The 144,179-nt window shown below is 39.9% G+C and overlaps 6 protein-coding genes across 12 annotated transcripts; 1 reads left to right on the plus strand and 5 right to left on the minus strand.

Moving 5' to 3' along the window:
* Window positions 1-288: 288 nt before the first annotated feature.
* On the minus strand, window positions 289-13,530 carry fbxl9 (F-box and leucine rich repeat protein). Of its 2 annotated transcripts, XM_083561050.1 has the most exons (10): window positions 12,131-13,530; window positions 9,285-12,035; window positions 8,483-8,989; window positions 8,142-8,243; window positions 6,858-7,172; window positions 6,100-6,771; window positions 4,998-5,210; window positions 2,183-2,398; window positions 1,861-2,078; window positions 289-905 (listed from the first exon to the last, which is right to left on the minus strand). In XM_083561050.1, exons 3-10 carry the CDS (start codon window positions 8,507-8,509, stop codon window positions 737-739), a joined length of 1,932 nt encoding a protein of 643 aa, XP_083417176.1. In that variant the 5' UTR covers window positions 8,510-8,989; window positions 9,285-12,035; window positions 12,131-13,530; the 3' UTR covers window positions 289-736. The 2 variants fall into 2 exon arrangements, with proteins under 2 accessions (XP_083417176.1, XP_083417177.1); XM_083561051.1 differs by lacking the exons at window positions 8,483-8,989; window positions 9,285-12,035; window positions 12,131-13,530 and having other exon boundaries at window positions 292-905; window positions 6,858-7,062; window positions 8,142-8,236.
* Window positions 13,531-13,684: 154 nt separating this feature from the next.
* LOC310736941 (cyclic nucleotide-gated channel beta-1) lies at window positions 13,685-30,356 on the minus strand. 3 transcript variants are annotated; one of them, XM_083561017.1, is made up of 22 exons: window positions 30,200-30,356; window positions 29,804-30,068; window positions 26,765-26,798; window positions 25,134-25,842; window positions 24,819-24,984; window positions 23,344-23,376; window positions 22,749-22,847; window positions 20,879-21,030; window positions 20,122-20,313; window positions 19,755-19,963; window positions 19,573-19,623; window positions 19,397-19,483; window positions 19,169-19,233; window positions 18,826-18,948; window positions 17,929-18,070; window positions 16,704-16,863; window positions 16,524-16,621; window positions 15,557-15,640; window positions 15,009-15,127; window positions 14,783-14,929; window positions 14,481-14,679; window positions 13,685-14,392 (listed from the first exon to the last, which is right to left on the minus strand). In XM_083561017.1, exons 4-22 carry the CDS (start codon window positions 25,372-25,374, stop codon window positions 14,210-14,212), a joined length of 2,550 nt encoding a protein of 849 aa, XP_083417143.1. In that variant the 5' UTR covers window positions 25,375-25,842; window positions 26,765-26,798; window positions 29,804-30,068; window positions 30,200-30,356; the 3' UTR covers window positions 13,685-14,209. The 3 variants fall into 3 exon arrangements, with proteins under 3 accessions (XP_083417143.1, XP_083417144.1, XP_083417145.1); XM_083561018.1 differs by lacking the exon at window positions 23,344-23,376; XM_083561019.1 differs by lacking the exon at window positions 13,685-14,392 and having other exon boundaries at window positions 14,565-14,679; window positions 14,771-14,929.
* A 9,446-nt stretch (window positions 30,357-39,802) lies between these two features.
* Window positions 39,803-41,960, minus strand: LOC310737447 (uncharacterized protein; the record flags this gene model as incomplete). The annotated part of the gene is made up of 5 exons (XM_083561773.1): window positions 39,803-40,171; window positions 40,262-40,286; window positions 40,787-40,892; window positions 41,761-41,786; window positions 41,881-41,960. The coding sequence occupies 5 exons, from the start codon at window positions 41,958-41,960 to the stop codon at window positions 39,959-39,961; spliced, it is 450 nt and encodes a 149-aa protein (XP_083417899.1). The 3' UTR covers window positions 39,803-39,958.
* Window positions 41,961-48,765: 6,805 nt separating this feature from the next.
* Window positions 48,766-70,214, minus strand: mmp15a (matrix metallopeptidase 15a). The gene is made up of 10 exons (XM_083561041.1): window positions 69,635-70,214; window positions 65,352-65,500; window positions 63,919-64,041; window positions 62,134-62,438; window positions 61,101-61,262; window positions 58,960-59,303; window positions 58,355-58,493; window positions 55,673-55,820; window positions 53,103-53,218; window positions 48,766-52,707 (listed from the first exon to the last, which is right to left on the minus strand). The coding sequence occupies exons 1-10, from the start codon at window positions 69,749-69,751 to the stop codon at window positions 52,265-52,267; spliced, it is 2,046 nt and encodes a 681-aa protein (XP_083417167.1). The 5' UTR covers window positions 69,752-70,214; the 3' UTR covers window positions 48,766-52,264.
* A 1,222-nt stretch (window positions 70,215-71,436) lies between these two features.
* On the minus strand, window positions 71,437-77,128 carry zpd (zona pellucida glycoprotein d). Its single transcript, XM_083560136.1, has 9 exons — window positions 76,986-77,128; window positions 76,853-76,904; window positions 76,653-76,760; window positions 75,229-75,437; window positions 74,306-74,463; window positions 72,880-73,122; window positions 72,562-72,766; window positions 72,378-72,483; window positions 71,437-71,671 (listed from the first exon to the last, which is right to left on the minus strand). Exons 1-9 carry the CDS (start codon window positions 77,019-77,021, stop codon window positions 71,550-71,552), a joined length of 1,239 nt encoding a protein of 412 aa, XP_083416262.1. The 5' UTR covers window positions 77,022-77,128; the 3' UTR covers window positions 71,437-71,549.
* A 1,853-nt stretch (window positions 77,129-78,981) lies between these two features.
* Window positions 78,982-96,290, plus strand: vac14 (vac14 homolog). Of its 4 annotated transcripts, none has more exons than XR_014536712.1 (21): window positions 78,982-79,298; window positions 79,427-79,571; window positions 81,988-82,138; window positions 83,682-83,849; window positions 84,433-84,495; window positions 84,578-84,685; window positions 84,803-84,912; window positions 85,026-85,147; window positions 86,350-86,487; window positions 86,911-87,048; window positions 87,699-87,762; window positions 88,021-88,165; window positions 88,256-88,321; window positions 89,087-89,234; window positions 89,417-89,549; window positions 90,181-90,355; window positions 91,325-91,443; window positions 92,396-92,475; window positions 93,662-93,812; window positions 95,372-95,713; window positions 95,762-96,290. XR_014536712.1 is itself a non-coding variant. In XM_083561032.1 (20 exons), exons 2-20 carry the CDS (start codon window positions 79,468-79,470, stop codon window positions 95,529-95,531), a joined length of 2,343 nt encoding a protein of 780 aa, XP_083417158.1. In that variant the 5' UTR covers window positions 78,982-79,298; window positions 79,427-79,467; the 3' UTR covers window positions 95,532-96,290. The 4 variants fall into 4 exon arrangements, 1 of the variants encoding a protein (XP_083417158.1); XR_014536713.1 differs by having other exon boundaries at window positions 95,372-95,705; XR_014536714.1 differs by having other exon boundaries at window positions 95,372-95,683; window positions 95,951-96,290.
* Window positions 96,291-144,179: the final 47,889 nt, after the last annotated feature.

The raw sequence follows: 144,179 nt of genomic DNA on the forward strand, positions 1-144,179 counted from the left end.
AGCATATATATTACACACACAAAAAAAAAACCCCACAACAAAGCAGACCCCCGCCTCCGACTGCTGCCCAATCCTCACAGCACCGTCCCTTACGGGCCCTCCTGCAGGTGGTGAGCCCACTGGAAGGCGGCCCCACGTCACTCCGACGTCACGGACCTTGATATTTCCCTCGTAAGGGACCCCCGGAGCATAGAGGGCTAAGGGCCTTGCTCAAGGGCCCAAGAGTGGCAGCTTGGCGATACCGGGGCTTGAACCCCAGACCTTCCGATCGGCAACCCAACTTGCCCATACTTTTTTTTTTTTTTTTTTTTGCATGAACGCTGACTCGTAATGCAGATAGCTAAGAAGTGTTATGCGTTTTATACTAAATAAATAATATTTAAATAATTGTGTGTATAATTGCATGTAACGCTCATAAATCTTCTGTACATTATTCACTGTACATATGGACCCCATACCCTTATCACATTGCTATTTATTTATTGTAAATAAATTGCTAACTTTATTGGCTCTTTATTGCTTTATTGGCTCTGTACTTTTACCTTTCACAATAACAAAGTTGAATCTAATCTAATCTAATCTACTTTATTACAGCTATAGAAGAACTTTTGCCCAAAGCCCTGATGTCGGTTTCAACTGAGTATCAGAAGCGATTCATCTTTAAGGAACAGCTTTAATGATTGTTGCTCCACTTTTTCGCTCATCAGCTCCATCCGAACAGTTAAAAACGGTTTAATCATAGCGTGAGGTTTGCGTCAGCTCCGCCCACAAAGCGATACTGCACGTTTTCCAGAAAGGGCAGGTGTGATTGGAGGAAGTCCACCTGAGATACTGTAATGTCTCTGCAACTTGAGATGTCCAGCGTCTTCAGTCGTGTACAGTGCTGGACGATGAGGCTCAGGGACCTGGTGGAGGATGTGAAGGAGAAAAAATGAATACAAACACAAAGTTACACAACAATGTGTATGTGTGTGTGTGTGTGTGTGTGTGTGTGTGTGTGTGTGTGTGTGTACACTAAGGAGAATAAAGCCATTTGAAGTGTGCTGTTCAAGAAAATTCCCTCAGTAAGAAACCTACGACGATCTCAAATGTTGAGCTGATTTAGGAGTTGCTCAGTAGCTCCTGGTTCCACAACGTCAACTGACCGTATAAGACTGTAGAAAGGATGTTACTCATAATCACACACTCCAGTGCTCATGTTAGTTCTCACTCTCCAGTGTTCTGTATTGTTTTGAGATTTATATTCACACTCTTGATGTGACCCAAATGAGGATTTATGAGTCTGGTTCCTCTCAAAGTTTCTTCCTCACAACATCTAAGGGAGTTTTTTCTTGCCACAGTCACTCCAGGCTTCATCATCAGGAATAAACACACATCATTCACTTTCATTCCTAAATTCTGTAAAGCTGCTTTGAGACAATGTCCATTGTGAACAAGTGCTAAAGAAATAAACTTGAACTTTAACACTGAATAACTGAAAATCTTACCATCACTATTCTCTCTCTCTCTCTCTCTGTTTGACTTATCTCGCTTTATCTTTGTATCTGACTTTGTTTCTTCTCCCTCTCTGTCCCCCTATCTATCCATATCTAGCTCTCCTTCTGTTTCTCTCTCTCTCTCTCTCTCCCCTCCCTCTCCCGATTGATCGATCTGTCATCATCTCTCCATCTTTGTCTCTCTCACTGTCTATCTCTCTTTATTTCCTTCCATCTCGGTCTGTTTTCCCATCCCTCCATTTCTCCCTCTATCTCTCTCTGTTTGTCTCTCTCCATTTCTCTCTCTACCTCTCTGCTTCTCTCTGTGTCTCTGCTCAGTTCAAGGAGGTGTGATGTGCCGTGATGTAGGACGGCGCCGACTCACGTGTCCGTGATGCCGTCGCAGTGCGCCAGCCGCAGGTGCTGCAGCCTGGGCAGGTGAGGCAGGGCACGAGCCAGACCCTCGTCTGTGATCCGGGAACACCCGCTCAGCGCCAGGCTGCTCAGGCAGGGGCAGTGAAGAGCCACGGATGCCACGGCGTCGTCACTGATCTCCGGGAGCATGGCGAGGGAGAGGCGCTGGAGCACTGGGAAATGCAGCACCTGCAAGAACATGGATCAGGCTGAGAAAAGGAGATGAACCATAGTGAACATAGTGTTCATACACCACCAGCTCTTTATGGAGAACTGACTTTACTGACACACACTTGCGTTATGCTGACGTCTGACAGATTGGAACAGCCGGACAGGTTGAGCTCCTCTAGACCCTTAATCGCCTGCAGCGAGGTTCCTTCCTGCTCTCTGAAGGTGCGCAGGTCCGCATCAGTCACCAGACGTGGCTTTTCTTCGAAAGCCATTTTAGGGGGTTGAAAGAAGCCGATGTTCCCGAAAGTCCGGGTAAAGCTCGGCCCGTTCTCCTCATCCTGCATGGACAAGAGTAACAGTTGAGTTCTTTATGTATTGTAGAGATTGAAGCAGACTGAAGGGGACAGATTGAAATGACAGTAGGGGTATACATTATTTTAAGGGTGTCAGCGATTGTTAGGAACCGGTTTGAGCTCGTTTTGAACCCCTTGTCATTAGTTATTTTGGAGCAGTGGAGTGGAGAGTTCACTGTAAAAGCCTTTTATAAGATGTGTGAAACAAAAGGGAGTTTAGGCGTCATTACTAGTTACGACGTCATGATCGTGTCCCGTCTGCTCATTTCGTGTTGAAAAGAAGTCCCCAGACGGTGTTGAACGGCCCTTACACCAGAGATCATCAAGGCTGAACATCGAGCTGCCATCATGAGGAGCCCTCACCGCTCTGTTCCACAACACGAATCATCTCAGTGTCGAGTTTCTTCAAAATGATGCACTCGTGTTGTGAGGGACTCGATCATGATGTTCTAACTGGTAATGACGCCCAGTTTAAACATTTTCTGTACAATCTAAGGAATATATTCATGTCACATGTGCATTATTTCACAGTGAACGTTTTTCTTCACATATCCCAGCAATGTTTAGAGCACAAGTTCAGCCATGATACGGCCTTCCTGGAGCACTGAGGGGTTTTTGTAGATACGATTTGAAGACACTTTTACATTAATAATAATAATCTCACATAATCTCAATATTTTTTAATCCCATTAAGACACGGTTGTTGAAGGTTGGACTGGAAGAACTCAAGTGTCCTCCACAGAGCCCTGACCTCCTCAACCCCAATGAACACCTCAGATTTGTACCTCCTCCAACATCTGATCTGTCTGACACTCTTGTATCAGAATGATCACTAATCCCTGCAGCCACACCACAAAATTTAGTGGAAACCCCGCCCAAGGAGGAATAAATCTGGATTGAGATGTCCAACATATACATATGGGTGTGATGATCAGGTGTATGGAACAGATACGATTCTTACAGCTTCTTCCCTGAAATCTGATGTTAGATGATACATCATAAAAGCAATTTCTGAACACTTTAAAGAAATTGCGAATGCTTTCATGTAATTAATTAAGTACTGAGTGTCTGCTGTTTCCTACATTATCAATTGTTATACCGTGTTGATCAAAATATATTAAACTGGTTCTCACCTGAAAATCTCACCATTTTACGTCAATGAACGCAAAATGATTACCGTAATTTCCGGACTATAAAGCGCACCCAAATATAAGCCGCAACCACTGAATTTGACAAAGATTTTTCTTTTGAACATAAATACGCCGCACCTGTCTATAAGCCGCAGGTCTACACTGAAACTAATCAACTTTACACAGGCTTTAACAAAAGACAGTGTCTGTTACACGGTGTAACTGGTGAAATATGTTGTGGCTCTCTTAAGAGCAGAGCGGTATTTTGGGAATAGCATGCCGCCGCATTTTTCCGCTATTACTGCATGTGTGCAAGACCGAGGAATATGTCCTTATTATTTTCTGATGCTCATTTCTAAGTTTCTTTGACTAACCCGTAAAGCTGTTGCCAAGAAAAATTAAAAAGCACGAGTTTTGGAAACCTGTCTGTGCTTATATGATTTCTGTTGTAACTGTAGTTAGTGAGCTCTCCCTTCACCCTGACTCAATGCGCTACAACGGCTTGAATCTAAACAGTAGCCGACCAAGAAAGTCATTGTTCACTGTCTTCATTCTTCCTTTCACAACTATTTCTCTTTCACAACTGTTTATCTTTTGGCATCGTTGCCCGGTTGTTTTCAGCGTGACGAATGGTTCACATTTCCTGTAGACAGTCTGAGTGAGCGGCAGGTCAAACGTAAGAGGAACCTCATCCATATTTATGATGTGGTGCGGCCCGATTCAGTGGGAGCGCATCTGATTTAATATAAAGAGTTTTATATTTTCACCTGAACCCGTTAAAAAAAGTATATAGTCCGGAAAATACGGTAAACGTTAAAATCTGTTGATCTTTTTAAAATTTCTATTACATATATATATATATATATATATATTTCACTTATTTTTTTATGAATTGAATTGTGCAGATGAATCTTGAATGTCACTGATGAAAGCGAGTGAACGGCATCAGATCAACCAATGATCAACTAGTTCTCTAAAACAGGTCAAAGGTGAATCTTGTGAACCTTTGACTGGCGAGAGACGAAGCGAAAAACACACTATTACAATTTATGAAAATGGACGAACAACCAGGAAAAAAACTGAGATGTTTATTGACACAAATACTTACTTTTGAGAGATGAACTAAAGACTTTGAGAAAAGTGCAGGCTTTTGCAAGAAATCCAATGTATTGTGCTGTTTGTACAAATTGTTTTGAGAAATGCACTTCCTGCTCTGCGAATATTAAGGATGATTCGGGGAAATTTTGCAAGCGACCAGGAAAAACAATCATTTAAAATATAAATAAGTAATAGCATTTTTTTAGAATATTATATTACGCAAAAATAAGGGACGTCATAATATAAAATAATAACTAAAGATCTGTATTGTCTGGTATATGGTATTTGTCAGAATTACATCACTGTGTGTGATATTTCAGTTTTTCTGCCTTTTCAGGATTTCCCAGGTTTTTTACCGTATCCTTGCTGTGATCTTTTCCATCTCCGGGCTCCGTCATCCCGAGCAGCCCCCAGTCTGTAATGAGCTTACACGAGCCGAGACGCAGCACCCGCAGCCCGGCCAGGTAGTAGGAGATGGCGTGGACGCTGGAGTCTGTGAGGACATCGCAGGAGGTCAGATCCAGCTCCTTCAGACTGGACGTCAAGAGCCGAGCGAGCGAGTGAACGTCCTGGAGCAAAAAACAAACAAAATCCATAGAAAAAAACTAAAAAATACTGCCAGAGCTGCTGGAAAATATGGGAAAGATGAGGTCGAAATGTAGACCAACATGGTGACAAGTGAGAAATTCTACATCTTTTTGGGTTATTTAAGAGAAGAAGGTGATCCTGATAAAAAGGTAGGTGCATGATGATGCCAGCTGGATTTTGAATGATCTAGCTAAAAACCTGTGGGGTGAACTGAAGCCTTCGACAAATACGCATACAATATAAAGATCCATGAGGGTCTGAGCAACTCAAGATGTAATTATAACCCACAGTCTACTAAAACAGCTCAGGACTGCAGGTTGCATTGAAGTACCTTCACTTCAGCTTGTGAGAAAGTCAAAATGATCTACTAAAAAATGCTAAATATATATTTATTTATTAGGCAGCAGGTGAACATTTTGTCCTCAAAGTTGATGTTAGAAGCAGGAAAAATGGGCGAGCGTAAAGGATTTGACCGAGTTTGATAAATTGTGATGTCTAGACAAAAGGGGCAGAGCATCTCCAAAACTACAGCTCTTGTGGGATGTTCCTGGTCTGCAGTGGTCAGAATCTATCAATAGTGTTCCATTGGAGGAACAGTGATGAACCCACGACAGGCTCATTGATGCACGTGAGGAGCGAAGGCTGGTTCGTGTGGTCCGATCCAACAGACGAGCTCCTGTAGCTCAAACTGCTGAAGAAGTTCATCCTGTTAAGCTACAGGATCTCGTCTGTTGGATCGGACCACACGAAGATGTACACATGTAGACGTATCCCTAGTGTTTCAAAAAATTCCTCAAGAGATGACACTGTTCCAATCTCGGTGGCTCGGATATCGGAGACAACGAATAAAATTGTGGCTTCGGTCCTCACCTGGATGTAGGTGCAGCTCCTCAGGCTGAGTTTCTCCAGCTGAGCTCTGGGCTGAGCAGATGACAGGCCCTTCACCAGCTCCTCTCCGCTCACGTTAACACATTCAGACAGGTCCAGCGAGCTCAGAGTGGGCAGCGCTGTTAAATCCGCCATCCCTTTTTCTGTCACCCTCCAGTTGCGGGACAGCGAGAGACTCTGGAGATGTTTGAGCTCGGCAACAACCGCTATCGTGCTGCGGCTCGTCAGTTCTGTGCAGCCGCTCAAGTCCAGCTTGCGGAGGCCTCTCTGGTGCCTGCAGAGCTGCTCGATGGAGTAATCTCTGAGCTTCTTACAACCGGACAGGTTCAGCTCCTCCAGGTGGAGACCGGGAACGAGAGCCAGCGAGCGCAAAGACTCGGGGGTAATGGAGGTGCGGCTGAGGTCCAGACTACACAGCGTGGAGCTCTGATCCTGTAGAAGCCGGAGCAGGTTCCTCAGAGACAGCATGGCTGAAGAACCCGGGCCCACCGCGCACCCTAGGTACGGGTCAAACTCGAAAGCGATGTGACATCCAGCCAGAGCCAGACGCCGGAGTCTCAGAGTGCAGCCTGTTAGACGATTAAAACTGAGGTCCGAGAGGTAGCGCAGGTCAGACAGGTTCAGTTCCTCCAGGTTCTTCATCGCCTTACGAACCTACAGATATAAACACGCTACAGATCTCACAATATTCCCATAATTAATAAATAAATCATAGGTTAATCAAGTCCTCACAGTCTAACCTGCTGGCGATGCTCCTCCCGGCTCAGGAACACTCCCGACATGAAGAGACTGTCGAGACCCTCGAGGTCGAGCTTACGCAGAGCGGTCAGGCTCGGCAGGAGCTTCAGGAGAGACGATTCCATCATACTGCTCCGGGGCAGCATCAGCCCCTCTATCTCAGCCCCGAGGTGAACTCTGACCTCCTCCAGCACTTGGCGCGAGACACTGGAATCATCCACATGGCTGATGATCAGACTGCATCGAGGCCGGCAAGCAAGACCGCGGATAAACCCTAACGAAGACGTGCAAGCTGGGAACCTGAAGATGAGGTTTTTCTGAAAAAGCGAAAATATAATTGGTGAAAAATGAGGAAGACTGGAATGTCAGATTTGTCCCATGTACGTATCTGCCATTTGGAGAGACTTTTACTGTAACATCACTACAATTCAAAGTCAAATTTCTTACTCGACTACATTTTGTGAAATCAGTCGTTTCTTTTTATTTACGAGGATAAAAACGTAACTGGTGAAACATGCAGCAATCGACCAATCAGGGGCGAGCGCACGCTCTGTTTTACACTCGTTCTGATTGGCGCTTCGTGTATCTACTGATCACCAACATACAGTTCAGCATCAGTTCAACATTAAGCAGAACATTTAGAGATTTCAATCTTCCTGAAATTGTCCCGATGACAATAGTGTTTTGTTTTTCTTTTCTTCTTTCGTTATGCACTTTATGTATTATATTTGTTTTTGGACTCTTTATTGTTTAGAAGCTAAAATAAGCCCTTTTGGGTTTTCTGCCTTTTTATGTTATCAGTGTTTATCAGTGTTTGTATTTTATTCTTTTGCAAAATAAATACATAAATAAATAAACACAATTTTAAAAGGAATAAATAATGGAAGAAACTCCAGACTCAAATTTGGCCGTCGTAGATAAAAAGAAGGTTTTGGGTTCATGATGATTGTAATAGAAATCAATCAGTGTTTGAGTCATTAATATCATTCTATTAATAGATCAGAGAGTCACATTCGAGTCTTTTCACATCAACTGAGTTGAGTTGATTTGAGTTTGAGTGATTTAAGTACATTTGAAGGCAAATATTTTTGTACTCGAATGAAAGTTTAAAGGGACACTTTTACATACAGGTCTGATTTCTTTTACTTATCAAATATGACAATAAAATTTAATCTGAAATTATATTACGATGACAAATATTTTTATCAGGTTCCCCCTAGGTTTTTTTTTTATCCATCCGTCAGGTTCCCAGGATCAACAGAAATCATTTTAATCCAGTGAAGAACCTGAAACTGATGATCTCGACTCGCTTCGTTCCAGCTCCTGCACACCAGCGAGGCTTCTTTCCGGTCTGACGGATGAAGAAAGGTCAGGATGTGAGAAATGACCTGGAACAGAGGGCAACAAATCGACACGATCGCATTATTGTCTCATATCACAGGAGCGAAAGTTTGTGCACCCCCCCACCATGCCCTCAGAACAGATGTTGGAATTGCATTAGTCAGTTGTACTGCTGCAGAACAGGTACTGGTGTGTGTGTGTGTGTGTGTGTGTGTGTGTGTGTGTGTGTGTGTGTTAAGAATCACTTACAGCTGCTTTAATCCTGTTACCATCATATTCGACTCACCTCGTGTGGCAAAGCTGGAGTCTCCATCCCTGCGTCCTTCTGATTCACACCATGGGACAGATGATGATGATGATGGTGGTGGTGAGGATGGTGTCAAATCAAACAGACCAAAAGTCCATATCATTTATATTCCTATGATATTTATATCCAAATCCAACACTATAATCAAACCATCCCTCTGTCTGTTCCACATTTCAGTGAATCTAGCAGGTGCACATGAGCACAACCAGTCAATAACAATAACAATAACACGGTGAAGAGGTACGCATTAGAATGACACCCCGGCTGATCACGTGACACCTTATCACGTGGTCAGACCCGGAAGTGTTGCTGCCTAACCGAGTCATGTGTCCTGCCCGCTGTTGTTTTTGTTGTTGTTCTCATTTTCCTCCACCAGATGGCGTGAATTTCAACTCTTAACTTTTGGATTTAAAAAAAGTAGATCAAATCTTATAAATATTACAAATAATCAGCTGTGCATTTAACACCAAGTCCTTCAGTGGTGTCCTGCGGAGCTATTTCTATTTTTAATTTTATATTTTGTGTATTGTGTATTGTCCTGCACTGTCCTGGGTTGTCTTGCACTGTCTTGTGTTGTCTTTTGCACTGTTTGCACCAGCTGCACACATGCACTTTATGTGGCGAGGATCTTAGTTCTCGGCCCTGTGTTCTTCTGTTCTGTACTGTTTGTTTTATGTTGTTCTATGTAGCACCTGGGTTCAGGAGCAACGTTGTTTCATTTCACTGTGTACTGCATCAGCTATATATGGTTGAAATGACAATAAAAGCTTCTTGACTTGACTTGCCTGAATCCACCTCTTAATACCATCATTAGGACGCCACGTCTGTAGAGCGCTGCATCACAGACGGGAATCTCATACAGTGAGAATGAACGTCGTTACTAAAGTGAGAAACCCAATGAACACAATTCAGCACGTCTCCTTTTACTGTAGCCGCAGCTGCAGCCGCACCGCCCTGCCCGCATGCATCAGCTCTAGCAGAACCTCTAGCAGAAGACCTCATGAAATGACCCAGTGTCGCAATTTCTGCACATTTTTTCCCATGCATTACAATTTTGCTGGGGATTTAAAATGAAGGCAAATTGTATGTTTTTGTGCAAATTTGACAGGAAAGAAAAGGCAAAAGTATAAATAGTTCATTAAAAAGCTAAACGACTTATTAGAACTGGTTTTCCCAACCTTTCCTCACAATGTCACTCTTTTCTTAAAAAGTCTATCTTGCAAATGTCCTTGTCCTTATCTATCTATCTATCTATCTATCTATCTATCTATCTATCTATCTATCTATCTATCTATCTATCTATCTATCTATCTATCTATCTATCTATCTATCTATCTATCTATCTATCTATCTATCTATCTATCTATATGCTTGTGAAGTTTGCTACAGATGCGGTTTACGAGGTTCTCTGAACCATCCAATCAAAATATGTGAAAATGCAGACGTGATTGGATGCCTGCTAGAGGGCCTCAGTGGCTCCAGTTCGCAATCTGATTATGGATCATCGCATCTGTCAAATGCTGTAAATGAAAATGTAAGTAAAGATCACTGAGGTTGATGATAGAAAAATGAGTTTCCTCCTCTCAAGGTTTCATCCTCATGTACTCTCAGAAAGGTTTTTTTTTTTTGCCATGATGCTTTTGGCTTGTTAATTAGGAATCTAAATCATACATCCAGATTTTCATCATTTGTAGCCTACCCCAGATCTGGGTCTTGCATCAATCCTGTGTCGGACCTCTGCAGGCAGCTTCTTTTACCTCATGGCTTGGTTTTTGCTCTGTCGGCTGTGAGGCCTTTTATAGAGTTCACCTCCACGATTCACTATTTTGAAGGTCATTGACCCCGGCTGTTTGTTTCTTTGTTTTGTTGTATATAGGTTTTTTTTCCATACTACTGTAAATTTGTATTATACACCTCACAGGAAAGCCAAAGAAAAACTAAAACTGGGTCTCTGTTATGTCCTATTTTTCAAGATCCATCACAAAAACACCATATGTTACTTCCCTTCCTTAGAATTAAAAGGGAACGTAACAGCCATGAAGAACGGCTGAAAATCCCCAAATACAGATGTGCAAAAGTTGTTGCGTCAAACCCAAAAAGACTCGAGGCTGCAATTGCTGCCAAAGGTCCTTCAACTAAATGTTGAATAAAGAGTCTGAACACGTACATGTGAACTGAGTGTTGAATTGGAACGATTGTAGTATCAAGCTGCAACATAACAACATTGAAAACAGTGGAGGGGGGTCTGAATGTTTTCTGAATGCACTGAAACAGTATCTCACAAAAGAAAGTACACCCCTCACATTTCAGCAAACCTTATTAGTATATCTTCTAAAGGGACAATACTATAGACATGAAACTGAGATATATTTTACAGTAGTCAATGTGCAGCTTGTTATTTGTCAAAATAACTGACAACCAAAGTGAATACACCCTCAGTGAACATGTCAAAACTGTGTCCAAAGTGTGAATATTTAGTGTGAGCACCATCATTATCCAGCACTGCTTTAATCCTCCTGGGTATGGAGCATCACGGAACTGCTGGATGTCAGACACATAGCGCTTCTTCACCTTCCGCTTGAGGAGCCTCACAGGTGCTCAATAGGGTTCAGGTCTGGAGACATACTCGGACACTTCATTACCTTTACATTCAGCTTCCTCAGCAAGGCAGTTGTCATCCTGACGGCATCATGTTCTGCTTCAGAATGTCACAGAACATGTTGGAATTTACGTTTTTCTCAATGACCCGCAGCTTTTCAGTACCAGCAGCACTCATGCAGCCCCAGACCATGATGTTACCACCACCAGGCTTGACTGTAGGCAAGACACCATTTTCTTGATCCCACACCAGGATGTTGCCACACATGCTGGACACCATAAAGTGAAACCATGAAGTGAAACCATGAAGGAATCATCAAATCGTCAGGGAAAAAGACTAATTTCATTTCTATAGTATTGTTCCTTTGATAGATAGATAGATAGATAGATAGATAGATAGATAGATAGATAGATAGATAGATAGATAGATAGATAGATAGATAGATAGATAGATAGATAGATAGATAGATAGATAGATAGAAGCATCTGTCAAATGCTGTAAAAGTAAAAAAAAAGCACAAATCAACGTTTTAAGATTAAATGAATTCAATCACACTGAAGAATAAAGTCACATCATATTATGTAATAACTATTTATTAAAGAACAGTGACAGATTCATACTACAGCATAAATAAGAACTTTAGTAAGAAATGTTAGTCATTCTTGATTATCAATAATATCTACATTTGAGGCAGTGTACGTTGTTGGACAGATGCCATATAGTCCACTGTATTTACCATTCAAAAGTAAGACATAAACTTGCACAATATAAAAAAAAAGAAATTCTACAAATATTTCCATAAAGGACAAAAATAATAATAATCATCACCTCACAAATATCCAAACATAATTAAATATATGTATGTCATTATTATGTAATAATTACAAGCAGGGTTAAAAATGACAAAAAATACTTACTTGTCTAAAAAATATTCTAAGAAAACAAAATGGAAACATTTACACACACACACACCTGCAAAAAAAGCTACCTTTATTTCTAATCTCTTGAATAATATTTGAGATTATTACATATATTACAAATATAAGCTTTTAACTATTTTCTGATATATTTCACCTCTTAAAATTATATATATTATACTTCACCTTTTGAAAATGTAAATAATAATATCATTTTACAATATGGCCATTTCTTAAACAAAACAAAACAAAAAAACAAATAATCTAAAAAAAAAAAATAATTATATTATTAAAAATATAAAAATATGATTAAAATGTGCCTATATTCAAAAGACCATTTGATAATATAAAATTCATTCATTCATTATAATTAATATAATAATTTAACAAAAAAAACCAAGTTTGACCTTCTCGCATGCAAACAAAATGAAACACCTGAGTAAATAAATCTCATTAGAAAATGCACCAAAATATATTCCAATCTCGCTATGAAACTGAAGGCAATGGTTTGGAAAATTTCCTTAGAAAGTAATTTCCACTATCAGATCCTTCTTATAAAACACCTTCCAAATATCTAAAATCTGTCAAACGAATGCATCGGTGACTCCCAGCCCTTTTTTTCTCAACATCTGGATGTTATAAAGAAGAAAAGTCTGCTAGAGGTTCACACCTCACTTAGTGTTCAGCGTTCCTCTTCAATGAGCTAATTGGACGTGAAAACGCTTTCCAAGTGCACTCTGCATCAGGCCTTCGTCCAGCTATGGACGATCATCAGGAAAAAAGTCTTATAAATAAATATTAGCCAGTATACTACTAACCAGGCATGTGGAAACTTCAGTGTAGTAAATGGATGATTATATTAGAAGGTAAATAAATGAGTACACTAAAAAGCATTGTGCTGCATCACACTATCGTGAAAACACAAAGTTTAAATGTAACTCCAACACAAAAGATATTAAAAGCAATTGGCAATAAGCGTGACAGTGATTGGGGCCGGACATTTTACAGAGTTTAACAGTGAATTCTGGACTATACAAATGAATACATATAGCAAATTAGATTAAAATGGTATGATGTACTAACAGCATAAACTTCTTCAGCATTTTGAGATACAGGAGCTCGTCTGTTGGATCGGACCACACGGACCAGCCTTCGCTCCTCACGTGCATTAATTGAGACTCGTCCGGTTCACCACTGTTCCTTCCTTGGAGCACTTTTGATAGATACTGACCCACTGCAGACCAGGAACAGCCCACAAGAGCTGCAGTTTTGGAGACGCTCTGTCCCAGACGTCTAGACGTCACAATTTGTCAAACTCGCTCGAATCCTCAAACATCAACTTTGAGGACAAAATGTTCATGTCTAATATAAATATCCCACGTGTGTGTGTGTGTGTGTGTGTGTGTGTGTGTGTGTGTGTGTGTGTGTGTGTGTGTGTGTGTGTGTGTGTGTGTGTGTCTTAAAAATGACCTGTCACAGAAATTTTTAAGTATTACAGATATAAAGCAGCGGCATCATGTGGACAGGAGGAAATGACAGGATTAGATACTAATATATTAATATACTGGATATCAAGACTGACTGGGGACTTCCTGTGTGTATTTTGTGCACACACACACACACACACACACACACACACACACACACACACACACACACACACACACACACACACACACACACCAGTGACATTCATGATTTATGTATTTAGTTTTCTTTATGTCCTTAGTTAATATCATGGGCTACCTGGAGGAGTCACAGGGTAAGAATTTCAGTGGATGATGTAACTGTTTCCTGTACATGTGACAAACATCTCTAGAATTGCTGCTACTATTGATTACTTTTTGTCCTATTTAGTTGCTAAAAGTGCACAAACTGCTGATGGTGCACTTTTCCGTATATACATAAAAAAAAACCCACACAAAAAGTATATATGTTTTGGGATTTACGTGGCAGAAAATTCCGAAATTGGAATAAAACCAGTCCAGTTCATTGGTATTTCGAGCCCTTTCTTAGAACAAATCAATTCAGATCTTATTCATACTTCAAATCTGAGACCTGAATAAGTAAAATTTTAATTCATCCAGAAAGAAAAACGAAGATAAAAAATGACCCATTTGGCCCTCCATAGCCTTGTTACCTCATCACCTGATACACTTCCCGATTACTCGGCCGTCCTGTCCTTCCCCACTATCGTCCTTTGTTTCCTGTTGGTCCCTCCTGAACAGAGCATGTCTCATCTTCAAGGCCGGAGGGGCTGATGGGAAGTCCTTGTATAACGCTGTCTGAGATCTGAGACAGAATGTCGGCTTCTTGCTCCGAGTGCTGCCTCTCTATCGGGGAGCCTGGTAGCACTGAGGAACACACGGATGGCTGGACAGGAGAAAGAAGACAGAAGTAATGTATGTAATAATGTGAGCACAAGGTCTGGGCTTTAATGGGAAATAGGTTGTGTGTATACCTGCAATGAAACACAGGACTTGTTATTCTTTTTTCCCTTCATCTTGGCCAGTGTGCCTCGCAGGCCCGATTTCTCTTTCTCAGTCATTTCCAGTGCTGCTTTTAACAGTTTAGGGGTTTCCTTCCGCTTAGGGATCACCTGCACCGGCTCCTTCTCCTCCTCTTTCTTCTTCTCCGGATTTTTATCCGCCAGCATCTTCCTTCACAAGCCACAGAAACCATGACATCAGCACCAGGATCGCCAACAACACAATGCTCAAATTTAACTACTATTAGAAGTAGCTTTGTTACATTGTGTCTCACTTTGCTTTCCTGCGTAGCAGTTTCTGGGACTCGGGGTAATGCACAAGGATTTCGTTGAGGCCCTTCTTGTCCAGGATGAAGAGATTAGCAAAGCCGTGTGATATGACGTTGGCGGTTCGCCGGTTTCCTCCTCCCACCGCTAACAAGCTTCAAGGAAGAAAACAAACGCAGGTCAGCTTCGATTTGGACAAATATGGTTGAAAGATCACCTGATAACGGTTTGTACCTGATTTCGCCAAACACAGATCCCGCTTTCAGAGTCACGAATATTGTTTTGCCATCTGGACCGCCGACTACCTGAACCGCTCCTGACTTTATGATGTACATCTCTCTGCCTACTTCATCCTGCATCAGAAAATAAAAAGGTGTAATAAGTGCAACGACTGGCAACATCACCTGTTTTTGCAGGTATCACTGGATTAATTATTATCAGATCCTGGGATGCCAGGCGTTTTTAAGCTTTTCCTTAAGTAATAAAATTCACAACAAATATACACACACACACACACACACACACACACACACTCTTACAGCCCTTATTCAGTGATCTCATTTATACAGCTGAGCATTTGAGGGTTAAGGGCCTTGCTCAAGGGCCCAGCAATGGCAGTAGATCATGTCCATCAATTGTAGTCTATTTACGTACATTCAATTCTCCTTTCTGAAATTCCACTTACTCTACCGAACACAGGTGAATTATCGAAACAGCTGTAATATATGATCAGAGATGTATTCAAGCAAATCGCTTTCAATTAAACAACAAGCACGTTGCACCTTTTTGCATACGTAGTCTCCGGGAAGATACACAACTGATCTGAGTCTTTTCAGCATGTCGTAGATCATCTGCCTGTCACAGCCCTGTCATGAACACAAGACCAAGATGATCACAATTCAGGACACAAGCATGAGAAAAGCACGATATACACTACTGTTAAAAATATATATGAAATAAATGCAGTTTGTTATTTTAAAGCCCAAAACAGACATTGTTTCCCTTCCTAAAGCTATAAATATATATATATATATATATATATATATATATATATATATATATATATATATATATATATATATATATATATACACTATATAGACAAAAGTTAGTGGACACCTGACTATAAGATCGGTACATGCTTCTTTTTGATCATCACATTCCACATTTATTCCACATTCACTCTTATAATAAGCTCCACTCTTCTGGGAAGATGTTCCACAAGATTATGTGAAAATTTGTGCTCATTCCTCCACAAGGGTGTTAGTAAAGTCAGGTACTGATGTAGGTGAGAAGTTGTGAAGGCCTGGGGTGCAGTCAGTGTTCACATCCATCCCAAAGGTGTTCAATGGGGTTGAAGTTCTATAGCAGGAGAACTTCCACTCCACCCCATGCAAAGCAGATCTTCATGAAGCTGGCTTTGAGGTATTGTCATGCTGGAACAGGTTTGGGTCTTGTATTTGAAAAGAAGGAAAAAGACGTCCTGAACAATTGTGTGCCTCCAAGTTTTTGGTAGGAGGTTTGGGGGAGAATCACATATGAATGGAAAATAAATCAAGGTGTCCCAATACTTTTGTCCATAAAAAAGTACTGTGTACTCTGTGTTGGGCAAGTTTTAGGAGTGGAAACAATGTTTTGGTCAGAGAAATGCACCTTGAATGTAAAAACTAGGCAGATCTCAAATAAATTATGAGCAATGTGCATTAAATACATCAAATGTGGATTATATAAAGAAAAACTGGTTCATACCTCAAACAGAGGCACTTTACTGACAATCGAGTAATTCACATCAACTGCTATATCAAGCCTCATCTTGTCTGGCAACTGCATAAGCAACTCATCTTCATCTAGAAACACAATAATAGAAAGGTTACAGTACGGGCCATTCATTTGTCATGAAATAAAACATGCACAAACATGGGATCTTACCCAGCATGCCCTGAGACTGCCATGTGTAGTTGTACCAGGTCTTCACCCGGTTCTGCACGTCTTTGGGGATGCGGTTAGAACCCATGTACTTCACGGTGTTGTCCATACACGAGCGGTATTGAGTCTGATCAGCTGTTGCAGCGCCCACTACATCTCGCATCTAATTCAGCAAAAAAGAAAACCGTTTTATTAAACTGATATATAAACTCAATTTCAACAAAGTTGGGACACTGTGTTAAATGTTATTAAAAACAAAATGCAATGATTTGCAAATCTCATAAACCCATATTTTATTTACAATAGAACATAGAAAACATATCAAATGTTAACTCTGAGGAAATCAGTATCATTTAAATTAAAAAAATTAAGTAATTTTGGGTAATTTAGGAATTTGATTGCTACAACACGTCTCAGAAAAGTCAGGACGGGGAAACAAAAGTCTAGATAAAGTAAGTGTTATTAAAATGAAACATTTGGAGAAACATTTTGCAACTAATGAGGTAAACTGACAGTAGGTCAGTAAAATGATTGGGTATAAATAGTGTATCTTAAAGTGGCAAAGTCTCTCGGAAGTAAAGATGGGCGGAGCTTCACTAATCTGTGATAAACTGTCTTTAAATTGTGGAACAATTCCAGATTAATGTTCCTCAACAATAAATTGCTGAACAGTTCTCAGTATCTCATTATTTACAGTAAATAATATCATCAAAGGTTTCAAAGAATCTGGAGAAATCTCTGTGCACAGAGGACAAGAGCGAAAATCAGTTGATGGCCGTGATCTTGGTGCCCTCACTGCATTCAAAACAGTCATGATTCTGTGATGGAAATCACTGCATGGGCTCATTAACACCTCCAGAAATCATTGTCTGTAAACACAATTTGTCACGTCATCCACAAATGCAGGTTAAATCTAAAGAAGAAGGCATGCGTGAGCATGATCCAGAAACGCCGCCATCTTCTCTGGGCCAAAGCTCATTTATAATGTAGCGAGACAAAAAAATCAATGAGACAGAGATATAGACATACATTCCCCTCGTGGCCTCCTTTCTTCCCTCCTTTTTTTAAACATTAAATAATAAAAAAAGTTGTATTATTCTTACATTATTTTTCAAAATATGAATCGATTATGTGAAGTCTATGTGACCTAGCTGTTACTATGGAAACAATAGTTAGACAATAATATAAATCTATCTAAATTCAGATTCAGATTCTTCAACCTGTGTACCTGTCCAATCATGATGGAGAAGGCGAATACACCGATAAAGTAGTTGATGAGCTGAAAAATATACTCCTCGAGTGCGGTTGGTTCTGGCAATCCACCGATAGTGATGAGAGTCTTAACAGCAAAGTAGAAACACCGGATGTATCTGTGAAAATAAATTCAACATTTTGAACATCCCAATCCACATTTGCTTTTATATAATTCTCCACTCTTCTGGGAAGATGTTCCACTAGATTTTGTGTAGATGTTGTGCTCATTTAGCTACAAGGGTGTTAGTAAAGTCAGGTACTGATGCAGGTGAGAAGGTGAGGAGGTCTGGGGTGCAGTCAGTGTTCACATTTACTCCAAAAGTGTTTCTAAATGTGTTTTGGAGCTTTATAGCAGGAGATCTCTTACTCCATCCCATTTTAAACAGATCTTCATGGAGCTGGCTTTGTGCAAAGGAACATTGTCATGCTGGAACAGATTTGAGTTCAAGCAAATTGGAAATTTTATGCTATTGCATCCAACGATGTTCTTTGTATGAGGACAAATGAACGAAAGATGTGCACCTCCAACTTTGTGGTAACAGTTTGGGAAAGAACCACATATGGATGGTATAGTCCCAATATAGTCAAGATATTTTGTATAAAATATGGTATGAAAATACATATTACATATATTTAATATAATATAATACATAAATAATACATACAATAATAATCCTAAATCTAACTCTCCAATGTGATTGCTGATTTATTTCACTAACAAACTATGAATACGATCTATAAATAAACAGATAATAAGTGAGGTGGAAATCTTTTTACAGACATTATTTTAACTTAATATTATTTATTAGTCATTTTAAAATCTTTGCTAAATGAAACGATGAAAGAATAATAATTGATCAACTCCACGTACGCATTGCCCTCTCCATTGTACACCCAGGGCGTACCCCCGAGGCCTCGTAAGGTCGACATCCAGTAATAAAGGCAGGCGTTAACATGCAGGGAGTAAAGCAGGTAGCTGGTGGTGCGAATGACTCTGAGAACAGAATAAAGAAGAAAAGGATTGTAGCAGTTGTTGAATTCTTGATTCTGATTGCTCAGAAGTTTTTATTATTATTATTATATTATATATTATTATTTATTGTTTCCGTCATCAAACTATTTATCTTCAGATTGGATGCATGGTGCTTTTAATTGGATTTCTAAAACAGAATGCCCCTCAGTTTATGAATCCTAAAAATATGTTTGATGCTCACCTGTAGACATAGGCTTTGGCCAAAATGGCCTCCAGACGTGTGTTGAACTCAAAGAAAGACAAGATCTGAAGCACAGAAAGAGACACAGGAGTCTTGATCACTGGGGTTTTCAAAGAACTCTTTACCTTCTAGTTCAAAGTCCAAATGCCAGTGAACTACCCCTTGAAGATTCCTGATCGACTTTTGTAACAGACTTGTAAGATGGACAGTGTAATGTTTGAGGCCTACCTTTAGTATCCGTGGGCAGCGAAGGAGAGGTTTGACCCCATCTAGAAGATAGAAGAGCTCCAGCGGAAGAAGACTGATCACGTCCAGCTAAAAAAAAAAACACATAAAATGCAAAAGCCAAAAACATCACAGAGCAGAATAACGAATGTTGACTGTTGAGGAAGTTTTTCGCTGACCTTAAATCTCAGATCTTTCATATAATTGGCTTTCATTTCCTTCTTGTCACTCTGGAATCGAAAAAAAACCCCAATGCATTTAGTGTCATTTTTAACTTCCAATTCAAATAAGTCCAACTGGAGACACTGCGCTTTGGGCAGAATCGAGTGCTCTAGATGGTTAAATAAGTGATCTCTCGTACGATAATATCGCCTCCGGAGATGAACTGCAGGCGCGGTTGGAAGAGCAGGATGTCCAGAATGTAGATGGCGTCGCACAGGTAGTCGGCGATCAGCCACAGGTAAAGGGATCCTTTGACATCGTAAAGAAAAGCCCATCGCACCGGGATCATCCACACGTTCCAGTTCCAGGCCAAAGTGACAAAAAAGAGCCACAGGACGTATCCAAGGTCTGCACACACACACACACACACACACACACACACACACACACACACACACACACACACACACACACACACACACACACACACACACACAACAAAGATTGGACTTCTCTGCGTTTTGTGGAACCACTAGTCAAAAGTGAAAGATGAGACAGGAACCCACTGGTGAATGGGTCGATGCTGGCTGGAAAGCGGTACTGAATCACACGCCCGATCCTGGACTGAGGCTTCACCTTGAAGCACAGCAGTTTGGTATACACTTCCTGTTCAACTTCCTCCTCAGGAGGAGCATATGGATTCTCCTCAGCAGGCTCCGGTTCCTTCGTAGGCTCAGGAGGAGGAGGAGCTCCAGGAGCTATTATGGGCAAAAATACTGAACGTTATGAACTTTAATTAATTTTATGCCAATAATTGTAGCAAACCTCTGTTATAATTAATCCTCCAACATGTTTCCATGGCTGTGCCTCAGCTCCTCCTCAATCTGGGAGGAGGTCTGGAGCAAAGTCATAAATCTGCATATTTAATAATATTGTATTAACTAGGATTTTACATGGTAATAGTTAGTAATGTGACTAACTGGTATATTAGGAATTTGGTATGATTTGTCTCCCACCATCAGAGTGATGATTGGTGGAATTATCGGTGTAAAATCCCAGTGAAACGTAGCTATGTGTTCTGACCAAACCATCACGTCAAAATATTTACTATATACTTCCAAATTGAGAATCTAGGAGCCTTGAAACCAGTGTGGAATGTTAGTGCTCGGTGCCTTTGTGCTAATTTTGCCATGCTCAGTTGGCAACCGTAAAGGAGACTTGAGAATGGCTAACATCACTTAATGAACTATGGAGTATGGCTGCTTATTCTCCTTGTGTTTGTAGTAAGGTTAAGCAGTAAGGTTGAAGTAGGGTTAAGCTCACTGGCAGGTGTGTCCTCATCCAAGTCATCAGGATCAATCAGTTTCTCCTTGGCACGTTCCGTCCTCTCTTTGAACAGTTTGACCAGCTCTTGCAGACGCTCGTTCACCATGGTACTGGCCTGGCTGGCTGCTGACGTAGGACGCTCCTTCAGGCTGGAAATGTCACATGTACAGCTAAGCAAAGAACACACTGAAGCCTACTGGAATATCATTAATATCCATACATCCACATATTTATTTTTAAAAGTTCACTGGAAGTTTTAATTATTAGAGTGAGTTCCAAGTAAAACACAGTTGAGGAAAAGTAAATGCAAATTCTTGATAAATAATTGAATTCTTCCATTATCCAACCATTTCTGTCACCTCTAAGTTCCTCATTTATTCATCAATCCATCCATTTTGTATTGACAGTCTACTATATAAAAGGGTCTTTGCTGTTCTTCCATGCATAAGGAATAAATAAATAAATTAATCAATGAATGAATGAATGAATGAATGAATCATTCAATCAATCAATCAATTAATCGTGTAGCTATCTTTCTATGAAGTTTACCTCAGTCATTAGTTTACACAATTTTTTAAGTAACAACTGAAACTGTATCTCTCCATCCAAACACCCAACCACCATACGTCCATCCATCCATCCATCCATCCATCCATCCATCCATCCATCCATCCATCCATCCATCCATCTATCCATCCATCCATCCATCCATCCATTTAACATGCACACACCCATCTTACCATCCATCCAACCATCCATCCATCCATCCATCCATCCATCCATCCATCCACCTATCCATCCATCCATCCATCCATCCATCCATCCATCCATCCATCCATCCATTTAACATGCACACACCCATCTTGCCATCCATCCATACATCCAACCACCCACCCACCATCCATCCATCCATCCATCCATCCATCCATCCATCCATCCATCCATCCATCCATCCATCCATCCATTCAACATGCACCCACCCATCCATCCATCCATCCATCCATCCATCCATCCATATATCCATCCATCCATCTATCCGTCCATCCATTTACCCATCCAATTCACATCCATCCATCCATCCATCCATCCATCCATCCATCCATCTATCCATTCAACATGCACCCACCCATTTAACCATCCATCCATACATCCAACCACCCACCATCCATCCATCCATCCATCCATCTATCCATTCAACATGCACCCACCCACCCATCCATCCATCCATCCATCCATCCATCCATCCATCCATTTATCTATCCATTCACCCATCCAACTCACATTCATCCATCCATCCCTCCATTTATCCATCCATAAAAGATGCACACTTCCATCCATCCATCAATCCATCCATCCATCCATCCATTCATCCAACCATTAATCCATTAATTATACAATTAATTATCAATGTAGTTTTTTTTTTTATCATAAAAAGTTCCACTTAGGAAGTTGACCAGTCCAATAAACACATGACGAGTCACTAAATCACTAAACTCTGAATATCCAACCATCAGTTCATGCACCAATTCCTTTATCTATTCATCCAGGCATCCATTTGATCTCTGTAGCCACTGCCTTTCTAACCTAGAATTATCTACATTTAAAACCATTACAGGTCCTTTGTTCTTGTTTTTTTTTTCACATTTTTAAACTAAACTCTACATTAAGAAAACTGTGGAGTTTTTTAGCAGCTTTTCTGTAACACTTTCATGATAACACCACACAGTTTTTCCAGACATTCTTCTGAGATGATCAACCATGCCTCTGGCTTGAAGCCATTTATACATGATTTTCTCAGAGCTTTGAGGTGTTTTATAGACACATATTTAAATGTATGGTGCTCGCTGGTTGAATTATTTCTGCTTACACGTCATCGCCACTCGTGATGCTGCTTTGGCTCGGCCAGGCCCTGAATGCCATCTCCAGCTCGTCGTCTTCATCATCTCCTGAAGAATACAGCTTCTTTCTGTCTCAAAAAAACGTAGAAACAGTTGTTCAAATTTTTTTTACAAGTGTTTTATTCATCTTATATAACAGTAATTTGCTCACGCTACCACAACTTTTTTTTTATTATCAATTTCTAGTTACATTTGATGTTGAGGAACACCCACAAATTGAGTTCCTGTTATGACATATTACATTAGCACTGATACTGATATATTCCTTAAATATAAATAATATAAATATATCTCTTGCCATTACGCTCCTTGCTTAAGAAAAATTCTTTAATTTGAATAATTCTGACTAAATTATGTGTCGCGTTACTTACTCAATCCCTATGAACATGACATTACTATAGAAACGAAAACATATAACAACGAGTGCTTAATATATAAAGAACAGATGTAAAAGCGGAATGAGCGTGGATAAAAAACGCTGGTCACACATAAGACACATTTATGGCTTTATGAGTTCGGGACGATGGGATGAAGCCAGACAATAAATCATATTAAATTTCTTACATTTTCGTCCAAATAGTCTGTGGCTTTCTGTCCCTTGCACCAGCATAGTTTCCATGACAGGTATATGTGTGTGTGTGTGTGTGTGTGTGTGTGTGTGTGTGTGTGTGTGTGTGTGAGAGAGAGAGAGAGAGAGAGAGAGAGAGAGAGAGAGAGAGAGAGAAAGAGAGAGAGAAAGTATGCAGAAGCAAGAAAACCCAGACAAAATAAAAACATATAATGAGACATAATAATTAGGGGAAAAAGGTCATAGCACAAGTATCATTACTTAGCATGAGCTAAACACGAGCTAAAAACGTCCACAACGCAAGCTAGCTAGAAAACCTGAGCTAACCTGTCAGAATTTTTGAGTCAATTTTATCTCATTAAAAAATTTTAATAATCTCAAACACTAATTTCGGACAATTATCTAACAAGAGCTGTAGTCTGAAAGTATTGCTTTTAGGTTTTACATATTTACTGCTAATAGTAGCCAGATGGCTAACATCGCTCACTTAGTCACTCATTTACAAATTCCTTTTGAAACGTTTTCGATTTTTAGGTTAAAAATTGTTCCAAATCAAATGTATTTTTTAAATAAATGTATTATTTATTAAATTAAAATATTCCTATTCTTACTAACGCTAGTTGGAGGGCTAACACAAATGAACCTAAGAAAGCTTTTCCTGAAAAACGTTTCTAAATGCAGTAGAACATTTTCATACACTTTTCCAGATGTGTCGATTTTACATGAAGAATTTATGTCATAAGATATATCTAATATAAAGGAGAAATAAATATGAATATAAAAATATATGCCTTTAATTGTTCATGGAATACATTCATAATCTGTCATAGTCTGTCATAGTCTTGCTCATTTGCTCATTTGAGGTTTTCTCAGAATGTTTTAATGGCTAATTATATAAACCAAAAGATTTGGCATAAACTATTCTCTGAAAATCTTTCTGAATTTTTCTACACTTGCTGGAAAAAAAAAGGTTTAGTGTACATTAGCAGCAAGTAACCAGCAACATTAGATTAGATTAGATTAGATTAGATTATAACATTAGACAATTAGACATTAGATTCATAGGTTCATAATTTTTTTATGGCAAAATATTTGAGCTAATGTATAAAAACAAATTTTGTATATATTTTCAAATTTTCATACTAACGCTAGTTAGATGGCTAACAAAAAGCAACCTAAAAGAAAGTTTCTGAAAAACCATTTTCATGCACGTTGCTGATGAAAGTGTCCAGATGTGTTTAAATTTAAAACATTAATACCGATTACTGCTGACAAAAATGGTCTTTTAGTCCATTTCACACGTAAAAGCAATATATTTCATAGGATATATAAAATATATAAGAATAAGAATGTATGTCTATTGTTGAAATTCTTTAAAAGTTTTAAGTATTGCTATGTAGCTTGCATACAAATATATTTCAAATATATTACACACTTCTTACTAACTAGATGAATAACTGAAGGTCTGAACCTGGTTCGGGTCGATTTGGATGGCCCAGGCACTGTGAGGGTTTTGAGGTTTGGGTCTTGGGGGGTGATGATCTGGGGCACATGGTGGGAAGTTTTCCCGTGCTGCTCACTGTCTGAGTCCATGTCTTCTACATTTACAGCGGGGTGAATGCTCAGTCTGGAGCTAGCTGCAAGAGGAAAAGCAGGAACACATCAATACACAATATAAAACCTTTAAAGTACTCTGAACTAAAAAATATTTATATACATAGTGTATAGCTAGAGCTCCCTCACTTCACATAAAAATTTCACCAAAAGAGTCACAAAAACGTTTCACCTGAAGGTCTAGTGGAGTTGAGTTCATCCTCGGCATTAAAGGTAGGGTTGAAGAGGCCCGAGAGCTGACGTGATGGACTGATAGGGGGAAGACGGGGATAAACGGGCACATTAGGCAAATCCAGAACGGAGCCAGGTGATGAAGGGGATGGGGTACGGGAGACATGGAGAGGGGACTGGCGGACCAGGTGGCCCAGCTCCAGGTCCCGACTCTCCTGCTGTTGCTGAGGTTTAGACATCATTTTGAGGTCTGATGCTGATCAGACGATTCTGAACAGTGACGTAACACTGCCGAGAAACCCTGGACAAGCGCTGAGGTAGATTGGATAGATGATGTGGAATGTTGGAAAAGTGCTGAGGGAGGTTGGAGAAGTGTTGTGAAAAAGAATGTTTCGACAGGGAAAACCTCCAGGAAAATCGTTGGTAGAAACTGGGAAGTTTCTGAGGGAAAGAAGGGAAGTTCTGAGGAAGCTTGGGTACACACTGGGAAATCTGCTGAGTGATTCGGTGACGTAGTTGGTTGAGTCTAGTTGGTAATAAGGGAATCTGCTGGGTGATCTGGGATAGTCGAGAGGGGAGTTTAGGTATAGGGGGCACTTGGGGCAGGATGATATTGTTCTCCTTTAGCAGATGGTTGAAACAGTTGAGGCACACTGGAACGCAGGGAACTCGCATGAGGCAGGCCATCAGTGCATCACATCCGAAGGGACCTGAAAGCAGAATGGTGCAGTCAGTACCTGCATTAAAATTAAGTCATTAATTCATTTGGCAAGCAGGGTGTGCGTGAACTCAAACCAAGGACTACACCAGTGGGTGGGATACCAGTCTCTCGCACGGCACCAGAAGCATTTACCCACTGCCTTTCATTTTGAATGATCATATAGAATGAATTTAGATAACAAATCAAACAGAATAGAGAGAATCAATGTATCATCAAGTTGATGGCATTATGGTTTGAATTTAATAATTAATGGCCCTCTTGTAGGCCATGTTCTCCCCTTGCAGATATTCTGTAAGTATGTCAATAGGGTACTCTTTGGGACAGAGCCTGGGTTGCATCACTTCTTCTGGGAACTGAGAAGACCAGTTTCTGAAGATTTGTGGGAGGAATATTGTTTGATACTGGATTCAAGATGCTCCACAGTTCTGGGTGTTCTTTATTGTGTTTTTCATTTTATGATGTATCAAATGTTTTCAAATGGTGAAAGGTCTAGACTGCAGGCAGGCCATTTCAGCACCCGGACTCTTCTACTTTATAGTAATGCTATTGTAATAGATGCAGCATTGTCTTTGCTTAAATATGCAAGGCCTAATAAGGTCATTTTGAACTTGATGGCTGCAACACGTCTCAAAAAAGTTGGGACAGGGCAACAAAAGTCTGGAAAACGTAAGTGTTATTAAAATTAAACACTTTTGCACACTTTTAACCAAACTGATTTTGTCTTTAGCACCTCTCTACTTTTTTAACTACCTGTTGCTTTAAAAGAAATCCCCCATTCCCCCAATCCCCATTGATCAGAGAATAAAAACAAACCAACCACATTTGGTGCATTGGAAATGATGAATGAACATTATGTGCATGAATTTTCGGACCTAACATATGGTTGCTAAACATGAAAAAATAAGCCTTACCACAAGTTCCTTCTTCAGATAATTCCCCTTCATCCTAAAAGCAGAAAAGATGACACATGAGGAGGAATTCAAGAAGTAAACGAATAATAAAGAACTATAACGAACAACGATACAACTTATGGAATGACAGAAGAACACTTCCAGGATCAGATTGCCGAAATGGACAGCAGACATGATGTTGAAATTTAGATGTAAAGAGAAGACATCCAGATCGAACAGATTTTACAGCATTTTTATCATATGCATACAGATGGTCCCTTTTATCTCCTGATGAACAGCAGCTGTTTGGAGAGGGATTTTCCAATCCCAGGTCACTCCTCCTTCCTCTGAGATCTTAGATACACACGGGTGTGTGCACAGAATGTTCGGTTTGATGATAACTGGGTCTTGTATTTTTCTTACAGAAGGGCAGAGAGGTCAATACTGTATTAAAGAACCATATCTTCAGAAGCATGCAGTAAAATGTGTTTGAAGGACATGGATGAAGACAGGCAGAATATTTGCTGTTAAAAAACTGCAGAGTGAGCTGAGGAGGAGGACTGGAGTATGTGGAAAGATTCTGTAGTGAGGTGTGGATTAATTTCTCTGTATTGTCTGATCTCATCAAGCATTCTAAGTAAAAATACGTGCGAAAAAATAAATGTTCAAATCTTCACAAATAAATTGTGATGATACTTCTGGAATATGACAAAAAATATGTTTATGCTTCAGCTTTTAAAGAAGCCATTTGTACTTTCCACACCCATACACCAATCACGTGGAACATTATGACCACCTGCATAATATTGTGTTGGTCCCCCTTTTGCTGCTAAAACAGTCGTGACCCATCGATCATCAACAGCATGAATTTCTTCAGCAACAGTTTTGGAGTTGCTCTGACCCAGACGTCTAGACGTCACAATTGATCAAACTTGCTCGAATCCGTATGCCCGTTTTTCCTGCTTCTAACAACAACTTTGAGGACAAAATGTTCACTTGCTGCCTAAAAAATAAATCCACCCACTAACAGGTGCCATGATGAAGAGATCATCAGTGTTCTTCATTTCACCACTCAGAATGTTATAATGCCATAATGTCATGCCTGATCGGGTTATAAGGTCATTTTTGTAGGGGTGAAGCTAATTTATAATTCGTACAGAAATTAGCAAAATGCTAATTAGAAGAAGTAAGAAATCATCCCGTTTCAGTGCAGGACAATATTGAAACTATTCGATTTGATCAGGTTGCTTGATGATTCTTTTGCCTAGAAATACTTTCAAATATTACGGATTGCAGCTTTAATTTGGAAACCAATGATGCACAATAGTGTTTATTTACTTTTTCACGTATTTTAAAATATTAGTACTAGATATAGAGAGCAGGCCTTAGTAGATATATATATATATATATATACAGTGAGGAAAATAAGTATTTGAACACCCTGCTATTTTGCAAGTTCTCCCACTTAGAAATCATGGAGGGGTCTGAAATTGTCATCGTAGCTGCATGTCCACTGTGAGAGACATAATCTAAAAAAAAAAATCCAGAAATCACAATGTATGATTTTTTAACTATTTATTTGTATGATACAGCTGCAAATAAGTATTTGAACACCTGTCTATCAGCTAGAATTCTGACCCTCAAAGACCTGTTAGTCTGCCTTTAAAATGTCCACCTCCACAACATTTATTATCCTAAATTAGATGCACCTGTTTGAGGTCGTTAGCTGCATAAAGACACCTGTCCACCCCATACAATCAGTAAGAATCCAACTACTAACATGGCCAAGACCAAAGAGCTGTCCAAAGACACTAGAGACAAAATTGTACACCTCCACAAGGCTGGAAAGGGCTACGGGGAAATTGCCAAGCAGCTTGTTGAAAAAAGGTCCACTGTTGGAGCAATCATTAGAAAATGGAAGAAGCTAAACATGACTGTCAATCTCCCTCGGACTGGGGCTCCATGCGTGAGAAATCAGCCCAGAACTACACGGGAGGAGCTGGTCAATGACCTGAAAAGAGCTGGGACCACCGTTTCCAAGGTTACTGTTGGTAATACACTAAGACGTCATGGTTTGAAATCATGCATGGCACGGAAGGTTCCCCTGCTTAAACCAGCACATGTCCAGGCACGTCTCAAGTTTGCAAATGACCATTTGGATGATCCAGAGGAGTCATGGGAGAAAGTCATGTGGTCAGATGAGACCAAAAAATAACTTTTGGGTCATAATTCCACTAAACGTGTTTGGAGGAAGAAGAATGATGAGTACCATCCCAAGAACACTATCCATACTGTGAAGCATGGGGGTGGTAGCATCATGCTTTGGGGGTGTTTTTCTGCACATGGGACAGGGCGACTGCACTGTATTAAGGAGAGGATGACCGGGGCCATGTATTGCGAGATTTTGGGGAACAACCTCCTTCCCTCAGTTAGAGCATTGAAGATGGGTCGAGGCTGGGTCTTCCAACATGACAATGACCCGAAGCACACAGCCAGGATAACCAAGGAGTGGCTCTGTAAGAAGCATATCAAGGTTCTGGTGTGGCCTAGCCAGTCTCCAGACCTAAACCCAATAGAGAATCTTTGGAGGGAGCTCAAACTCTGTGTTTCTCAGCGACAGGCCAGAAACCTGACTGATCTAGAGAAGATCTGTGTGAAGGAGTGGGCCAAAATCCCTCCTGCAGTGTGTGCAAACCTGGTGAAAAACTACAGGAAACGTTTGACCTCTGTAATTGCAAACAAAGGCTTCTGTACCAAATATTAACATTGACTTTCTCACGTGTTCAAATACTTATTTGCAGCTGTATCATACAAATAAATAGTTAAAAAATCATATATTGTGATTTCGGGATTTATTTTTTTAGATTATGTCTCTCACAGTGGACATGCACCTACGATGACAATTTCAGACCCCTCCATGATTTCTAAGTGGGAGAACTTGCAAAATAGCAGAGTGTTTAAATACTTATTTTCCTCACTGTATACACACCAAGCCTTGTTAGAAGATGAGCTTTGCTGTCCTAGAACTTTTCATCTCCAGCTACATGCACATCTCCTCACCTGAGTGACATTGTGCTGCGTGGCTCCATCACACGACTTCAACTGCTGACTGATCGTTTCTGGCTCTGATTCAGGCTCTGATGAGCTTTCGGACTCCTCTTCTTTTGGTTCCTCTGAGTTTTCAGCTGGAAACGCTTCAGATTTAAAAGGTTCAGGAGAACCAGATTGACCTTCTGTGAAAATCTTTGACTCAGGAGAAGAAAGCGTTGCTGCTGAATCTTCTACTGACTCTTCAATCTCCTGGATAAACTTCTCAGCTGGACACCTGTGGGGCACACAAACACACATCCTGTAATTATTTATGCAAATATTCCCTAATAATTATATTAATATAAAAAAAAAACAAGAAGAGAAATTCCATCAAAAGTAATAAAATCCCCCAAAATATGAACTTACAAGATACACAGGAGCTCAGCTTCAAATCCAGTTATGTCTTTTAAAGCTCCTGTTCCAGTTTATATTTATAACCTTCAATACTAATAAAAAGATTGATCAATGTTCATTCATGTGAGCTGTGAATGTTTGCGGAAGCTCCATGCAGCCTCACCATCCTAAGGGTAAACAAACGGCTTGATGCTCGAGTGGTAACCAGGCAACCGTGGTTGCCATGGGATGCGGTTGCTAGGGTCTTTAATCCATGTTTTTTTCTTTGTATCAAATATGTTAATAAGAAACAATAGTGTTATGCATGTTATACATGACAATTCACCTATTAATCATATTTAATGAAAATTTGGTATATTTCTCTTTTCTGCTTTTTGTATTTAAAGTCAAGAGCCAGAACTAGTAGTTGCACAATTTTGCCAGCAGAGGGCGCAAGAAGAGTCAGATGATGATGATGATAGGAGAAGATATTTGGCTGTGTTTCAAAGTTCATACAAATCTGATAAACAGGGGGTATAAATATCACGCCAGCTGTTGTTCAACAATAACCAACAGTGGACTAATTATTTGCATGTATGATGGAGATTTTTTTTGTGCTAACAGGGTCAAATGGGAATGTGCTGGCGCTGTCATCAGGGTTGCCAGGTCTTTAAGTTTCCCCTTAAATTTCCATTTATGACATTTGACAGGCAAAAATACTGTAATCAATTCACAGATAAAACAGAATAAAATTTTGTCTGTCAGAATCTCCAGCTTGTTTACTTGGGAATTATTAAAAGTCTAAGAAATGTGAAAGATCTATATCCTTAACAATGCTCGTAACAATGGTTTTGTCTGCTGCTGTGTGAATGTATTTTCTGATGTGGTTGTGAATTGCTGTAATTATTTACATGCCTATTCTTTACTATTCCGGATAACTGCTGAGGTAAAGTGCCAGAGCATCATGGACCCAGTCTGGACTTTGTGTGAGTTTTGAAAATGTGCCCTAACGTACATTGTGGTTTCATTGTTTAAGATTTCTGTCCATCTGTCTGTGCTGTGTTTCTGGCTTTATTTTGTCTTCCTATTCAATCCGTCTTTGCACATCGGAAAGATGGTGTTCTTCCTGGAACAGCGAATAGTGATTGTGGAAGGCGTTGTGTAAAGCAGATCGATCAAGGAAACACAAGATGCCTACGACCGACAAGTAACCAGGAACAAAACCTTTTTTGAAAATGGTGTCAAACCAGCAAACATGAAGAAATCGAGGCCCCCATCAATCCGGATGCCAAATTTGTCTGTGACTTTCAGCAGCTGATTGCAAGTAGCCCCCTGAAAATCAACTCGCAGACTATCTCAGCCAGTTGGTGTATCACGAACGACATGTCGGCGAGCGCTGAAATTTAAATGTGTAAATTGTACATGGTTGCTGACTATAGTGGCTGATGGGCAGTTGGACCCATTGCTGTACTTCATGATGGAGGAAGCTTGGCTTAATTTATCAGGTCACCTAAATTCCCAGAATATAAGGTACTGGTATGCTGTAAATTCTTACTTAATTCACAAAACATCACTTCATGACCAGAAAATTGGGGCAGGGTGTCACAGTGGGCACTATTTACTTGGAATCAACTGTGGATACTGCAGTTTACCCGAACATCTTTCAACAATTTTTTGACCAACTAACACCAGAAAAAAAAAAATTGCTTTTTCCAACAACATGGGGGACATGCCACACACTCATGTGACTCACTGGCACGTGTTCACGAACTGTTTACGGAGGAGTGAACTGTGAGCAAAGGGAGTTATGGCCACCACGTTCCCTAGACTTGTATCTGTGGGCAAATTTCAAGCAGAAGGTGTACGCCAACAATCCACATACCCTGCATGAATTTAAGAGAAAACTATCCGCAGTATAACAGTTGAAGAGCTGAAAGCAGTGTCCGCCAACTTGCTCAGATGTGCCTGAAGGTGCATAGACGTGAACAGGGACCACTTTCAGAAACTCGTGGTTAAGAGAATAAAAACAGTCCACTTGCTTGTTTATCTTGTCATACTTTCGCCAGAGGCGGGATACTTTTCCATGGCCCACCCTGTGTAAGGATAACAAAGTCTGTGTGTGTGTGTGTGTGTGTGTGTGTGTGTGTGTGTGTGTGTGTGTGTGTGTGTGTGATATTACTCCAGCTCAGCCTCCTCCTCCTCTATCTCCAGGATGGGAGTGTGTACAGTCACTCTGGCTCCAGCCAGCTCTCTGATAGTCACCTCAGCTGCATGTCTCGCCACCTCCTTGGCCATCCTTACCATCTTTAACCGCTCCTCACGCAAACTACACACACACACACACACACACACACACACACACACACACACACACACACACACACACACACACACACACAATAAAAGCTTTACAGGACCAGTCTAGTCATTTTCATTATTTTTATTATCCTACTGCTGATAAAGGATCAAACAAAACCGAAGTAATCTGGACAGACTGCTCAAGTTAGCTAATGTAACCTTATCATTTTAACCATACTGCTGTCTTTCAGAGCTGGCTTCGTTTTGCTAATGTCATGTCTCCTGCTTGCATTAACACGAGCAAGATTTAAAAGTGCATTCTTGTTTATAAAAATACCTCATTGATGCATTTGAAAAAAGTTTTTGGCTTTTTTTTTGTATGCTAATTTGCTTTATTCGCCTCGCTAACGTTACACAGCAGTCCTGCTTAGCCGCACTTAGATTAACTCGTGGGTTTCACAGCTGCAAGAGTGAGATTCAGTTGGACTTTAGGGTAAACTCTTAGCCAGCCTGCAAAATAATAATCCCAATAATCAAAAATATAATCAAAATAATAGTCTTTGTAAATTTTTCATAACCAATACAGAAAACAAACATTCATTCAAAATCATAGTCAAAGTAAAACAAGTGTCTTGTAGCTTGTATAACCCCAACATTTCCAGAACACAAACCGAGACACAGACCGTTCCTCCATAGTTGCCATGGCGTTGTCCTCCGCCTCTCTCTTGATGCTCTCGATGAAGGGCGTCCATCGTCCGGTTTGGGTCTCAGCGTCCTCTTGCTCTACGCATGTTGCTTTTGAAGGACTTGCCGTGTCTCGTGTATCCGGGCTTCCCTCTGGCTTTGCTTGTTTGGGCGAAGATGGCTGCTCAGATCTGTCCTCCTGGTTCTGCTTCTGGTCCTGGTCCTTTTCATGGTCATCGTCTGAGAGGACGTCCTCGAGGACCATGTCTGAGGAAGTTGGCCTGGAGTGTACAGCTGAAAATATGGACAAGATGGAGATTGTATGCAAAGAAACAACCCTGTTTTGCTTGTTAATGATCTGCATAAACCTACAATATCAACCTCATTGATCAAATATAAAGTACTAAAGAAGTACTTCAATTCCGATTGGTCAGAATGTGTTATTCGAATGTTCATTTTGCACTCATCAGAGTCTTTAGAGAAAATGTTTGTGAATTGCTTGCTTTTAAGTTGGATATGTATTAATATGCTGTAGATCTTCACTGTTTGGATTCAGAGCCTGAGTTTACACCGTGACCATCAACCATGTTTAGCTCTAGGTTTATTTTAAAGTTTCCTGTTTAGCATTAGACATTTGTTTAGACTTTATCCTGCTTTAACATTCTTTCCGGTCATGTGGTTCTGTTTCTGGCTGTGTGTTGTTACTAATAAACCTAGTTCACCATTGGACCATTCTGTAACACGGGCCGAATCATTATGAATGTACTTTTCATTCAATTGAATTTCTAGAGCGTGTTTAAACTGATGTGTATTTATCCCTGATAAGCAGCCTGGGGCAGGGAAAAACTCCCTTAGATGATATAAAGAAGAAACCTTCAGAGGAACCAAACTCAAAAGAGGAAGGCATCCTTATTTGGGAGACACCAAGAGTGTGATTATAAATCATTAAAGTGATTGTGTGATTATGAGTAAGTCTCTTTCTACATCTTATATTCTCAGTTGGAGTTGTGGAACCAGGAGCTCAGGTGGTAGAAAGTTAAAACTCTCTAGATGGTCCTATTTTCTTTTGCACTTTTCTCTCGTTAACCTCAACCCTCAGAGACTGTGTACGCCTCTTCAGTAATAAGTACATGTTTTAATTTTTTTATGTAAAACCCAAATGTCCCCACAAGGATAGGAATATAAAGGAGTTGACTTTATGGGGACATTTGATGGGTCCCCAGAAGATAAGAAACCATCAAAATCCTCAAGTCTGTAACATGATTAAATGAACTGTTTGGAGTGATGCTGGCTGCACACACATACACACACATACACACACACACACACACACACACACACACACACACACACACACACACACACACACACACACACACACACATATAAATGCATACACACTCATATTCATATTCAGCTTCACAACATGAGAAACAGAAACTTTACCACGTGTAGATACATACCATGTTGCGTTACCTTGTATGCCACTTCCTGAGGAAAGAGAAAAGAAATATAAGCATGTTTATATAATGGCATTAAAAGCATTATGGGGCATTTCAGTCAAAAACCAACTGGACCCAATTTACCTCTACTCAAATATACAAGGTAGAATTGTATAAAAGGTATTGTAACACACCAACAGATGGCAGCACAAGCCTGCACACACAGTCACAGGGAGCACCGACCTTAACAAGTCATTGTGCAACTGATGCTATTTTGACTACGTGTTTAGACTACAGATCGATTTTAAAAATTCTAATGCTGACTGATAGGCGCTACATAGTATTGGCCTCATCACTTGTCACAACATTTAACTGTCTACGCTCCAAGGCATGATTTTCACTTTTCTGATTCTGGTCTTTTAGTTGTTCCTTCTACCTCCTTTACGTTCTAAGGGTGATTTGGATTTTTCCTTCCATGCACCAAAACTTTGGAACTCTCTCCCTATTGAGATGTGACAGGATAAATCTGTTAAAAAAAATGTTCCCAGAGATTACAAAGTCTCTGATGGGAGTGTACACTGTACTCTACTCTACTCTACATCACTCTCCTCTCTAGATTATTATTTCCTTCTGCATCATAATAATTCGCATGCATTATTTACCCATGTATGATATGCGGCTTTAATTATGGCATATTATTCCTTACTCATTACATACATTTTAGGACATAACGTAGTGAAATGCACTTTTTAAACTGTGAATACCGCATGATCAGGTGGGTTTGTATAGAAGAAGCTTCAGTGCAACACAAAAGGACTGAAAACCTCAAGCCCCAGGAATGTTTGAGCTGATCAGCTGCATTTACAGTTAATTAGAAAACCTTGTGATAACTTTTGGCTGAACTGCTCTTTTTAAGGAATGCAAGTGTCTGACTCACCCCGTAATCCTCTCTGCTTCTTATGACAGGCTGGGGCAAGGCCAGGCCGAGACCGTGAACGATCCAGCCCATCATGCTGGGAGAGATGAAGACACACAAACTGAGGCATATGCACACAGAACTCATCAGCAGTACTATAGAGATGAAAAAAGCCTTCCGAAGCTACAGATTAACGTACTTGACTTTTGGGTCGACTTCTGTCAGGCTGATTACTGATTCAGGAGGAGGTGAGAACACTGTGAGGAAAGAGGAATGCAAATATATCAAATACTCATACGCAAGAACTACAGTTGTGTTTTTTTTTTTTTTGGATGCACTCATTCTACTATGTTATCATTCCCATAGTAACAACCAGTAGCGGGTACACAAAGCATGTATTAGACTTAAGGTAGAGATCTTCTTCTTCTTCTTCTTCTTTTTCGTTCGGTTCCTTCCATTAGGGGTCGCCACAGCGGATCATCCGTCTCCATGCCCCCCTGTCCTCTACATCTGCCTCTTTCAACCCAACTACCTGCATGTCTTCCCTCACCACATCCATGAACCTCCTCCTTGGCCTTCCCCTTTTTCTCCTTCCTGGTGGCTCCATCTTCAGCATTCTCCTACTGATATACCCCATGTCCCTCCTCTGCACATGTCCAAACCATCTCAATCGAGCCTCTCTCACTTTGTCCCCAAAACGTCCTACATGGGCTGTCCCTCTAATAAACTCGTTTCTAAACTTAAAGTAGAGACACTCAGTAAAATGTGACTCCAGTAAGAGTAAAAGTGTCCCTTTAAACTTTCACTTGAGTAAAAGTACAAAAGTTTTTGCCTTCAAATGTACTTAAGTATCCAAAGTACTGATTTATTATTTCTATAATGTTCCTATTATAATTTTTATCACAAGACTCTTTACTTAATCACCTCAGTTTATGTGAAAAGACTCGAATGTGACTCTCAGCACACTGATCTATTAATAGAATGATATTAAAGACTCAAACACTGATTGATTTCTATTACAATCATCATGAACCCAAAACCTCCAAAAAAAAGGTCACGTGTGTTGTGTCGAGTTCGAGTCTGGAGTTTCTTCATTATTTATTCCTCTTTAAATGTTCTGCTTGATGTTGAACTGATGCTGAACTGTATGTTGGTGATCAGTAGATACACCAATCGCTGATCAGAACACGTGTAAAACAGAGCGTGCGATCGACCCGGATCGGTGACTCGCTGCGTGTTTCACCAGTTACGTTTTTATCCTCATAAATAAAAAGGAACGACTAATTTCACTAAATGTAGTTGAGTAAAAAGTAAGAATTGAATTGTAGTGAAATTAAAGTAAAAGTCTCCCCAAATGGAAACACTTCAGTAAAGTACAGACACGTGAAAAAGCTTTTTAAATACAGTAAAGAATTAGGTTTTTTTCCTTACTGTCCACCACTGGTAACAACTCATTCCCTTGTATGATGGATGGCCAAGAATGATCTACGTTTGATTCAATATTAAATAAAAATGTGTTGGCAAAGAAGCTTTTTACTCGTCACGTGTCCTTCACAGCACAGTAAAATTATTTCTTCGCTAAGGCCCCCAAGAGTGGCAGTGGTGATAGTGGGGCTTCAGTAACGCAGAGCCTTAACCACTGCGCTACCTTTTCCCCAAGGTGAAGAGCTCTATAGGGAGATGTTTATTTAACATTTAAGGAAGGAGTCTCCAGTGTCAGTACTTTGTAACAATGATCCACCAAAGTCACCAGGATGCAACCCAGTAAGATCTGACTATTCTGCACCATAGAGTCCGTATTACTTAAATACCTTTATCTGAACTGCGTGATGATCTTTGGGAGCTGTTTTCCAGGTGGTCTGGAGGGCGGGGCATGTGGTACGGCACAGCGTTCCGGAATCCGGTCTTTATCCACTGCACCACTCTGATTAAAGGAGAAAATTTTGGGAAAAAAATCAGGTTAATGAAGACGAATGGTAAAGTCATTAATCCGTAGCCATACTTCAGAAGGCTGCTTTATCTTTGAAGATCTTTCAGCTTTTCAGGCTTTTGCTGTACCTTTCTTGCGAGGACAATCTCTGTGATGGAATAAGGGACTGCTCTCGTATGTGGTTTCCACAAAAAAAGATGTGTAGATGATGGGGTGATAGGTGAGTTCTTGATACAAGAAAGTGTAAGGGTGAAAAGCTGAAAGCTGAAGCGATATTATTTTCCCCTCAGATTTACATTCTTCTCCTAATAGGATGTAAAAGAATGTAAATGGGCTTCTAAGAGGCACACCAGAAAAGTGTGCGCTGCTTTGAACACGGGCGAGGAAGCTATTGAGACCAGCCAATCAGCTACCTATCTGAGATCAGGTATCAGAAATACGACAAATATCGCTTTCTTCCAAGTGTGTAACTCAGCATGAGCAGCAATCTGAAGAGATGCAGATAGTAAGGTTTATGTGTCTCATATTAGGTGCATTCACCTAGTAAGAATCAGCAGGCCATGGAGACTCTTTTATGCACTTTTCAATTCATGTAGTGCAATTTTGGTGTTTCCCTTTTTAAAATATTCATCTTTATGATCACAATCTCACTCTCAAATATCTTCTAGAAGAGCTAAGAAATGGGGGTTGGTTCAGATGTAGAAAAAAAAAAATGATACTTTAAGTCATAATTCATCCTTATACACTATATTTCCAAAAGTATTGGGTCACCTGGTCATAAGTACGGTATGTGATTTTTGAGCATTGCATCCCACATTTAGTCCCAATTTGCTCTTAAAATTCCCTCCACTCTTCTGGGAAGATGTTCTACTAGATTATGGAGTGTGCTTATGGATATATGTGTTTATCAGCCACAAGTGTGTTATGAAAGTCAGGTACTGATGTATGTGAGGAGACCTGGGGTGCAGTCAGTCAAGTCAAGTCAAGTCAAGTTTATTTGTATAGCGCTTTTCACAACAGACATTGTCTCAAAGCAGCTTTACAGAAAACAACAGTGAAGGTGAATGGTGTGCGTTTGTCCCTGATGAGCAGCCGTGGCGACAGTGGCAAGGAAAAACTCTCTTAGATGATATGAGGAAGAAACCTTGAGAGGAACCAGACTCAAAGGGGAACCCATCCTCATATGGGTGACATCAAAAGTTTGGTCATAAATCTTTCAACAATACAGAACAATTTGTGATCATCATAGATCCAGCATCAGCTTCTCCATGCCAGGGCCTTTAAACACTCGGCATCTACTTCTCCATGATCATCCATAGGTCCATAATCGTGGGACGTGACTGGAGCTGGCCAAACCTCAGGAAGCCTCGGGATGGGGAGAGAAAGAGAAGCAGTGGAGAGGAATTAGCGTAGCTGCTGTTCATGATATTAACAGCACAAGTTGATAATGTGCATGTAATCATATATTCTGGAGCACAAGGTTGTGATGTGATGTGTGTGATGTGTGTTATGTGTAGGCTTTGCTAAAAAGATATGTTTTTAATCTACACTTAAACTGGGAGAGTGTATCTGAACCCCGAACACTGTCAGGAAGACTATTCCAGAGTGTAGGAGCTAAATGTGAAAATGCTCTACCGCCTTTAGTGGACTTTGCTATTCTAGGAACTACTAGAAGCCCAGAGTTTTGAGATCTCAGGGAGCGTGACGGATTGTAGCGTGTTAAAAGACTGGATAGATACATGGGAGCCAAACCATTTAGTGCTTTATAAGTGAGTAGCAGTAGTTTGTAGTCTATTCGAAACTTAATAGGAAGCCAATGTAGGGACGATAAGATTGGGGTTATATGATCGTATTTTCTTGACCTAGTAAGAACTCTTGCTGCTGCATTCTGAACTAACTGAAGCTTGTTTATTAATGATGCAGGACATCCACCTAGTAATGCATTACATCAGTCTATTCTAGAGGTCATAAACGCATGGACGAGCTTCTCTGCATCAGATATAGATAAGATATTTCTTAGCTTAGAAATATTTCTGAGGTGGAAGAAGGCTGTTTTTGTAACTTGATTGATGTGATTTTTAAAAGATAAGTTGCTGTCTAAAATAACTCCCAGGTCTTTTACCGTTGAACTAGTAGTTACAGAACAACCGTCTAAATGCAGGCTGAGATGCTGGAGCTTCTGTGTACTATTTTTTGGGCCGATGAGCAAAATCTCCGTTTTATCAGAATTTAATAGCAGAAAGTTATGGGTCATCCAATCTCTTATTTCTTCAACACACTCAGTTATGCGAGCTAATTGAGCTGTATCGCCTGGTTTGGATGAAATATATAGTCAGTGTTCACATTCATCCCAAAGGTGTTCAGTAGGGATGAGATCAGTGCTCTATAGCAGCAAGATCTTCCTCTCCAAAGCATGTAAACCAGATCTTCAAGGAACTCACTTTGTGCACAGGAGCATTGCCATGCTGGAGCAGGTTTGGGTTTCTAAGTTCAAGTAAATGCAAAATTGTATTATTGCGCATCTAAAGACGTCCTGAACGATTGAGTGCCTCCAGATTTGTGGTAACAGTCTGGAAAAGGACCACATCTAGCAGGAAAGGTCCGGTGTTCCAATACTTTTGGAAATATACTGTGTGTAACTCACCCAGTGGGAGACTGAGAAGAACGCCGGAATTCAGGCACTTCGTCCTCCGAGACCATTTCCACCACCGGGACATTAGGAAGAGGCTCTGCGTCTGAACACATGACGAGCAGTCAGAGATCTCCAGCTCTCCAAACTCTACCATATCACCAGAATAACAGTGAACAGCTCTACAAACACCCACCTGGAAGTTCTTCAATATCGTAAACCTGGAATTAGAAATAAATTTACTAGACAATTATAGGGAAACTATTCTCTTTTCTACAATTACATTAGTTTACTTAAATTAAATTATGAAATTATTATAATTATATTATCAGTGGCGGCCAGTACATGTAATTAGTTACATTAATGAAGTACTTTTTCATTTATATTTATATTTATTTATTATATTATATATATATGATAACTTATACTTATCTTTTGTATTTTTTATAAAAATGTTTTAACAGAAATGTGCGCTAATAAAACAAAAATCACGTGTTAATAAAACTAGTGCAGTTAAAATTAATTTGTGTTAAAGCGTTAACACGTTAATTTTTACAGTCCTAAAATATATATATTTATTGTGCAGAGAAATGAGGTAAAATTTGTCCAGTGACCCCTCAGATGACAGAGATCACATAGTAATTCTACAGTAATGTGCAAAAAGGAATAGACGGAATGAGCAATAAGGCAAATTTCATGCTAGTACAAATGAGTACTATACCTCTGTATGCCCTTCATCAGTTTTCTCTTCCCTCTCTGTGTATTTAGTCTCAGGCTGTGGTACAACTTTTCCAATTCCCCCTGAGATCCAACCAGTGACTCCTGATCTGTCAGAGGTTTTACACAGTGTATTATATTTCCTAAACACTGTCCCACCATTCAAATCCCTGCTACTATACAAATAATAACATATTACAGTCACTGTCATGGAAAATTGATCAATGCCAAACAGAATGGAGGAACACTAAACTATACACAGTTCAGCCAAACGTATATGGACACCAAACCATCACACCCAAGTGTACTTGCTGATTTCACATTGACGTTATGATGAGATTCAATTTCCTCTAAACACTTTCCAGTACAGTTTGGGGTGTGACTATTGTGAGTTCTCCCAATTTGGTCTTCACATACCTTGTTTTCATGGAGCTTGCTTTTATGGCACAGGGGCATCGACATGCTGGAACAAGTGTGTTGCTCTTAGTTTAAGGGAAATTGTAAGAATTCTATATTGTGTGCTTCAAACTTTGTGACAACAGTTTGGGAAAAGATCACATGTACATTTGGTGTAATATAGTTTTGGCCATATAGTGTATAATTTTTTTTTTTTATTTCTCCTGCACCGTGAGGCACATTGGTCAGCAAGGGCCTGATGACTTACTTGCTGTTTACATAGCAGTTTTGTTATAGGGTCGAATTCTAGCCCAACACCCAGCCTCCTCCTTTCACCGCCAGGCTTGGATTGAGTATCTCCGTTCACACATCTGAGCACCAATGGGAGATTAAGCCTTGTTGAGCCTTGCTCAATGGCCCAAGAGTGGCATCCTGGTATGGCCAGGACATGAACCCACAACCCCCTGATCCAAAGTCCAATGTCTTAACCACTAGGCTACCACCTCTCCACCTCTTTCTTACCGCCTCCCTTTATAGTGTATAATAATAGCTAATTAATAATGCTGCCATGGTTCATCGTACCTGTCAGAATCCTCATCTTGATGTGCCTGCAAGATAAAGATGAAATAAACAGGGTGTTGAGAAGCTGTTAATGGAATTTTTCTGGTTATTTTTGTTTGCTAGGAAGAAGCAGTAGTTCACAGTGAAGGGAAGACCTTGGCCTCGGTGTTGGCAGCTCTGTGGACGTTCGGGCTTCCACTAGGCTGTGGCAGGGCACTCATGAAGCTATTCGACAGCCAGTTCAGAACTCCACTCTGAACACTACAGATTCACAGAGGTTTTATTTACACCAACCACTGAGATTCAGCGTTCACATACAGGCAGACTGGGTGTGTTAGTGTTACGGTGTACTGAAGATTAGTATATCAATAATAAATATAGTTACTGGTCAAAATGTTTTATCGAGGTAAAGTTATATAAGTGTAAACAGGAGCAAAAAAAAAAATGGAAGTATCCATGCTGATTTGAAACGTTCTTGAGTATAACATTGGTTTTAACTACTCTAATCTTATCAGAGATGCCTAAACTAGGGCCTGCAGGGCAAAACTAGCCCATGGAGACCTTTGATTTGCCCCGTCATGCCACATATGTGAAGAGAAAAAAAGGGAAAAAATATCCCACTGACAGATTTTTTCCAATTTAACATTTGATGTTAATGTTAATTTCAAGTGAATTTGATTCAGCCCAATTTGGAAAAACCTTTGGAAAATAAGGAGCAGCTTCATATCACGCAATAGAGGTCACTGATATTACATTTATTGCTTATAGTTTGAGTAGCTGTATCAGGCATTGAACTCTATTGTATTATCAATGAAATTTTTTCTACTGTATGTCTTCATTTTACTATAAGTTTCATTCGACTAGAAAAAAATCATAAACTAGAAAATAAAACTGCATTTACTAATCAGTGAGAGTCATGCAATTTATTTATTTATTTATTTATTTATTTCTAAACTTATAAATTCAGGAATTATAGAAACTTTAATTTTAATATAATATGAATCGGTATAATGCAACATTTGCTTTTGGCCCTTCATAGGAAAAACTTTAAAGCTGTGAACATTGGCTAACATTTGACGAAGTGTCTGGCCTAGTTGTTAGCTAGCTGTTGTTAGCTGTTAGCTACTAAAATCAATGCTAGGCTAACCCGGCATTAGCAAAGGAAACTAGCAAAGATACAAGATTACCCATGTTAGCAAAACACAATAAATAAACGTTTTTTCGTTTTTTGTTTTTTTTTATAGAAAATCGTGCTTTTAATTTAGGTAAAAACACCACCTAATTTTAGACGAGTCTTTTCTATTTTTGGTATATTTAAATATTTTACTGAGGTATAGCCAAATGCACTCATGCTCACATTTCAGCCAATAATCAGACGCTACACTGAAAAGTCCCATTTGATGTAGATCAAAAAGTCCTCATTTTTTTAAGAATTGTAAAGACTATTTTCAGGGTCTTTTTTTTGGAAATGTAGTACAATTTTAATGGTTCTTAAGTGAAGTATACACCTGGCAAATATAACAGCCAAATGTGTGTGTGTTAATTCATGGCCACAATAAAAATAACCACCGTGTCACTTGTGAAATGTGAATGAATGGGGGGAAAATATGTCATGATATTTAACAGTTGAAAGCCTGCAGATTTTTATTAATGGAAATGTAGAATTTCACGTATTTTCCACCTCTGGTTACTTGCCTGGCCTGTGATGTTTCTGATGCCTGATCATCATCCCTGGTGGAATTGATTGACTTTAGCTTACCTGTAGGAAACATTAATGAGATTCAACCAAAAAGAAACGATTGAATTTGGATTTATATATTTGCATAGAAACTGAGCAGACTCGCACCTCTGTTTCCTGGAATCGTTCCAGACTAGTGATCGAGAGCAGAACAGAAAATAATGAGGTCATTATTAGGTCATAAAACATTTTCTTAACCTGGTACAAACTATCACAGAAAAAGGTGGAACTGTGTGTGAAATCATCCCATACTGTGTTCATGATGTAATTATGCTGGAAATGGAAGAAAAGGGATTGTGTGTGTGTGTGTGTGTGTGTGTGTGTATTAGGGATGCGCATCTTTATAACTGAGGCCGATGTGATTTGCATATTGATGCATATTCAACGATGCCATGCATTAAAGATACATATGAAGCAGCTACCGAAGCGATGCCAAACAATTCCCCCTAATAGGATGCAGTGCGATCCGATTTCAATTTGATTTAACACAATGCAGTACAACGTAATTGCAAAAATATGATGCTCTACAATTCAATATGGTGCAAATATTTTGCTTTTACTTCTTTGGTTTAATACACTAACTAATTATAACAGATGTTATAAATATGTTAATTACGCTCAAAAACTTTGTTATTAATTACTTTATATTTATTTAATTATTTTACACTTATTCTTTTAATATGAATTTCTTTTGAGATGTGATGTATATATAGTTATATGTGCTTTTTTGTGGTTGTTTTAATTGTTAAATTTGGTACGTGGCTCCTTAAAGAATTATGTTCCAGTTCCTGTTATTTATCTTGGAAAGCATTGGACTGAAGTTTCTGTATTTATTTGTTCTTTTTATTTGTTCAGAATAAAAAGTACCCAGAGGAGTTTTTGTTGTCTGGTTCATTCGCCAACACAACGCAGAGTGAAGGTGCAGGCCGCTCACATAATCAACATGTTCATGGACAAATATTAAATATTAATGCTTTATGCAAATGTATTATTCATAATGTTTATTATTAATAATGTTTATTATTAGTGAAACCAAACTCAACATAAAGCATAAAGACAAAATATACTTTTAAATGTTTTAGAGTAATTATGATGTTTTAAATTATGTAAATCATCAGAACAACCGAACTAAACTTTGCTATGTTTCCACACGGACACTTTTGATTGCCGGATGTGTGCATAATGGCAGATTTTGGTGCTGATTTAAAACCTGGTGCATCAGTAAAATAACTTTATCTTATATTTATAATAATTATATTATTTATTTTATATATTAATTATAATATACTCATTAATTTGGCCTCTTTTATATTGATTGATTGATTGATTGATTTATATTTATTTAAAATGATTAAAGAAATGCGCACAGCAAAATCATGCATTAATAAAATTTATGCCATTAAAATTAATTTACGGTAAATCGTTAATTTTGACAGCCCATTAACATATATATATATATATATATATATATATATATATATATATATATATATATATATATATATATATATATATATATATATGGTGTTTCTGTTTTTCAGTGTGAGACGCAAACCTTTGTAGCCATGTTGTATACAGTATGTATATGTATGTGTGTGTGTGTGTGTGTGTGTGTGTGTGTGTGTGTGTGTGTGTGTGTGTGTGTGTGTGTGTGTGTGTGCGTGTGTGTGTGTCTAAGAGAAAGAGAGATTACTGTAGAACTTTGCTCCTGCACCAGTGCATTCTCAGGACCGGTTAGGGTCTGTGGCACCACCCTCACCATCCAGTTAAACATCCTAACATACAAGGAGAAGCAGTATTTACACACCTATATACTACACACACACACACACACACACACACACACACACACACACACACACACACACACACACAAAGGTATTTATAAATAAACGGATAAAAACTCTGCATTGTTTTTCATCCAATAAGAGGTTGCTATTGTTGCCACTGCTCTCTTCTGCATTTGCGTATCACACATTTGACGTCTTGGCACTTTAATTCCTTGCCAATATAAGGAAATGCATGATGTCATCTAATGTTGTGTAAAACAATACAATCAGACTCAATCCTCTACTGTGGATCAGATACAGTAAAGGGAAAGCCCCTGATAAGCCCCTAGTCCATCTCACATCCTGATTTATTACTGCATATGGCTTGATTCCAGGAAAACAAATCACAAGAAGGCAGAAATAGAATGATGTCAAACTTCCTCATGTCTATCCGCAAACAAAAGAAAAAGGGTTCGGTTCGAAGCTCGAGGCCGAACAATGAGGCCAGTGAGAAGGGCATGAACAGGATGTGGGGAAATAATTCAGTCAACATCAGAGTTTCACACACTCAGTCTGAAAAAAGTTTTCCCTGGATTTTCTTACATATACTGTCAGAAACTCACTCAATGCAGCAGAATGTGAAGCAAATCAGGTTGGGAAAATACGGCTGTAAATATCTCACCTATGTAATGTAATGGAGCCAATCAGGTACACGACACTATTAGACTTCATATACGTATCGCTTTCCAAGCCGAGGACCATTAAATATTAAGTGTCTGACAAACTTGTGGTGCTCAAATCACATAATAATGGAGGTTAGGATTTGAAACAAAACAGGTTTTCACAAAGTATCTTTAGCTTTCAGTTATCTGTTTGTACACAATGTAAAATGAACACCGAAACCTTTTTTTTCATGTATTCATGTGATTACTTATACAAAAGACATTTTTTAATCCTTAAATATTATCTGTAATAGAATTTCAGCAACACAACTAAAAAATAAAGTAGATGAAAATCATCTTTTTTTTGTTCACTTTACAGAGGACTATAATGCAAAATTACACCATTAATGTGAATAAGGTATCTGCCCAAACACCATCTAAACACACACTTTTTCTAAAAACCTGTTGATCTGATCAGGGTTCCTGAGATTGGTGCTTTTATGATGAGCATCTTCAGAAACCTCCAGTGATTTAGAAATATGAGAATAAAGTAAAAAAAAAAAGTGTAAAAAAGTGTTCTTACCTGATTCCAGGTGGGAATGTGATTAAACCCAGAACACACTACAGAGATTTGTGCAAAGATTAGGATGGATGCAAGACAGGCGTAATGAGATTACAGGCTAAAGGACATCACAATATGCTGTTAACGTTGGGTATAGAAATGCCACACAATAATCCATCACATGAAGCACAAGATCTGCATCCAATCTGTTGCAGTGTTGCTGTACTGGGGAGAAAAAAAAAAAACTATAGTATATACTATAGATAAAACAACAACTTTAAGCCGCGAGAATGAAAAGCTAACGCTAAAAATCTTTTTAAAAAAAGTTACAAATAAAAAATTAGAATGTATTTAATTAAGTATAAATAGCAGTAAATAGTTGATAGATAATCAAATATAAATATTGGGAACAGAATAAACAAAAAAGAAAATACATGAAAATTAAATACAAACATTCATATGTTCATATATATATATATATATATATATATATATATATATATATATATATATATATATATATATATATATATATATATATATGAACATATGAATATATAGTAAAATATATATTTATATTTTACTTTTATTTCGTTCTTTATTTAATTTCTTTATTTATATTTTACTTTTTGTGCAAGTTTTGTTTCCAAAATTATTTAATTCTTCTTCTTCTTATTATTATTATTACTACTAACTGTTTTAATCTTCATATACTTTATAAAGATCTTATAAAACATTTTTAGACTTTTATTGAGGGTTAGTTTTTAATTCAAGAATCATTTAAGACTTAAAGTAGTTGAGCCACATTCTTCTACAATCTTCTGTTCTTGTTTTCCAACAAGAGCGTTTTCCAGTTTAAAGACCATTTATTGATTTGTTTTACAATTAATTATACTGAATATATTTAAAGTGTTCACATGTGTTTGTTTCTTTTTAGTTTTCTTTTTTTTTTTTACTTAACCACTCCTTCATTAAGGGTTTGTTTTACAATGAATTAAAAATATAACCCATTCAAATGAAGCTAAAGTAAACGCCTTATGTTGATTCTTTGACTTTTGAGCATGAGCAGTTCTGAGGTGCAAGCAGGCCTTATCGCCAGCTTGGTGTGCCTCTTCGTCACAGTTCCTTCGGCCGGATTGTGCAAGCTGAGCAGCTGAAAAGCAGCAGATACTATAATGAGATAATGAAAGGATTAGCTTGGCCTGAGAAGGCCTACATCATGAAGTTGAAATTCTTCTGATCCTGGACCAGCTGCTCATATGCTCAGATCCTGATTTCACCCAGAGACAAACGCGTGTGTGATGTGGGGCGATGGGATGTTCACACGCGATTGGACGAGCAGAAAGAGAAGTACAATCTGATCCAATAGAGAAGGGCTGACTGGGGTGGGGGGTCAGGGCAGTGTCAATGTATTAAATGAGGAGTTTAAGTTATATATATATAAAATCCTATGTGTGTGATGCACACTGTCGTTAATCCCTAATAATTATGCTGACTAGGTCACTGTTGAGTTGTTCACTTGGAAAGCCTGCATTAGGGATTAAATAAGGTTTTGAAAAAAAACACGAGCATTGCTACAAATCGTGCAAACACTTATTCATTCATTCATTCATTCATCTATCAATCCATACACAATATGGACAAATTTACTCCTGGGACACCTGATCTTTCCAGCCATATGTGGTTCTTCCCCAAACTTTTCCTCAAAGTTGTTGGCACACAATAGTATAGGACATCTTTGGGTGCTCCAGCATTCTTCACTTGAACTAACAGATCCAAACCTGTTCCAGCATGGCAATGCCCAAGAGTACAATGCCAGCAATTGAAAGATCTGCTTTACATGGGTTGGAGTGGAAGATCTCCTGCTATATAGCTCCAACACTGTTGAACAACTTTGGAATGAACTGAAATGGTACCCCAGGCCTCCTCACCTCACCTACATCAGTAGACTTTACTTACACCCTTATAGTGGAATAAAATCTCCACAAAATCTCGTAGAACATCCTAGCAGAAAAGTGGAGGTTATTATAACAGAAAAAGGGGGTTAAGTGTAAAATGTGATGTTCAAACTGAACAAATCTTATGGTCAGGTGTCCACAAACCTCTCTCCATGTGGACATCTGATAAATCACACCCTGATGTACTGGTTGAACATCCCATGGAAATTTTTTTTAAACAAATTCAAAACGGAAATAAAGAATAATAAATATAATAAAAAAAGCTTTGTAAATAAAATAAAGTGTAGTCTATAGTACTACTGTAATAATACATTTACGACAAACACACACACACAAATACAGCCTGAAATGGGATTTCTTTTTTTTTTTTTTTTTTTTGGTGAAACCGTTTTTTTTTTTTTTATTGTGTGCAAGCTTATAATAATGTCATCTTATAATTGGCTACCTGCATTGAAAAATACAAAAAAAAAAAAAAAAAAAGCAACACATGCCCCGCATGATGGATCGACTCGGTTCACTGGTAATACAAAAATGTATGCAAAAGTAAATCAAACAATGAATTACAAGAAAACCAAAAAATAAAAATCAAAGGAATTACACATTCAACATTCATAAGATACACAGTACAAAAAAAAACCCCACACAGGTTTAAAACAATCGCTTAAGGCACTGATACCCCGAGGGGAGAAAAGAGAGAAAAAGAAAGAAGGGAAAAAGAGAGAGATGCAAAATGTGGGCAAAAAGGGATCAGATTTCTATTTTTTTCCATCTGAAGTCGCACAGTAAAATCAAAGAGCTCGACAGCGAGTCGTAATCTCAGCGGTAGCTAATGGACGTGCCAAGATTCTTATAAACAGACTCCAGGGTTGAGATCCTGAGAGGGAATCTGTGGTTTAAAAAAAAATAAACCTGGCTCAGAAAACTGATGTCCCACAGGAATGAGGGGGGCTTTTTTTTTTTTTTGCCTCGTGAATGATCCGAATTTCTAATAAACAGCATTATGAGGGTTTGAATGTAGGTCAAAGTGACAGCAGGAGGATGCCATGTCTCCTTCCTTTTCTCTTTGGCGAAGTCGATGGAACTCGGAGGAAGAGAAGGAAATGCTGCATGCATAAAGTAGCCCCCTTCCCCCACCTCTCCCATTCCCTCTTTTTTCCTTCTCTCGCTCTCTTCCTCTTTGTCTAAAAAATCCCTAAATCAGCAGCATGTGTGTAACACAAGCCAGCCTGAACCCCGTCAGCACAGACAGTAAAGGTTGCAAAGTATGTGCAATGCAATTTTTTTCGACCAAACTCCTTTAACTCCTTTATGCGCTATTTGTTTATGCGTTTACACACGCATTCGGAGAGGTTTTATCGCTTTCACAGAGGCTACTTTATCCTAAGGGTGCGGGAGAAACTTTTTCTCTGACCGAAACGATTCCAATGTTCCCAGAATTGTAAAATCTGGGCTCGTTCCAGAGGGAAGAAGGGAATCTGATGTATGTGCAAACTGACGTTCACACCGAAAAAAACCACGTGTAAAAAAATTAAAAAATTTTTAAATCACCACAGAACAAATATGATCATTTAAAATGACAAGAAAGTGCAAATCCTCTGTTCAGAACAGAGTTTGAAATGGGCAGAGCACCAAAGTCGTGTAAAGGCAAACAAAAAAATGTGTCTCACTGTGGAGAAACTATTTACTACATCCATATACGGTCATTCGTTGACTACGTTTACAAGGAGATTCCACTTCAACGGCACATTGTTTTGGTCATTAACAAGTCAGTACATTGTAATTTACACAATCTGCTTTGTTGATGAGGTTCCATAATATGGTATAAACCATAGAAGTTAGATTAGCAGCTAATGCTACGTATTATTTCAACAATATTCAGTCTGTGGAGTGTTTTATCGAAATCGTTTGCCAACACTTCTAAAGGAAAAATGTTTATATTTCCGGACATTTGTGTCTTGTTTTCATTATCAAGACAGCTTCTGGGCAGTTATGTCCTTTCACTTTGCCTTTTTGTTGCAGCTGATGCTAAGAGTTATTGCGTAATTGCCGTAGTAATTTCCAAAGACATCAGATAAAAATGTTTATATTCCGAAATTTGTGTTTTCCAGACATTTGTGTTTCGTTGGAACACCAATACTATGCTTTTATGATTTCTGATAGCGTGTGATGCTATGTGCTGTTAAGGTTTCAATATGGAGTCTTTACTTCGTCATTTATCAACACAACGGCGGAAACTTTTTACATTCCCAACACCTGTTTCTCATTTCCACTTTCACCAAGCCTTCATATCATCTGCATTTGAAGCCGATGCTAATTGTTATTACGGTTAATTTTAGTCTGTGGATTCTTTTCTTTTACATTTCTTGACACATCTGAGAAAAATGTTTACATTCCAGACAATTTCCTGACATTTGTGTTTTGTTTCCAATATCACCACAGCTTCTGGGTGGTTTTGTCCTGTTTCCATTTTCACTTTGCCTTTATGTGTCTTAGCGGCTGATGCTAAAAGCTATTACGGCGTAATTGTAATCTGTGGAGTCTTTTCGTAATAATTTTCCCCCACACTTCTGAGGAAAATATATTCATTCCTGAAAATTTCCTGACATTTATGTTTTGTTGTGCCACTGTTTGACAATGGCTTTACATTGTCTGATAGCAGCTAATGTTAAATGTTGGTACAGTTTCAGTATAGAGTCTATTAACTAGTCATTTCTTGACACATCTGAGTAAAATGCTTCTATTCCCGACATTTGTGTCTCATTTCCGTTCTCACTGCATTGAGATTATCTAATAAGTGCTGTCTTGCATTGTCTGATTTGTGCTAAGTCTAAATACAGTTTCATTTAAATCGGTGACATCATTTCTTAGCGATTTCATGACACATCTGAGGAAAATATTTGCATTTCTGACAGTTTTCTGACATATTTTTAATTGTGACACTCACTATCCATTTATACTGTCTGACAGGAGCTGATGCTAAGTGTTGGTACAGATTAAGTGTGAAGTCCTTTCATAGTAATTCCTCAGTACAACTGAGAGAAATGTTTATATTTCCAACATCTGTGTCTCATTTTTAATATCACCACGCCCTTAGATTCAGTGTGAGTCGTATTACGCTTTAATTTTAGTCTGTGGATTATTTTCTTAGTCATTTTTTGACATATTTCCATTCTCACTTTGCATCAATATTGTCTAATACATGCTAAATCGTATTACAGTTACAATTTAATCAATGACGTCTTTTCTTTGATACAACTGAGGAAAATATTCTGTTTCCTGACAGCTTTCAGATGTTTGTGTCAAATGTATTTAACAGTTTCTGGGTGGTTTTATATTGTTTATTTTAAATCCTTTTTACGATGCTGTTTTGAAGTTTGATAGTTGCTAATGCTAAATGCTACTGCAGTATGACTGCTCTAAGTAATTCCTCAACAAAACTGAGGAAAATGTTTATATCCTTATTGGTTTCTCAGTGGTTAGGGCAATATAAAGTAAGAGCGCTTGACGAAAACCATAGAAAAGTTGCAGGTAGATCAACATTTTCCTCAGATGTAAGAAAAAGTCACCTAGAAGGGCCTCCATGTGACTACATTTACTCATCTAATTATATGTCAGCTGCTAACAGAACATCTATGGGTTCAACGGCAAGAATGTTTCATCAGTCATAAACTCTGAACTATGAGATTTCTATTCCTAAAAACTCCCATTTTCAGGAATGTCAAAAAAGTGGACTGTTCATGTGGGATCTTCTCCTAAACGTATTGTAACTGCAAAAAGACCAAATGACAAGTGTGTGTGTGTGTGAGTGTAAAAGAGTTCACGTGTGCTTGTATGCATCACACCCACTCCTGCAGTGAACGTCTACAGTGAGCCAGCACTTTGGGAGTCTGCAGCTTGGTGATAATTAAGTAAATCGCTAACAAAATGCAAAACACCAGAACCAGAGGCACAGTCACGAGGAGGAGGAGCATGGCATAATTGGTAGTGTCTTTCACCTGCACCACCACCTTTTTATCATCAACGTCATCGCTATCGTCAACATCATCATCAATGTCGTTGTTGTCGTCGTCTTTGTAGTCGTTCGTGTTGTCGTCTTCTTTTTTACTTCCTGTGTCTGGCCACTTGGGGTCTGGTTTTATATCGGGGTCTATGCCTGGATCGAAGTGAACGTGGCATCCCATGAAATCGTTCAAGATAGATCTTGGGTATCCTGCATCGACCTTCATACGCTTGTTGTCAACTCGCCAGTATTTGGTCCCTTTGTAGAAGTATGTGTACACTGAGAAGGACAAAAGACGGACACATATTAAACTAAACATCCGACAGCTATGTTAGAAGTCATATAAACACGTATTCACAGAGACAACTCAGCAGTTTAAGGAATGTTTAAAAGCATTTCGACAACCTGGAGTGGTTCTGACACTTTGGATAAAATACCATTGGCTAAATAAATAAATATAAATCTTCGTTATTATACATCTGTTGCTTTAACGAGGTTGCTGATGCTTGAGAGCAATGACGCAAGAATGCATGAGTGAAGTCAAAGCTTTTGGGAATTGCTGCCCTACTTTCTTCACGGTGAAGTCGATTTTTCCTTCTCAGAGGCTCTGGATTGCTTTATAGCAGGCTCGTGTGTGACATTTTCTTTTTTAACTTTTAACTTTTTTAACTCACCTCCATCATCACTCAGGAAAGCCCCTTTAGGAGAGGAAGGGATGGAGCCCCAGACGCTGATGGGTCGTGGGTAATCTTTATCCACGGCCCGAGAATCCTCGTTGAAACGCCAGTATCTACAGAAAGCAAAAGTAGTTTTTTGTAAAAACAAAACCTGCACACTTTGAAAACACCCTGGCAATTTTTCCAGGGTTTTTTTTTTTTATGCCATCCGGCAGATGCCCTCATCCATCTTACAACCGAGCAGCTGAGGGTTAAGGGCTTTATTCTAGGATCCTGCAGATGGGATTTGAACTCTCAACCTAACAATCGGAATTTAGACATTTTTAAGACACACACACAGAGAAACGCTTTCATTTTTACAAGCATTTTAATGCACGGCATGAGCCATATGTTCTACACCCATAAAACACAAATATTCGTGGCCTTTTTTCTCTGCACACTCTACATGCACACACTTTGTTTGCACTTTGAACTTGATGTACGTTCATAAGAAAGTTCAGTGGTCATCGAAAACATTCATAATGTGTGTGTGTGTGTGTGTGTGTGTGTGTGTGTGTGTGTGTGTGTGTGTGTGTGTGTGCGTGTGCTTCCGCAACATCTCAGCATGTACACTCTATGAACTTAAAGGATTATTGGGGATTAAATCGATTCATACTAGCGTCTATCATCCCCAGAACAACAGCTTAGTAGAGCGATTTAATTGAACCCTCAAAATTTGATTCGGAAGTTCGTGCACGCAGATGCACTGAACTGGGATAAGTGGCTCGAACCTCTATTATTCGCAGTACGAGAGGTCCCGCAAGCCTCCACTAGGTTTCCACCTTTGGTATAATTATACGGCTGCAAGCCGCATGGAGTGCTCAATATCATCCGTGAAAATTGGGAGGACAGACCTTCCCCCAGTAAAAAGAAATTCAGTGCATTCTTGATTTGAGAGCAAAACTCCACACCTTGGGCCAACTAACACTGAGGAATTTGCTACAGGCTCAAGAATGGCTATCCCGGGTGAATAATAGGAGCACGCAGCGGCGGAAATTTTCACCGGAAGATAAAAGTCCTCATATTACTACACACATCAAGCTCTAAACTACTTGGGATGTGGCAAGGACCCTTTGAGGTTACACGGTGAGTTGGAGATGTCAACTATTAGGTGAGGCGCACAGATAGAGGCGATGCACCCCAGGTGTACCACCTCAACCTCCTGACACCATAGGGGGAGGTGGTGCCTGTGTCTTTAGCGACGGTGGTCAACGAGAGGAAGAAGCTGGGACTGGAGGTAAGGCCAAAATCTGCGTCAAAATTTACCCCGGTCCTCTTTGGAGACCACCTCTCGCCGTCGCAGAGAGCACAGGTGGGGAGATTGCAAAAAGAGTTTGCGGATAAACAAACTTCATAGAACACCATATTGAGACGCCTCCAGGTATAGTGGTGCACAGTCACCCATACCGAATACCCGAACACAAAAAAAATGTGTTTCAGGATGAACTCAAGGCTATGCTCGACATGGGGTAATCTCACAGTGATTGGAGCAGCTCAGTGGTCTTGGTGCCCAAGAGTGATAAGTCGGTCTGGTTCTGTGTGGACTATCGAAAAGTCAACGTGGTGTCTAAATTCGCTGCATATCCAATGCCTCGAATCGATGAACTGTTTGATCGACTAGGCACGTCATGCATTTATTCAACACTGGATTTAACCAAGGGATATTGGCAGATCCCCTTGAATCCAATGTTTTGTGAAAAATGGCTATTTCCACTTTGTTCAGTTTACAACAGTTAAAGGTTTACAACCTTATTGCGGGCAGGATTTACAGCAAATCTAAAGAAGAGTGCAATTGGGCGGGTGGTAGTACGGTATCAGGGTTTCGACTTGGGTCATGGGCAGGTGCGTCCCCAAAATTGATAAGACTGGAGCGATTGCAGCCTGCCCAAGACCCAAGACCAAAATGTAGGTGAGACGGTTCCTGGGGCTGGCTGGCTATTATCAGAGGTTTGTCCCAAATTATTCGGATGTCACCAGCCCACTGACTTATCCAAATAAAAAGAGAGCACCAGATCTTTTCCAGAGTAGTGCCAGCAGGCTTTTTCTGGGTGAAAGCTGCACTCTGTGGTGGACCACTTTTACATTCTCCTGACTTCCCTTTCCCCTTTGTCTTGCAGATAGGCACGTCGGACAGAGGGATGGGGGGGCTGTGTTTTCCCAGGTGGTGGAGGGGGAGAAGCACCCGGTGCTGTACATCAGCCGTAAGTTGTCGGTGCAGGAAAGTCAGTACAGCATAATAGAAAAGAAGTGTCAAGACAAGTGTCTCCACTCTTTGTTCGTACCCCGCTCCAGTGGCTCCATCGTATGAAAGATACCAACGCGCGGATCACTCTGTGGTATCTGGCACTTCAGCCAGTTAAATTCAAGGTAGTCCACAGACCGGGGACACAGCTGGCCATTGCCGATTTCCTTCCACAAGTTTATATAAAGTGTAGTGTGCAGAGCGTTTGTATGTCTCATCTGTTGTATATGAAAACAAATAGTGAACTCGAGAGACTAAATGGAAAAATGGAAATGATTTGCAGTACCTGTCTCCTCTGAAGAAGTAGGTGTAGCCAGATGGCTCCCACCACACGGCTGTGTCCACTCGATCAGGCATCCCGTGACCGTAGTGCATTAGTTCCTGGGGATATCCAGGCAACACATCAGCTTCTCTGAAGAGCCAGTATTTACTGTCTGTAAGAAGAAGGGAGCAAAGCTACAGCTCATTGATGGAAATGCTTTCTCTGATTGAATCTAATCATGGATAAAAAAGCATTAAAGGTCGCGTTACACAGGTGAGCTGCCTCCCAGGTGCAAGCCTTCCATGGGATGCATTTCCACAGTTTAAACATTTAAATATTTAAACAACAACTTTCAGAAATGAATTCCAAGTAAGAACCAAAAAAAAAAAACAAGAGTAGATGCTGGGTTGCCATGTCAATACAAGTTAAAGTTTCTGGTTTAGGTTGTTTTTTTATTATCTTAATTTTTTTTCATGGATTGGGCATTTAGATTACACTCATTAGAATATTCATAACGGAATTTCCAAGACAATAAATGTCAGATGGAGATTTTGTTGTGCAGAGATCAAATGCATGGTCCATTATGTGAGAAGGTTCATGTTTAGGATTAACTAACCATTTGGTTGGTTGATCATAGATTGGTCATAGATCATAGTCTTGTTCTGGAGTTTAGTACAAAGGTTTAAAATTATTTTTTAAATCGACTGGTTTTCTGATTATCAGTGGGTTTTTGGTGCAGATTTGGCAACCCGGTATAAAAAAAAAAGAAAGAAAACAAAGAAAGTAGAAATGGTCATGATCTTTTCTACTCTTTCAGTCTGAAAGGACAAAGGCGGTATTATGTTGCATGAAAAGCCACTTTCCCTCTCAAATCACTACAACTTTTACACAAAGGTCTCTTACAAAACGAGTGATGGCTACAGAAGCTCTAATAAAGTTTAGCATGTCCTGTTCAGTAGCTGACACTTGAGCTATGGCGCTCAGGTCCTTCTCTGCCTCTATAATCTGATCAGCGGGAGCGTGTGGAGGCTGACGCAACACACAGAGACTAAACCTTTGTGCCAAATCTCCCCCCACCACACCACCCGCCCTCGCAGAGTCCTTTACTACTGACGTAGTTTGGCCTGAAGAGTGTGTTGGAGCACAAAGAGCAGATGTTTTGATCAAAACTGGATAGTTGTGAAATGTTTAATGTTGTGCGCTTGTCGGAAATGATCGATACCTCAGACTAAGTACGTTCGACACAAGTACCAGCAATACTAACCAGAAAATTTTCCCAGTCAAAAGAGATAAAACAGAATCTTTCCACAACAAGGTCAATGGATGTCGAGGCTGCTGTTTTTTTTCCCAGATGTAAGACAAGGAAGAAAACAACCAGGGAAAAATGCAGTGTCAGACTTGTTGCTAAAACATTTCTTACCAAACAAAGACACCAGAGTCCCAACTTTTCCTTTCCTGTTGGCTTGCGAGTGAACAAAAAGAAAACTTGAAATAAGCTTGTACACTTTTCCGTCCACAACTACTCCAAATCTACCAGCTTGCAAAAATTACATTTATGGCATTCTTCTCCAGAGCAACTTACAACTGAGCAGTTGAAGGATAAGGGCCCGTCCCAGGGGCCCAGCATTGACAGTTTGGTGGTGCTGGGATTTAAACTTGTGACCTTCTGCCCCAGAGTCCTTAACCACTAAGTTACTACCTCCCCGAACCTACTGTGCACCAACATCCTCCATTCATTCCAGGTTTTTTAACAGTATTTTCAAACGCCTTTTTAAACCAATTATCATCATCCCAAGCTTTTCCTTTTTGACTTTGGGTCAAATAAATATTTTTTTTTCTTCATATTTAGCTGTCTAAAAATAACCTTCAAGCTTTGCGTCAAAACAGCATTTAGAGATATCCATTACTCTATCTCGAATCCAGCCTCAAGCCAACTGTAGAGAAGCAGCCCCATAGCATGATGCAGCCACCACCATGACAAAACTGTGGGCATGGTGTTTCGTTTTACATTGTTTTATATCAAAAATATATTTTAGATAGTTGTCCACCAGAAATTTGTCCCCTTTTTGTCACTTTTTTTTTGTTCAGGGGTGATTTAGACAAACAGATTTGATAGATTTAGAGAGTTCTATTGAACTTGGGAAGTCCTTTTGGAAAAAGTGGCAGCTTATAGGTTAAGGCTTTGGGTTACTGATGGGAAGGTTGCAGGGGGGAACTGTATCCTGGCTGACCCTGTTCTCTGATCCCAGCTTTCTAAAATTGCTGGGATTCTTGGGGTTTCTAACTTCCACTGTGACAATTATAAAGTGCTTAAGACTTTTGGCCCCTTCTAGATAATGCTAGTCAATTGCTGATGGCTTCAGCAGATGAACGAATCCAAGCAGACGTCAAGAAAATCCTACACAACAAGCTGACCTTTATTTGGAATTAATCGGAAACACTTGCCATTGATGGTTGTTTCATGCAGATGCCTAAAAGGGTGTTCACACTTACGCAACCATTCTTGCAAGTTTTTTTTCCCTGTTCTTCCTTTTTTAATCCATTTTGAATTTCAGTGGTTGCTATCATATCAAATGTGGAAAACCTTTGCCATTACTTAATACGGTTTACTATTTAATTTTACCTCCTAAACAGAACTGTAAAAATCTGTATTTCTTGACTAGGACATATATGTTCCCTTTATTTCATCCAATCTACATTACTGACCTTTGAAGAACACAAATTTTCCATCATGCCTTTCGTACGCAGCGTCAATGTCTTCAGGCAGGCCAGACCAAAAGACAGAAATAGGCATGGGGTAATTATCGAGAACCCGGTTCCGCCTGACCCTCCAGAACCACCGACCCTGAGAGAGAAGACAAAGAAACAGATGAACAGAGAAATAGAAATTTTCACATTCCAGCTGAAAGCATCTGTGCATCAAACAAAAAGCACATGACTAAGAGATTAGGAAATCTATTTGTAGGCATGAAAAACAAAAACTATTCTGAGAATGAACCACTCTGTTCCAGGGTATATAGGAAATCATCTTTAAACATTATGCAATATCCTAGTTTTTTGTTTTTTTGTATAAACATCACATGGGATATGATCAACTACAAGCTCCATTGTGTTTATCAAAGCTGAAGAACTCCTCAGTGCAGTGCTATCTGAAGAATCTGTGCTCTGGAAAAGTGTCATTTGTACAATGAAACCATAATCAGGATAATCTTAAAGACCAGTTAGAAAGACGTCTTAAAGGTCTTTATAAAGGAAAAAAAATGCTTATCTATTGTGGGGTTCCAGAGGTTCTGGTGTGCACAGACATGTACCTTGAAAACAAACATCTCCCCTCTGAGCACTGCAATTGTGTTAAAGTCTCCATCGCAGATATCAGGGGTGTCCCGGTCCGAGCGGCGAGTGGGTTTAGGGTTAGCCGGAGGAACCCACGGCACGGTGGCTCTCTCAGGAGGTCTAGTGGCTCTCTCAGGAGGTTTGCTGGCTCTTTCAGGAGGTCTTGTGGGCCTCTCTGGATGCCTGGTGGGCTTTTCTGGAGGTCTGGTGGTCCTTAAAGACTCTGTATCAGTGGACGTGGGTTCGGGTTGTGCTGTAGTCGTTGTAGACAATGGGGTTGTTGTGGTGCTCAAAGGCTCGGTGGGCACGATCACAGGTGGTCCTGCCAACACATATTTTATTATATTATATTTCGCTATCATTTCCCCTCTTCAAGCATAGAAACCTGGTGTGATTTTTTTTGCTTTCCCTCTAGCATCAGCAGTGGCAGAAAGCCCCGCTCTCACAGGCTTAGTGATGCAGAGAATCCAGATGAGCCGTCCAGATGAGCCACGACGGAGAAAAACAGACACGCGATGATTCACAACAACTGGCGGAAATTAAACGGAGTCGCGTGACCGGGCCGATTTCAGTTTGCTGATGTAGCACTGTAGGACGAATAAATAAATACAGAGCAAAGACACGGCGATCCCTTATCCTCACGATAGGATTGCTTAATGAAGTCAACAAACAAAAGACTTCACCTGGTAATAAAGTCATGATTATGTACTACGGTTATTTAGGCATTTTAAGAGCATTTTTGTTATCCATTATCGGTGCGAAAACATGTTTTATAGGGAGGTAAGGTAGTGTAATTATATCTCTAAAAGTGCTGTCTCAGCCAGATCCTATCATTTTTTTACGGACTGCATCTGGAAAGGTCATGGCATGGTTTGCTGTAGAACCTGTAGACCCAACCTAGCTAATAAAATTTCCATTTATAACCACTCTGGCATGTGACTCTCTCATTTCCTATTGTAAAAGAGATAAAAAATAAATATAGTATAAAGACCAGGGGTGCCGTAACCCGGGATGGGGTGGGGGACTATTCCAAGGGTCCTGATCACACAGGGGGCCCAAGCAGAACCTGAAATTCTTTTGTATGATTTTGGCATTTAAATTGCCTCTAAACAATAAACTGATAAGAAGCATGCTTCAATGAATGCCCCACTTCATGCAAAATGTGCGGTGCTTCACATACCGGCTACGAAGTTCTGACTCGTCACGCATCAGGTAGATTGCAAAATGCAAGAACGGAACAAAGGAAAAAAAGGGTGTCAAAGGAGGAAAAGAAAACTTGAAAAAGAATAGATCATGCATTGGCTTGTGGATATTTAGGACTTTGCCTGTCAGTCCTGCAAGTGGAGAAAGACCTTTAACCTTGTGAAAACCTACCTCAGATCAACAATGCCAGGCTTTCTAAAACACGATTTAGCAAGGCAGCTTGATATCAAAGATCTAATCAAAGAGGAAAAAACCCAACTCTTCTCACTTAAAGACAGCTTCTAAGACATCCAGACAGTGTTTCAGTTGTCTGTGTGTGAGAGACCATGCAATGGTGTCAAGTGCTTTACTGTATACAGTATGCATCATTTCAGTTAATTTACTTAACTGTGCGGATTAAGTTCTTTATTGTCTCCTACTGAATACGAAAAAATTATTACGCTTGTTGTTACAAGTTGCAAAAAAGATCAGATCAGATGGGGCCTTGGGGCTCTGAGCACAAATTAGCCAGGGGGTCCAGAAACCCTAGCAAAACTTCTGAAAAAGACACTTCAGTTAGTGCTCACTTTTCTTTTAGTCATCACCTATTAAGAACAAAACCGAGAATGAAAAAAAGTCAATAAACATAACAGATTTCCGGACATTTCAGAGCAGCTGTTGTGGATTCAAGTTAATTTCTATTGCGCTTTTCACAATGGACATTGTCTCAAAGCAGCTTTACAGAATTTAAGAATTAAGGTGAATGATGCGTGTTTATCCCTGATGATGATGCCTGGGAGACCTTGAGAGGAACCAGACAAACCCTAAGAGGAACCAGGCAAGGATTCAGGTTTGTCCACTGAATTCCATTCTGCTGCATCTGCATCCTGCACTAACACACCTCAAATGTACAGAACAACATGCTACGAGGGCTCACCGTAAATCTGCTGAATGCCACTGATGTCATCTTCGCCTAAAGTGAAGCTCTCAATGTCCATCCACTGGTAGAACGGAGCCATGATGGCAGAGGCGTCACTGGAGTGCTCGAGTCCCAGAGCATGACCCAGCTCATGAACCGCAACCAGGAACAGGTCAATGCCTTAAAAAGTGCACGAGGCCAGATGGGGAACAATGAATTTAATTTATTCTCATTTAAACAATCAGCCTTAGGATGCATTCACCTTACAGAAGACTTTTAATTTGAAATACATTAATTCCAAAACCGTGCGTAATAAACGATGACAAAACCGCGATAAACAGACGCCACCCTAAAAATGCTATTTTATATATACAGTACTGTACTGTATAAACATTTTACTTCATTTTGTAAGTAATAATTGTATTTTTATTAATAGATTTCATTATTTCAAAATAAAACTCCATAAAAACAGTTCCCTATAAGTATAAACCGCGGTAAAGCGGAGGATTACTGAATGTATATTTTATATATATATATATATATATATATATATATATATATATATATATATATATATATATATATATAATCTTGTTACGTTGCAGTCTTATTCCAAAATGGATTAAATTCATTATATTCCTCATTCGCTAACGTTAGCGCTATGGATTTAAGATTCAAGATTTTGATTTTATTTAACTTTTCATTTCACTGCAAGTTGTATCCTGCATATAACTATGTTTGTGATAAACAAAAAATCTTGAATCTTGAGTTCATAGCACTAGCATTAGCCACTTCCTGGTTAACGTCCAATGCTAGTGCTATTGATTCTTTAGCATTTGCATGCATGCGCAAAACGATTCTTATTTCCGGTACGGAGTGAGTAGCTACCATGACACTGCGCTAACTCTGGTTTCTTTTTTTACACGTGAGCACAGAACCGAAAGCCCCGTACCGGAAATTTTTGTCACGTGTACTGTTACACCAATGTAATCTAATCATAATATATATATTTTGCAATAATAAAAAAATTTAATAAATCTATTTGTGCCACCTGCTCCTTCTCGCTGGTTGAGTGTCCACGGTTCGTCCATGTCGAAGTGTGTGTCTCCTCCAATACCTGGACCGGGAAAGAATGCATGAGCCAGGGAGCCTCCTTCACCATCAAAGAGAGACGTGTCTCCATGATATCCAGAGGCAAACAGCAGAAGGATATCCGGCCCCTCGCTTCCATTTTTGATCTCACGGTAAGGAATCAGTTTGAAGCGTAGAGGTGACACTTTTTCCCAAACGCGAAAGGCCTTGATGATGGCCTCATGGGTCTGCTGCTGGCTGATGCTGGGTGGGTTGTTCTGAATGCTGAGAAAAAAAATTGGTAGTAAAATGTCACCTCTCTAAATGGAATATATCTGAGCCCTGGATTTTTTGAGTTCTCCAACAATGGAAAGCCCCGGGGATCACAATTTACCATTTAAAATGAAGGCAAATTGTATGTTTTGGTGCAAATCTTACAGGAATGTAAACGCAAAAGCAAGTAAGTGTATCTGCAACCAAATCGATGCCGGCAACACATAATGGCTGAAATATGATTGGATAGAAACTCTAAATAAAATTTAAAGAATACACTATTGACAATAATTTTATACATTTTCTTGAAAAAAACATTAGAACACAAGTCAGTGATTCTGATAGAGTTTAAGCGAGCGTAAACAGGCCTTGTTGCCCCTGAAGGCCGCCATGGCAATGTACTAACTAACCAAAAATAATTGTTATTTTATGCATTTGTAATAAATTAATATGTTTAAAAATATTCTTAGCGAAAATATTGCTTCTAGTGTTTTTGCCATTTATTTCTGTTTACATTCTTCTGACCTGGAAATGAGCTCCACCCCTAGCTCTTGAGACTTGCTTACCATTAAAATAACAACATTCCATGGAAAATCATATCTCAGATTTTTTCAACTCTGGCAAGGAATTCCTACTCAGAAAGTCAGGAAGAGATCTGCAGTTATTAGTATATACTTGGGATGAATTAAAAAAAACGACTTTTCGTAACTGCGTTTGTAAAAAGTATTGATTTTATTATGAAAAATATTCACTAGCTTAATGTTATACAAATATACAGTAGTTATTATTAGGGTTGCAAAATTTCCAGTAAATTTCCAGAAACTTTCTATAACTCCATCTGGGGAATTTTGGAAAAATTCCAAGTTGGAAACTTGTGGGAATCTATGGGAAATTATGAGAAATGTAAGGAAATTGATATATACTGTATCATATACAAACATAAATATATACATTTTTTTTGGTCAGAATCTGACATGCATGCAAACGAATACAGATTCAATTAAATACAAAAATTGTAATTGTTAAAAAATGTAATTGTTATGATTTTTTTTTATATACTTGTAATTCTTAGTATAATTTTGTTGCACAAAAGTTTTAAACATAAATTCATGTAATATTTATGTAATTTACATAAATATTTGCCAAGATAGACATTTTTTTTTACTATTTTATGTGCAGGATTTAAGAAATGTTGTGTTATGTGATGGAGGAAATGCACAGTGCATGTAGGGGGCGTGGCCTCAGCAAACCTGCAGTAAGTGTGCTGGTTGTTTTATCCAAAATTATCCTGCAAAGTCTTTTTTCAACTACTCAATTTAAGTTCCCTGTTATAGGCTCACCGGCAATTTTGTAAATTCACAGTTTATTCCCATTAATTTCTGTTAATTTATATGGAAAGTTTCCGGTCTTGAAAATTTCCAAAATTTTGCAACCTTAGTTTACAATCCGATGCAAAAAAATTACAAAAATTTTACGTCCTCGTCTCACTCACCTGTAAGTCAGCGTGTTTTTATCCCACCGGTGTCCCGTCACAGCAAAACGTTTCCGCCTGACTCTTTCCTCGCTGGTTTCCTCTGAGCGATCAGGAAGGCCGCATCGTGGACGCTTCATAGCTCTGAACACACACCAGTTCAAGATACTTGTTTACTTAAACAACATCAAGTTCACTGAGAAACCACTTTAAACATAAAACTAGAGTTCTTTCTTTTGGTGTGTGTGTGTGTGTGTGTGTGGGGGGGGGGGGGGGGGGGGGGGTATACTATAATTACAGACTGCACCCTAAATTAATTTAAACAAGAAAATCCATAGAGTATAATTTCCATAGGAACGAATGTCAAATATTTTTGCAGCACAACATCAAAGACACCGTCACAACGTCACAGCACACGGTCTCCATTTTTTTTCCTTGTAGATCTCAAATTATGACTTTTCGTCACATCCTGGATTCATTTCACACATTCTCAGTCTTTTAGCTATATTTAAAGGTACTGTAGGGAAACTGTGATTCACATCAAAAGTCAGGTACTGATGTAGGTGAGGTGAGGAAGCCTGGGGTGCAGTCAAGTCAAGTCAAGTTTATTTCTATTGCGCTTTTCACAACAGACATTGTCTCAAAGCAGCTTTACAGAAATCAACAGTTAAGGTGAACGGTGTGTATTTATCCCTGATGAGCAGCCGTGTCTGTGACTGTGGCAAGGAAAAACTCCCTTAGATGTTATGAGGAAGAAACCTTGAGAGGAACCAGACTCAAAAGGGGGAACCTCATGCTCATTTGGGTGACTTCAAGAGTTTGATCATAAATCTTTCAACAATACAGAACACTGGAGAGTGAGAACTAACATGAGTACTGGAGTGTAAGATTATAAGTAATGTTCAGTCTTATACAGTCTTTATGGTTATAAAACTAGGAGCTACTGAGCTCAACATTTATGATCATCACAGATCCAGCATCAGCTTCTCCATGCCAGAGCCTTTAAACACTCCAGGTGGTCCAATGTCAAAACTCCACACATGTAGTGGGATACAACTGGCACTGGTACAGTCAGCATAAAAGACATTTTCCCAAAGGTGCAAGGTGCAGGAGATCTTCCACTCCAACTCCATCCAAAAATCTCATCCTACCACACCTAGATTTTGTGGTAAATGTTTTTGAGACGAACCACATATGGCTGGAAAAGTCAGGTGTCCCAATAGTTTGGGTGTATATAGTGTGATTTGATAAGAAAGTTGCATTTATTGTAAACACTGATTTCATTGTAAGAGCAATATTGCATTGAGTGAATTCAATTCTATATTTATTTAATAAAAACATAATTTTCTAGATTTTCAATTTCTTTAGAACACCTTCATGAGCAGGAAAGATTCTGATTACAAAAAATCTAACGATAAACCTATAGAATACACTTTATGTAAGTATGCAAATACTTCAGAGTGGCGGCGTCCGCTTGTCCGGTGATGTCCAGGCCGTAGAAACGCTGCATGTCCTTTATGGCAGTGGTCAGAATCTGTGCTGACTGCATGGTGGACATCTGTCTGCTGGCCTGGGACAGATATCCATAAGTCCTCAGCCATGTCTATGGAGATGAAAGAGAAAATCCATGTTTTTTCAAAAACATCTGTACAAATCCATCATCTGGTATCCAGTGAAGCAATTTTTAAATCCTTCCCTTATTGACTATGTAGTGTGTAGAGATGTGCATCTCCATAATCTCAATGCATAACCGAAGATACGATACATTAACGGTAAATATGAAGCAGCTACCAATGCGATACGATACGATTCAGCCCATTACAACAATATTCAATATGGTACAGACATCACACCTTCATTTCTTTGGTTCAGACAGACAGCAAATCATCAATGTAATTAAATGCCTTCTGACTTTTAACGCATGGCTCTTTCTTTTCCTGTTTTGCTCCAGGAAGTTACAGCTCTACCTCTGCCATGTTAATCTGTATTCTATGTGACTCTCAGGACACGCCTCCTCAGGTCTCCGTAGCGATGTGATACGTGCTGAGAGAACATGAATATTACATCACAAATTATTGGTCACTATTTATTGGTTATTTGAAATAATAAAAGTATAACACGTATACTAATAATTATATATAAATAAATCGATTTCTACTTGTGCAAATATGTTAAAAACGATACAAATGCACACTTTTTTTTCTTAAATCGATGCGAATTGGTGAATCGCTAATAGTTTGTTGTCTACAATAGTCTTTATCGCATCTTCTTTGACCTTCTGTGATTATTCGGTTAAATATCAGGAAATGAGTGTATTACATAAATTACATAAAAATGTTAATACAAATAAATTAATAAATAAAAAACCTTAATAAAAATATACAAATCATTTTTAAATGACTTAAAATAAAAAAAGGTAAACGCACTGTACAGTGTTTTCTTTATGTTTTCATTTGAAATTATCCCAAACTTTGATAAACTTTCCGACATTTTCTTTGGCCCGAATCTTCTCCTCACCCATCGCAGTTTTCTCTCCGTCCCTCCATTTTTCATTCTGCAGCGTCTTCTGTGTTGTACAAAAGCCAGTTTCCGCCACATACAAAAAAAAAAAAACTGATTCCGACTTTATTTCTCGCGATTCCGACTTTTTTTCTTGGAAACATCCAACATTTCTGGTGCATCCACCGGCAACCATGTTTTCAGCCTGAAGTTTGAAAATGTTATTGTATAAACGAGGCCTTATTGCTTCATACTATGCGATTCTTTTGATTGTATCACTCCAGAGGGGGTGACGCTGCCCGATTGGCTCAAAATCGTGAGAAAAAAAGTCGTAACTGTGAGAAATAAAGTCGGAATTGCGAGAAAAAAATAGGAATTTGGCAAAAAAATGATATGTGGCAGAAACGGGCGTACATAGTGTTTACCTGTCCAGAGTGCTCCAGAGTTTAGCAAGTGGTGCGTCAATGATAATGGTCCGTGTGGAAACACAATACTCCGTGTGTAGTTAAATGGACTGAATGAAGCATTGTATGCAAATAAACTTTTTCTATTCGGATTACTCCAGGAATAATTTCAGCCATACTTTTAATCATTCCATCAATCTGTACGTCCTCAAGAACTGAAGACCTGGATGCAGATCTGAAGAAGTCGAGATTCGCGGTCAAAAAGCTCTTGTGCAAATAAAATAAAAAACTAACAAAAAAAAGAAACCCCTGACACCAAATCCGTCTTGGCTCCGGCTCTCTAATGGTGCACTTAGTCGAAAATCATGTCAAGTTTTTGCCAAACTGTTCCCTTAGCTATGAAAATATGGAGCAAAAAACCGAACTAAAAATCTTCAGCATGTTCACTCAGTTCAGTGTGTGTCGAATAATGGCAGACCCGTGAGTGATCGCAGATGCAGACGGAATGCCAAGCGCCTCTCGGGGTTGCACTGAGTGAACCTTTTAAACCCCCAGAAATCACAACACGACCTACACAGCGGGAATGGAGACTTTCTGAAGACTCGCAGGGGAGCAGGCAGATGAGAGAATGCTGCGAGAGGGAGGATCGGAAAAGTACAGAATCCAGAGCATAGCGAATTTTCTCTACGGATGACTTTTTTTCCCCCTCCAAGAGCAGGCTGATGTGAGTGAAAGGAAAACAGCTGTGGTGAAGTTCATTCAGCTGCACACTGGAGAGACTGGGGAGACTGGAGAGACTGGAGAGAGTATAATGTGTCTGATAGAACACACAATGTAATGGGCATCCTGCAAAAATCAATACACCAATGTACAACATGTGAAAATTCTCTACTAGTAGAAGATCAAATTATTATTAGAATGTTTTTATGGACCATTAAAGATATTTAATAATCTGTTGTATCTCTGTCTGTATGTTAAATACTCTCCTGCGGTACCAATGACGAGCGATCCTGTCCCTTTCTTCACTTCAGATTCGCCTGTTTCAGTCTTAAAGCAGCTTTACAGAGAAAACGGGATTATAAAAGAATGTATACGTTTCTTATAATCGTAAGTTTGTCCCTAATGCGCGAGTCAGTGACGTCCGTGGCAAGATAAAACTTCATGAAGTTTCATTTCATGAAGAAGAAACCTTGAACCAGATTTAAAAGGAACATCATCCTCAACACCGAATGTCCATTCATTACAGTGTCATTATTGTTAAGGTGTGCACTGATTATGGCAATTAAATGCAACATGTGGTCCTGAGCCATTATAGCAGACTGTAGATATTAATTACAGTCCAAATCCATCCTCAGAAATTCTTGAGTTGCTCAGTAACATCATGGATCTTCAGGCTGTTGATGTGGAACCATCCCCAGCTGCACAGTGGTCTCTAATTGAATCGGGGCAGATCCGAAGAAGAATTCAAGAAGCAGGTTTGCATTTTCCATTAAACACAACTCTGTGCATTTAAAGATGGTTCCATATGAACAGTCTAAAGATCCATGAAGGTACAGAGCAACTCAAAAACTGAGGATGGATTTCCACTCATTAGGGATAAACTTATACTCACTAACATACAAATTCAAATGTTATAACCTGCTTTGGGACAATGTCCATTGTTAAAAGTGCTTTAGAAATAACACTAAATTGGACCGAGTTATAATTTTTTTCCATTGTCACTGTACAGCGACACTTGAAACCAAATAGCTGGTATTTACACAGTTGTATAAATACCAGTAACTGAGCATGAATCATGTATTGATGTGTTTCTTTCCTTGGAAGCAAAAAAAAAAATCATAGGCTGCCAAACAGTGACTTTACACATACAAATATTTCATCGTTCATTTACGATACCATTTGCACATGCATGGAGACGGGAATTACTCAACTATAAAGAAACATCAAATCAACACCTAGACTCCTGATAACAAGATTCAAGACCTCATATCAGTGTTTACATAGACCTCAAATTCTGAATAATCATGTACTGATTGTTTATTAGTGTAGATCTACAAGCAGAATTTGATTTCATTGCTAAACAGTGTACACACATGGGGAAAAACTCAAATCTAGATGATTCTAATCCGGTTTCTGAAACATTGCTAAAATGTCTACATGGGCATCATCTAATTAATCAGATACTGTTTCATTGGAGTCCATTTCAACATCGAGTTTGAGTTGTTTTCATTATTTGTTTTTTTATTTAGTTTCATTTAATGTACGCACACTGGAAAAACAAATATGACTCGAATCCGATTTAAGGCTTCACCTCATGTTTACATGGGCCATTAAATCGGATTAAAACAGATATCGATTGTTTTATTGGTGTCCACCTCAATAAAAAAGTTCGATTCTGATAATAAACAGCATGCACACGCAGGAAAATAACTCAAATCTAGATGATCCGAATCCTACATCATAATCCAGTTTAATATAGCTTTAATCTGATTCATTGTTTTATTGTCCAAAACCTGATCAGATATCGTTTTATTGGTGTCCATCTCAGCATTTAAAGTCAGTTTGTTGATTAAATGCACACACAAAATAACTCAAATCGAGTCGATTCTAATCCGATTTGCAACAATGTCTACACGAGGACCATAATCCGATTTCAGGTATGCGCACAATGGGTTTATACGGATTGTTAATGGTACATTGTAGCCCACCTGGTAGACACTATCTCAAGTATTTCTCCACCTGGATGAACCCACCATGTCCTCGGACACGTCTTTTTAAAGAGAATAAAAAATAAAAAATAAAAAAAATAAAAAAAAAGAGATGTTTGGCTCTACCTCGGCGTTCAACTCGTCCTTCAACTCGTCCTCTTGCGCTGAAACACCGACCACCTTCAGCGCCAACACAAAGACCGAGAAAAGCACTCCAGGTGTGAACAAAGGTTTACGAATCATCTCTGTGCATAAGTTCAGATTCCTGGGAAATGCACCTCGATCGATTGGTTTTCTTCACCCAAAGTGCGCACTGGACGCAAACTGCGTCTTTCAGTGCGGCGCCGTTAACTGCGCACAGGAAATAATAATAATAATAATAATAATAATAATAATAATAAATTCGCAGTTAAGTGCGTCTTAGTTTCCAGATTGCAGTATGCAATTTTTTACATTTCCGTCTCGGCTGTAATCCAGATTGTCTTTGGCCTTTATTCTTTCCTATTTTTTTTTCTTTTTTTCATTCGAGATCCAACTCGAATTTCTTCTCAGCTGTAAAAACATTCACTTTTCACTCCCCAAAATCTTAAGCATCCTGCACTCTTTTTAACCCCACAATCCCTAGTAAAAAGTGCTACTTGTTGACTATCTCCATGTCCTCTGCTGAACACCGGGAGACTTTCTGCAGGGAAAAGTTTCATGTTGCATGGGTAAGTGTAACTGTATCACGGTTGCCAGATCAAGACCTAAACCCTCCCAAAACTTCACTACCCCAATCCTATGAACTGGGTCAGAGAGGGAGCAATATTGTGGTCTGCATAACCAACCATTTCACATGCAGCCTGTATTTATTCTACTTTTGCCACTCTGCTGGTTAGGGTTTCCACTAGATTGCAGGGATAAACAGGAGGTACGGTACAGTATGGGGTTAAGACACCAACTTCTGTTTAAAATGTTGCAAGTTTAAATCCCTGCCCACCAAATTACCAATGCTTGGCCCTTGAGCAAGGCCCTTAGCCCTCATCTGCTAAATTGTAAATCACTCTGGATTAAGACACCTGCCACATGCGGTTTGCATGGTGTGGCTGTAGGGATTAGTGTTTGTTCAGCGACAAGAGCATTTGATAAATACTAAATGTTTGATGAGGCTCCTACTTTGAGCTCACTTTATCCACTCATGCTGAAACAGTGCTTGGGCCTGTTAGTTCCAGTGAAAAGAAATTGAATTTGTGTGCAAAATTGTGCGCTTCCAACTGCTGTCCTTTGGAGAAGAACCACATGGGTTTGGGGTCATCCACAAAATTCTAACTACTGCCTTCAAGTCAAACATTTACTACTAGGGTTGTGCTACAATCTTAAACAGGAGCTTTTAATCTAAACATGAGCGGCCTTTCAAACGTTCAAAACACAAATGTAGGGATGTGTTCTTTCTAATTTTCTTATTCATGTTTGCCCTCTCCAGTTAGCCACCCACTAATCCCAACCAGCAAGCAATCTTCAATGATGATTGCTACCAGGTGATGAGGGTGAAGGCAAACAGGAACAAGGCACGTGAACTGCTTTTTAAAAAACTGCTATTACAGGAGAATCTGTGGATTAGAGGAGGATTACACAAGCTCACAAACTCAATTTGCTAAAGACCCTTAGATTGACAGGAACAAATGCCCCACCCACCCAGAGCACACCAGTAACTCTTGATCTCTAGATATAAGGCCTGAGATGGGATAGGATACAAACTGTTGTTCTCCAGATGATCATACTGGAGCACAAAAATCAATTTCTGGGGTGAGTCTTAATTTGGCAGGTGAAACAAGAAATTGACAGTAAATTGGCATAATTTTAACACAGTTAAGCCTTCAACCTAGACAAGATCTTTTCAGCTTTAGTCTTACTATTCCCCTCAAGTTCAAAAAAGACAAGGAAACAGATTTGTCATCACCACCATCTTTAGTTCAACAGAGTTACAGCTCATCATCCAGCCGGTATAAGCACATTTGAAAATAAAAAAATAAAATAAAATAAGGTTTTTGGTGCCGGTGCATTATGATGGAGAGTTGTAGGCCATGCGTTTGTTCCCTGCTTTGGCAATGTAGATCAGGAAGAGGAGAAAGAGGGCCAAGATCCAGACCACAGCCATGGGCAGCATCAGGGTATAAACAATGTCTACAGAAACAAAAAGGCAAAATCACGACAATCAAAAAACAGGGGGGAAAAAAAAGGAATCATGTGATACTATGCATTCTAAACCCATTCAAAGCAAAAATTGGCTTTTGCAAGAGATTCTTTTTAGCTTGCTATATAATGAATAAAGTAGCAACAACCAGGGAAGTAACCAGAACTTAATATAAAGCACAAAGGGCATATGCAAGTTGCTTTATAAAAAAAAAAAAAAAAAAAAAAAAAAAAAAAAAAAACCACAATCTACATTGCTGCACTTCAATTGGTATTTAAGACAAAAATAACATCCCCTGTATTTTCAACCCCCTATTGAGCAAGAATGGGGTGACTGGCAAGGAAAAACTACTTTGGATGGTATGAGAAACCTTGAAAAACACAAGTGAACCACTTATTCGGGTGGCAGAAAAGGAGGGCAGAACCAGAAGAAAAAAAAAAAAATCTAAATGTGAAGATTTCAAAAGCAGGTTCCTTTAAACTCTACATGCAAATCAAATTCTTGGCATCCTCTAAAAAGTTAAATAGCAGGTGGCATTAACATTTTAAAATCTTGATTTTGGCAATTTAGTTCAAGGATCCCCTTAAGGGACACTCTTACTCATCACTACATTTCCACTGTACCTCATCCAAGTTTGTACACATCAATTTCAATTCTGCAAAAAATTGGCCACGCAAGACCATCAGTCACTCTTACTCATTTGTTGCCGCTCAGGCATCGCAAGTCTAATCGGACCATAAGACACTAGACCTTCAAGGGGTTCCTTCAACGAAGCTTCCCGCTTGATGATGGATTTGCATTCCTGGAAAGAAAACCAAAAAAAATTAGTCCCCCACATTAAATCCCACTCGGTGCTTTAACACTTGATTTGTGCACTTACAGGAACACAGTCTTCTACGTGCCCTTGTGTACAGAGGTGAACTATGCAGTGCAAATAAAGCTCATGGGGCTCGACAATGAAGCGGAACATTTCGAAAGAGAACCGCACTGTTGAGCTCACACCGTTTTGTCCGCCTTGGGCCATTGTACCATTTCGATAGGTGATCGATTTCGTTATAAACGAGACGGTTTCGTCATCAGCACACCTGAAAAAGGGGAAGATTGGAAGGTTAGCTGAAAGGATGTTACACACCCCACTGTACCATTATAGGAAAACAATCTGAAGTAACTAAACAATTAGATGACTTCTACAGCTCACCCGTCCAGCAGGAGTGTGTGTGTGAGGCTTGACGTGTCATTGGGATTGTCAGTCTGAGTTGCCCAGCACTCATCCACCCTCAAGTTGAAGAAGTCCCTTGGCTCGGTCACACTGACTTGCACGAACACTCTGTCCCTGTAGGGCACAGTGGGAACGCCTCCATAGACATCCACATACCTCTCGTCCCTATATATGCTCAGTTCCACTTTCGCCTCCAGCTCATCCATCCGAAATACCGTCTCGCTGCAGGTAGGAAATTCAAAAATAAACTCCATTGATAGCAACTCTATTGTGTAATGTATAATTTCACCTCTGGGTATTTCAGCTACACAAGTAGAGGTTGTTGGGGAACAAAACCTGGACACCTCAATGTTGATTTTTTTGTTTAGTGCAAGCTAACGAATAATTCAATGCCATTTTCCTTCACGAAATTAGATTTCACAAGATCGAACCAACGCAAACGCTACTTGCATATTGAAAAAAGTTGCAGTATAATACAGTTCATGGTCTACGCTGCAAAAATGGTTGGCACTTGCTGAACTGTGAAGAAACTTTCGAGTTGAGGACCAGCCTTAGTTAGAGTAGGAATAGCTTCTGTTTGCTGAGGAGCATTTCAGTTTCTCTTAGGGGTCAGTAGTCGCATTAGATCAGGGGTGTTCAACCTTCTCCATGAAGGGCCATGGTGGGTGCAGAGCTATAACACTTACTCCAATCAGAAGCACTTCCTTTTTAGCACTACGGTCAATCTTGTATATTGGAATTTCACTGGAATATCAATGCATTTACAGTATTGCTCCAAATAACCTTATTGCTACCTCTACAGTAGCCAAAGGGACTTTATAAAAACAAATACAAACATTTAAAGCGAGATGCTCTTATAAATTGAATTCTATTGTGCAAAATAAGGAAAATGTGTAGTATTGGAAAAGGGAAGTACAGCCATTTTCAAAGGAAAACAAAAGCAGATCAGCAGGAGCTCCTCTGATCAGAAGTCATGATCTTAAACCGAACTTCCACGTCGAAGCAGATAAGGAAATTCCACTTTAGAACAGCAGTAACTTTTTGTATACATTTCTGCTTTGTGCGTTTCATTAATAAAAATTCAGTGGTAGTTTAGTGGTTAAAGGTAGTGGACTTTAGCTCAAATTACAGCCATAACAAGCTGCCACTCTTAACCCCATAACTGCTCAGCAGAGGAACCAGCTTTCTAATGCATTTTCAGGCATCAAGGTTGCATCACATATCAAAATAATTCCTTCTATAAAGATGTACCTAGCCAAGAAATCCAAGAACTTGCTGGGGCATTGGTGTAGCCGATGAATACAGAGGCTATGACTTTCTACAGGAAATTGGTTCTATGTTTAAAGTGAAAAAAAATAAATCACTCCTAATTTTGCTACAGCATCCAGTTTAATTATTGCATTACCTTGTTACAGGGAGGACAGGAAAAGGCAGGCTGACGGTGCGGATGAACGGGTAAACACACTTGTAGTCGATCTTCACGGCCGGGTCTCTTACGATGTTTCCGTACACTTGCAGGTCAGACATCAGTGTCAGGGAGTAGGTCACATGGGTAATGTTTTTCTGTTTAGGGAGGAAAATGCTTTCAGGTAAACAAGTCATGAAATTTGGCTTCTCCTGAGATATCAAGGTTACGATGGGTAGGGGGAGACACAGGAAGAATTCAATGGAGGTTTAATCTCATTATAATGACCCAAGATGGAGCTTTACTAAAGGTGCAGCATGAGTGAGGAGAATGTGGACCAATTTACACCAATTAAAAACACTGCCCTGCAAATTAAACCAATATTTGTCCAAAATGTCCAGCACTGGACCCAATTGTGTTTTGTGGGGATTAGACATGGTCATGGAAAGACACCTGATCCAGTTTCCAATAAGGTTAAACAACTGGATTAGGTTTATGAAGTTTGGGGTTAAACTAAACTGTTAAGTGGTGTCTCAAGCAGGACAGATGGTACCATGTGATAACGCTTCATGAGTGGGATCCAGTTGCAAAGCATGTTGGAATAAATTTGGTCAGGAATGAACATGTCCACCACTCCGCTAGAGAATACGCCCGAGGGCAGCAAAAATTGGTTACATTTATTAGATATGCTGTTTTACATTCTAAACAATACTACCAATCTAAACCAAATTTTATATACATTGCAAGTCCATAGTGTTCAGCAAGTTAACTTGTTTATAAAAAAAATAATAATTTGACTAGCCATATTCAGTCTGCTTTGGGAAGACTTCAAAATTCAGAATAGCCATCAAAAGACTGCAGCATATACCGTAACACATCTATAGAGCCCAAAGAACCAAAAATGAGAAGACACCATTCCTTACCTCAACAGGTGCACCACCACAGTACTCGTATTTGTCTTTTGGTGTCCGCACGGTGTAAAAAGCAACACCGGCGATCACTTCCTTCCTGGCGCGGCAGTCAGGGTTGGCCAAGTGCACAGATCCGAGGCCGACGCTGTAGTATATGAAAAAGTCTTCGATCACCGAGATCGTGATCGAATCCTTTCCACAAACAACGTTCATCATTACAGCTGTAAGAAAAAGCCACAGGATTGAATGAGACGTGTTAAACATTAGACCTTCCGGTTTGTTTGAAGAAAGGTTTGTAAAAATCAATGTAAATGTACACAAAGATGCTGATTTCCAGGGTTTTTAATTATTGTTATGTAAAACAAGGTTTTAAAAATCAGTTAAAGGACCTGAGGAATGTGGTGTTGGTACTGTGGGGCACACTGGGGGCCAAGCCGGTTTTAAAATGAGGGTTTCCTTGTTTAAGATGATCCAAATGATATCCAGGACTTAACACATTTATAGTGTACCCATGATACATTTATTTTTTATTTATATGCCAGTGTTATGGACACTAAAGAATTGGGGCAGGATTGATTAATACTTTTCCTTGTAAAACATGTAATTGGAGATCAAGAATCCAGGAACAATAAAAAAGGTTATAATGCGTCATTTAAAATTAACATGGCATGTGAAAAATCCACTACACATGTGGCGGTTGCAGGTAGACACTGATTTGGCTTAAACATCTAAAAATTACAAAATTATACATAATTTAAAATGTTTGCTCAGAGCAAAAATACATACATTTCCCTATTGTGGTAATTTGGAAAACTACAACTAGCTTTTTATATTTTGGTTTATATTTCAAAAAGTATACTTCTGATTGTAGTGTTATTTCAGCTTCTAATTAAAATCAAGGTGTTTACTGTGCAAGTGTGTATTGGATAAGATAAGCTGTTTTAGCAAAGATGAAATCCATATATACCTCCAAATACTGGCCAGAACTAATACATTCAATTATTTCACTCCTTTATAAAAAAAAAAAAGCTTTTAATAGCACTTTAATGCACACTAATTCTGCCCTTTCCAGAAAAAAATACCCACAAATAGATATTTTTCTGCCTTTAATTAATTAAGCAATTAATTCTCCATTAAAAATCATGCATTGCAGTGCTGTGCACTTATCCGCGTTACTCTGCCCCCTAATGGTCAGTTATGCTTTTGCAACATTAATGAAGACTCCAAAGCAGGACACATTTTAAAAAACACATTTAGTTTGTATTGCAAGCCAGATTTGTAGTTGCAGATTACTTATGACCTTATTTTTGCCGCAGTCCCGATAATAAAAAAAAAAGAAGAAGAAGACAATCTATAGTGTTTAAAATATATAAACAATGCAGTTAATTCATGCAAGTGTGGTGTGTGTGTGTGTGTGTGTGTACGAGATGAAGCACCTTGGTCACACAGGTCTCCAAAATACCCCGAAGCACATTTACAGCTCTGTCCATCATTTGATAGGAGGCATGTGTTTGGATCAACACACTTGGAGGGAATGCATTTCCCTGAAATATATATTAAATCCAGGTTTAAAGCAAATACCAGCTTATTGACTTGTACAAAATCACCTCATATTACACTCTAAATGCTCTCTTACCAGTTGCACTTTCAAAACTGCACAGAAGTGAAACTGCTAGTACGATAGATCCCTGCAACACCACAAACAAAAATGCATTGAAGAAACATTGGGGATAATGACAGTGTTACTGAACTCTTCCTGCAGAACTCACCGACAAATAAAACATTTTGAACTCCCACTGATGCATCGCAGAACCCGGACTTGTTTCATCCAACGCTGTCAAACTGTGGCAGACTTTTGAACAGGACTGAAAAGGAACAAACTACTGCAACTGCCAGCCTACATATATTTACCCAGCTAATTAGTGTTAATGAGGAGCACATGGTGCACGTGGTTTTCACAGCTTCATGAAGACGGCAGGCCTCAGCATTGTAGTTTAGCTTATTCGGAACCATAATGTCCAGTATGCAGTAGACTATAAAGTTGGTGGTTATTATATTAAAATTTGTGGTTATTATATTAAAAACAGGACATTGTGTCACTTAGACTTGGGTTACATTGCAGATCATTTCAGAAGTATTTGAACCTGTTCTAAAAAAAATTATAAACTCCTCCATCAGAACTGATTCTTCTTCTTTCGGCTGCTCCCATTAGGAGTCGTCCCCCCCTCCCCTCTACATCTGCCTCTTTCACACCAACTACCTGCATGTCTTCCTTCACCACATCCATAAACTTCCTCCTTGGTCTTTCTCTTTTCCTCCTTCCTGGTGGCTCCATCCTCAGCATTCTCCTACTGATATACCCCATGTCCCTCCTCTGCACATGTCCAAACCATCTCAATCACACCTCCCTTACCTTGTCTGATTATGTACCTAAATCCTTCAAACTGCAGATATCTACAGGCCAATATCAAACCTCCTCTTTATCTTCAAGAGTTTAGTAAAGGTTGTAGCGTAGCACTTCTGCTCACTTTTACTGAGGAAAAACATTTTTTGAATGTATCAGTCAGGATTTAGGCCTCGTCGTAGCACAGAGACGTCACTGGTTAAGGTGGTAAATGACCTGCTATTGGCCTCGGATCAAGGTTTTGTCTCCTAACTTGTTTTGCTCGACCTCAGTAAGCTTCATTCTATCCTAATTGCTAGACTTGAGAATGTTGTTGGAATAAAGAGAACAGCTTTCTCCTGGCTTAGGTCTTATCTGTAAAATACATTAATCCCCCGTTCATCACGGTCGTTACGTCCCAAAACCTCCATGATAAACGGATCCAAACCCAAAAATGCTATTTTATATATACACGGTACTGTACTGTATTAAAATTTGACTTTCTAATGAATAATTATATTTTTATTAATACATTTCATAATTTCAACATCAAACTCCATAAAAACAATTCTCTATAAGTGTTTTGGTCTATGGTGCTCTCCATGAGACACCGGGAAAATCAGCCAAACTAATTAGTTATGTGGAAAATGCAATTTTCCGATTCCATTCCCAAATCAGGCAGGTGCTCAAGATGCTCTCGAAGGTTCCTCTGTAGAACATTGTGGGAGCTGGGCCAAGACTGTCGAGATGTTTTCATTGTTATGCGGCTGGTGTTGAGGGACAAGGTGAAGTCCAGGTGATTTGGAGGAGCTGTTGATGTTTAGCAGGGGACTGATCTCTATGTGTCGTGTCCTCCTAAAGTCAACAACCATCACATATTCGGATACAGTTTATATTTGTATACCGACTCCTCGTTCTTCTCTCACGAGACCCACCAATGATGTGGTTGAACCTGTGCTTTGTTACAAAGTTTGTTTTATTGATCAAGTTTCAATGTATGGTGTCGAAGGTGCAAGAAAGTAATGTAATGTAAGTAAAGTAATTTAAAAAAAATTTGAATGCATGCATTTTTAGGTATGGAAGAGGCCATGCATTATAATATTTTCATGTTCTAGAGCCTGTTCTAGATGCTGCATCATGGATAATATTCATAAACATTTGTGGTGCGGGCTCATCCACGTTTCGTGCCACGTCCACGAAAAGTCGTGATACAAGAAAACAACCTTTATGCTGAGATCACAAGAAAACAATTGGTTGTACATTTTTTTTTTACGAGTTATTCTCTTGATATAAAGGCACATACATATATGCGCATGCGCAGTACAAATCTGGGCTCGACATATCAAATGTACTATATTATTAAAACGAATCGATTTTTCTGGGCTCGGTAACTCATCCTGCGGAATGCGGAAGCAGCTGATCTGGATTCGGCTAAACAGCCTGTGGTGTGGGCGAAAGAATCATGTGAGCAGTAGATGTTCATCTCCAGCAGTTCTTTGAGGAACTACCTGAATGAAATTCCACTAATCCAGGAGCAAACGAGCAGTGTTTTCCTTTTCGAATCATTATTTCTCATTGCGTTTGTATGTAAAGCCAATGCGGAAGTGAACGTTTTGAGAACTGCTCCATGCCCGGGTTTCTTTATTCAGCTGGAAAACCAAAACTGCTCAAGGCTGAGCATCAGATCCCAGCAAATCAGGTCTCCATTTCTGTCTTTCCAACAGATAAAACCAAAACAAAAAAACGAGTGTAGGGAACATTATACATTAGTACAGTTCTTAGAGAAGAGGTTGAGATCATCCAGGCTTGTCTTCTCTCCTCATTAAGGCTTTTGGATTGAAGGTTGGTTGCTGGAGAAGGTTGTGAGGATGAACACCGAGAAGGATTTTTCCCCTTTGACCCCGAACATTGTCCGAGCTCTCAACGACAAGCTGTATGAGAAAAGGAAAGTGGCAGCACTGGAGATTGAAAAGTGAGTGAGAAATGGGAGAAGCGAGACTGGATGATCACGTGATCTGGGTCTGAGTTTTGTGTGTGTGTGTGTGTGTGTGTGTGTGTGTGTGTGTGTGTGTGTCCGTCCCTTCTTTTTTTTACATGCTTTCCCATTTAAAATCAAGTCAACATGATCAGTTTTCATGCCCATTTTGATTGTACACTATGTTCAACGTGCATCCTTTGTGGTCTTCAGAAATCATGAGACTGGGCAGATATTTAGTTATTCTTATTCATAGGATCTGATTCGAGGTTCATTAGAATGTTCAGACCTGATAGACATCGTTGATCGTAACCGAATGGATTCCTGTCCAATTCCATCCTGGGTTTCATAACGGTCCTCACACCATCACGTGTTTTCGATTATACCCTGTTCCTCCACGGTTCCTCTGGAAAACTAATCGATTTCCAGATTAAATTTTTCTCCGTCCGACTCCTATAATGTAACACGTCCCGTTAAAATCCACTTCCGGCTTTCTCCAGAGATGTTCATTAGGGTGTTCATTAGGGTTCAGGTCCAGGGTCACTCTGGGGTTCAGGTCCAGGGTCACTCTAGGACGTTCACGGAGATGTTTGTAAGCCATGATGTAATTGTCTTGGCTGCATCCTGTTGGAAGGTGAACCTTCGATCCAGACTGAGGTCCTGAGAGCAGTGGAACAGATTTCTATTGAAGTCCCTGCTGCAGAAACACCCTACAGCATGATGCTGCCACCACCATGCTTCACTTTTAGGATGGTTTTGGTCAGGAGATGCCTGACTCATTTCCTCCAGAGATAACGTTTAGAATTTACATCAATCAGACCAGAGAAACCTTTTCCACACAGTCTGCAAAGTCCTTCAGCTGCCTGTTGGCAAACTCCTAGTGGGCTTCTATGGGTTTGGAACTAAGAATTTTCTGTCTAGCCATAAAGCCCAGATTAGTGGAGCGCTGCAGTGATTGTTGTCCTTGTGGAACTTTGTACCATCTCCACACAGGATCTCCAGAGCTCAGTCAGAGAGATTATCAGGTTCTTGGTCACCTCTCTTACTAAGGCCCTTCTCCCTCGGGTTGCTCAGTGTGGTCGGGCGACCAGCTCTTAGAATGGTCCTCGGTAGTCCACACTACCTTTTTGACAATTATGGAGGCCACTGTGATCTTGGGAATTTTTAGTGTAGCAGAAATGTTTCGAAACCTTCCTCAGATGTCTCCTGTCTCTGAGCTCTGCAGGCAACCTCGTTGGTTTGGTTTTTACTCCATCAGCTGTAAGGCCTCCTATAGAGAAGGGCGTGTCTTTCCAAATCATGTCCAGTAAACTATTCCGCAGGTAGACTTTAATCAAGGTGTAGAAACATCTCAGGAACGATCAAAAGAAACCGGAGGCACCTGAGCTCATTTTTAAGCCAAATGTTCTGAATACTTCTGTACATGTGATATTTCTATGTGACACTTCCTGAATGCACGGTGTATATATTTGTAGATATTTATTTAAAAGGGAAAGTGGTAGTGGATCGGAAGATTGTGAGATCAAATCCCACTAAGCTGCTGCTGGGCCCTTGAGCGAGGCCCTTAACCTTAAAATCCTCATTATCTTAGCTGCATAATTTAACTCAAGCTTTAGTGTCATATATCCATATATATATAATATATATTTGTCAGACCCCTATTTGGGTATGTAAGTGTGTGTGTGTGTGTGTGTGTGTGTGTGTGTGTGTGTGTGTGTGTGTGTGTTTTACATATAATTTTCTAAACATATGATCTACATAACTGTTTTTATTTTAGCATCCTTTTACAAAAGTCTTCATTCCTTTCATCCTTTATTCCTTTCATCCTTCATTCCTTTCATCCTTCATTCATTCACTCCCTCGTATTGTGTGGGATTGTCCCTAGCTTATCTTTTATACTCCTGTCATTGTTGTGATTGTTTTGCGAGTTTGGTCAATTTTTTTATACATTTTTTTAATGCGCTCAAAGTGCAAAGTGGAGAATAAACAAACTTGCAGTCCGTCACTTAATACATCCCTGAGGGAAACAGATTGTAACTGTGATCCATTTCTTGTCGCTAAACAGTTTCTCGAGCGTATCGCATCACTACGGAGAGCGAGTCGCTTCCTGAAAGCCACATAGAATACAGATTAACATGGCAGAGGTAGAGCTGTAACTTCCTGCAGACACAACAGGATCAGAATCTGTCTAAACTAAAGAAATGAAAGTGAACTTTTTGTACCATGTTCACTGAGTGGCTGTAAAGTTGAATCTATCCGTAACCTCATGACTTTTCACACTCAGGCTTCAAGTTACGAAACTTTCAAAAATCAGTATGTCATACTTCTGATCGGGAAGGAAAATACGGACGTCTTGTAGTCACTGTAATGCTGTTTTTTGGTCTTCCTGATGTTTTCATGTGTTTTGTTGCAGACTCGTGAGGGAGTTCGTAGCTCAGAACAACTCGACTCAGATCAGGCACGTCATTCAGATCCTGGCGTCCGAGTTTGCGCTCTCGCAGCACCCACACAGCCGGAAAGGAGGTCTGATCGGCCTGGCCGCCTGCTCCATCGCTCTCGGCAAAGTACACGCACCCTCACACTCGCGCATCCACCCTCACACCCGCGCATCCACCCTCACACCCGCGCATCCACCCTCACACCCGCGCATCCACCCTCACACCCGCGCATCCACCCGCGCATCCACCCTCACACCCACCCTCACACCCGCCCATCCACCCGCACACCCGCCCATCCACCCGCACACACGCTCATCACACCCGCACATCCACCCGAACATCCACCCGCCCATCCGCCCACACACCCGCACATCCGCCCACACACCCGTACATCCACCTACACACCCGTACATCCACCTACACACCCGCACATCCACCCACACACCTGCACATTCACCCTTACACCTGCACATCCACCCTTACACCTGCACATCCACCCTCACACCCGCCCATCCACCCGCACACCCGCCCATCCACCCTTACACCCGCCCATCCACCCTTACACCCGCCCATCCACCCTTACATCTGCCCACACACCCGTACATCCACCCTTACACCCATACATCCACCCTTACACCTGCCCATACACCCTCACACCTGCCCATACACCCTCACACCTGCACATCCACTTTTAATACAAAAATATTTTTACAATAAAAAAGACAAAAAATACAATCCACCTAAACAATAAGGAAATCAATAACAGATAGATAGATAGAGGGATTGATTTTTTATTTATTTTCATTGAACAGGGTACAACGAAATTGTCAGTCCTTGTGGTGCATAAAAATTTAATTAATATTATATTATTATTATTATTATTATTATTATTATTATAATAGAATTAATATATTATTATTTTAGAATTAGTATATTTTTTTAATAATAATAATAATAATAATAATAATAATAATAATTATTATTATTATAATAATTATTATTATTATTAAAATTAAGGAAATGACTAAATTATAATAAATAATTGTGAATGACTGCAAAATGTGTCAAAAACCCAGGAATAAAATACCCCAAACAAATATAATACATGAAGTGCATAACAAAAGAAGAAAAAAAAAAAACTAAGATGATTCTTTATACATTTTTCAGCGTGTTAAAGAAGATTTATTTTTTATTTTTTTGCTAGATGGGAAAAAAACCATTCTATAATTTGATACCCCTAAATCTTATCAAATACCGCCCTCTACAAGGGAGAATTTTAGGAAGAATATCTGAAAATTGACGATGCTGAACTGTTGAACTGATGCTGAACTGTATGTTGGTGATCAGTAGATACGCAAAGCGGCAATAAAAATACGTGTAAAACGGAGCGTGCGCTCGAACCTGATCGGTGACTCACTGAGTGTTTCAACAGTTACGTTTTTATAAATAAATAAAAAAAAAGGAACGACAGATTTCACAAAACGTAGTCGAGCAAAAAGTACGAGATTTGATTTTGAATTGTAGTGAAGTTACAGTAAATGGAAACACATGGAAGTACAGACACGTGGGGAAAAAAAACATTGATTCATCGCACACTGTATCTCTTCCAACACCATTTTTCATCCCTCCAGATTATCTGGATGACCGAGCGTGCCTTGTGTGTTTTTAGGATTCCGGCTTGTACCTGAAAGAGCTGATCGAGCCGGTGCTTACCTGCTTTAACGACTCGGACAGCCGTCTGCGGTATTACGCCTGCGAGGCGCTCTACAACATCGTGAAGGTGGCCAGGGGAGCCGTGCTTCCTCACTTCAATGTGCTGTTTGATGGCCTCAGTAAGGTAACAGCATCCATGATGATGATGATGATGATTAGCGGAGATGTTGGAGAAACCCGGTAATAGGTATAGATGATAAAGTCAATCTGTACGAGTTTGAAAACATTTATGATTTATGATTTATGAGACACATATATGCTCCTTTTGTTCCTACCCAAGAAACTAAAAAAAAACCCACACACTAATTGGACAATGAATGACTTCCAGCAGAAGAACTTGTGTAAGATGGAGAACAGGAGAGAAGATGTGATCAGACTCCCTCTTCCACACAGTCAAACATGGAGGTGGAAGCTTTATAGTTTGGGGTTGTTTTGATACAGGGAAGGTTGGAGACTTATTCCGGAAAGTGAATGGAACCAACATGGCAACCGTTTCATACTTCACCACCATGCAATTCCGTCTGGGTTTCCAGACTTTTCACAGATGTATATTTTTGAAGATGAAATATACACTTAAATTCCATTTAAAGCTGAGGATATGCAGTATCGAATAGCAACATTTACACGCCCAGTGTCCTATGCAACCGTCTTTGCTTGCCGTATCGAACGCAGGATTTCACTAAACGCACTTCTTACACGTTTCCCAGCTGGCAGCCGACCCAGACCCCAACGTGAAGAGCGGCTCCGAGCTTCTTGATCGCCTTCTGAAGGTAAACCAGAAAAATGTTTCGTATAAACAGCAATATTTATGAAATCGTGGCTTCTTTTAACGTGTAACCTCTGTCCGTGTAGGACATTGTTACTGAAAGCAACAAGTTCGACCTGGTGGCGTTTGTTCCTCTGCTGCGCGAGAGGATTTACTCCAACAATCAGTACGCTCGGCAGTTCATCATCTCGTGGGTGAGCATCAGTCACAGTAAAGTGGGCGTGACCTATGCATCAGTGTGTCAATCACAGTGAAAGAGGTGTATTATCCTGTAAGCTGTACACTGACTCAATGTTTTATTGTCTCCTCAGATCTTGGTGCTGGAGTCAGTTCCAGACATAAACCTGCTGGATTATTTGCCTGAAATTCTAGATGGCCTTTTTCAGATCCTCGGAGACAGCAGCAAAGAGATCAAACGCATGTAAAGAACTGATTGATTGATTGACTGATGGATAGATTTCATCTAATTTGCTTCTCGGCTGTTCTCATGCCCTTCATGCTCTGTAGTTGTAACACCAGTTCTTGGTTTTTTAGGTGTGAGGTGGTTTTGGGAGAATTTCTGAAAGAAATCAAGAAAACTCCTTCGAGCGTGAAGTTTGCTGATATGGCAAACATCCTGGTCATCCACTGCCAAGTGTCTGATGACTCCAAGCTCAGTAAGTGGACACGGGTCTCAGTTAAATTGAACTTTGAACTCTAGTTTCACAGGAGCTTCCAAGCTACAGAGCTAATCATTATAATCTTATTAAGACCTGTGAGAATATCCCAGAAATGTACCCTAGTGAGCCTGGAAACTTCCTTCCTAAACAAAGTGGCAATCAATGGTGAAGGTGAAGGGCCTTGCTCAAGGGCCAAATTGTGGCAGTTCGATGTTGCTGCGATGTAAATAAAAGTTTTATTTGATCATCATCTAAAACCAAGCTACTATTTTCCCCTATTACATACATAATACATGAGATCGTATTAATAATTTGACTGACTTAACCGGGGTCAATATGTCATGCTAAATCCAGTTAGGTAGTATTGCACTTGCACATTAAAGCATGTCGAAAAAGTATAAATTATAATAAGTATAACTTAGAATTAAGTATAAATTAACTAAAGTTAAAGTAAATTCGAGTATGCGTTATTACGCGACCCGGAAAAACTATCGGTATTGATTTTTATTTAGCAAATCGATGAATCAGTCGATCGCTTATGTAAACCCACACAGCATTGGAGTTAGAGTTTTTATATATATATATATATATATATATATATATATATATATATATATATATATATATATATATATATATATATATATATATATATATATATATATATATATATATTTTTTATATATATATATATATATATATATATATATATATATATATATATATATATATATATATATATATATATACACACACACACACACACACACACACAATAAAAGCATAATTGCCACCCCTCTAGGAAGATGTTCCACTAGATTCTGTGGAGATTTTGTGCTCATTCTGATACAAAGCTGTTGGTAAATTCAGGTGGTTATGTAGCTGAGAAGCTGAGGAGGTCTGGGGTGCAATCAGCGTTCACATTCATCCCAAAGGTGTTAAATAGCTCTAAAGCAGGAGATCTTCCACTCTAACCCATTTAGATCATATCTTAATGGAGCTGGTTTTGTGTACAGGTTTTGTCAAGTGAAGGCAAAAATTCATGCCACAGCATCCAAAGACATTGTGTACCCCCAAGTTTGTGCTAACATTTTGGAAAACAACCACATTTGGCTGGAAATGTAAAGTTTCCTAACACTTTTGTCCCTGTAGTGTATATTCAGTGATTCTGAGATCTCGAATCTTAATCTGCCCCTCAGCTAATGATCTTATCCAGCTGACGGCGATGACCTGGATGAGGGAGTTTATTCAGCTGGCAGGACGAGTGGTCTTGCCTTACTCCTCTGGCATTCTAACAGCAGTGCTGCCCTGTTTATCCTATGACGACCGCAAGAAGAGTATCCTCTAATCACACTGATGTGGATTCACCTCAAATTCTGTCGAATTGTTTTACTGACGATTTTTTTTTTTTATTATAAGTGGCATGTAAATGATCGCAGACTACGACGTTTTAGTGACACGTTAAAAAACAAACAAACAAAAATCTAAGATTACGAGTTGGAAGTCGAAATATTTTGAGAATGAAGTAAAAATTACGAGAAGAAAGTCAAAATATTTCGAGAATGAAGTAAAAATTACGAGAATAAAGTCGAAATATTTCGAAAATCAAGTAAAAATTACTAGAATAAAGTCGAAATATTTCGAAAATGAAGTAAAAATTAGATGACGATCAAACCCCCCCTGGTGGTGTAAGACGGACGTTTTCACTGTACCTCTCCGACCTGTTGTTTGGTTTCGTGCCCTTAAACCACCTCGAACAGGCACTAAAGAGGCGGCGAGCGCCTGCAACAGCAGCCTCATGAAGCTCGTCACCCCCGAGGATGATGAAGATGACGAGCAGACCATAAGCTCTCCGGTGAGCACGGACACGACCAGTAAGACCGAAGTGGATCTTAATGGTGAGTTCCTCACTTTTTCACCATGTGTGTGATTTTTACAGGAACCAGTTCTTCGTGCTTGGAACAATTTCCAATAATTAATTATTGATCACTGGTTAAGCCTTATCCTGTGGTAAAAGGGTGTGAGCCATATTGCAGGATCCAAAGAGACATGGCTGAAAAAATATTTGCTTTTATGAGAATAATTGCAACGCCACCTTTAAACACCAGAGGGCACACGAGAGCCATTTATTTGCGCAAGCCAACCACATTGCAGCATTTCTCCTGTTGTGCTAATATTTTGTCACGGCCAATCAAACTTTTATTTATTTTGTCAATGCAATTTCGATCAGTTCAACTCCTCACCATCTCATTCAGCTTTATTCATGATAAACACACCAACAGACTTCCAGCACACAATCCCAGAATGATGACGTTCCAGCTATTTTGGAAATGTATCGTTACTGCGTTTTTATTCATCAAACGTGCAACTAGATCGATTTTCTTTCTTAATTTGTTGATCTTTAGACTTTACATTTTGTGTCGTTCTTTCTTTCTTTCTTTCGTTCTTTCGTTCTTTCTTTCTTTCTTTCTTTCTTTCTTTCTTTCTTTCTTTCTTTCTTTCTTTCTTTCTTTCACTGTTGTTCTTTTTCGCTCTCTTTTTCTCTCAGATTCCCTCAATGCCTCTCAGGAGTCTGTGGGATTCAGCAACATCTCCTTCTTCACACCAACAGGGTATGATGTGTAAATGATCTCACACAATTGTTTGGATTAAACTGGGCAAAGAGATGAGACCGGGATAACAAAAAAAAACCATAATTAATATCCAAAGAATTAAAATATGGTACGCAGAATTATAAATCAAACCGACCAATCAGAATCGAGAATTCAAAAGCGCTGTGGTTTGCAATCTTGGAGTTAAAAGTCTCGGGCGCTGAGGAGATCGTGAATATTAGCGTATTAGCACGAGCATGTCCTCTCCTGTCCCTGTAGAAACGACAGGACGCACGTGACGCTGGACCTCGACGGCATCGTGCAGGTTCTGAACAGACATTTGCACGACTCCTCCACCGGCATGATGACTCGCATCGCCGTGCTGAAGTGGCTCTACCATCTCTATATCAGAACGCCTCGCAAAGTAAGGACCAACACGGGGAACTCTGTCTGAAAGACGCCAGACGTATAAAAACGTGTGTGTGTGTGTGTGTGTGTGTGTGTGTGTGTTTAGATGTTCCGCCATACGGACAGTCTGTTCCCCATGCTGCTGAAGACACTTTCCGATGAGTCCGACGAGGTGAGTGATATTGCGTTTGGTTTTCCAATGGACAGGGTGGGAGAAAATGGGTTCCTCAAGGGTTCCTCAGATAGTGGAGAATCCATAGCTTGGTGTAATGTTTTTTTTTTTTCTAATAATGACAGTTTGGAAGGTTCTCCAAAAGGAACAGGGTTCCAGATCAACTTTTTTTTTTTACAGCTTGTCCAACATTTGATTATGAAATGAAAGGTCTCCTCTTCGTCATAACGGTCTACAAACAGAACCTTTTATTTAATTTTTTTTAAAGGTTCTAGATAGTTCTTGTTGCTGTTTTGATTCGTGGCATGCTCCAGTACCATAGATACACTCTTACAAATAAAGGTTTCCCAAGATTTTTTTAAAGTAGATGGATCTTAGTTTCTCATACGGGGTTATATTTAGACCCACTTTCAAGAGGAAAATGCAACGTTTCAAGATTCTGTATAGAAATTTTAAAGGTTCTTTTAAATCAGGGGTCCCCAAAATACGCCCCCACATTTGGAACGGCTCTTTGAACAACGCCTGAGACCTATTTTAAGAATGTAATTTTAAATGTTTTGCTCAAACGTATCTGTTTGATTGTATTTAAAATTTCCTCTTAGTTATTAATAGAAGTCGAGGCACCCATAAGTGGTTAACGGAATATTGTCTATTGGGCGGTCCTCGTTGGGATCTGGGTAATGGTGTGTAAAGCGAACAAATTGGCGGTTACACAGGCAGTTCGGTCTTCCGCAAACCGATTCAGTGCCGCTTGTTCTCCAAAAGGTCATCCTGAAAGACCTGGAAGTTCTAGCGGAGATCGCATCGTCCCGCGCCGGACAGACCGAGCTGTCGGAGTCGTGTGAGGGAGCCAATAAAACCGAGCTTCACATCCCGGATGGAGGCAAGCAAGCGCAGAAAGCGCTGGGGCCGAGTGAGTAACCGACTCGAATAATCGTTTGATCCTGCTTCACCGACGCGTAATGTCTGTATCAGGACATGGGTGGTCTAATGATCAGCTTCGCAGTGTGGCACTAATGAGGCCCTAAAATTGATAAACACTTTTTTAACAGGTGCCTACGATTTAGCAGGACTTGACACGTGTGTGATTTTCAGGTTCTAAAGTGGTGGACTCCTCACCCTCGACTCCCAGCATGAACTCGTACTTTTACAAGTTCATGATCAACCTTCTGAAGCGCTTTAGCCAGGAGAGGAAGCTTCTGGAAATGAGGGGGGCCTTCATCATTAGGTAAGACCTGCTAATAAAGTACGGAGGAGGCGTGGCCTGTGGGTCCCAATGTGGAATTTATTCACAAGTCTGTGCATCTGCTAGCTGCAGATTAGAGACATGATCTCACTTCCTGTCAGCTCTGTAGAAGGGGGTGTGGCCTATATGACTGTCACTTCCTATGTGGCAGGTTATGGCCTCACTCTTTGTCATCTTTCTTGAAGAAGGTTTTTCCTATGTACCGATCAATTCCTATATAGAAGTCGTGACCTCACAGCTCCATTAAAGGAGGTGTGGCAAATTTTCCAGTAGAAGTGTAAGAGGTGTGGCCGGCTCTGTTGAAAAAGGTGAAGGAGGTGTGGTTTCATTTTCTGTCAGCTTAATGGGCGAAGATCTGGCTTGTATTTCTGCCAGCAGACGTGAAGGAGATTTTTTAAAGGAGGTTTAATTTCCTGTCAGCTTCATTGAGCAGGTGTGGCCTATGCACATCAATCCTAGTAAAAACAAATCCCAATATAAGAAGCTGACATGTTCCTGACATGTTCCTGACATGTTCCTGACATGTTCCTAGTTTCCAATTTTATTCTATGAAACATGGCTTCAGTAGGCCCATGCTGAATAATGGATCATTCTTTTCTTCTTTACACTGCAGGCAGCTGTGTCTCCTCCTGCACGCTGAGAACATCTTCCACTCTATGGCTGACATCCTCCTGAAGGAGGAGGACCTGAAGTTTGCGTCCACCATGGTACAAACGCTCAACACCATTCTGCTTACCTCGGCTGAACTCTTCCAGCTCCGGAACCAGCTCAAAGACCTGCGAACGCCTGTGAGGAACATACACACATCCATGTGTGGAGCCTGGTTAGCCTATCATGAGAGTGGAAGATGATCATAAGGGGGGGTGGCTCATATCTTTTCATAAACCCCTGTGTGTTTAATAGATTGGACTGTATTTTGGATCGGACACCCAAACAGTGCACTATATATTGTTTTAGGGCAAAGTTGAAGCTTCTGTGATGTCCAGATTCTTTTTATAACCAGGGTTTTAACCTACGCATTTTTTAAAAGTATAAAAAAAGTATGGAATTTGATTTGAATGATTTCCAGGTCTGGATTAGTATGTGGATGGAATTACACATGAAAAAGAAAGTTTCCATACTATTTTACTATTAGTTTTTCTCAAATATAAAATTAAGAATTTGTCAAACTGAATCTTTTTTTTATAAAACAAAGGCTACATCTTCACGATTCCGATGGCGTTTGAAAACAATGTTTTTTTTTTTAAAAACCCAAAAGTTGCTCTTCCATGTAGAGACATCTGAAAACGATTACGTCCCTGTACTGCGCGCGAGCACGACCTCAGACGATTCGACCGACGTCATTTCCGCCCGCCGTTTATTTAACTTCCGCCTCTTTGGAGATCGTTTTTGAAAACCCGTGTTTTCGTTGTTTGAAAACGCAGAATGTGCAAACATGAACAGAATGCACATGAATTGCAGTTTAAATAAAATGCTGTGCATCGAACGTGGTTTGGTGTTAAATTATACGAACTTCAGTAGCTACAACCTTCCGCTAATGATTTGTAATATAATAGTAATGATAATAGTAATAACAATAATAATACCGTAATCAAAGATTGTAACAGAACGCACGCTATAGTTGGAATTTCAATAATTCAGATGGTAAATATGGTCTTAAAAGTCTTTATTGAATTCTGCATATCTGAGTCTTGAAAAGTATGGAATTGTGGAATGAAAAATGTCTAACATATAGGTTTCTCTGCTCTGTTCTGCAGGAGAGCTGCGCTCTGTTCTGCTGCCTCTATCGTTCCTGGTGCCATAACCCGGTGGCCACGGTCTCGCTGTGCTTCCTGACTCAGAACTACCACCACGCGTACGACCTCATCCAAAAATTGTATCCTTCACTCTTTCATTGAGAAATTCAATGTAGATTCTAGAAATTAGAGGAATAAACACATGCATAACCAAATGGACCAAAAACCAGTCATGACCAGAAGCAGAATTCAGAAATGTCCTTCTCTTGGAGCATCATTCAGGCTTTCCATCATGCCCGTGTCTCTGCTTCTATAAAGCATGCATTACAGACATTTGAGCAGATGCAATGCTGGTTATAAAATTGAGCAAAATCTCCTCCACCAGTAATAATCATTATACTAAACACACACACACACACACACCCTGGAGTGGCTTTATTGCTTTTATTAAAGGAACAAAAACACCATAAACCCAGTGTTAAATTAATAATTAAGTTTCTTCTTATTAATCCACACCACATCCAATTTGTTTGCCAGGCGGTCAAACACCGTAGCAGTAAGTGCTGGTTGCTAAGCAACATAATGGACAAAGATTAGCGATCAGAACACTAAATTAGCTGTAAAGGTTCTATTGGTTTAAAAAACAGGATTTAATTACGGTCATATTAGAAGGGGCCGTGGGTCGACCAATTAGATTTAGGAACGGAAAATAAGCAGGTTATATGCGCATTACTAAGATACTTTCTTTTGTTGAATCAGAAATCATCAAATTTCTCTATGAAGTCTCCTTTATATGGGTTTGAGTGGAACATCTCCTGCTATAGAGCTTTGACCTCTACCCCGCACCCCAGGCCTCCTCACCTCACCTACATCAGTACCTGACTTTACTAAGAGCAAATGGAGACTAAATGTGGAACGGGATGTTCAAATAGAAGCACATACCAACTTATGTCCACAAGCTTTTGTCCATTGTCCATATTTCTTGCAATTTTATATAAAAATTCGGCGATGAATTTCGATAGCTATCGTTAGCCCTGAAATTCTTTTCCATGCAGCGTTTTTGTTGTCCTTAACCTTCAACCCTTGATGCAGCGGTGATTTGGAGGTCACTGTGGATTTCCTGATAGAAGTAGACAAACTGGTGCAGCTCATCGAGAGCCCCATTTTTACATGTAAGTTCACTCTAATTTATATTACACCACTACAGCAGTTCATTTAAGTATTTTTTTTTTAATAAGCAAGACTGCAAGACAGGTAAAAAAAATTTTTTTCGATTATTCAGCTATTCGGAACTATTGGCTATTGGCAAAAATCTATTCTGATAGTTTTTCCGGGTTGCGTCTGTTGCTGGAGCAGCCATGAAGGTCCGCTGTCATTACGAGAACGGCCACCAGAGGTCAGACAATGGCGCCAGGTGCTGTTTGTTTTTACATGCGATACTGCGCACTGCACGGAGAGTGTATATTATATTTATTATTTATAATTTTTGATTTATCAAATGTATAAATTCACTTATAAATTTATATATTTATTTTTATTTTGTTTTGATCTACATTGAGAATCATAGGCAGAAGTCACAGAAACCAGCAGCTACTAAGCTGCTAATGAGTTCGCTCTGAGATTAAGAACAGAACACAAAGTACAGCAGGAGAAAATCAGAATGGAGGAGTTGAAGTGTTCGTGGAAGACGAGGCGTGACCGTATAAGCCCTTATGCAAGCATGTTCCTGAATGAAGGAGTTGGAGTGTCAGTGGTAGAGGAGGTTTGACAGTATAAGTGCTTATGCAACCATGTACGAGCAACTAAATTAAAGTGAGATTGGATAAATTCATTGTTTGTGAGGAGACTAGAAGTCGAGCGAGTTGATTTTACCGATAGCGGTAGCGAGGTTGGATCGTACTTGCCGATAACCGATTAATCAACCGATTAGTTTTTAAAAATGAATACTGGATTAAAAAGCAAACAAACAAAATATAACTCCATGTTAAGGAGTACTGAACTTTATTACAGAAAAAGTACTAAATCACACACAAAAGTACTAAAAGTGCAAAATGAAAGATATAAATGTATTAATTATATATATATATATATATATATATATATATATATATATATATATATATATATATATATATATATATATAAAAACTCAACATAACAGTTACATTCAAAATCACTAATAATAAAAAACACTTCAATTATAAAAATAAGCAGCATGTACTTTCAGTGATTCACCTCTAGAGGTTGCTCTCGTACTGTGAAGCGCAACCCGTAAAAACTACCGCTGTGGATTTTTGCCGATAGCTCCAGCAATTGATCCTGATTAATCGGAGAAATTCTCCTTCGCACTTTGTGTAGACCTGCGCCTGCAGCTGCTCGACGTGGAGAACAACCCGTACCTGATCAAAGCTCTGTACGGACTGCTGATGCTGCTGCCACAGAGCCAGGCGTTCCAGCTGCTGTCTCACCGTCTGCGCTGTGTCCCCAATCCTGAGCTCATGAGGACTGTGTGAGTCAACCTTTAACAAAATACTCCTCCGGTTACCTCTGGTTTCCAGAGAAAACCAGCTGAAAAGTGTCGAGTCGGGGTTTTAGTTAGTCCAGGACGAAGCTGTGGAACTCGAACGAAGCCTACGAGAAAAAGACTTATCTAAAAGCGTAGTATCTCCAAGAACGATTGTTTTTCTGTTCTCTGGTGATTAGTATTTTTGTCCCCCCAGATTATTGCTTCTTTATAGGGAAGTCACGATTTAATTTTCTCGTGATCTGGACTTACCAAAGGTTGATTTCTTATTTTTCTCAGAATCTCAACGTAAAAACCCGTTTTTCTCACTACATAATTAAAAAAGAATGAATCTTCTCGGTTTCTGGTGTATGGAAATATGGACTTGAATGTGAGTGCCACAGAACAGAAACTGACAAAAATGGAGGAAGATAAGCTTGATTCTAGATTAACATAAGGTTTGCTATTCCTCATCACGAGGAAACGATGTTTACGTCGAGAACAAGAGAAAAGATTTTGTTATGGCGAGAAAAAAATTAAAATAAAACGTTTGTCAGTGTGGAGAAAATTAACTCGAGATCATGAAGAAAAAAAAAAAGGGGAAACGACTCGTTTTATTGGGAGGACAAACGAAGTTTGAGATCTTAAGTGAAACTTCATATTATAACATGTGACCTCTCAGGACTACTGTAGGATCATTTAGGATTTTTTTTTGGCAGCTGGAAACCAGACCACCGTATTTTTCTGACTATAATAATATTTTCCCACGTTTTGAACCCCGCGGCTTAAACAACAAAGTGGCTAATTTATGGATTTTTCCTGGGTTTTTCCCGGTTTCACAAACTTTAAGCCAAAAAACTGAACCCCGTAACATTAGATCAATAAAATTTCCGAACGGAAACGAAAAAACGCACCTCAACTGTGTTCTGAGCTGCACGGCTTCAGGAGAGAAACTTGCACCGATGGTGATTTTTAAACGCACGGCGATGCCAAAAGAAGAGAGAAATTGTTGTGAAGGAAGGAGGAAGACAGTGAACAATGACTTTCTTGGTCGGCTACTGTTTAGATACAAGCCGTTGTAGCGCGTTGAGTCTGGGTGAAGGGAGAGCTCGCTAACTCCAGTTACAACACAGATCATATAAGCACAGACAGGTTTCCAAAACTCGTGCTTTTTTATTTTTCTTGGCAACAGCGTTATGGGTTAATCAAAGAAACATAGAAACGAGCATCAGAAAATAATAAGGACATATTCCTCGGTCTTGCACACATGCAGTAATACCCGAAAATGTGGCGGCATGCTATTCCCAAAATACCGCTCTGCTCTTAACGGAGCCACAACATATTTCACCAGTTACACCGTGTAACAGACACTGTCTTTCGCTGTGTAAAGTTCAGTGTTTCAGTTATAGACAGGTGTGGCTTATTTATGTTCAAAATAAAAATCTTTGTCAAATTCAGTGGGTGAGGCTTATATATGGGTGCACTTTATAGTCCAGAAATTACGGTAATGTCTTAATATTGCTCTGAAATGCAGAATCATGGGAATGATTATTTATTTATTCCAGGGACGACTCGAACTCCTCCAGAGCCAAACGCACCGCCCAGCCGCAGGTCGACCACAAGGAGCTTCTGCAGCATTTCGAGCATGTGCAGAGTAAACACCGCGAATTCCGGCACCAGAGAACAGGCCACACCGAGCACCCAGATCGGAAGCTGGTCCTCTGAGCGCTCGCCGTCGCACCCTGGAAGAGACGTGGCGCAATAACGGACCGTCCAGTGCCCAGATGATTAGTCCTGTTCCAGGAACGAGAGACTTTTGACCTTTTTAAATGTTTAAATTGCTTTCTGAGACTAGGAATATATATATTCATATATATGTGTGTGTGTGTGTGTGTGTGTGTGTGTGTGTGTGTGTGTGTGTGTGTGTGTGTGTGTGTGTGTGTGTGTGTGTAAAGACTCAGGAAACTGCAGTCGTGTTAGTTCCGAGCTTTTAAAGCAGTGGTTGTATCATTAGCATAGCTGCCAGAGGCATTTCAGAACCCCATCATACGATATGCACAGAATCTGATGTGCATTTCCAGTGCAAGACTCTTACCAGGTGTTAATATTACTGGAGATACAAAAGCCTGGTCGTTTTAATGAAGCCGTGTGTGTGTGTGTGTGTGTGTGTGTGTGTGTGTGTGTGTGTGTATACAGCCGTCATTCCATGTTCCTGACTGAGTTTGCGTCCTTTGCAGTGACGTTAACGGGACGCTGAAGTTGTGAGCAAATCAGTGCCACTGGTCTCTTCGTCCAGTCCGATTTCTTTGCTTTTATTCTTCTGCATCATCCTCAAGGTCTAATCTGCGATCCGATATACACTCCTGCTGCGATGTCTTATTTCAAACCCAACTTGGAACCTCTGCCTTACGTGAACAAAGTGGATTTTAGTAATTTATCATGTCCTGAACAGATGTATGCAATAAAGTGGACCATAAATAATCAGTTCTGATGGTTTCTTCTTTTTTTTCTTTGGAAATCCAGTTTAAAATGTCTCACATTTATGCTCATGTGCTCTTTTTTCCGAGGCTTTTACATGTCGTGTATAATACGGCATTAATATTCCTCAACGCGCGTGATACAGCGCCCTCAGGGTTTAGGGGCCGTGCTCAAGAGCCCAAAATTGACAACTTGGAGATGCTGAGGTTTGAACACCCCAACCTTCTGAGCAGTAACCCAAAAAACATTGTTAGGTGTCACTGATACATACGGTCCTCTTTTTATATATATATATATATATATTACACAGTACAGACCAAAAGTTTGGACACACCTTCTCATTCAAAGAGTTTTCTTTATTTTCATGACTATGTAAATTGTAGAGTCACACTGAAGGCATCAAGGGCTATTTGACCAAGAAGGAGAGTGATGGGGTGCTGCGCCAGATGACCTGGCCTCCACAGTCACCGGACCTGAACCCAATCGAGATGGTTTAGGGGTGAGCTGGACCGCAGAGTGAAGGCAAAAGGGCCAACAAGTGCCAAGCATCTCTCGGGGAACTCCTTCAAGACTGTTGGAAGACCATTTCAGGTGACTACCTCTTGAAGCTCATCAAGAGAATGCCAAGAGTGTGCAAAGCAGTAATCAAAGCAAAAGGTGGCTACTTTGAAGAACCTACAATATGACATTTTTCAGTTGTTTCACACTTTTTTGTTATGTATATAATTCCATATATAATTCCACATGTGTTAATTCATAGTTTTGATGCCTTTAGTGTGAATCTACAATTTTCATAGTCATAAAAATAAAGAAAACTCTTTGAAGGAGAAGGTGTGTCCAAACTTTTGGTCTGTACTGTATATATAAATAGTAAATAAATTGTCCAACTTGCTGTTGTTTATCAAAGGAAAATGTGCTTTTGAAGCAAGTTAGTTTGTGAATTTTTATTTCATAAAATCTAAATCAAATTGTTCACCTCAACACACTGCGTTACCCAACAACACAACAGCCTCTTTAACAAGCCAGAAAGAAACAAAGATCAAACAAACAAAATGCAAAGTAGTAAAGAAAGCTTTCAAAAATCGATCTTCAACTAACCAATAAAATGACAGTATCATGTCACATGGTTTGCGTTAGAATGTTAGTATTTCATTGAAAAACTAAATGAAAATAAATAATTTCCTGAAATTTAAAAACTGAATATTCAGAGATGACTGTGATGTGGTGCAGGTTTCACTGTCAGAAATGGACAATTTTTTTAATTCAGCTTCAACAAAAGCTGTTTTTTTTTTTTTTTTTAAGTTGTTGGAATTTCTTCTTTTTGGACTGGAAATGAGGCCAGTGGTGTTAAAGAGTCGCTCACAGGCAGAAGATGTGTGTAGAGAAGTGTTGAGGCTTAATGGCATCTTCAACAGAGGTGCAACAATATGTGACGCTCAAAATCTATTGAAATGCAGTGGAGTAAAAAGTACATCTACTGAATCATAAATGTAGTTGAGTAGAGAGTAAAAGTTTCTTATATCTTTGATACTCAGTGAAACGAGAAAGTAGCCAAAAAAGTACAGTAATGAAGAACATTTGTTCAAATACTTTACACCACTGGAAAAGCTAAATGTATTATATCTAAAACAGGAAATGACATTTCGAGGATGTTCTGCAGTGATAATTAACCATTACTTATATACAAAACTATGATGTGCTTTAATTATTATATAAATATTTCCAGATTTATGTGGCTTTTAAGGAATGAAGGAAGGAACAATGAGATTCTGCTGAAAATCACTGATGACATCATTTTGTTTATTTACTTCCTTTCTGAATTTCAGAATTTTGAAGTCAAAGTGAAATGTTGTCACTATTGTTCGTTCTTCTGCTGGCAATCCATGTGGAAATCTGAGTCAGTATTGAGTGTGATATATTCCTGCAGTAGGTACATTCTGTCCAGCTGATGGCACTGGTGCTGTGTTGGAAAAACACATGGAGACTTTTCTACAAAGCCAGAAGGGTTGGTTTGAAACGAGAAGTGCTGCTGGATTAGAGTTTAGGATAAGTTTTACTCCTGGAGTAAGATTTAGGTGTGTGGGGAAGGGTGTGGAGGGGTTCTCCTGGACCAGGGTTTAGTTATGTGTGTGTAGAGGGGTCTGTTGGTCTATGGTTTTGGTGTGTGTGTGTTGAGGTTTCTCCTGGACTAGGGTTTAGGTGTGTGTGTGGGGATGTGCTTGTGTGTTGGGGGTTCTCCTGGACCAAGGTTTAGGTGTGTGTGGAGGGTTCTGTTGGTCTATGGTTTAGGTGTGTGTGTGTGTGTGTGTGTGTGTGTGTGTGTTGGGAGGGGTTCTCCTGGACCGGGGTTTAGGTATGTGTGTGTGTGTGTGTGTAGAGGGTTCTGTTGGTCTATGGTTTAGGGGTGTGTGTGTGTGTGTGTGTGTGTGTGTGTGTGTGTGTGTGTGTGTTGGGGGGGTTCTCCTGGACTAGGGTTTAGGTATGTGTGTGGGGTTGTGCTTGTGTGTTGGGGGGTTCTCCTGGACCAGGGTTTAGGTGTGTGTGTGTGTGTGTGTGTGTGTGTGTGTGAGAGTGTGTGTGTGTGTGTGTGTGTGTGTTGAGTGGATTCTCCTGGCCTAGGGTTTAGGTATGTGTGTTTGGGGATGTGTGTGTGTGTGTGTGTGTGTGTGTGTGTTGGGTGGATTCTCCTGGCCTAGGGTTTAGGTATGTGTGTGTGGGGATGTGTGTGTGTGTGGGGTTGCTCCTGGAGTATGGTTTAAGTGGGGGTGAGGTTATACATTTCCGTGCTAATGATGTAAATTATATATTATTTACTATAAATAATGTATATGTTTATATTTCTATTAAGATTCATAACTATTTCTAATATTCGCTGTTAATAAGTTAACAAGATAAATATATAATAAACTGTAAGCATTCCTGAGAGGAGGTTGTTCCTGCGTTACTAATAAAGAGTTGTGTCTTCAGGCATTTCCTGAAGTAGGATATAAATCTTACCTAGCCGTCTGAAGACGAATTAATCGTCTTTATTTACCTGGTCTCGCTCGGGGTTATTTATCACTGCATTAATCCCACACGCTCCAATTCCAACGTGGAACAAAATGCCCACAAAGCTCCAGTGTGGACTGAAAAACATGGATATTATGTGAGAGGAAAAATCGCTCGATCCCGAGTGCTTCGTCTGTGTTTAACACATGAGCCAAATGCAGAAGGTGGGGTTTTGGGGGAGAGATTAGACTTGAGTTTTTGTTAACAATCCCCCCAAAAACCCTCACCAATGCTTCATGTGTGTGTACCTGCAATTTTACCAAATTATCTACAAAAAAAGAAGGGAAAACCTTTTTTACAATCCCAAGGCACGTCTCAATGTTCAGCTGAAAGAACCAACACAAAGAGCTCACATACACACGTTCACATCAAACACACACACTATCAACTGAATATTATTCCACACAAAAAACACACACACTTCTGCATTCCTTCACTGGTCACGTGTTACATGTAGTTCTTCCCCAAACATTTAGCACAAACTTGCAGGCACACAATTGTACTGTTAAGCCTCATTGTACCTCTAAGCTTACCCCTGTCTCTATTCTATTCCTGAACCCCAACCCTAACCCTAAACCCTAACGTTAACCCTGACCATAATACTTAACCCTAACTCTAACCCTAATCTTAACCCTTAACCATAACCCTAACCTTAACCCTTAATCCTAACCCTAACTCTAACCCTAACCCTAACTCTAACCCTAAACCTTAACCCTAACCCTGACCCTAGTACCTAAGATTTATCCTGACCCTAACACTTAACCCTAATCCCTAATTCTAGCTCTAACCATGACCATAATCCTTAACACTGACTCTAACCCTGACCCTAGTCCTTAACCATAATCCTAACCCTAACCCTTAACCTTAACCCTAACTCTAACCCTGACCCTAATCCTTAACGCTAATCCTCAACCCTAACCCTTACACTAGTCCTTAACCCTAATCCCTAACTCTAACCCTAATCCTTAACCCTAACCTCTAACCCGGATTCTAACCATGACCCTAATCCTGAACCCTAACTCCTTACTCTAACCCTGAACCATAAAACATAACCCTAATTCTAACTCTGACCATAATCCTTAACCCTAATCCCTAACACTGACCATAAATCTTAACCCTAATCTCTAACCATGACTCTAATCCTTAACCCTAATCCATAACCCTAACTCTATCTCTAACCCTGACCCTAATCCTGAACCCTAACCCTGATGCTCATCCTAACCCTAACTTTAACTCTGACCCTGAACCCTTAACCAAACCCTAATCCTCACCCTGACGTTGATAGTCCTAGTTAGTTCTCTGTAGTGTAGCACCATTGCTCTACCCCTGATCCTACCTCTACTCTTGAGCCTAAACTTTAGCTGACCCTGATTTTAACCCCTAACCCTAACTTTACCTCTGAACTCCGACCCCTAACCCTACTCTTGAATCTTAATCCTATCAGGGGGTGTGTGGGTCTGGATAATTATTTTCACTGTATGCAGTCTCCTGTAGTTCCATGCTGTCTCCTAAACTCAGATCTAACCCAGACCTGGCCCTAATCTGGAATCCTAACCACAAACCCTGACCCTATCCCCAACCCAGACCCTACCCCATCTAATCTCTACAGGAGTTGAATAGGTCTGGTTGGTCTCAGTTCTCTGTAGTGTTATGTAATTCTATATTGTCTTATGTAGTTATGGTCCTAACCCTTACCTTACCTTTGCCACTGATGTTAATCCTGACCCTGATCTTAACCATGAACCTGAACCCTAACCCAATCAGGAGCTGTGTAGGTCTGAATAATTAGTTTTGTGAAGTTTAATGTAGTTCTCTGTTGTCTTATGTAGCGCCATGGTCCTACCCCTGACCCTAACCTGAACCCTAACACCAATCTCCAACCTAACGCATCAGGAGGTGTGTAGATCTGACCCTGACCCTAGCCATAACATTGACACTAACCTTAACCTTAATCCTAACCTTAAACACACCCCTATCAGAAGGTGTGTGGGTCTGAATAATTAGTTTTGTGTAGTCTCATGTAGTTCTGCGCTGTCTTGCATAGCACATGGTCCTGGTGGAAGGTTTTTTTCGTCTCATTGTATCTGCTTAAAATGACAGTAAATCCACTCGACCTGAGCCGCTTTGTTGGCGAACGATTCGTGGTTGGGCGATTGCATTTAAGGAAGATTTGTAAGTGTGAATTTGTTTTTCCACCCAACGATTCCTCAGAGGGACGGACCGCTTTTTGTGCAGAAATGACTGGAACTAAAATATTACACCGATTAACAGCAGGAGGCTTACGACACGATTCTGTGCTGCAAAAGAGAGAATTCAGAGCGTGGACTGAAGATGCTGGAGAATGAGATTTTGATCTGAGGGAAATGTAATTTCCTTCTTGCATTTATAAATGATGAGGAATAAAAAAGCCGTTAATTAGTGGACAGCTTTGGGTCAGTATACATACAATTCATTTCCTCAACTCTCTTTCTCTCTTTCCTTCGCTCTCCAGGCTTGTAGCATTCTTCTATTTTTGCCATTTTCTTGCCTCAGGAATGTGTGTGTCTGTGAGTGTGTGTGTGTCTGTGAGTGTGTGAGTGTGTGTGAGGGAAAGAGCAACAGGGCCATGTTCATTATGGAGCTGCCTCTGGAGCTGTGGAATTTATCTTGGAAGTGAAATTAAATTTGAGTTGTACTCGAGAGTACTTTTAAAAGAGTTACTTAAAACCAGTCCAAAAATCCACACAGATTGATTTATTGTGTGTAATTTCATTTCATGTGCTGTTTGTAAATGAGTCAGGTCTTTGAGTCGACTCCTTTAGGTAATGAGTCGACTCGTTTGTACAGTTAGAACAACTTGAACAGTTTTCTGTTCATTACGTTTTTTTCAGGTAATGTAAATCAAGAACAATTGTGTGTTTTTGTGCAAAGAGAACACAAAAAAGAATAAATAAATCAACCTTTCCTCACGATGTGCAGCTTTTCTTCGAAAAGTCTGTCTTGTAAATGTCCTTGTAAGAGTATCAGTAATCAATTGGTTGTGGAGTTGAAAAGAAAAAAAATAAGCTAGCTATTAAATCCAAATATATCTGAGTTTGTGCAGTTTGCTACAGATGCGGGTTTGTGAGCACTAGTGCTTTGTCTGACCATCTAAACAAAGGAGGTGAAAATGTCAATGCGATTCTATGCCCTCTGGACGGCTTTGGAGTGAGCAACTTGAAATCTAATTGGTTAAATGCAACAGCTTCAAGAAACCTGGATTTGAAGCTATGAAGAGCCTGTGCTGTTTATTTACTTTTGTTCATTTTGTTACTGTTTTTGGAAGCAGTTTTACTACACAGCATTTTTTCACACCTGACTAAAAGAACACAGTATTGCAGTTTATACCATACATTAACTAAGATAACTTTGTCTGAAATATCTGTAAAAATTTTCAGGTAAATGATATGTTCTTCTATCAGCTCGGCACTGGCCCAAAGGTTGATCCAGAAATAGTACAAAATGGAAATGCATTTATTCTTAACTGCAATTGAAATCATCCATTAAAAAGTCTGAAAATCCAGAGGACAGGGATTTTTCAACAGTTTAAAGATTGCATGAAAATATTACTCCTCAAATACCTTACAGACATGATGCCCAATCCTCGATGCTCTCGGCAGTTTTTTCCTCCTTGAGTCAAAGTAACTGTTTGCCAGAGAGCCAATTTGTCTGTGGAGCTTCTGTGTTCACACTAATGCGTTTTAATGATTTAAACTTTGAACAACCACAAATGTTTCTCCAGTGACCCACATTAATCTAATTTATATATATATATAAGTGTTGGTAGTGTAGTGTAGGGTAGTGTAGTGTAGGGTAGTGTAGTGTAGGGTAGGGTAGTGTAAGGTAGGGTAGTGTAGGGTAGGGTAGTGTAAGGTAGGGTAGTGTAGGGTAGGGTAGTGTAAGGTAGGGTAGTGTAGGGTAGGGTAGTGTAGTGTAGGGTAGGGTAGTGTAGTGTAGTGTAAGGTAGGGTAGTGTAGGGTAGTGTAAGGTAGGGTAGTGTAGTGTAGGGTAGTGTAAGGTAGGGTAGTGTAGTGTAGGGTAGGGTAGGGTAGTGTAGTGTAGGGTAGGGTAGTGTAGTGTAGTGTAAGGTAGGGTAGTGTAGGGTAGTGTAAGGTAGGGTAGTGTAGTGTAGGGTAGTGTAAGGTAGGGTAGTGTAGTGTAGTGTAGGGTAGGGTAGGGTAGGGTAGGGTAGTGTAGTGTAGTGTAGGGTAGTGTATTGTAGGGTAGTGTAGTGTAGTGTAGGGTAGTGTAGTGTAGGGTAGGGTAGTGTAGTGTAGGGTAGTGTAGTGTAGTGTAGTGTAAGGTAGGGTAGTGTAGGGTAGTGTAGTGTAGTGTAGTGTAGTGTAGTGTAGGGTAGTGTAGTATAGGGTAGTGTAGTGTAGTGTAAGGTAGGGTAGTGTAGTGTAGGGTAGGGTAGGGTAGGGTAGTGTAGTGTAGTGTAGGGTAGTGTATTGTAGGGTAGTGTAGTGTAGTGTAGGGTAGTGTAGTGTAGTGTAGGGTAGTGTAGTGTAGTGTAGTGTAAGGTAGGGTAGTGTAGGGTAGTGTAGTGTAGTGTAGTGTAGGGTAGTGTAGTATAGGGTAGTGTAGTGTAGTGTAGTGTAGGGTAGTGTAGTGTAGTGTAGGGTAGTGTAAGGTAGGGTAGTGTAGTGTGGGGTAGTGTAGTGTAGGGTAGGGTAGTGTAGTGTAGGGTAGTGTAGTGTAGTGTAAGGTAGGGTAGTGTAGTGTAGGGTAGTGTAAGGTAGGGTAGTGTAGTGTAGGGTAGTGTAAGGTAGGGTAGTGTAGTGTAGTGTAGGGTAGTGTGGTGTAGGGTAGGGTAGTGTAGTGTAGGGTAGGGTAGTGTAGTGTAGTGTAGTGTAGTGTAGGGTAGGGTAGTGTAGTGTAGTGTAGTGTAGGGTAGTGTAAGGTAGGGTAGTGTAGTGTAGTGTAGGGTAGTGTAGTGTAGGGTAGGGTAGTGTAGTGTAGTGTAGGGTAGTGTAGTGTAGTGTAGGGTAGCGTAGGGTAGTGTAGTGTAGTGTAGTGTAGTGTAGTGTAGGGTAGTGTAGTGTAGTGTAAGGTAGTGTAGTGTAGGGTAGTGTAAGGTAGGGTAGTGTAGTGTAGTGTAGTGTAGGGTAGGGTAGTGTAGTGTAGTGTAGTGTAGTGTAGGGTAGTGTAGTGTAGTGTAGGGTAGTGTAGTGTAGGGTAGTGTAAGGTAGGGTAGTGTAGTGTAGTGTAGTGTAGTGTAGTGTAGGGTAGGGTAGTGTAGTGTAGTGTAGTGTAGGGTAGTGTAGTGTAGTGTAGTGTAGGGTAGTGTAAGGTAGGGTAGTGTAGTGTAGTGTAGGGTAGTGTAGTGTAGGGTAGGGTAGGGTAGTGTAAGGTAGGGTAGTGTAGTGTAGTGTAGTGTAGCGTAGGGTAGCGTAGTGTACTGTAGCGTAGTGCAGCGTAGTGCAGCGTAGCGTACTGTAGCGTAGCGTACTGTAGCGTTGCGCAGCGCAGCGTAGGGTAGCGTAGTGTAGTGTAGTCTACGGTTGTGTACGGTGGTATAAGTTTGTGTGTATACACAGAAAAGCCGTGTTCGGCAGGATGTGTTGAAACCCTGATGCGTCATTTTAGTGCTGCATTATTACACTAATGTGCAGATGTTACTGAAGCTTTGAAAAGACATTGAACTGTTAGTGTAAGATATAAAAAACTGTTGAAACCTCATTGTACTGAAATCTGAATGACTCAAATCACTGAAATAATCATTTTGTTTCACAGTCACTTAAAAAAAGGAAATAAAATCACATGAAACCCGCACTTGCCCTCAGCAGTGTTTGGGATCAGTGTAATGCTTTTTGCACAGGTTTTAACTTTACACTACCACAGGGATGCTGAGCTGATACAAAGCTCATCCACTTACTACTTCTCCTTTTTTCCCTCTTTCTCTTTCTCTCTCATTTTTTAATATATAATTGTCTCGCCAGGGATTCAGGGATTCCGATGGATTTGGCTCGAGCTGCAAGACGACATTCAATTCGAGGATTAAGCTGTGAATAGAAACCTCAGCTTTCACTCTGAAGTCCTATAATCACAAGGATTTGTGTTTTATTTGTTGTTTTATTTACGTACTGAATAGTTCAACTTTTGCTTGGCTTGAGGAAAAAAAAGGAATCATGATTATGCAAAGTAGATCAGGAGCAGGAGCAAGAATAACACTGGAGCTTCCTATGGTTTATATTCGATTGACCAGCTTTCAGCCTGATCTTCAGGGGTCAGAGCAGGACTGGGTTGGAGAGCTCGAGTGTACAGAGAGAGATCAATGATGAGGAATTAATAATGGATTGTGGGTAGTGATGTCCCCTGATACACTGAGCGCAGATGTCCTTTCACTTTACTCTGAGATCAGAGCGGACGCTTTGCTGCTTAGGACATGCCGAGCCCTTCATCGATTCATCACTTAATTTACATTTATGGCATTTGGCACACGCCCGTATCCAGAGCGACGTATAACTGAGCAGGTGAGGGTTAAGGGCCTTGCTGAAGGGCCCCACAATGGCAGCTTGGATTTTGTAAAATTTTGTTTCCATATTTGTTCAATTGATGAATAATAATAAATAATACATCTATAATAGTATACACTTATAGAAAATGGTGTTCTGGCAAATTAATGAACTACCTATGTTTATGATTTGTTAGGATGTTTTTTAACGTATACTTTTTTATCCATTTATAGTTACATTCAATTAGTGTCAGGCTGTCAGGACCACCAGGGCCTTTTCTGCTGGCTTAAACTCACTGACTAAAATATGAAAATATCTTTGTGCATGAATCTGTATTCAATTATTCCCAATCGTCTAATCTGATTCTCACCAGGTGTAAAATCAAGTCAGAGTTTCTACCCAATCAGAATTTAGTTGTCATATCACATGTTTCTGAGGTCAAAGGAAGCTGAAGCTCTTGTTTTAAACAATTAGTTTGCGAGTTGCTGACTTCGGGTCCATCTAGCAGGCGTCTAATAACGTCATCATTTTCATGTGCTTTGATTGGATGGTCAGAGCTCGCAAACTGCATCTGTAGCAAACTGCACAGGCTTAAATATATCCGTGTGGATTTAATAGCTGTTTTGATTCAATCCACAATGGATTATAGATGAGAAGAAATTGATTTGGTCACAGATTCATTTATAAGGACACAGTTCAGAGAGTTGTTCAGCTTTTTCATGAACCATTTATACGTTCACATTTTCTTTCATGTCGAATTTACACAAAAACACAGCATTTACATTTATTTCAAATATCCAGAAAAACCATAATGCACATAAAACCAATTTTATGAGGTTCAAATGAACGTTCCTGCTAGAGATGATGTATGAAGGCGCTGCGGTGATAGAAAAAATGAAGAATTGTGTTCATTTGGTTTCTTGCTTTAGTAATTACATTCATTCTCACTGTATGAGATTCATGCGTTCTGTTCTACTGCATTTCTCTATAATAGTGATGGTTTCTGTAGCCATGGTGTCATGATGGTATTAAGAGGTGAATTGATTCAGATAGGACACCACTAAAGACCTGGGTGTGAAATGCACGGCCCACCAAGAAAACAAGTTCCAGCTTGCATTAAGTTCCCTCATCTGCTTGTCTATTTTTTTTTTTTTTTTTTACCAAATCAGAACCTCATGCCAGAAGAAAAGGTCAGAGTACCGGTTTCAAATTATGGGTCTGGCATTAATTCAAGGGGTCACAGTGCTTAAAGACCGAAGATGGAACATCTTTTTGTTTCAGAAAGTTGCCCTATAGAGTCATTAAATTGGGAAGGACACTCATCCATAAAGGCACATTCACTCCAGAGCACTTCCTGAAGTTTTCTCCATGACCGTTGTCCTTCAACCAGACTGAACCTCTCTGTAAATGAAACAAAATTAACCATACGATTCTATTCTATAGTAACGAGCAAAAACCCATGCTGTGCAATGTTGCTGCTTCTGAAGAAAAATCCCTTCAGCGTCCTCGCTCTGAGCCCTGGAGTCTAGCAGGAACCTTTTTGCCTATTAAATTCAAGTTGTGAGCTCTGAGAAAAGTGGGTTGGAGCTGTAGCTATCATGTTCTGAGCAGCATCGTTTACCTCGTCCTCAGTTCTTTACTCCTCCACGAAGCCGAATTTTATTGAAGATACATTACATAAGAGCTTGAGGGAATTTGTCAACGCTCAACATCTTTAAATTGTTGCAGCCATCGACAAAATGGAAGGTCACTGTGGGAGAGGCGTCTATATTTATAGACCACTTGTTTCATGAAGTTACGGTCTCCTTCAAGGCCTACTTTGATTTAGACTTACTTCATGGGTTTTTGTTTGGAGCCAAACAAAGCTATATAATGTATTTTCTACACAAATCCATGCACAAGTAAAAGAGTAGAGTAGCATAGAGTAGAATGGAGTAGAATCGAATAAAGTGTAGAAGAGCAGAGTAGATTTAGGTGGTAGAGAAGAAAAGAGTACCATAGAGTAGATTAGAATTTAATAAATTACAATGGAGTATCATAGAATAGGCAAAGATAGAGTAGAGTAGAGTAGAGTGGAGTGGAGTGGAGTGGAGTAGAGTAGAGTAGAGTAGAGTAGAGTAGAGTAGAGTAGAGTGGAGTGGAGTGGAGTGGAGTGGAGTAGAGTAGAGTAGAGTAGAGTAGAGTAGAGTAGAGTAGAGTAGTCAAGTAGCGTAATGAAGAACTGAATACACTAGAGTAGATTATAAGAAAAAGATTACAATAGAACATAACAGAAAAAAGAATAATAGAATAGAACTGGGGCTGTTAATCAACAAAATATTTAATCGCACAATTGCCACGAGCTTTGATTAATCACAACTTATTCGCACATTTTTCAATGTTATCACATTTTTATCTCTAAATGTACCTTAAATTAATACTTTTCAAGTTTTTAATACTTTAATCAACATGGCAATATAGGACAGTATTGTATTACATTGAACACTACATGTGAAGTTGGATGGTAAAAAAGCAGCACATACCAGTATTCTGTTCGGGTGTCCACAAACTTTTGGCCACAGAGTGAACTTTCTGTATTACCGCTCTCCAGTCCAGTTTCACAGCGTTTAAAACGTCGATAGATTTGCACAGTCGGTTTACTGCTGCAGTCAGTGCAGGACTCCCAAAGCTCTCGTTTGCAGCTGATTATCGTCAAATTGTCATCGTTGCCCAGCATAATTGCAGCATAAATACAATCCTGTGCCCATCAGCGCTCAAAGTGTCTCGGTTTTGCTTTTCTGGGATTTTTTTCACTGTGTAAATGTATGCTTGCTTCGGATTTATTTATTGGATCCATTATCCAAAAAAAGAAAAAACTACAGAATAAGGTATTTGTGCTGACTCGTCATTTTTTTTTTTCTCCGCTCTTACAGCAAAGGCCTTGTGGATGTCAAGACACACAGGAGCTTCCAACCGCCCCACTCACCAAGCTCTTCCACACAGATGCTTGTTACTGTAGCTCAGATTAAACTTCATATAATTGCTGCAGTACAATCTGGGGTGAAGAAAATGGGCCAGAAATGGGGCAATATGAAGCTTTTAAAGGTCTTAACAACAAATCATTGTTTAGGAAATTAGCAAGAATTTTAAAAATCCTTTACATTTCTGCCTTGTATATTAATTGTGCTTCCATTTATGAGCTTGTTATTAGGCCCTTGATATAATCAATTAAAATCACAATAAGCTTATTAAAGTGAATTTGCCTGTTTTTCAACCTTTTCCTTCAAACTCTTTACAGCAACAAACAAGCAAACCTTGGCGCAAAAGTCTCAGGAGCACATTAAGCTAAGCTAAGCTAAGCTAAGCTAAGCTAAGCTAAAATAAACCTTTATTCGTCCTACAGTCGGGAAAATTTTATTGTTACAGCAGAAAAGAAAAAAATTTGCAAATATGATGCAGAAACAGTACAAATATATACAGTACAGTATATAAATACAAAAGCGACAACAACAATAATAGTAATAGTAATTACACTATTAAACAAACACATTGCACTAGGTTATATTGCACAGTTTAAATTGTTGTTATTGCACATGTGCTATTGCATAAAATTGTATTTCTGTTAATGCCCAGTTTAAAATACAGTATTAACAGTGTGTATTATGGTGACTGGTGCACTGGGAGCAGCTCTGATTGTAAAGTCTGATAGCAGCAGGAAGAGAAGACGTTCGGTTTTGCTCTTTTAGACATTTGGATGTCACTGAAGGATCTACAACAGTTTTATACAGGAGGTAAAAGTCGTTCTCCAGTAATTAGTTACTTTCTACTTCTGTTGATCAGAAATACAGCAGGAACACACACACACAGAAAGCCAGAAAACACGTATTTGCCAGCGCTGTGGTTAATCCAGACACAATCCAAACTCACGAGCTCACACAATGCAAAGAAACTGTCCATATAATAATTAATTCTGTCCAGTGATGATTTAGCAGCAGGTATTTGTGCCAGAAAATCGCAGTGAAAGCATTTAAGAGATAGCGAAAAAGAGTGTGTGTGTGTGTGTGTGTGTGTGTGTGTGTGTGTGTGTGTGTGTGTGTGTGTGTGGCGGTCCAGTGTCTTGTCAAGGACAAAATAGGATAAAAAGAAAAGGTTTTTGATTACTGTTGAAGACTAGATTTTGTGATTGAAAACATTTCAAAACCCACTTGACCGCAAATAACACAAAATGGGAACAATTCTTCCTGAGCCTCCTGTCCTTTACTCAATGCCACTGTCTCTAAACCATACATCATCTCAGGTCTCACCACAGTCCTATAAACTTTCCCTTCCACTCTCACAGATACTCTTCTATCACAAATCACTCCTGCTATCACTCTTCTCCACCCACTCCACCCTGCCACTACTGACTTTCAATTCCCTTCTCTCCAGTGTGTACCTCCACCTCTCCAGGCTCTTCTTAACCTGCTCTCTACTCTCACCACTAATCACAATATCATCCGCAAACATCATAGTCCACGGAGACTCCTGTTTGACCTCGTCCATTAACCTGTCCATCACCACTGCAAACAGGAAAGGGCTCAGAGCCGATCCTTGATGCAGTCCAACCTCCACCTTGAACCACTCTGTCGTTCCTACTGCACACATCACTGCTGTCACACTGTCCTCATACATGTCCTGCACCACCCTCACATACTTCTCTGACACACGTTACTTCCTCATACAATACCACAACTCCTCTCTCTCTCCACCCTGTCGTACGCTTTCTCTAAATCCACAAACACACAACTCCTTCTGACCTACTGTATACTTCTCTATCAACATTCTCAAAGCAAATAATGCGTCTGTGGTGCTCTTCCTCGGCATGAAACCATACTGCTGCTCACAGATGGTCACTTCTTCTCTCAGCCTGGCTTCCACTACTCTTTCCCATAACTTCATGGTGTGACTGATCAACTTTATTCCCCTGTAGTTACTGCAGGTCTGCACATCTCCTTTATGCTTAAAGAATACTGAAGTAAAAGTATAGCTAAAAACTCTTGACTTGACTTGATCAATTACTTTTTAAGTAATAAAGTTAAAATTCACCAATTCCAGTAGGACTTAAGTACAAGTTTTTAAGTGTCTGATTCGAACAGTACTTAACAGAATCATACTGAACAAAGGCTCAAAGATGCACTAGTCCTCAACACCAGGACACGTGTAAGTGAAATGCTCAAAAAAACGGTTATTTCTCAAATTTCTAATCGAATTGTCCATCTCAACACTGCATTAACAAACATTAAGATCAACACAATCTCATGCCAGAATGAAACAAAGATCAAACAAGTACGAAAAAGCAATCGTTCAATAAGGGATCGTCAATTAACCAATAAAATGACAGAATCATGTCACAAAGTAGAAGAACTGTAAGTATTCAATTGACAAATCAAATTAAAGAAAATCATTTTAGATATAATTAAAGTGAATATTCAGCAGTGACTGTGATGTGGTGCAGCTTTCAGTGTCAGAGAAGGCGATATTTAACTACAAATATCTAACTAAATAAAAATATAACTACATCAAAAACTGTTTTTTTTGGAGTTTTTAGAATTTTTCACTTTTTGGACTGAAAATTAGATGTGTGTAGAGAAGTGTTGAGGCTTAATGACATCTTCAACAGAGCTGCAACATGTAATATATAACGTTTAAAATCTATTCAAATACAGTGGAGTAATAAGTAAATCTACATAAATGTAGTTGAGTTGAGTAAAATTCTTATATCTTTGATACTCAGAAAAACGAGAAAGTACCCAAGAAATTACTTCAGTACAGAATTACTCAAATACTTTAACCAAATGATCTGAAGGGTGTGCAAACTTTTGCACGTAGCTGAAGTTCACAGAACAGCAGGAAAAAATTACGGATTGACTGGTTGTCACAAAAGTAAAACGAAATCTTCTGCCTCATTTACACTAAAACTAGAAAGTAGCCCAAAAATGACTTAAGTACAGTAATGAGGTACATTTACTCAAACACCAATGAGAAACATCACTAATGTCCCGGTTTCTCATTAAAAGCACTTGAACGTCATGCGGTGCGGAAAATGGGACTGTAATCTTTCCCATCTGGCAACACGACCATAAATCACCCGTCCTGGGCCACAAAAATGAACAAAATAATTATTCTAGCCGGGACTTTACTCAATATTAATCAATAATTTAAAAAGAACTTGTCTTGTTCATCAATCACGCGCACAAACTTTTACAGAGCAATGAACACATTATAACGCGATACTGGATTATAATTATTATTGAATGAATGAATATTATTTTCTGAGGTAAAGTACTCATCGGCTCAATTCCCTGACCACAGAATGAAATATGGCATATTAGTTTTAATGGCACTTATTAATTTTGTGTTTGTGTGGCAGCTCCACATTAACTTCAGCCTGAATTCCTGAATATTTTCCCTCTCAAACGATGCAATTAATATTAATACCATCACTGGTTATAAACAACCACGGACGCATTATTTGCTTTGAGAATGTTGCTGGAGAAGTATAGAGAAGGTCAGAAGGAGTTGCATTGTGTGTTTGTGGATTTAGAAAAAGCGTACGACAGGGTGGAGAGAGAGGAGTTGTGGTATTGTATAAGGAAGTCAGGTGTGTCAGAGAAGTATGTGAGGGTGGTGCAGGACATGTATGAGGACAGTGTGACAGCAGTGAAGTGTGCAGTAGGAACGACAGACTGGTTCAAAGTGGAGGTTGGACTGCATCAAGAATCGGCTCTGAGCCCTTTCCTGTTTGCAGTGGTGATGGACAGGTTGAAGGACGAGGTCAGACAGGAGTCTCTGTGGACTATGATGTTTGCGGATGATATTGTGATTAGTGGTGAGAGTAGGGAGCAGGTTGAGAAGAGCCTGGAGAGGTGGAGATATGCGCTGGAGAGAACGGGAATGAAAGTCAGTAGGAGTAAGACAGAGTACATGTGTGTGAATGAGAGGGAGGGCAGTGGAGTGATGCGGTTGCAGAGAGAAGAGGTGGAGAAGGTGGAGGAGTTCAGGTACCTGGGGTCAACAGTGCAAAGTAATGGAGAGTGTGTTAGAGAAGTAAAGAAAAGAGTGCAGGCAGGGTGGAGTGGGTGGAGAAGAGTGATAGCAGGAGTGATTTGTGATAGAAGAGTATCTGTGAGAGTGAAAGGGAAAGTTTATAGGACTGTGGTGAGACCTGAGATGTTGTATGGATTAGAGACAGTGGCATTGAGTAAAAGACAGGAGGTGGAGCTGGAGGTAGCAGAGCTGAAGATGTTGAGATGTTCGTTGGGAGTGACGAGGATGGACAGGATTAGAAATGAGTTTATTAGAGGGACAGCACATGTAGGACGTTTTGGAGACAAAGTGAGGGAGCTGAGATTGAGATGGTTTGGACATGTGCAGAGGAGGGACATGGGGTATATCAGTAGGCGAATAGTGAAGATGGAGACACCAGGAAGGAGAAAAAGAGGAAGATCAAGGAGGAGGTTTATGAATGTGGTGAGGGAAGACATGCAGGTGGTTGGTTTGAAAGAGGCAGATGTAGAGTACAGGGAGGAATGGAGACGGATGATCCGCTGTGGCGCCCCCTAAAGGCATCAGCCGAAATAAGTAGTCGTCTGGTTATAAACATGGTCCGAACGCAGGTTTTTTTTCTGCTTTATCCATAAATACGAATTTTATGAAGAACGCTGAGGTTTGGTTTCATATTGTTTTATTGGTCCCAGAGGTCTTAGTGCTGAACCTCTGTGGTGGGAGTGTGATGTTTTATTTCACACAGAGACTTTTTTTTTTTAACAGATAAAGAAATGAAATTGGTCCTGTGTACGTGTGCGTGTGTGTGTGTGTGTGTGTGTGTGTGTGTGTGTGTGTGTGTGTGTGTATACACAGAGAGCTTCCCGGATATTAAAGTCGAACAGAGCACTGAACCACAACATGTTTACTCCAGATTGCTTCCTTCTGCACAATAGTGCGAATGAGGCAGATGATTGTGTTTTCTTTCTTGACAACCAGTCAATCCGTTATTTTTATCTTTGACCCAAAGAGAGTGAAAGAAACTTTTGAACCTACAGAATGAACCCACAACTGAGTTACAACTACACCCTTCAGATCAGTGGACTAAAGTATTTGAGTAAATGCACTTTGTTTATGTACTTAAGGCATTTCCAGCTGCTTTCTAGTTTTATTGTGTATCAAAGATCTAAGAAACTTTTACTTTCTACTCAACTACATTTATGATTCAGTAGATGTTCTTATTACTCCACTGCATTTGAATAGATTTTGAGCATTACATATTACATGTTGCACCTCTGTTGAAGATGCCATTAAGCCTCAACACTTCTCTACACACATCTTCTGCCTGTGAGCAACTCTTTAACACAGCTGGCCTCATTTCTAGTCCAAAAAGAGCTCAAATAATTTACAAAAACCTTGAGAATGAGCTTTTGGTAAAGTTGAATAAAAAAATTGGCTGTTTTTTGAGAGTAAGAGGGAAACACTAGTTTGTCTTTGACATGTGTTTCATTCTGGTATGTTGAAGAGACTGTTGTGTTGATCTTAATGTTGTTAATCAGAATCAGAATCAGGTTTTTTGGCCAAGTGTGTTGACACACACAAGGAATTTGGTTCCAGCAGTTGGCGACTCTCAAAAGTACAGACATAAAAAACACTATACAAGACAAAACAGACAAAACGAGACAATACAGACACTACGAGTATTAAAAAGAACACAATAACTCAGTTAATACAGTATTGAGGTGGACAATGATTTGTATTTGAGGAAATAATCACTAACACGTGTCTTGGTGTCGAGGACTCGTGCATCTTTGAGTCTACGTTCAATTAGAGTCAAAATCTGTTTAAATCAGATACTCGAAGACTTTTACTCAAGTCGTATTGATATTTGTTGCTGTAAGGGGTACTTTACTTTTGGTCATGATTTTAAGGTTCTCTTTACACCTCTGACGTTTATGCGTATATGGAATTTGACATTAAACTTCAATCCCATAAGCATGGTGTATCACAAAAAGGGGTGTGGCCTATTTGATTGATAGGCTGTCTTAGTATGGGAAATTGCTCAGGAAGAATTGTACCCAAGTTGTTGTTATTTTTTCGGGTTCAATTGGGTTTGATTTGTTTTCCATCACAAAAGTGAGTCTGCAACCGTAATCAAAAACCTTCCCTTTTATCTTATTTTGTCCTTGACTGCCACACACACACACACACACACACACACACACACACACACACACACACACACACACACACACACACACACACACACACACACATTCTCAAACTCCTTCATTTTTTGGCACAAATATCTGCTGCTAAATCATCACTGAACGTTGACATGAACAGAATTTATTATTATAGACAATTTTTGCATTGTCTCAGATAAAAATAGCAATATGGAATATCGTGCACTTACACAGGTTTTACATTACACTTGTAGAGAAAAAGCTTCATTAAGGATCCTCTAAGCATTTTATATGGGGTCCTTGTGTGTCAGGTCATAGCAGCATTTTTTAATGAATAGGTTATATGTGGATGAAATTGCCTGATAGATATTCCCAGTAGTTTGATACAAAAATAGGGCATATGCAATGAAATATTAAAAACACCAACCAAGAAACAGATTTTCTTTCCTTTAACAAACATAAACCCCACCCTCAAACAAAATATGCATCACAGTCCTATCAGCCTTTAGATTCATTATATGCATCAACATCATCATGGTTACAACCAAAAAACAGAAGAACAGTTCACAAACAATCGGACTAAATAAGCTAAACGGGAGATCAGTGTGAGTCTGCAGAAAATGCCGGAAATGTAACATTTATATATTTGTGCTCATTCATTAATTCATTTTCTTCCGCTTATCCGTAATCCGGGTCGCGGGGGCAGCGGTCTAAACAGGCCCCCGCCTTCGACTGCTGCCCAATCCTCACAGCACCGTCCCTTACGGTCTCTCCTGCAGGTGGTGAGCCCACGGGAAGGTGGCCCCACGTCACGGACCTTGATATTTCCCTCGTAAGGGACATATATTTGTGCTATTAAAGGAAAAAAGACAAGACACCAGAGAGAGGGATTTTTCGCGTATCTGTACTTTACTAAAGTGTTTCCATTTGGGGAGACTTTTACTGTAACTTCACTACAATTTTAAGTCAAATATCTTTAGTAAAATCAGTCGTTCTGACGTTTTTTTTATTTATGAGCATAAAAACATAACAGGTGAAACATGCAGCAAGTCACCGATCAGGGCCGAGCGCACGCTGTGTTTTGATCTTGTTTTGATTGGTGTATCTACTGATCACCAACATACAGTTCAGCATCAACAGAACAGAGGGATAAATGATGAAGAAACTCCAGACTCAAACTTTTTACGTCATTTTTTTTAAGTCGTTGAAAAGGAGGTTTTGGGTTTAATGATCATTTTAATAGAACTCGATCAATAAGCGTGTCCTATTACTGATAGGCAGTGGGCATGACGCGGGCCGGTCCAGAGACCGCTAATCAAGATGGCAGACAACAGTGTGGCGAAAAGGTTTGAAACGAAAGCGTAAAACCCGTGGATATGGTGATTCCCAGCCCCTCATTGTCATTCCTGTGAACATTCTGGATCCTGGATACAGTAATCGATGCATAACCTGTGGTGTAATTGCACAAGAGACCATTCACAAGGAACCATTCACCGGGATGTCCTAGGACGGTTCAGGCGTACTGACAGATCTTTCTATGCCGTATCTCTCCAGGCTTTAGTTAAAAGCTGGAATAAGTGTATAAATGAAGCAGTACGTCGAAAAATAAATGCAGTTTCCACCCCTTGAAATGTGTTCCTTTATTTAATGAATTCAAAAGTCCCGGTTTGTCTTGAACACCACCTCGGATAAAAAACAAACGAATGTAAACGTGTAGTCATCCAAAAAAATACGTCCGTCCAAAATTAGTTCCTGTTTTTTCAGATACATGATTCCTATTATAATTAACTGTACTAATGCGCCATAAAATTTCCCTGTGCTCTGTGAAGGGAATTGGAGTTTCAAATACACTTGGTGGGACTGAATACAATTCCCCAGACATCTTATAGAAAAGGCATGGTAAAAAAAAAAAATAATTATAAATAAAAAAGACAATAAATGTCTGCTTCATTTTGTAGCGTTTCTCTCGGCAGCACTGCTTCCAGTACGTGTATGTGGATGTTTTGTCCAATTAGATTTCAGCCTCTATTTTCTGCCATGTCTATCTACCGCTACTTTTATCCCCCGTTTTGAACCCCGTGGCTTAAACAACAAAGTGGATAATTTATTAATTTTTCCTGGGTTTTTCAAAGTTTCACAAACTACAAGCCAAAAAACTGAACCCTATAACATTAGACCAATAAAATTTCCTAACGGAAACGAAAAAACGCACCTCACCTGTGTTCTGAGCTGCACGGCATCGGGACAAAAACTTCCACTGGGTGATTTTTAAACGCACGATGATGCCAAAAGATAAACTCCTGAGAGAAATAGTTGTTAAAGGAAGGAGGAAGACAGCGAACAATGACTTTCTTGGTCGTTTATTTGTGTTAAAAATTAAAATATTTGTAAAATTCAGGGGGTGCGGCTTATATATGGGTGCGCTTTATAGTCCGGAAATTACGGTAATCTGCCCAGAGCCTTCAAAGTCAGTATTGCTGGCTCTTTGGCCATTGAGAATACAGTGAAACCTCGGAGCTCAGAGGGTTAGGGACCAAGACCGGTCGCGAGTTCAGATTTTTCGCGACGTTTTGATACACCCCTTCCAACCCAGTAAAAACCTAAAGAACACTATACGAAATCGATTTAAATGAGTAAATAACACTATTTCACTCCATAACACTTAAATATTAGACAATTTTAATGAGATAAACCTTAATTAGAAATGTTAAAACTAGCGTTTTGAGCAGCTCGCGGTTGCTCACGAGCTGATCTGAATGAGAGTCGCCGGTCGGAATGAAAGTCGCGAGCATGCGAGGTCGCGAGCGCTGAGGCCGCGAGCTTCGAGGTTCCACTGTATCACCAACAGGTCTGTTTTTTTAACCAATCAGATTTCATATTTGCCTCACAGGGTAGCTAACTGGCCCAAAGTAGCGTCAGCATTTTTCCGTCCTCTGATTGGTTGTTCAGAGGAAAACTGTTACAGCCGAGTTCGACTGGCAAAACACGTATGCACACATTAATACATCAGAGTTAGACTTTTTTATGCCTACAGAGGAAGGCATTTTCAAGCATTGTGAGGAGAGGTCTCCAACCCTGAAGCTAGCTTGTGTGTCTCAGCCTGGGAAAGGGTTTGTTCTTCACTTCCAGTCCAGTGAATACGAGCGGTACCACTGGATTACAGCCTCTGAGGGGCGCTGCACATTATGAGTCTGCATCTCTGGTGAGTAGATTGTGTTTTATTTATATTTTAATGTTTTTGTCATGTTATTAGACAAATATTGATTCTGAACTGCTCCAGATGTTGTTGGTGCACAGTTGTGGTTGTAGAGTAGATGTTTGGAGTCTTAACTGGGTTTGTTGCTTTAGTAAAATGGTTTTCACCTCCATATGTGAAATTTTGTATTGATTGTTTCTATAATTGCGACGTGATAGTGGTGGTATTAAGAGGTGGATTAAGTCAGGTACGTCCCCACTGAAGGCCCAGGTACCAAATGCACGGCCCACCACTGGTGACTTAAAAACTGAGGTACGTTCCGATCCGTGAGTTTTGTGTACCGTCACACCCCTAGTAGGTTACTATAGTTACACGTGTTTACACGGCAGCACATTCAATTCCTGCTCTGATCAAACACTGTTACTAACAAACTCTGGAATTGAAACAAAAGATACTTTTCCAGACCATTGACTCGAGCCTCGCTGCATCACTGCAACACCGTTTCCTCTGTCTAAAAATTGTTCAGGTAAAACAAAATGTGCAATTCAGAAAGGCAATACTCATGATTCTGAATTTTGTGGCCAGAAAAGTGATATAACACTGACTGAGCCATGAGTCTAAACCAGAAATGTCATTATTGTCTGGAAATTAGGTTTGCATTATGCATTGTAAGTCCTGATTATCATGCTGTGGAGAGTTATTGGATTTCTAAGGGTTTGACTCTCAGACAAAGAGGCAACTGACCTGACATGACCATTTCCAACACCACATGCTGCTTCTTCTATGTTAGAGACAGAGAAGGGGAGAGAGAGAAAAGGAGGGAGAGAGAGAAAGAAAGAAGGAGAGAGAGATATAGAAAGAGAGAGAAATGTAAATGGAAAAGGTTATGACTATGACTGTGACTCTCTCACAGCATGCTGTGATAATGAATCTGTTTCTGAAGAAGAGGAGGCCTACAAAAAACAGATTGATTCTTTAAAACATTTTGTTGTGAGCAGAATTCTCCTGTGGAAAAGACGAGCCCTTGTGGCGCAGCTGACAGGTGGGGCAGAAACCTATTTCCTGTAACTGACTGGTTTAGAGCTGAATACTCCCGTGGAAATTTGATGCAAAGAAGATTCAGTGCTAAACAACTTCTGTGTGAAACAATGCAATGCACATCCATGAATACAAACACAATTGTAAGAAAAAATTGCTTTTCAAGAAATTGATGTTTCTATAATTTGTACTTAGACACATCTTTGGTAAGTAACAGGTGTGGGCAGTATAGTAATTACACTTCTTCTTTCTGCATCTCCCTTTAGGGGGTGCCTCAGCAGATCATCCGTCTCCATACCCCCTGTCCTCTACTTCTGCCACTTTCATACCAACTACCTGCATGTCTTCCCTCACCAGATCCATAAACCTCCTCCTTGGTCTTCCTCTTTTCCTCCTTCCTGGTGTCTCCATCCTCAGCATTCTCCTACTGATATACCCCATGTCCCTCCTTTGAACATGTCCAAACCATCTCAATCTCACCTCCCTCACCTTGTCCCACTAATAATCTCATAATCTTAGGGCTTCAACTCCATCTTCAGAGATCTTAATGTTCCTGGATCCGCTGTGTGCAATATCATCAAGAGGTTTACAGCCCATGGCACTGTAGCGAACCTCCCTGGACGTGGACGGAAGAGCAAAATGAATGAAAAATGACAACAAAGGATTGTTCGAAGGGTGGAAAAAGCTGATCTGCAGACACAGGGTACAACAGTGTCAGCTCGCACTATCCGTCGCCATCTGAATGAAAAGGGACGCTACGGTAGGAGATCCACTGCTGACACCACTGCTGACACAAAGCCATAAAAAAGCAACACTGGAGTTTACCAGCTTTTTGTTTGTTTCTGCTTTGATGCTTCTGGCACTGGATGCCTTGACACTGTGAACGGTATCAAAAAAACTGTTTATTACCAAAAACATTTATGGCGCAACGTAGTGGCCAGTATCAGAAAGCTGCATCTCCACCAGAGGTCATGGGTCTTCCAGCAGGACCATGACCCAAAACACACTGCAAAAAGCACTAAGAAATTGTCAGAACTGTCTCTCGAACCATCACGTCACCTCTTTCTTCCAACCCCGGAACCAATAAGATCCGTCCGAGATTTGTCATATTGCCACGTGATGTAGCAACTTTAATTTAACAAATCTTGCGCAGTTCCTCTCTCTGCTCAGTGCTGGTGATCTTAAAGCGAATATTTTACCATATAACAGAAGTAGCTTGTTCCACCAGTCTCTGCACAGCACAACGGAAAGTCACGTGACCACACGTGACCACACACGCCATGTGTGCACTGCCTAAACTGAGACTATCTGGTCTTTTGTTTTGTTTTGTTAGCGCCACGAAAAATTTGCAAACTGTTCTCAGAAAGTATGTGTCCAGACATGCACTTATTTATTTCATTAAATCGCAAATAATCGCACAAGCTGATATCGCGATTTTCGATACGATTAATCGTGCAGCACTAATGCGTGCATACACACATGCATAAACTCACACATACATACATAAATCACACACATACCTACTGTACATACACTTCTATATTTACATGGTTTTGAGGCTTTAAATAAGGGTGAGTTTTCACTTTGCAGTACTGTTCAATCCTCTGCCCTTGCAGCTAAAACATCTCTCCCTTAAAACTCTGCGCATACGACAGGCTGTGGGATAACTGCCATTAATCGGCTTCGAGTAATTAATATTTCATATCTCAGTACTGCAGCAAAGCCATTAAAACATCTTTCTCCCCATCAGCCCCACTCACTTTCCCCGTCGTTGCTGTTTGAAGTGGAGTGAATCTGAGGCTGTGTTCGAGGAGGAGATGGACATATCGGGGCCAACTTTGTTCTATCAGCCAGGGTCCAGAGCTTGATCATCTCAGTAAAAGGCTAGCAGGCCTGGCACACAGCAGCGCCTTTTCTATTAAACTCCCTTTGAAGGAAATTCAGGAACAGATTAATTCGGCGACTGACGAGATTTTTATTTAATTAGCACTCACGGGAGATCAATACAGCTGGACAGACGCTGGTCAGTGTAGTGCACAGGGACAAGCATTTTTAAAGCAGGGATAAGAATGGGGGAAGGACGTTCAGGGAGGTGCACAGTGTGGGGCGTCCTTGATTTAAGAACACACACACACACACACACACACACACACACACACACACACACACACACACACACACACACACACACATAGCCTTAAGTTATAGAACATGAAATAGCACATTCTTTCTTGAACCATGAAAAGAAATCTATTTGCAGTGGAAATATGACCATGAAAAATAAAAAATGGCACGGACTCTTAAAAAACTTTAACAGAAATTTCAAAAAAAGAAAATTCTGTATGTTATTACAATAGCAGTTTTTAATATTCAGATTTTTTCCTTAATTATCTAATATATATATATATATATATATATATATATATATATATATATATATATATATATATATATATATATACAATATAATTAATTTAATACATTTTATTTAATTACAATTTTACTATTATTATATAATAATAAATATATAAATAAATAAAAACAAGTAATAAATAAAACTTCTATAGAGCTAGCTAGCTTTCTTTATAAATTGTATCAATAGCACTACGGGTGATGTAAGGGAAATCACCCTCCTCTTAGGAATGTGCATCTCCGTAACTGAGGTCGAAGCGATTCGGATCTCGATGCATAGCCAACGATATGATACAATAAAGATACATATGAAGCAGCTACCGATGCGATACGATTCCCTCCGATTACAATGCAGTACGATCCGATTTAGATTTGGTTCAACACTATGTAATTCACTGTAATATGATTCAATGGAAAAAATATGATGCTTTGCAATACAATGGTGAAGATATTTAACTTTTATTTCTGTGGTTCAGGCTGATGGCATATCATCAATTTACTTAGGTATTGACTTCTAACACATGGCCTCTTTTACAAACACGCCTTTGTAGAGCAAAAAAATAAAATATAAATTATATAAAACCAGACGTTCTTTTCCTGTTCTGTGTGCAGGAAGTTACAGCTCTACCTCTGCCATGTCGATCTGTATTCTATGTGACTCTCAGGACACGCCTCGCTCTCCGTAGTGTTGTGATACGTCATATTCACGTAGCAGCAAGAAATTAATCTACACACAAATTATTGGTCACTTTGTAAATAACAAAAGCACAGCACATCTACTGATAATTATATCTAAATAAATCTTTTATGACTGTTGCAAATGTGTTTAAAGCAATGCAAATGCCAACTTGTATCCAATGCACACTTTTTGAACTTTTATCCCGATGCACCGAATCGCAGAATCTTACCATCCCTACTTCCTCCATATGAGCTGACTGATCTCATAAATTGAAGTAGAAAACGAGCTGAGGGTAAAACTTTAGGTTTCATGCAACACTTGAATTTTTCCACGGATGGGTGATGGGGTCCATAACTAAACACAATAACATGCATAATATATAAAAAAAAAAAGTGATTTATGCTGATCACATTTGCATTACAGCATATCCCAGTGATTTTAGAAAGCTGAAATCAGCCATGGCACAGCACCACTGGAGCACAGAGGGTTAAGGGCCTGGCTCAAGGGCCCAAGAGTAGCAGCTTGGCAATTCTTGGGCTTGAACTGTCCAATTAGTAACCCAGAGCCCTAACCAATGAGCTCCCACTTACTGTTGGAGTGGGACCCCTGAGCCACATATTATACAGAGCAGGCTTTTTATCATGAGAATCACCTGTTGCAATGAACCCACTTCTTAAATCTTTAATAAAGAGCATTCATTTTTCTGACAGTGTCTTCTACTGTCTAATGATTTGGTCTTTCGGCCATTTCCAATAATTTTTTCAGCAATAAATTGGTAATTTCTTTAATATAAAATATATAGAAAATCAATAAAATAGAAATAAAGTAATAAAAAAAAAACCTATTCTTTCCGTGTGGTCCAGGAACAAAATTATCCATTGGGACCTCTGCTATATATACATATATATAATGATGTATCATATGGGCATTAGTACTTTACTACAGGTTAAAGAAGGTTAAGTGAGAAGGCCTTGGGTGCAATCAGTAATCCAATTCATCCCAATATGACAGATTTTAGAAGGTGATCTTTCATTCCAACCCCTGTAGAGCAGATCTTCATGGAGCTGGAGCTTTGTGCACAGGGGTTCGGTCATGTTGGAACAGGTTTGGGTCTCCTAGTTCACGTAACAGGAACATGTCATGCTACCGCATCCAAAGACGTCCGATACAATTGTGCATCAGAAGTTTTGTGGTACAAATTTGGGGAAGAATCACAAACAGCTGGAAAAATAAACTGTGCCTCATTTTTTTTTACCTTAAGATTTTTTTTTTATAAAACAAAACAAGGAGCAAGACATGAAACAGTGAATGGAAGTCTGGGTTATTCAAGGGGGATTTTGTGTGTGTGTGTGTGTGTGTGTGTGTGTGTGTGTGTGTGTGTGAGTGTGTGTGTGTGTGTGTGTGTGTGTGTGTGTGTGTGTGTGTACACGTGGGTGTTGTCTTGCACCAGCAAATGAAAACCAGAAACAACAATTCTTAAAAAAATAAAAAGACGTGCAACGTAGGAAATGTCAAACCGGAACATTATCCTTGAGGTCCATGACACCATTTATCATCTGCTTACAAAATCTTCCCGACATCTTTACCTCAGGGCTTTAAGCGCAATTTACACCTCTGGATATCGTGTCAGTCTCACGGTTTAAATGGAATTTCACAGCAGAACCTGAGAACAATTTCAGAACAATTTTCTGCTTTCTTTAAGTTTAGTTCTCACATAATAGAAATAATGGCTACCTATAAATACCACTACTACATGCCTATATATTTTTTTGATTTTTTAATGGCTAAATATTAGATTTAAGCCTCCAGTCTGATGTTGCTCCAGACATCGTTTGCAAACTTTCTGCACACTAATAAAGTTTACTTGCATTTCAGAATTTCGTTGCCCCAATTACACAGTTGTTGTACAGGATCGGGGGTTTCTCGGGACGTGTTGGAGGTGAAGCGTGTTTGTGTTTTGTTTGAAATGCAAAAGACTGATCGAGGCTCTGGGTTACACCTTTGGGAAATCTGAACAGCTTTATTAGGGAAAGAGAACTCGCCTCATTTGCAAAAAAACCCCCCAAAACAACCAACAGTTACTTGATGAGTCTGGAGAATTCTAGAAGCGTTCTAGCTATGTTGCATCTAGTAGGTTCCTAATTAAAATAGCGCTGTGGGCGTGGATGTGGGTGTGGCTAAGGGTTTCTAGGTTTCCCTTCCAAATGGATTTCTATGCAAATGGATTAGTTACTTAAAATAGCTTGAGGGAGCTCAGTGGTTAAAGTCTCTGAGCTACTGATTGGAGGCCCAGTTTAAACCCCAGTATCACTGCCACTCTTGAGGCTCTTAAACAAAACCCCTTAGTACTCTGTGCTCGAGGGGTGCTGTACGAGGTGGTATCAAAAAGTTTTGAGACTGATGGTGTAATCACTGTAAGTTGGTGTAATCACCGTATCACCATAATGAGAGATCAGGAAAACCTTCAACGAGCTCACACCCCAAAAATGTCAAAACTGTTCGCAAACTTGTGCGTGATGATCGTCGGTGAACAAGCCAGATGATCTCATCTATCCTACTCGACAGAGTTGGCTCCTACCCCTTTTCCTGAAGATGAAGATTCGTCTCAAAGGTCGCCGTTTCGCAACGTTACGGAAATCCGACACGAATCGCAGAAGGTTCTTAACACGGTTTGATAAGAAGATTTCCAGGACACTTTCCAGAAGAACACTGGGGGCGCTGTATTGCTGTGTAAGGGGACTATTTTAAAGGTGATCGTGTGGAATTGTAGAAAAATAAAGTACTTTCTTGTAATCCGAGCAAGTCTCAAAACTTTTTGATACCACCTCGTGTCCTGGCTGACCCTGCATTCTGACCCCAGCTCCTAACATAAGTGATAATTATTAAGGACTGGTGTCAAAGTCAAGCCGGTTCCTCGCTATGTATCGGGTTCAACTCAACTGTGACCAGGATTTCATCAATAACATCAATCGACTTGGCTGTAAGTATGAACTCACACTCGAAATTAGTGTTCTACAGCGGCTACACAAAGCAATAAAGGCTCATTAGCATCAGATTGACCTTCAGGCAAGGTTGATGTGAGACGGTTATGTTCTGAGGACCACCGGCCGTCTCTCTGAATAGGTTTGGAACTAAAATCTGCTTCTTCTTTTTTTTTATTTTTTTTTTAACCTAAAGCAAAAACATCTCTGGGCAATCTGTCTTTCTGTCAAAACAATCCTGTCTGTCAAACGGAGCTTAGATGATGGCTTGGGCCAGAGTGTGTGTGTGTGTGTGTGTGTGTGTGTGTGTGTGTGTGTGTGTGTGTGTGTGTTTTGATTCTTAAAAAAAACACATCATTATGGACACGTTTTGTCACGAAAAATCGTTGTATTTAATTGACCAGAAACTCAGAAAGTAAAAAGAGAAGAACATGTGCATTATTTAAGGTCGTAGCTCTCAGGCTTATTTACATTCTGCTCATTTTCGTTACAGAGCAATAAAAACCACACGGAAGCAGAATGAATATTTCATCAAACGAGTGACGTGAGGCGAGTCTTATCTTTAGATTTGTGCATGGATCTCAAATTGCCCTTGTGTGTGTGTGTGTGTGTGTGTGTGTGTGTGTGTGTGTGTGTGTGTGTGTGATTGAAAAGTGTACTTAAAAAGCACATTTTTCAAATGAATGGTTTTTTGCAGTGCCAAGCCCAATGAAAATGACAGTCAGAGCAAGCTTATCAGCTTAATGGAGGTTCTGAATCCTGCTGATAAGAAGCTAAAATGCTAACTATACAAGAAGCTAACAGCGGCTATGGTCATTCTTACATATTCTGAGAATAAGTTTTTCACACACACAGATTTCCTATGCAGATCCAAGACATGGGTAAATATATATAATATATGGACAAATGTTGAGCAAAATTAATATGTACCTTCACTCTTCTGGGGAGATGTTCCACCAGATTTGGTGAAGATTTGTGTAAGATTCTACACCGATGTTAGTAAAGTCGGGGACTGATGTAGGTGAGAAGGTGAGGAGTTCTGGGTTCACATCAGTGTTCACATTCATCATGTTCAATAAATGTAAAGCTTAATAGCAGGAGATCTGAAACTGACTTTGTGCACAGGTGCATTGTCATACTGGAACAGGTCTGGATCTCTGGGTGAAGGGAAAATTTCATCAAACTTTGAAATGTAGTGAAGTTACAGTTATTCTTCTTCCGGCTTCTCCCATTCCAGACCCCCTGTCCTCTACATCTGCCTCTTTAAACCCAACTACCTGCATGTCTTCCCTCACCACATCCATAAACCTCCTGCTTAGTCTTCCTCTTTTCCTCCTTCCTGGTGTCTCTATCCTCAGCATTCTCCTACTGATATACCCCATGTCCCTCCTCTGCACATGTCCAAACCATCTCAATCTAATTAAATTGTATTTATGAAGCACATTTTCAATCAATTTTGGTTGACCAAAGTGCTGTTCATTCAAGTTAAAAGCAAGACATAAAGAAATTACATAAATGGAATTATAAAACATTAAAAGCATGGGATAAAAGATGCGTTTTAAGCATGGATTTGAATTCACCAAGTGTAGAAGTAGTTCTAATATGTAGTAGTAGGTTGTTCCACAGCTTAACGCGAGCCACCGCGAAAGCTCAGTAACCCCTCCGATGTACAGTGTGTACAGAAAGTATTTAGACCCCCTTAAATTTTTCACTCTTTTTTATTTTGCAGCCATTTGCTAAAATCATTTAAGTTCATTTCTTTTCCTCATGAATATACACATAGCACCCTATATTGACCGAAAAACACAGAATTGTTGACACTGTTGCAGATTTATTAAAAAAGAAAAACTAAAATATCACATGGTCCTAAGTATTCAGACCTTTGCTCAGTATTTAGTAGAAGCCCCCTTTTGATCTAATACAGCCAGGAGTCTTTTTGGGAAAGATGCAACAAGTCTTTCACACCTGGATTTGGGGATCCTCTGCCATTCCTCCTTGCAGGTCCTCTCCAGTTCTGTCAGGTTGGACGGTAAACGTTGGTGGACAGCTATTTTTAGGTCTCTCCAGAGATGCTCAATTGGGTTTAAGTCAGGGCTCTGGCTGGGCCATTCAAGAACAGTCACAGAGTTGTTGTGAAGCCACTCCATCGTTATTTTAGCTGTGTGCTTAGGGTCATTGTCTTGTTGGAAGGTAAACCTTCAGCCCAGTCTGAGGTCCAAAGCACTCTGGAGAAGGTTTTCGTCCAGGATATCCCTGTGCTTGGCCGCATTCATCTTTCCCTTGATTGCAACCAGTCGTCCTGTCCCTGCAGCTGAAAAACACCCCTACAGCATGATGCTGCCACCACCATGCTTCATTGTTGAGACTGTACTGGACAGGTGATGAGAAGTGCCTGGTTTTCTCCACACATACCGCTTAGAATTAAGGCCAAAAAGTTCTATCTTGGTCTCATCAGACCAGAGAATCTTATTTCTCACCATCTTGGAGAACTCCATGCGGGTTTTCATGTGTCTTACACTGAGGAGAGGCTTCCGTCGGGCCACTCTGCCATAAAGCCCCGACTGGTGGAGGGCTGCAGTGATGGTTGACTTTCTACAACTTTCTCCCATCTCCCGACTGCATCTCTGGAGCTCAGCCACAGTGATCTTTGGGTTCTTCTTTACCTCTCTCACCAAGGCTCTTCTTCCCCGATAGCTCAGTTTGGCCGGTCGGCCAGCTCTAGGAATGGTTCTGGTCGTCCCAAACGTCTTCCATTTGAGGATTATGGAGGCCACTGTGCTCTTAGGAACCTTAAATGCAGCAAAAATTTTTTTGGAACCTTGGCCAGATCTGTGCCTTGCCAAAATTCTGTCTCTGAGCTCTTCAGGCAGTTCCTTTGACCTTAATGATTCTCATTTGCTCTGACATGCATTGTGATCTGTAAGGTCTTATATAAACAGGTGTGTGGCTTTCCTAATCAAGTCCAATCAGTATAATCAAAAATTTCTGGACTCAAATGAAGGTGTAGAACCATCTCAAGGATGATCAGAAGAAATGGAGAGCACCTGAGTTAAATATATGAGTGTCACAGCAAAGGGTCTGAATACTTAGGACCATGTGATATTTCAGTTTTTCTTTTTTAATAAATCTGCAAAAAGGTCAACAATTCTGTGTTTTTCTGTCAGTATGGGGTGCTATGTGTACATTCATGAGGAAAAGAAATGAACTTAAATGATTTTAGCAAATGGCTGCAATATAACAAAAAGTGAAAAATTTAAGGGGGTCTGAATACTTTCCGTACCCACTGTAGGCGAGATCGTGGGACAGACAAGAAATGTTGATCTGTTGATCTAAGAGATCTAGATGGGTTATGAGGAATTATTAGATCAGCGAGGTATTTGGGGGCTTGGTTTTAAAGAGCTTTATAGACAGAATATCTGCTGAGACCCTACCATCTGTGTTTCTCCAAACAAACTGAGATCCATCGCACCAAGGTTTTTTGGTATTTACTTTTGGATTTTTTAGATTTGGCCCACAGGCAGGTTCAGCTTTCTGCTCTTGGCTGTGTTCATCATCTCTAATGGAGATGTCTGGACACTATACTGTACTATTGGCTCTTCCACTTCCTTTTTCTAACCTAAACTTTGGCTGGTAAAATTAAACAGAACTGTTAATTGAGCTTAAATTCTTACTGCTGTAAAAAAAAAATCAGTTCTAGTGGAGAAAGATAGCTGGCTATTTGTAGGTGAGATGCCCACAGTTAAAACATGAACACAGAACAGATAAGAGCCTTCAGGCTGTTAGAAAACCACAGAGCAAGGTGTAGGCAAACATCCTGTGGGTGTATTGCTGAGCATGCTCAGTGCCCATGCTGGGAAAACTCATGCTGAGCCACAGTAAATACAGCACAAGCGCTTTAGGGAAAATAAATTCTTTATACCGTTATGGGAGAGTAAAGAGGAATTATGTTGGGTGTAAGATCAGTGTTACCTAGCTGTTTCATCCTGAGAGAAAAAAATGCTGGGTAGATATATATTTAATATTTCATCATTTTTACATCACAAAAAACATCCCAGAAGGTTGAGAAACAATAGTTTCAAAACGACTCCCATTCCCAGCATGGCCGAATCACAAGACTTCTCCCAAAAGAACTTCCAAAAGACTCACACACTTTCCCGCTTGCAATCACCCAGCTACACTATATTGACAAAATTATTGGGACACTTGATCTTTCCTGCCATATGTGGTTCTTCTCCAAAATTTTTGCATTCACTTGAACTTGGAAACCCAACCCTGTTCCAGCATGGCGATGCCCAAAGCCAGCTCCATGAACATATGTTATACAGTTTGGAGAGGAAGATCTTGAGTGGCCTGCTATAGGGCTCTGATCTCAAAAACATTGCGAAGTATACGATCTTCATGACCATGTGCCTTGATGCTTAACAAGCTTACAGTGTCTGAAGCAATGTTCTTTGACACCATCTTACTTTGTTCAGTCTGTGTGTGTGTATCACTAATTACCTCAGGATTTTGGGTTATTTACTAAAATTGTATTAAATCTGTCAAATCACTGCATGACAATAGCTATCTGAAAAAGCCCCTCAGTTTTAAATGTGTCTTTGGTGCTCTATAACGGATTGGTATCCCATCCAGGGTGTGTTCCTACTCCATCCTCCCAGTGTTCCTGGGATAGGCTCTGGATCCACTACGTTCATATACAACCTCAATTCCAAATAATTCGGGACACATTGTAATAAAAACAATGCAATGATTTAGCAGAATCTCATAAACCCATTATTCACAATAAAACATTTTAAATGTGTAAACTATGAATATTTATTATTTTAGAGAAAAATTAAGGTGATTCAGAATTTAACGTCAGCAACACGTTTAAAAAAACCTGGGACAGGACCATGTTTAAGACTGTGTGGCATCAAGTCTTCTGTTCATATACATCTGGGAATGGAGGAGACCAGTTGCTGAAGTTTTAAAACAGGAACATTGTCCCATATGTTTTTTTTCCTTAAAATTGTATATATTCTCAGTTTAAACATTTGATATGTGTTTTGTTTATTGTGAATAGAAAACGAGTTTAAAAGACTTGCAATCAATGGGTTCTGTTTTTATTTACATTTAGCGCAGTGTCGCAACTTTTTTGGAATTGGAGGTTGAATTATTTCCATACATTTCAATACCCTTTTAATTCCCTGCTCATGGCCGATTATGCCATGTATATATAGGAAATAGGAAATTTTTTTACCTTAAATTTGCTATATGAGGTCGAGTAAAACAGATCTTCTTCTTCTTCTTTCGGCTGCTCCCATTAGGGGTCGCCACAGCGGATCATCCGTCTCCATACCACCCTGTCCTCTACATCTGTCTCTTTCACACCAACTACCTGCATGTCTCCCCTCACCACATCCATGAACCTCCTCCTTGGCCTTCCTCTTTTCCTCCTACCTGGTGGCTCCATCTTCAGCATTTTTCTACCAATATAATTCGTGTCCCTTCTCTGCACATGTCCAAACCATCTCAATCTCGCCTCCCTCACCTTGTCACCAAAACATCCTACATGTGCTGTCCCTCTAATAAACTCATTTCTAATCTTGTCCATCCTCGTCATTCCCAACGAAAACCTTAACATCTTCAGCTCTGCTACCTCCAGCTCCCTCTCCTGTCTTTTACTCAATGCCACTGTCTCTAATCCATACAACATCGCAGGTCTCACCACAGTCCTATAAACTTTCCCTTTCATTCTTGCAGATACCCTACTATCACAAATCACTCCTGTCACTCTTCTCCACCCACTCCACCCTGCCTGCACTCTTTTCTTTACTTCTCTAACACACTCTCCATTACTTTGCACTGTTGACCCCAGGTACCTGAATTCCTCCACCTTCTCCACCTCTTCTCCCTGCAACCGCATCACTCCACTGCCCTCCCTCTCATTCACACACATGTACTCTGTCTTACTCCTACTGACTTTCATTCCCCTTCTCTCAAGTGCATATCTCCACCTCTCCAGGCTCTTCTCAACCTGCTCTCTACTCTCACCACAAATCACAATATCATCTGCAAACATCATAGTCCAGGGAGACTCCTGTCTGACCTCGTCCGTCAACCTGTCCATCACCACTGCAAACAGGAAAGGGCTCAGGGCCGATCCTTGATGCAGTCCAACCTTCACCCTGAACCAGTCTGCCGTACCTACTGCACACTTCACTGCCGTCACACTGTCCTCATACATGTCCTGCACCACCCTCACATACTTCTCTGACACACCTGACTTCCTCATACAATACCACAACTCCTCTCTCGGCACCCTGTCGTACGCTTTCTCTAAATCCACAAATACACAATGCAGCTCCTTCTGTCCTTCTCTATACTTCTCCATCAACATCCTCAAAGCAAATAAGGCATCTGTGGTGCTCTTCCTCGGCATGAAACCATACTGTTGCTCACAGATGGTCACCTCTTCTCTCAGCCTGGCTTCCACTACTCTTTCCCATAACTTCATGGTGTGACTGATCAACTTAATTCCCCTGTAGTTACTGCAGGTCTGCACATCTCCCTTATGTTTAAAGATCGGTACCAGCACACTCCTTCTCCATTCCTTAGGCATCCTCTCCCCTTCCAGAATCCTGTTAAACAATCTGGTTAAAAACTCCACTGCCATCTCTCCTAAACATCTCCACGCTTCTACCAGTATGTCATCTGGTCCAACCGACTTTCCATTCTTCATCCTCTTAATCGCTGCTCTCACTTCCTCCTTACTAATCCTATCTACATCCTGCTTCACCAACTCCACATTCTCCAACCTTCTCTCTCTCTGATTTTCCTCATTCATCAGCTGCTCAAAATACTCCCTCCATCTTCTCAACACACTCTCCTCACTAGTCAACACATTTCCCTCTCCATCCTTTTTTGCTCTAACTTGCAGTACATCCTTCCCAGCTCGGTCCCTCTGCCTGGCCAATCGGTACAAATCCTTTTCTCCTTCCTTAGTGTCCAACCTCTTATACAGCTCCTCATATGCCTTTTCCTTGGCTTTCGCCACATCCCTTTTTACCTGCTGCCGCATCTCCTTGTACTCCTGCCTACTTTTCTCATCACTCTGTCGATCCCACTTCTGTTTTGCCAACCTCTTTCCCCTAATGCTCTCCTGCACTTCCTCATTCCACCACCACGTCTCCTTGTCTTGCTTTCTATTTCCAGATGTCACACCAAGTACTTTTCTAGCTGCCTCCCTCATCGCTCCTGCAGTAGTTGCCCAATCATCCGGCACCTCTTCACCACCACCAAGCCCCTGTCTGACCTCTTCCCTGAACCTCACACTACACTCTTCCTCCTTCAGTTTCCACCATCTTATTCTTCTTTCAATCCTTACTTTCCTCCTCTTCTTCTTCGCCTCCAAAACCATCCTACAGACCACCATCCGATGCTGTCTAGCTACACTGTCCCCCGCCAACACCTTACAGTCTCCAATCTCCTTCAGGTTGCATCTCCTACACAGAACATAATCCACCTGTGTGCACCTTCCTCCACTCTTATACGTCACCCTATGATCCTCCTTCTTCTTAAAATACGTGTTCACCACTGCCATTTCCATCCTTTTAGCAAAATCTACCACCATCTGCCCTTCCACATTCCTCTCCTTGAAACCATACCTACCCATCACCTCCTCATCACCTCTGTTCCCTTCACCTACATGCCCATTAAAGTCTGCCCCAATCACCAATCGTTCTTTCCTAGGTACACCATCTACCACTTCCTCTAATTCACTCCAGAATCTTATCTTCTCCTCCATCTCACAGCCAACTTGTGGAGCATAGGCACTGATGACATTTATCATCATCCCTTCAACCTCCACCTTCATGATCATCACCCTATCAGAAACTCTCTTCACCTCCACTACACTCTTACTGTACTCTTCCTTCAGAATCACCCCTACACCATTTCTCTTTCCATCCACACCATGATAAAACAGTTTAAACCCACCTCCAATGTTCCTGGCCTTACTCCCTTTCCACTTGGTCTCCTGAACACACAGCATATCTACCTTTCTCCTCTCCATCATATCAGCTATCTCTCTCCCTTTACCCGTCATAGTACCAACATTTAAAGTACCAACCCGAACCTCTACTCTCCTACACTGCTCCTTTTCCCGCCGTCTCTGTAGACGTCTTCCTCCTCTCCTTCTCCTCCTTCGGCCAACAGTAGCCCAATTTCTGTTACCCTGTCGGCTAACGATACCTGTGGCGGTCGTTGTTAACCCGGGCCTCGACCGATCCGGTATGAAATTTTCATTTGTGATCCGCATATTTGATTTGGCACATGTTTTACGCTGGATGCCCTTCCTAACGCAACCCTCCCCATTTACCCGGGCTTGGGACCGGCACTAAGAGTGCACTGGCTTGTGCCCCCCTAATGGCTGGGTTCGAGTAAAACAGATGAAATCATATATTTCTCTCTGTTTTTGTCCTTCCATCCACACTGATATGAAAAAGTCAATTAAAATGTATCTTTTTGAAAACGCTCTCCAAAGTGGATCAAATTTGAAATGGCGTTTTTTCATTTCAAAGTCTGGAGTGTGAAAACAGAGGGTTTCGAAAAGACATTTTTAGACATTGCCGCAACGTTTCAAAAAGCTGGAAAGTAAATAACTAAAGCGATTTTTTGCTAATGTGCAGTACAGGGACGCATTTTTACACGTTTCAGTGTGGATAAAATTTTTTTTGTGAAACGATTGAAAACAATAGTGTGGACGCGGAACGTTTTTAGACGAATTTTTTATTTATCTGGATTAGTGAAGCCTTAATGGTGTTGCATATTAGACTCCATGCTATTTCAGAAGTCTCACTTTAATGATTATGAATGCAAGACCTCTTTCATTTGTCTCAAGTGATCTTATCTTCCCCAGCCTGCTGCACTTGACACCAGCTACGCTTTTGAAAGGCAGTGTAAAAGTTCAGTTTTTGGGCGGACTTTGGAAAGGATATTCGCTCACAAAAATAAAAGTCCGATCAAAGCTTCGACGTTTCTCATGCACATGGATAAGTCGATCCGTCTGTCAATATAAAGGTCTGCATGGATTTGATTTAAAATTCTTCACTAAAACCTCACCTGAAAGTCAACACCAATATCGGCATTCGTTTTGTCTGTGTTGGTGAATAAACATTGCATGATGAGACCCTGAGGAATATCAGGTGTAGAAGGATGGTAAGAAGATGGTCCTGCTCCCACACACTTACTCTACACATTAGGGATGGTAGTGGCATTAAGTGTTCGTCAGATACAAGTTGGCATGTGTTGGCATCGTTTTTAAAATCATTTTGTTTTATATATAATTATAAGTAGATGCGCTTTACTTTTATTATGTAGAAATTTAGCAATAATTTGTGACCAATATTTTCTATGGAGGTTGATTTTTTGTTGCTAAACCGTTTCTCGAGCGCGTTCTCTCAGCACCACGTGAATATGACGTATCGAAACACATCAGAGACCGAGGCGTGTATTCAGAATCACATAGAATACAGATTAACATGGCAGAGGTAGAGCTGTGACTTCCTGCAGACACAGCAGAAAAAGAACGTCTGGTTTTAGTTAATTTTGCACTACAAAGGCCTGCTTGTGAAAGGGGCCATGCGTTAGAAGTCAGAAGGCACTTTAGTAAATTGATGAATTGCTTTCTGTCTGAACCAAAGAAATATAAGCAAATCTGTACCATGTTCAAATGTAGAGCATCGTATTTTTTCCTTTGCATCGTACTGCATTGAATTGCTTGGAAATCTGATCACGATGCATCGTAATGAGGTGAATTGTATCGGTAGCTGCTTCATATGTATCTTTAATGTATTGTATCCTTCGCCATGCAGCGATATTCGAATCACATCAGCCTCCGTTATGAAGATTTATGATTCATCCAGAGTTATAGCGCTTTATGGAGAGTTTATGGAGCAGGACCACGGCGGATCCGGAGCCCGGAACACTGGATGTAAGGCGTGTGTGTGTGTGTGTGTGTGTGTGTGTGTGTGTGTGTGTGTTTTCGAGACACCATACGTCCTTCACAAAAGCAGGTTAGATGTCATTTGCGTCAGTGTAATTACACAGGCACTTTGCTTCACAGTCGAGTCGAATAAACCTAAAAAAAGTCCCGTGGAGATTTCGAGTGGACGAATAAACGTCTCAGTGCGGGAGAATAAAATCCACAGGAACGAATATCTCTCCCTGACGGAGGAAACTCAAGCGCTATTCCGGTTATGTAAGCCCCACTAGAGTGCACAGAGCTGTGGTAATTAGCACCTGCTGAAGTGTCGGGAAGAATAACAGCACTCAAATGAAATAAATACGGAAACTGGATTTCTCCGAAACAGGGGCATTTATGAAAGTATGCCGAACGTTTCGACAGCGGCAGGAAATCAAGGCCAGAAAGGACTTTTCAGTCTTACGTTGGAATAGATTTCTGTCCATTACACGTATACATGTATTTCTGTCTATTACATGTATACGTTAAAGTATTTATCCAATCATATCAGACGTTGCATCACGTGTTGCTGGGATCAAAGGGATCCGCTGTAAGCACTCACAAGATCAGCACGTTGCCTGAAGTTCTTGTTTCAATGAATCAATTACTTTTTTCATGCAAAACTGACCGAGTTGTAAACCACACACCAACACACACACACACACACACACACACACACACACACACACACACACACACACACACACACACACACACACACACACACACACACACACACACACACAATTATTTGTACTATTTCCTGAAATCTCGGATCAATTCCAAATGCTACATTTGCAGGAGATGAGATGGGAAAGATGAATGCTGGAGATCAAGGGCAGGTTCAGTGCTTTATTTCTTGCAATTCCGACTTTACTGGCAAAACTGACAGAATTGTCGGTCTGTTGGTCCCTTTGCTGTGTAGCTTTCCAGACTATAAGCATACAACTTTAAAATTATACTCATAAGCTCATGAAATATAATGTGAATATCAGGTAATTAGAGAATACAAGGTTCCATCTTTATTCGGTATCTTAACGATGTTTTTTTTTGGCTTGTCTCAGTAGGATCATCCCTAGACAGATTTCAGCAGTAATCCGCAGACATTGACTCCATTACCCTCGGTATCTTTCCTCCATGCCTGTGATATCCTGGTGGAGTCTCTCCCCACGATCATCACTCACTGCTTCACAGTTTAAGGCGAAATAGACTAAATGTGTGTCAGCCAATGATGCAGATAAGTTGCACATGTAACGCTGTTGAATAACGAGGAGCCCAAATTTATCCCTTATTCTGCATCCAAAATATTAGTTGTGCCTTTTTTTTTACCACTGCCATCACACTGCACTGTAGAGGTGAAAATGTAACTAATGTAGCAGGAGATATTTGTTATGTTGAAATCTTGGTTTCAGAGGGAAAAATATCACGTGACTGGTTCTTGGAAATGTTAGGCAAATACACTTTCACAAGCAGCCAAATGTAACTGTCTTACTTATCTTTAGTCTCAAAGTAAAGATAAATGTAAAACTTCCATACAGTACCATTTTCATCGTTCTACTGTACTTTGTGGAGAAGTTACGACGCATCATGGCCATCAGACACCCACCCAAATAAACTGTTTATAAAAAACATTTAATAAACCTGGACTATTAAACGCACCCAAATATAAGCCGCACCCACTGAATTTTACAAAGATTTTTATTTTGAACATAAATAAGCCGCACCTGTCTATAAGCCGCATGTCTACACTGAAACTAATGAACTTTACACAGGCTTTAATGAAAGACAGTGTCTGTTACACGGCTTGTATCTAAACAGTAGCCTACTAAGAAAGTCATTGTTCACTGTCTTCCTCCTTCCTTTCACAACTATTTCTCTCGAGAGTTTTTCTTTTGGCATCGTCGCGCGTTTAAAAATCACCATCGGTGAAGCTTTTCTCTCGATGCCGTGCAGCTCAGAACACAGGTGAAGTGCGTTTTTTCATGCCCGGTTGTTTTCAGCGTGATGAATGAGGGCTCAGTTTTCTTGGCTTGAAGCTTGTGAAACCGGGAAAAACCCATAAATTAGCCGCTTTATTGTTTAAGCCGCGGGGTTCAAAGCATGGGAGAAAAGTAGCGGCTTATATTCCGGAAAATTCTGTGTATGTATATATATATAAAAATAAAAAACACTTTAGCCAACCAGCACTTTCATTTTGGTTGAGGTTGATAATCTTTTCAAATTTGTAGACCAGTTTAATCAGTTATTCACGTCACTGTTTATAATATTATAGTGTTTATAATATATGTAGATCGGTGTATTTAGGGATCATGGTGTAGAACATGGTGTGATGGGAGAGGGGTAACAGCTTGAAAAAGGAGCACATATGGCTGGATTAGTCATGTGTGCCAATTCTTTTGCGTACGTATCGGCACCATCGTGGTCCTAAGCGCCTGCCACCCTTAATTGCGGCTTGAATTTATATCGAGTATCATGATCAGCGTTGAGTTTATTACGCCTCATTAATAATAAATTGTAAATAGAATTGTGAGTGGAGCACTTCGCAATCAGATGCTTCGGAGTGAAAGTGCTGAACGTCCTCAGACTCGGAGAAGAATTAGCTGTCAGGACGGGACAAAGCAGCGTTCGTTATCCTCAACGTCTCGCGCATCATCGGCCGAGCGAGACGCGGATCATCGGCGTGTGTTTATCTATTAAAACAGGCCTCATATTTCACTGCGCCTCACCTCTGCTGGATGTCATCCAGTCAGCATTATCCATCAGACCGTGTGCATGTGTGCGTGGGTTGCATTTTTCTTCGGGACAAGAACATCCACACCCACACTCTCACACACACACACACACAATTATTTGTACTTTCTCCAAGCCGATGTCCCCGACCTCTCATAAACTCGATACATAAAAAAAGCGATCGTTAATGATAAAGCTATTTCAGAGATCTCGGATTAATCCCGAGTGCTGCATTTGCGAGAGATGAGATGGGAAAGATGAATGATGGAGATCAAGGACAGGCAGTGATTTGTCTTATAAATACACGACGAGTTTAATGCCGCGCTTATAAATACGAGGCGGTCTGGGAAAACCTTTCATCATCCGTACCTTCGGAAATTTGTATGGAAACCTGTTTCCACCACATTTAATAAAAAAAATTAAGTTTGCTCACAGCAACTTAATATTCTCCCAATTTCGACTTTATTTCTTGTGGTTTAGACTTTTTTCCTCGCAAATTGAATTTTTTACCAAATTGGAGTTTATTTCTCGCAATTCCGACTTAATTTTTTCACCACTTCTGCCTTTTTCACGCAATTCCAACTTTATTTCATCTCCATTTCGGCTTTTATTAGTCACAATTCTGCCTTTTTTCTCGTGACTCCGACTTCATATCTCAGGATTCCGACTTTATTTCTTGCAAAACTTTTTTTCTCGAGGTTTCAAATTATTTTCTTTTAATTCCGACAAAATTAATAGCCCAAAAATGTCAGCATGTTGATACTGCGACTTAAAACCTCAACCTTCTAAACAGTAACCCCTGAGCTACCTACGTTTTTGCATGTCCCAGCGTGTCAGGAAGCTGGTTTCAGAGTGAGGGTCAGCCATGGTAGAGCTCCCCTGGAGCAGATAGGCTTAAGTGCCTTGCTCAGGGGCCTAACAATGACAGCTTGGCAGTGTTGGGACTTGAACCCCTGACCTTATAATTAATAACTCAGAGCCTTAACCACTGAACCACTACTGCGCCGTCAAACTAGTTTCAATTGTGTAAGTTGTACAGGGAATTTAGTGCTGTCTTCGCATCGATCTCAATCAAAAGTCTAGCAAATGTGTCAAAGTCAGAATTTTTGGTTGTCAGTTTCTTTTTTCTGCGCACACATCAGATGTGTAGCACATCGAAGAACACCGCTATGAATTGTCACATCAAACTGCATAAAGAGATCAGGCTGCTTTTCCTCCTCAAGAAAAACAATGAGCCTGTCGACATGTGACTCGAGGATGCGTGACATTTTCAGACTCTTATATAAAATTATGGCATGGAAGCCCCGCCCACTTTTTTATATCTCACATTAGTCATCCATCATCTTCTCTTAATTCTCTCCTTAGGAGTTTCACTCAGGAACCTTATACTATGCATGAGCTGGTCAATGTTTTGTGTTTATGAGTGTGGAATAAAATTGTTACTAGTGTGCATCAATGATCCTGATCCACTGCAGACAGGAACAGCCCACAAGAGCTGCAGTTTTAGAGATGCTCTAACCCAGTCGTCTGGACGTCTTACAGTCAACTTCAAACTCTAAAATGTAAAATGTTGCTTGATAAGCACAGCAACTATTAAAGAGCATGTTGTGTAAAATAAGGGTTTTCCAATAAACATCAGACAATAGAAGTGGTTCTGCTCCCAGTTCCTATGTTTTCATGAATAGTTGAGTCATTTAGTCTTATTTCCATGTCAGAGGTGTTTTTTGACTGCAATTCCTTCAGAAAGGTCACTTCTGTCCAGACTTCTCCAGACAGTCGAGCCCCTTTGCCTTACAGTAGATTCTTGTTAATCATCTAGGATGTCTTCCTTGTGTGGATGAAGATAGAATTAAGAAAAACAACCTTCCCTCAACTTTAGATTGGGTTGGGGTTTGGCACTGAAGCAAGCCGTCAAACCGACTTGTTTCAAAATAACATACTATACATCAAGCTATAGTATCAAATCATGGAGATCAACAGTTTTTCCTTTGGTGGATTTGAACTCAGAACCTGTTACTCATACTGTAAATTCCAACCCTTTCCCCGGCACGACTCGTTCTCCTCGGATTTGCGAGTGCTCTTTTCTAAGATTACAAACCAGTGATTTCTAATCCGTCCCACTTGACTGATGATCCGGCCTCTGAATCCTGGCAGCTTTGTGTGATTTGTGATGTTGTCCTCATGTTGCCACCTCGGTCTTAAATCAATGGCGTAAATCCCAAGCAAAGGGCAAACAGTAGAAGTCGTAGACAGTGCAATCATGAGCAGAGCTGAGTGGTGCAGATTAACTGCCTAAACTCTGTGGAAGCATCGATGTGACCATGGTGCTCTGAGGTGTGAAGGAGAACATTCCCGAGAGTTCCCAGTTTATCATAAGCAACAACGTGTTCAGCTGTTAAGTCTGCCTCAGTTATGACCCTGTGTTGTGACTGGGACTCTGAGGCTACGATGAATGTTATTGTATTGACATGCTAATGGCTTCAAGATTAATTGGCTTCCTAGTAAGCAAGCTGGAGAGGACAATGATGGGGACAAACTCTTAGAGACACTATCCTATGTCTTCACTTCCCAAAATGACAAAAGTATTTGGACATCTAACCTATATATGATTCTTCCCCAAACTGCTATACAAACTTGGAGACACACAATTGTATCGGACGTCTTTTGATGCAGGAGCATGAAATTTTCCCTTCACTTGAAGTAGGAGACCCAAACCAGTTCCAGCATTAAAATCTTTACAAAGACAGCTCTATGAACATCTGCTTTAGATGGGTTGGATTTGGAAAATCTCCCGGCTATAGAGCTCCAAACTCTATTGAACACTTTTGGGATGAATGGGACACCTGACATTTCCAGCCATATACGGTTCCTCCCCACACTGGTACCACAAACTTGAAGGAAAACAATTGGATAGAAGTGTCTTTGGATGCTATAGAATAAAATTTCTCCTTCACTTGAACTAGGAGGTCCTAATCTGTTTCAGATGACAATGCCTTTGTGCATAAAGCCAGCTCCATGAAGCTCCATGCACTTCAGACCTCCTTACCTTACCTACATCAGTACCAAATTTACTGACACTCTTGTGGCCGAATGATCAAAAATCTAGAGGAAAATCCTTTCAGAATAATGAAGATTATTATAAAAGCAAATAGGGACCAAATGTGGATTGGGATGTTAAAAACTAAGCACCAATCTTATGCCCACAAACTTTGACTTTTGCATGAAACTAACAAAAGCTGCTGCTTGTTACAGATCCAGAGGGTTTGGCTGTTACAGCATAACTAAAAGGGAAAACCAAAATGAAACACAGGCCTGAGGGCAACCCAGGATGTGATCGCGTTAGCCGTGAGATCCAGATTTTGCCGTTGTCATGTGAGGAGCATGAGGAGAGCAGGGGCAAATGCTGAGAGGTCCCTCATCTGCATGCATACAATCAATCCGCACTGAACTGAAGTGAATGGAAAAGCTATTAATCAGCCTGCAGAAAAAGGACATGAAGCAGTGTGTGTGTGTGTGTGTGTGTGTGTGTGTGTGTGTGTGTGTGTGTGTGTGTGTGTGTGTGTGTGTGTGTGTGTGTACCAGGATTGTGAAAAGCAGATATAGAAATATAGGAATAGGAAAAACGTGTTATATCTATACAGGGATACAGGTACGGAGTTATTAAATCATTTCTGCTTCGTATTAATAGGGGTTACATTGAAAAACATAATAAAGACAAAAAAATTTTTTAACACAATTGTGGGTTGTATTTTGTGATTTTAAAACTTAATACAAATCATAAATATTCAAATGTAAAAAAAAATATTAAATACAGTAATTTCAGCCAAATGTGAAGAAAAAACTATTTTAAATGAAAAAAAAAAAAAAAAAAAAAAAACCTGAGGTAAAAAAAAAACCTGGATTGGATTTCCATTTATGTACAGTATTTCATCAAAAGTATTGGGACACCTGGCATTTCGAGCCATATGTTTTTCTTTCTCGAACATTTACCACAAAGTCAGCTTCATAAAGGTATGCTTTATATGGATTGGAATTGGTAGAAGATCTCCTGCTCTAGAGCTCCGTATTGAACACCTTTGAGATGAATGTGAACGCACCCCAGGTCTCTTCACCTCACCTACATCAGAACTGGCTAAATGAGCACAAATCCTAGCACAAATCCCACACATTCTAGAGGATCATCTTATCAGAAGAGTGGAGGATCTTAAAACAGAAAATAGGGACAAAATGTGGAATAGGATGTTCAAAAAGCATTCTTTTAGGTTTCTAATCTTATATTCATGACTAATTTAATGGTCAGATGTCCACAAACATTTGTCCATATAGTCCTTAAATAAAATTCCTAGATTCCTGTTAAACAGCTAGTTAGTAGCTAGTCTGTTGGTTAACAGTTGCCGTCAAGCTGCATGACCTGATTAGCTTGAACGTCAAAAATCTCTATTGATGTCGTTTCGATGATGATTTCAAATGTATACAGTTTTGAAGGTGAATTTTCTATCAATACGTACCTGAGAAAAGGATCTCATGTGACCTAAATTACATATAAACCAAATATATGAAAAATAAAGAGTATAATCAATGGAAAGCATAACAAAGCATTGCAAATATCATAAAATAACGAGTAATAGTGTACATTTTGTGTTTATTTATTCCAGTTCCCCACTGGTGTGTTTAATCATAAAACCATAAAACCCTAAGAGTTACAGCTCCATCAACCTCAAGCCCGGTCTTCTGATCAAAGATAGAAAACACACAAAAAAAAAAGTGACTGGGATCATTTCCAGAACTCTCCGCACAGGTCATTAAAGTCCACAGACGGCTCAATTCCAGGATAACAAGGACAGCTATAAGCTGTAGATATTTTAAGCATGCTACGCTCTTATTCAATGTTTTCATCTGGTCCTGTTTCGAGGATCTTGCTCATGATGCAGAACAGGTTTTAAACATTCTCCAGTGATATGATACGTTAAAGATACATATTCATCCAGCTATCAATGTGATGCGATACGATTCACCGCTATTATGATGCAGTGCGATCCGATTTCCATTTCTGTGTGATTCAATGGAAAAAAAATATGATGCTCTGCAATTCAATATGGTACAGATCGTTTATTTTTATTTCTTTGGTTCAGACAGACCGCAAATCATCAATTTACTGTAGTGACTTCTAACGCGTGGCCCCTTCACAAACACGGCTTTGTAGTGCAAAAAAGAGAAAAACGATTAAATAGAACCAGACGTTCTTTCACTGTTCTGTCTCTAGGAAGTCACAGCTCTACCTCTGCCATGTTAATCTGTATTTTATGTGACTCTCACAACACGCCTCGGTCTCCGTAGTGTTGCGATACGTCGTATTTACGTTGCAGCGGCGGTGCACAGAGAACGCGCTCGAGAAATCGATCTACATATCAAATATCGGTCAAAGATTGATGGTCTCTTTCTAAACAATAGAAGTAAAGCGCATCTAATGATATTTTCTATATAAATAAATAGTTTTGCATTGATGCAAATATTTTAAAAAACAATGCATCGCAATACAAATGCCAACTTGTATCCAATGCACACTTTTTTAAAATCGATGCATCACATCAGTTAAGCACAGTTTAGGGTATTTTTTATGATTATGTTTCCAATAATCCACATGATAAACTTTCTTTCAGCTTCTCCCATTAGGGGTCACCACAGTGGATCATCCGTATTCGTGAGCTGCATGTTTGATTTGGAAATTTTTTTTACGCTGGATGCCCTTCCTAACACAACCCTCCCCATTTATCCGGGCTTGGGACCGGCATTAAGAGTGCACTGGCTTGTGCAACCCTAATGGTCGGGGTCGGTTCCCTGACCGGGAATGAGAGATTCAGCGGCAGTGAGAGCGCTGAATCCGAACCGCTAGACCACCAGGGAACAAATAATTCACGTTAAAAAGGAGGGCTTTTGTAATGTCCATCCTCACATTGATCGCTAGTCAGATGGATGCTAGCAAGTTGTCAAAATCTTTACATTCATGGTACATTCATTTATTTAGAAAACAAGTTAAGCCTCTTCCTGAATTATTTGAGAGTAGTACCTTTATTGATGCTATGTTAGCTAGCTAGCTGCAGGTATGAGAAGTGAACTAGCAGAAGTAAAGAATTCACTTTGTGG

Source organism: Silurus aristotelis, assembly GCF_946808225.1.
Source record: "Silurus aristotelis genome assembly, chromosome: 14".
Taxonomy (NCBI): Eukaryota; Metazoa; Chordata; class Actinopteri; order Siluriformes; family Siluridae; genus Silurus; species Silurus aristotelis.

Excerpts from the sequence above, each read along its gene's own strand:
- fbxl9 (XM_083561050.1), bottom strand. The coding sequence starts at position 8,509 with ATGGAGACTCCAGCTTTGCCACACGAG. Across the intron at positions 8,244-8,482 it reads CTCCAGCTTTGCCACACGAG|GTCATTTCTCACATCCTGAC; the intron begins GTGAGTCGAATA and ends CCTCTGTTCCAG. Across the intron at positions 2,079-2,182 it reads CAGACGTCAGCATAACGCAA|GTGCTGCATTTCCCAGTGCT; the intron begins GTGTGTGTCAGT and ends ATGTTCTTGCAG.
- LOC310736941 (XM_083561017.1), bottom strand. The coding sequence starts at position 25,374 with ATGATGTCTAAACCTCAGCAACAGCAGGAGAGTCGGGACCTGGAGCTG. Across the intron at positions 22,848-23,343 it reads CAGACTATTTGGACGAAAAT|AAAGAAGCTGTATTCTTCAG; the intron begins GTAAGAAATTTA and ends TTTTTGAGACAG. Across the intron at positions 15,128-15,556 it reads GAGACTACGTATGCAAAAAG|GATGAAGTAGGCAGAGAGAT; the intron begins GTGCAACGTGCT and ends TTTCTGATGCAG.
- mmp15a (XM_083561041.1), bottom strand. The coding sequence starts at position 69,751 with ATGATTCGTAAACCTTTGTTCACACCTGGAGTGCTTTTCTCGGTCTTT. Across the intron at positions 62,439-63,918 it reads AAAAACACGCTGACTTACAG|CATTCAGAACAACCCACCCA; the intron begins GTGAGTGAGACG and ends TTTTTTTCTCAG. Across the intron at positions 52,708-53,102 it reads TTTCCTGAGTGATGATGGAG|TGTACACATACTTCTACAAA; the intron begins GTGAGTTAAAAA and ends TGTCCTTCTCAG.
- zpd (XM_083560136.1), bottom strand. The coding sequence starts at position 77,021 with ATGCATCAGTGGGAGTTCAAAATGTTTTATTTGTCG. Across the intron at positions 72,767-72,879 it reads CACACACTCCTGCTGGACGG|GTGTGCTGATGACGAAACCG; the intron begins GTGAGCTGTAGA and ends CCCCTTTTTCAG. Across the intron at positions 71,672-72,377 it reads GCCTGAGCGGCAACAAATGA|ACATTGTTTATACCCTGATG; the intron begins GTAAGAGTGACT and ends TTGTTTCTGTAG.
- vac14 (XM_083561032.1), top strand. The coding sequence starts at position 79,468 with ATGAACACCGAGAAGGATTTTTCCCCTTTGACCCCGAACATTGTCCGA. Across the intron at positions 88,166-88,255 it reads ATATCAGAACGCCTCGCAAA|ATGTTCCGCCATACGGACAG; the intron begins GTAAGGACCAAC and ends GTGTGTGTTTAG. Across the intron at positions 91,444-92,395 it reads TACGACCTCATCCAAAAATT|CGGTGATTTGGAGGTCACTG; the intron begins GTATCCTTCACT and ends CCCTTGATGCAG.